Source organism: Trichosurus vulpecula, chromosome 7 (assembly GCF_011100635.1).
Source record: "Trichosurus vulpecula isolate mTriVul1 chromosome 7, mTriVul1.pri, whole genome shotgun sequence".
In the NCBI taxonomy this organism is placed as follows: domain Eukaryota; kingdom Metazoa; phylum Chordata; class Mammalia; order Diprotodontia; family Phalangeridae; genus Trichosurus; species Trichosurus vulpecula.
The window spans coordinates 51,817,628-51,950,016 of NC_050579.1; the positions used below are offsets into that span (position 1 = coordinate 51,817,628).

Below are 132,389 nucleotides of genomic sequence, written 5' to 3' on the forward strand. Positions count from 1 at the left end.
AGGAAGACCTGAATTTAAATCCAGCCTTGGAAACATTCTACCTGTGTGACCTTGGGCAAGTCACTTAAGTCACTTGTTTGTCACTGAAGAAGGACATGGTAAACCACTACAGTATTTTTGCTAAGAAAACCCCATGGACAGAGGTCCAAAGGGTCATGAAGGGGACATGACTGGAACAACTCAACAACGACACATTTTCGGAAGGAAAGACCCCTGACTATTGGGAGGAAGAAAATCAGGAAAGGATTCTGTAGATGGCCTGAGCTGGGCGTTTAAGGAAGAGATTCTGCATCCTAAGAAGCAGAGGTGAAGATGCTGCATAGGAAGTCAAAGAGACAGGAGATGGAATTTTGAACTTGAGAACAGCTGATAGTCCAGTATGACAAGAACAGATTGTGTGAAAAGGAATAACTGGAAATAAGGCTGGAAAGGAAGGTGGAAGCCAGATGGTGAAGGGCTTTAAATAACAGAATGAGAAGGTGGCGTTTAATCCCGGACTTATGCCTTCAGCAGCTGTATAGAAGATGGGCTGGAGAAGGAAGAGACTGGTGAAGGAGATAGGGTGTTGTCTTTGGAGTGAGAAAGACCTATGTTCAACTCCCCCTCAGACATTGTTAACTGGGTGGTCCTGGGGAAATAGCTTTGCCTCTCTGTGCCCCAGTTTCCTCATTTGTCAAATGAAGATAATAATAGCATCTACCTACCGGGGATGTGAGAAAGTAAAATGCTATACCATTTTAAAAGAGTTTTGCAAACCTTAAAGCGCTATCTAAATGCTAGCTATTATTACTGTAATAATCTGAGTGAGAGGATATAAGTTCTTGAAGAGGGTAGTGGAGAAGAACAAGATACGTGAGATGTGGAGCTAGAATTGATAAGACTTGGCAACTGATGATGAAGGGTGAGAGTGGAGAAGAGAGTCAAGGATGAGAGACTGTGGTAACCTCAGTAGAAGTGGAGAAGTTGGGGGAAGGAGCATCTTCGGTAGGGGAGATAAGGAGTTCCATTTTGAGAACAGTGAAGTTGTGCTACTGTAAAGAGAACAGAGTAGGAAGGAATGTGATGATGTGGACAAAACCCCGATCTTGCCCTCAGAGGACCTGAGACAGTCCCAGATCCACCACTTTGTGGATGACAGCATCTTAACGCATCAAAGGGATGTTTCCAAATGATGGATGGACCTTTGAAAGAAAATGTGTACAGTGTGTCAAATACCAGAAGAGAAAGCAAAATGGCAAATGAAGAGTCCACACTGTCAGCATCAGTTACATAGGAGACTTCAATGACTCAATTATTCTTAGACCTCAACCATAAAATGTGTGTGTGTGTGTGTGTGTGTGTGTGTGTGTGTATGTGTGTATGTTAGAGAGAAAGAGAAAGGGAGAGAGAGACTGAAGAGAGGGAAAGAAAAAGAGAGAGAAGAGAGAGAAACAGACAGGGTGGGGGAAGAGAGAGAGAGAGAGAGAGAGAGCCAGAGCCCTTGGGACATTATCTCTAGGGGTGGAGAGGCTAGGAAGCTTGTTTATGGGAGAATCACGGTTGATGAAAGGAAAGCAGGTTGGAGAGACTGTGATCTCTCTTATTGACCGGAGTTGATGGTGGACATTCTATAACTACTTATGACTGGCTAACCACGGATTGAAAAGAAGACTCTTTGGTTGGCTATGGGGCCGTTCGAAAAGGCCTGTCAGCATCAGCCACTTTTTTTTAAACCTCATTTATTCTTGGGGGATCTGGGTGACTTTTTCATTCATGGTGTTTGATGTGAGACCACACTATTAAGACAAAAGGCTTTGGGGCTTCCCCCCTCTGCTTCTTAGCCTCTGCATTTGTTCTAGATGAAAGGAAAAGAGCTTTTATGACCTTTTAAGTTTGAAAGGCTCAGAAGCTGCCTTCATATTCCAGCATTCCAGAGTCTGTGGGTTTATAGCTGGAACATCACAGATGCTCTAAGGAGCAAGAAGTAATCTAAAGAAGCAATGTTTGAGGGCCAGGTTAGTGGTAGCTGAGATGTAGATTTATTGGCAGACACGGCACATCTAGAAATGAACTTGGTGGAACCAATGCCATGTAGGAACTAAGTTTTGAGCCCAACCCCCATAAGAGATCAAGGTGGTATAAGGGAAAGATGCCCTTACAGTGTAGAGAGAAAATGTTTATATGTTTGTTCTTGCTATAGCTTTGAAGCAAATATCTCTTTTTAAAAGCTAATCAGTGTTATATAGTTAAATGGAACTGAGTTACTAGCTACTGGCCCCTAACAATGGAGGAAACACAGAGGGAGGGGCCCCAGGGACCCCAGACCCTTGAGGAGGAAGATGTAGCAGGCTTAGTTCTGGGAGAGTGAGGCGGAACATACTTGCTACATTTCTATCACGTTTGATCAAGCCCTCTTTTTCCTCGAAGATTGCTTGTATTTTGCAAGTATTTTGTAAACCATCGTTGAGCATCATGGTCTCTGAGTTCCAGTCTTCTTTCTGTCATTGTGATTATGCTCTAGACGCAGTGTAGAACTTCCTCTTCTCCGTCCCTAAAATCACCAGGCTCATTGCCCAGAGCAGAGGCCTTAACTGGCACCTGACAAGTCCCACCCTCACATTCATCTAGGCTAAAAGGAGTTTACAAAGTGTTCCTCACAGCCAACCCTGTAGTAATATGAAGAGAAAAGGGCCAAGGATAGACTCCTGAGAGATAGCAATACAAAGAGGGCAAGACACACATAATGATCCGGCAGAAGAGACTGAGATGGAGAGGTCAGCTACATACCGAGACTACACATAGTCTCACTTGGTCTTCACCAGGCCTGTGATACATAACGACTATAGGTAATTTTATTCCCATTTTGCAGATGGAACTGATTGAGGCTTAGAAAGATGAAGTGACTTGGTCACACAACCATTTCTGCCTCTGATTTATGTCATTTCCCAATAATATCATTAACGTTACAAGGCAACCAGGTAGTACAGCAGATGGAGTGCTGGGCTTAGAGTCAGGAAGACCTTCGTTCAAATCTAGTCCCAGACACGGCTTAGCTGTGTGACCCTAGACAAGTCACTTAACTGCTTTCTCCCTCAGTTTCTTCAAGTGTAAAATGGGGACAATCATAGCGCCTGCTTCCCAGAGTTGTGAGACTCGAAGCAGATTGCTTCGCTAAATGTTAGCTATAAGGAAACCCCACTGGAGAGTTGTGTTATAGCATCATTCGGCTGGGTGCTTATTGGTTATGTCTTTCTGAGAATGTTGCTTCCCCTAATATTGTGTTTTCATGGAAGACGATAATGACATTAGCTGGACCGTGATGGTAGTTAGAATGGTGCATTTCACCTCCTCAGAACTGCTTTTGGGAAAGAAGGGGCAGAAAGCTTTAGGGAGAGGCGTGTATTAAGAGCACATACCACAAGGCATACTCACAATATTTACACAGTGTTTTGTGGTTTCTAGAGCACTTTTACATATCTTAGCTCAAAGGATCCCACTTTAGGGCTGAAAAAAAAAGATTTGGATGGTTCAGTGACAGCTGAGAAGCAGTGGGGAAACTGACAGGTTTCTGTTGAGAGAATTCTGAGAAATCGCCCTCGCCCCCAAGCAAAGAGACAATGGATGACTAAATACCTGGGCTCTGTTTGACCTTCTTTCCAGTAAGTCATCTATCCCTCCAGAGTACAGTGAGAGTTTAGACCAGGGGTGGGGAACCTGTGGCCTCGAGGTCACATGTGGCAATCTAGGTCCTCAAGTGCAGCCCTTTCACTGAATCCCAACTTCACAGAACAGATCCCCTTAATAAAAAGATTTGTTCTGTAAAACTTGGACTCTGTCAAGAGGCCATGCCCAAGAACCTAGAAGGCCTCATGTGGCCTCAAGATGGCGGGTTTCCCACATGTGGTTTAGACAGAGGCTTCTCAGGTCAGGAAGATAAATGCAGTAGGATTGAAATGCGCACCAGACAAGGATTTTGGCATCAGTGTGCTGTCTTACCTTGGGCAAGTCACATAACTTCTCTGACTTCAGTTTCCGTATCTGTAAAATGGGAAGATAAATCTGTCCTGCCTAACTCTTGTGATTGCTACTAGAATCAAATCAGGTAATGAATATAAAAGTCATCTGTAAGCCATAATATTGTTGTTGTTCAGTCATATCAGATTCTTCATGACTCCATTTAGGGTTTTCTTGGCAAAGATACTGGAATGATGTGCCATTTCCTTCTCCAGTTCATTTTTAATAGATGAGGAGCTGAGGTAAACAGGGTTATGTGACTTGCTCAGGGTCACACAACTAGCAAGTTCCTGAGGCTGGATTTAAACTCAAGATGAGTCTTCCTGACTCCACTCCCAACACTCTATCCACTGTGCCACCTAGCCATCCTAGGCATAGGTCACAAAGCACTACGCAAATGTAGATATAGCTAGCATTACTGGTAGTAATATTAACAGCCAAAATTGATGTGGCACTTTAAGTTTTACAAAGCATTTTACAGATGTTACCTTATTCGATCCCCACAGTAACCCTGTGAGAGAGGTGTTATCATATCTCCATTTTAAAGATAAAGGATTTTAAATGACTCGCCAAAGGATACATAACTAATAAGTGTCTAAAGTAGGATTTGAACTCAGGTCTTTCTAACTCTAGGTCCAGCACTCTATCTAATAAAGCAGCACAGTTGTTTTTTTTGTTTTAGGTAACAGAAAGGACCCTGTTTATTTTTCATAGATTCCACTGGACTTATGATTTCATTGGTATATGGAACTCCCCTTAATTCTTATTTGATTTCGAGGTTTTTTTAGACAGTTATACATGCAAATTTTCATAAAGGTGTTATGAAAACTGAGAAATACACACACACACACACACTCACACATGCACACTACTTTCTATTCCTATTCAATTGTCACCAGAGGTTTATCATTTCTAACTTTAAGTCTAAAAGGAATACATTGAGGTCCCCCACTATTATAGTGTTACTCTATCTTGTTTACCTCCTTTTAAGTATTTAAAAGCTATGCTATTCAGTGCATATATATTAAATATCATCTTGATTCATTGTTTATAGTATCTTTCAGCGTACTGCATCTTCCTTTTCTCCCTTAAATCAAGTCTATCTTTGCTGTTAGCATGATTGATACCCCTGCTTTTTTTACTTCACTTGAAGAATAGTAGATTTTCTCCAGCTTTTTATTTTGCCATTTTCTGATTCTTTATGTTTCAATTGTATTCCTTGTAAACAACATATTGTTGGATTCTATTTTCTAATCCATTTTGCTGTCTTCTTCCATTTTATAAGTGAGTCCATCTCATTCACATTCAGTTATGATCATTAATTGTGTATTTCCCATCCCACTTTCTCATATATTTTCTCGTCTTTCTGTCTCTTGCCCCCTCTTTACAAAGAAGAAGAGGGCTAGTGAGAGAGTCATATGCTTAGCACCAATGCTCTGTGCTCTATGCTTGACACAATCTGTTTTTTGCTCCCTTATCCCTCTTCTCTTTCTTTCACGTGGAGTTCAATCGTAGCTTCTTGCCACTTTTTGTGTATTCTATCATCCTTTGACCGGTTCAAATGAAAATGAGGTTGAAGTGTCACCTGCTTCCCCCACCCCTTCTTTTTTGTATAGTCTTCTGATCGTACACACTGTGCACACTAATTGTATGAGATAAAGTCCTCTACCTTGCTTCTTCTCCCTTTTTTTTCCTTCTTTTAAGATCATCAAAACATAAAACCATTCTGACTCCCTCTGGCTTAACTCCCTCTCTGACCCCTGATGCTATTAGGGTTTTGAGGGGACACTTGTATCATCTCATCCTATTAGAATATAAATATTCCATCCTCGTGTAGTCCCTTTTTATAGGTCAGTCATATTCACCTTATGTTTTTCTTGACTCCTTTGTATATCAAAATTTCAGTTCTGCTTTTTTCATCAGGAATACTTGGAAGTCCACCATTTCATTATAGATCATTTCCCCCCTTATAGGATTATATTTAGTTTTGCTGTGAAGGTTATTCTTGGTTGTAAACCCTTATTTATTGCCTTTTGGAATGTTGCATTTCAAGCTCTACACTCCTTGATAGTGGTGGCTGCTAAATCTTTATGATTCTGATGGTGGTAACTGGCACTTGAATATTTTCTTTCTAGCTGCTAGCAGTATTTTTCTTTGACCTAAAAGCTCTGAGTTTGGGCTGTGATATTCTTGGGAGTTTTCATTTTGGGATCTATTTTAAGAGGAACTTTATATTTTCCCTTTGTCCACTGATTCTAAGGGTTTCTTTAATGACTTCTTGAAATATGATATCCAGACTCTTTTTCTGGTCATGGTTTTGAGGTAGCCCAGTAATTCTTGGTCTATTTTCTCAGGTTTTTTTTTTTCAATATGAGATACCACACATTTCCTTATATTATTTTCCATCTTTTGACTTTGATTTAATGTTTTTTATTATCTGAAGGAATCATTAACTTCTGTTTGGTCCATTCTAATTTTTAAAGAGTCTATAGTCAAAACCTTAGGTAAAGTTTTGAACTGCTTTAAATTTTTTTAATTTAACATTTTTAGTTTTCAATATTGATTTCCACAAGATTTTGGGTTCTCTAGCTCTAGAATTTGTTCAGAGCCATTTTTTTACAGGTGTTTGGAGGGATTTGGGGGAGAGCCTAAGCAAGTCCCTGCTTTCCTGCTGCCATCTTGGCTCCGCCCTCAAAGTTTTGAATTATTGTAAATTATTTACTAAGGTATTAATTCTTCTTCCAAAAACTCTCATTTATTTTCCAGTTCTTTCCTCTAGTTCTCTCATTTAATTTATAAATTAATTTTAAAACTCTTATTTCATTTCTTCTAGGATTCTAATTCAATTTGTGTCTAAGCTATGTTTTGCTTTGAGGCTGTGTTTACAGATCTTTTGTAGTCATTCTCTTCTTTTGTATTTATATCTCGGGTACCTCTGTCACCAGAATAACTCTTTATGGTGGGAGTCTTTTGTTTGTTAACCTATTCTTCCAGACTTCCTTCTAGAACTGGGACTTTTATGTAGAACTACTGATAAGGAAATTCCTTTACCAAAGTGGATTGGTACCTGTTCTACAACTTATAGGCTTATAGAGTTGCTTCAGGCATTAAAAGGTTAAATGACTTGTCCAAAGTCCTATAGCCTATATATGTCAGAAGTAGGACATGAACCCAGCCATATCCTCTGATTCCCACAACAGTTCTTTATCCATTATACCAAACTTCTTCTCTTACTATGTATTAAGTACCAAAAATGTGTGAAAATGTGTTTTTCAATGTATATCATGAATTACTGTATAATCACAGATTGTAGCAATGGGAGGGACCTCATAGGGCATCTAGTACCACTTCAACCTGAGGAATGTTCCTTTTATAACATCTGACAAATCATTCTCCAGCCATTGCTTAAAAACTTTCAGTGACAAGGAACTCAACTTCTCTCCCTCTTCATCTGTCTCCTGACCTCCCTGACTTTCATCAAGTCCCAGTTAAAATTCTACCTTTTATAGGAAGCCTTCCAATCCCCCTTATTTCTGAGACTTACACCGCCCCCCTCCATCATTTCTTGTTTGTACATAGTTTTTTTTTTTTTTTTTTTGCATGTTGTCCCTGCTATTAGACTAAGTTCTTCTGGAAAGCAAGGACTGATTTTGCCTTTCTTTGCCTTTCTTTGTATTCCCTGCGTCTGGCACAGAGAAGGTGCTTAATTAATGCCTGCTGACTGACTAATTACCCCTTCATTTTTGAATAGTTCTAATGGCTAAGAAAAACTCCTTTACCGGATCCTGAAATCTGCTTCTCATTAACTTGTACCCATTGCTCCTAATTCTGCCTCCTGGGGCAAAACTCAATGACTTCTTTTGCTTCAGCTGATCCTCATGCAGCATGAGGTTTACTACCCTCACCTTCCTGGTCAGCCTCCTCTGAATGTGCTCCAGCTCCTTCTAAAGTAACCAGTCCAGAGACAGGAGTCTCAGTGCTGGGAACCCTCTTCAAGGAAAGAAAGACTTGGTCCTCATGATTCCTCTGGAAAGATTTCCTATGGGAACCAGGTTCCCAATCATGGCCTAGTAGTAATCGTTGCTTTGTTAACTCTAATTGCCCCCTGTCATAACTGGGCTGGCCTTGTTTATTTAGGCAAAGGTAAGACTAGGTGTGGGAGTTTATTCTGATCACTCTAGCTCTTTTACAGTAAATTGAATCTGGAAGGCTGTGTGCCCAGCCAGGAGGCCTAAGTCACTTAAGGGAAGTGAGTGGAAATGCCAATATAATTGTGTTCTTGGGGTCTGCATTATACAATAGTACAGATGATAAGATCCCATAACGCCACCCTGTTGGCAAGGTCAAATTCTGTTTCGTACTGAATAATGCTATAAAAACCCAAGGTCTGGCATACACTGACTATTGAATAATAGAATGTTATGAGCTGGAAGGAACCTTAGAGAGTGTTTAGGCCACCCCTTTGTTTTAGTTAGGCAGCTGGGTTGGTACAGTGGATAGAGTGCTGGCCTTGGGGTCAGGAAGACCTGAGTTCAAATTGTGCCTCAGACATTTAGTTACTGTGTGACCACAGGCAAATCACTTAACCTCTCCTGGTCTCACTTTCTCCACATGTTAAATTGGGGCAATGATAGCACCTGCCTCACAGGGTTGTCATGGGCATCATGAGATAATGTGTAAAGTACTTTGCCAACCTTAAAGTGCTGTGTAAACTCTAGCTATTACAATTAAAGTAACTGAGGGCCTAAAAGGTAGAATGACTGGGCTGAATACATGCAGGTAGGAACTGGCAGAGCTAGATTTGAACCCAGATCTTCTGACTCCCTATCTAATGATCTCTGGTGATGCCACACTTTTCCATTATCTGGTCCTCTCCTGCTCCCCCACTGTACAGATGAAAAAACTGGAGCAGATGGTTAGATCCCTTTCCATCCTAAGATCACACAGTTAGTGGAAGAGCAGGGATTAGAACCCAGATCTTCTGATTACCCTACAGCGATCTTTCTAATACCATGTTTCCAGTTGTCAGGAAGGTAAAGAGATTACTATTTATATTGCTGGCGTGACCTTGGGCAAGTTACTTCCTCCCTCCTCCCTCTCAGTTTTCTCATCTGTAAAATGAGACAGTAGGATGGCCTCTGAGGTCCCTTCTGGCTCTAGCCCTATGATCCTATCAGAGATTTTTAAAAAGCAGAGAGCTTGATTTTCATGAGCGGCTCTGATGGAACCAGCCAATCAAGCCCATTATGGGGCTTTTAAAATGCCCTCAGAGCCGTGCCTGAGTGATGCAAGGGAGCCTGAATCTCTAGGTCTCTGTGCTGCTACATTAATGACTGAAAATTCACGTGGTCTCTCCTAAGCGGCTGTAGTTTCTGCCCATAGACTACTGACTTCGTTTCAGTCTTGCAGTCACAAGGCTTTTTTAACTGAGCTCCTTTAGTAGATGCTTCCTTATGGAGCAGAGACCACATGGTTGAGTTAGTGAAAAAAGATTTCCTAACAAAATGAAAACAGAAAGCTCTATGGAGCTCTACGTGTGGTCAGAATAAGTAACATGAAAGGGCGACATCTGGGGCTGCCTTGGTATTGAGTGTGGGTACAAAACCAGTATGTGCTAGTCATTGTGGAAGACAAAAACAGGTGTAAGAGAGACCATGTCCTCAAGAAATTTACAATCTAAGGATGCCTAATGATTTCAGGAAGACCACTAGGGCCAAATGAATGGTACAGATACTAAATGCCTTAGAAGATCAGCAGAGGCAGGCTTATTGTAGGCTGCGTTCATCGGGGAAGATTCCAAAGGAGGATAGAAGTCTTGGATTCAAATAAGTACAATAAAAGGCTAAAGCATGTTAGGTAAGAATAGGATGTGCCAAGGTGAGCGTGTGTAACATGCACTCAGGGAAGGTGAGTGGGGTGGGCTGGTTATATGCAGGAGGTTTTTACTTGGGGGTCTGTGCTTTTTAAATATTTGATAGCTTTATTTCAATATAATTAGCTTTTCTCTAATCCCCTATGTTTTATTTTGTGCATGTAAAAACATCAGACTGCCAGAGGATTCCACAGTACGCAAAAGGTTAAGAACCCAAATGCTAGAATGAATGTTGGCATAAAATGGGAGATGGGCTTAGAAAGATAAGCTGGGTCCAAAGTATGGCAGCCCTTGAATGCATTGTCATAAAGGTGATGAGGAGGCAATTTAAAAGTTTTTTGAGCAAGGGAGGAATAGGATTAAGGCAGAGGATTAATGTAGGATGGGTTTGTAGGATGAATTGGAGGGGAAAGAAGCCAATGGCAGGAAACCAGCCCTGGAGATTACTGCAATTGTCTATGTCAAAGTTCACTCGGACTTGGACTTGGACTAGAATGGCGGTAAGGAAATACTGTAGGAATGTGGGACAAATATAAGAACCATTATATAGCAAGAAATCACAGAATGTAGTAACTGATTAGATATGGGGATCTGGGGAAAAGGAAGAAGAAAAATGACTGAGGTTCTGAACGTGGGTGATCATGCAAATGGAGGGACCATTAACAGGAAAAGGAAAACCAGAAGAGGGAGCCCAGTTTGAGAAGATAACGACCCTCCTAACAACCCCAGAAGTGCACGGAAAGTGGTGTAGCACAATGGAAGTAACGTGGTTTTCTCTTCTGAGGTCCTGAGTTTGCATCCTGTATCTGCTGCCTACGGCCTGTGTGACCTTAGATGAGTCACTTAAACTCCCAGGGCATTAATTTTCCCAATTATAAGGTGAGAGCATTAGACTAAACAGCCTCTGAGGACCCTGCTAGCTTTAGACCTATGATCCTGTTGTCACAGAATCTCAGGATTAGAAAGACCCCAGAGACCCTCTCGTCCAACCTGTAATTAGTTTGAATTTGAAGCGATAGAAGGTCATTCACGTGTACTTTCTGAGGAGTCAAATAAAGACTCGGGGTAGATGGAAGTGCAGGCTGGGGGCACAGATTTGAAAATCCCCTCGGTAAAGAAGATAGTTACAGTCACAAGGAGAGTTAGCATTTCCATAGAGCTTTGAGGTTTCTGCAGCGCTTTATATATATTATCCCCTTTGGTCCTCACAACAATCCTGTAAGGTTGGTGTTGTCATAATGGCCATTTTACGGATGAGGAACTTGAGGCTAAAGAGGGTAAGAGACTTACTTGCCCAGGGTCCTACAGTTAGTCAATGTCTAAAGCAGGATTTGAACTGGGATCTTCCCCCTCCCGTCTCCAGTCCTCTATCCACTGTGCCACCTCATGACCAGACCATGAGAGTGGATATGGAAGAGAGTTTCTGAATGCCAAGTTGGGTTTTTGCTTTATCTTTGAAATGGTCCTCTCCCATCGGCCTTTTCCTCACTACATTTAGTCTCACCATTATAATCATTCTGTGGGTCTCAGTTTCTCCATCTGCAAAATGAGGAGGCTGAGCTAGATGAGAGTTCTAGCACCTTTCTGACTCTAATATTTGATGGCTGAGAAAATCCCAAATTTTGCCTTTCATTCTTAGCTGCTTTGTCACCTGTCTGGCAGGTTGCTCTTTCTGACTCCTTTTTTTTCCCCCTCCTTCCTTCTCAGAGCTGCTATTTAAGGTGCTGCTGAATGCTCCGAAGGTCCCTGAGTATCTGGATGATCCCTTAGTGCTGCAGTGCCGGATTGCAGACATGAGGAACACAGACACCAACGTCCCCTTCACTGTTTCTGAGTGCCACAGGATGGACTCACACAGTGATGAAGTCATGTCTGATGAGCTGCTTGCAGCCACGGATGGGGATTGGTCTGTGAGATTTGGGGAGGAGAGCAGGCAGAGGGCACCGAATGGGGAGATTATTTTCTCCAAGGAAGACGGAGTCAGCTTCATTTTCTGTAGTCAGGGGACTTGTGTCTGTGTACCAAGTAGCATAACAAAAGCTGGATGCAAAGCAAGAAGGTGGCATCCAAGCTGTCAACATTTGGGGAACTGCAGGAGGTACCTACTGATTTCTATTTTCAGCAGCCTCGTAGCTAACAACGCCTCCTGTAATGCTATTCTCATCATAGCTATACTTTTTTGACCTCTCAGATTTTCCATGCATCCTGTAGCTGGGCTGTCCTATAGGTGTTGTCTCCCCCAATTAAATCATGAGCTCCTTGAAAGCAGGGCTTATCTTCTTTGTCCATTTGTATCTCCGGCGTTTAACATGATGCTTGGCACATAGTAGACACTAGGTAGTTGCTTTGTCCTTCCTTCCTTTCTTCCTTTCTTCCTTCCTTCCTTCCTTCCTTCCTTCCCTCCTTCCTTCCTTCCTTCCTTCCTTCCTTCCTTCCTTCCTTCCTTCCTTCCTTCCTTCCTTCCTCTCTCCCTCCCTCCTCCTTCCTTCCCTCCTCCTTCCTTCCTTCCTTCCTTCCTTCCTTCCTTCCTTCCTTCCTTCCTTCCTTCCTTCCTTCCTTCCTTCCTCTCTCCCTCCCTCCTCCTTCCTTCCCTCCTCCTTCCTTCCCTCCCTCCTTCCTTCCTTCCTTCCTTCAACACAAGGCAGCAGCGTGTGACAACTGCCCTGAGGGATTTCAGCCTAAGAACTACAAGGAAGGCTTCATGGAGGTGGCATTTGGGCTTAGCCTTGAAGGATGACAAAGACTGAAATAAGTGATGCTGGGGGTGGGGTTGGGTGGGGGTGGGCAGTGAGCATTCTAAGTGAGTAGAAGAGGGTGGGAGAACCGATCTCTCTCTTTTCCCCACACCACCCTCCATGGGAATTCAATCCAATCCTACTCACAAACACTACCTAGTTTGTGCTGTTCAAGATAAATCCCAGAAAGAAGAAGGAGGAATCTTTTTTTATACAAATCATTCCAGCCTCCAGATGTAATTTGAATGGGTTCTGGGTGACTTGTTCTATTTCTTCAGCTTCAATGAGCAAGGAAATCCAACCATCCAGTCTGTAAGACACTCCATTGTGTGGGAAGTTTGTGAACAATGTAAAGAGGAACATAACTTTCCAAGAAGAAATAATTGGTCCTGTAATCAAGCCCCTGATCTAAGAAGATTCATAGCCAAAAAAAAAAAAAGGGAAAAATAGGAGAGAAGAAAACTTTAAAGCTTAAGGTTTATCTGGCCCAACTTCTTCATGTTACAGATGGGGAAACTGAGGCCCAATGAGGTTAAACTGACTTGTCTATAGTCCCATAGCTAGTTAATGAAAGAGCAAGGCCCAGAGATGAGCTCTCTTGGCAACTCGTCCAGTTGGCCCTCCACAGCCTCCCCCCCATAGGAGCTGCCCAGTCATCTCCAATGTGCATCCATGCAGAAGCTCTCCGGCGATTGTTCAAGGAAAAATGACTGAAATTGGTAACCCCTGGGTCAGTCCAACCTCCAGCTTCCCAGCGTCTCATGAATGGCCATCCCAGAAATGAAATATAGACCCTATTGTTGGCTGGAGAAAATAACTCAGGAGGCTCTGATGGACGTCATTAGCCTTGGCACTCTCTGAAAGGAGAAAATGCTCTCATGTGGCTGCTTGTTTGGACAATGAAACACGGTCACTTCAGTCTTCTGTTTCAGCCTTTGTTTTTCATATTTGGCCTTTGTATTTTCTCTCTTCTCAGTGAATGGCTGAACCAAAAGGTGAATGAACCAGTATTTCCCCATCTTGAGCAACTCTACAGGTTGGCTTCCTGGTTTGCCCCCAGCAGCCAGCCTTCCCCCGCCTCTAGAAATGATATCATTATTTCACAGTGAATTAGATTCTTGCCAGTGATGGGCTTCCCAGTCTGTCATTTGGAATGTAGGCGGAAACATTGGATTTGGATTCAGGGCCTTGGGATTGAAACCTGCTTCTGCAAGGGTTAACTTGGGCAACTCATAGAGCCCCTCTGGGCCAGCACCAACTACTTAAGACCTGATTGGCAGGCAAGCAAGCCTGCCTGCACCAACAAAGTACCACAGGGGAGATACAGGTGGTAGTTTGGGTCAGGCAGCTTAAACCATCACTGCCTGACCTCAGACCACAGTCAAGATAGTTGAGGACTTAAGCCCAAGAAACTAGGGAGTGGTAGCATCCCTCCCTCCCATCCATCCACCAGCTCCGATTCCACTCAGTCCCCCCCACAACCATAGTCCAGGGGAGCAACTCTTGAGGAGACTTGACAAGGCAACTACCTCTTCGGGCAACTCTGCTACTGAAGACCCAGAAAAGAATCCAAAGACTTTGACATTGTCAATTGTTCAACATCAGGATAGGATGTAGTTTTAGCAATGGAAATAACACAACAGGTTCATTACTATCTGCCTTGCTGCTGCACCCCAAAGACCACTGGGCCTTTCCATCTGCCCTTCTAATGGACCCTCCTACATGTCTTAGGTTCCCTTATTAGAACACAAGCTCTTTGAAAGCCTGAACTGTCTTGTCTTCTTTTTCTGTTTATACCTCCAATGATCGGTAGGCTGCTTTGCCCTAAATCGGTGCTCAGTAAATGCTTTCTGACTTTTGGTTAATGGGCAATGCTAAGTGACCTGCACACTTCTTATTCTAGTCTAAGCTATCCATCTCCTCTATCGTGCTGCCAGAGGGGTCATTCAGGGCAAGGGATCCCCTCTGGAATAAGAGGTAGAGTGGGCCCCACATGACAGGGATCCTTCTCTTGACTTTTGGGGGAGGACCAATGAAAGTGAGGTCGTCGGCAAAGCTGCTGACCTCTACCCTGGGACTGGCTCTCCTTATAGGAGGGCCTGACCTGAGGCTGAAGAAGGAAGGGAAAGGGAACAAGCATTTATATAGCACCTGCTATGTGCCAGGCACTGTGCCAAGTACTTTTTACAAATGAGATCTCATTTAATCCCCAAAAGAACCCTGAGAAATAGGTGCTATTAGGATTCCCATTTTACAGTTGAAGAAACTGAGGCAAACAGCAGTGAAGTGACTTTCCCAGGGTCACACACACACACACACACAGTTAGCGAGAGTCTCAAGTCTTCCAGAATCTAGGCCCAGTATTCTATCCGCTGCTCTACCAATTGCCTCAAAAAGGCGAATTCTGCTGAAGATGCTGCTGCTTCAGCCTTAACCTGCTTACTCTTGGCTTGAGCTCATTTTGTAGTCCAACTGGGACTGAGAATAAATAAATATCTGTCAGTTGTATATGTGACTGATATTCCTGGAGGTTGATTGCAGAATATTAAGATGGTCTAAAAAACTGGGTCATGCCACCGTCATCCTATTATTTGGGTAGGCAAGACACAGCCTTGGCCACTGTAAGTAAGGTGGATTGTAGTGTCTGTAGGGTGGATTTTTGTTATTCTTTCTTAGAGTTTAGTTTCCCAGGATCCATGACCACAGTAGTCTCTATTTCCCAGGCTTATGACTTGTAAACATCTCTACCACACTTGCGCAGCATTATATAATGATAAATAATATAAATGTTTGTGCTTAAATTGTAAATATCCACTGCGACTGCACAGTGAGATGTAACAGGGAGATAACGTACACTTGTGAGGCTATTGCTGGCAATATGCCTTCTTTGTTGCCCTATAAAGCAGGTGGGCACTGGTCAGCGAGTGGGGAACCCTTAGGGTGGAATGTACAAACTGGAATGATGTGTGCATGCCTTGATTGTTCCCCATCAAGGCTTGGGTGCAATCTATCTGCCTCAACCAGACCCTATTGAGGCTCGAGGTGATTTAAGGGAGTGCACAGGCTGTGCCTGTCTCTCTTGACCTTGTCCGGAGACAGAGGGATAGTTGCCCGCCTCCCCCCACCCTATGTTGGCCCCTGTGAGAAGGGTGATTAGGGACTGCTGTAGGAGTAAGTGCCCCCATTATCAGCAACACTTTGAGAAGACTATTATGAGAAGATTATTAACTCCTCTGAAGCTGTCTCCCTGTCCTTCCTGTCTGACCAGACCTGTGCTAGCAGCCCTGCTGTGTGTTACCTGTCTTATAGACACCCATGCCCAAGTGAGCTCTTTGGGAGGCAACTTGTAGGCCAGTCCGACTTTCTTACAGTGGCAGAGGCTTTGGAATTGATTGGTTTTCTCCAATAATCTAGTTCCCTATAACGGCTACTTACTTTCCTGAATTTCTAGTTACACAGCAGGAATTTATCCTTTGTTATTGTTTCCTCCAGGCCATTAGTCATATCAAGCAAGCAGGCACAGTGTCTCTTATATAGTAGATGCTTACTAAATGTTTATTGGATTGGGTTGGATTTAGTGAGAACCTACCCCGTAGATGGCGCTGTGCTGGGGCTAGTGTTGGATCAGGCCATCTTAAATATCAGCAAATCAAATTGACCAAGAGGTCACAGAACAAGAGAAGCTCACAGTGGGAAGAGATTTCAGGGGCTGTTGGGTCCAATTTGTACCTGACTCAGAGTCCCCCCTAAAACATCCCCCCAAAGTGCTCACCCAGCCTTTGATTATAGTGCTATTATTATTATTAATTATGATTACTATTATGACATCACTGTTTGTAAGGCATCTTCTCCACTAGACCACGAACTCCCCAGGGCAGGGATTTTTTTTTTTCTTCTTTTTTGCCTTTGTTTCTTTGATGCTGGGGACATAATAAATGCTTAATAAATTCGAGGTAACTGGCTGACAGAGGAGGAAACTGAGGCTGACAGAGGTTAATTGATTTGGACTGAGGCATATTTAGGATCTATGTAAGGGGGAAACTTCCTAATAAGTCCTGGCTTTGGAATCAGGAAGACCTGAGTTCAAATCCTTCCTCAGACACATACCAGCTCTATGACACTGAGCAAGTCACTTAACTTCTCCTAGTCTCAGTTTCTTCATCTGTAAAATAGGGATAATAATAGTATCTATCCCAGAGTTATGGTCAGGACCACATGAAATAATTTGTACATTTTTTTTAAAAAATTAACAAACATTTATTTTCTCTCTCCCATCTCCTCGTTAGAAAAAAAAACAAAACCATTGTAATAAATTATGCATAGTAAAGCAAAACAAATGTACACATTCACTGCATGTGTATGTATGTATGTATATATTTATATGTTTATATAATAGATATAAACATTTTACAAACTTTAACACACTATATAAAGTTGGCTATTATCTCTTACACAAGTCCTTAAGCTAACAAGGCATTGAATATAGCACAGTTTATGTTTAACCCAATAAAACCTTAAAAATACTATCAGATGAGTCCTTAAATAATTAAAACAAATCCTTCCCTTTCCTGTGAGCCTCACATCTTGAAAGATCTATGTCATCCTTTTATGGTATTGCTCTGGGGTTGGGTCTTTCCCCAAAGGAACAAAGAATGTGAGGTTACTAGAAAGTCATGTTACCCTCCAGTGAGCTCTACCTCCCTCAGCCACTAATACTTAGATATTTCCTCCAATACTTAGATATTTCCCAGTGGCTAAGATTCCCCTGCCAGTGGAAAGGATTCAGGTTTCCAGTTCTTTGGCTGGCCTAGCTCCTGCACAGTCTATATAATGTACAGTACCAGGGAGAGACAACATTTGAGTTTATATCATGTCTCTTTCCCTTGTTGCTCCTCGGTTCCAATTCTTCCTTGGTCCAGGCACTACTCATAGTCTAAGCACACTTCTTATGGGTCCAAGAAAATTGGTCCAGTGCTTCCTCCATTTGATTTTGGAACTCCTCCACTGCACCTGGTTGCCTGGAGCACATGGTTTGTGGGATGCGCCATGTATTTTGTCAGTTCAAATGCACATAGGAATGATCAGCTTCTAATTAACCTTCAACCTCTTTCTGTACTGCTGTATCTGTGAGTCTATGCTCTCCTTTTGAAAGGTCAAATTCAAGGTCATAGATCGGGGATGTAAACTATCTATAAACCAATCAGTCTTTCTCAGTGTTGTAAAAATGAGTCAATCCATTCATAACTCATCAAGGAGACATCATCATTTCAAGAGCAAAATTCTCACAGGGGGAGAGAAAGTCAATGAGAACCCAGGACAATGCGTAGGTATACCTCTTCATGGTCTATTCCCCTCCATTAAATTTTTTTCAGTTCCTGCAAAATTACACTAGAGTGTACCATCCTATACCCTCAATTATTTGTATCTTCCTAGCTCTGGAGAGTTCCACAGTGCAGGGACACTCAGTATATCTGTTGCAATATCTTTTCTAAAAACCTTTCAGTCTGAAGTTTCAACAGCAAATTCTGCAGTGAGGCATAGAATAAAAAGATCATAACAGAGTCCTAGTCTTGTGCCTATAGTCACGCTGGCAGAGATTTAAAAATACGTGTATGTTGGTGGGAGGCAGGGTTGCAGAGAGAAGAAGGATGCAGAGAAAGAGATCAAGATACTTCCAGCCCTGATGGTTATTAAGTTCTCCTCCCTCTGAGGTCAGAAACTTTTATTCATAGACACTTGCTTTGGGCGTCAGTGCAGAGAGAACCTTGCCAAGATTCAGTGAATATGTTCAAGTACCTTAGGGAAATGATTCTGTTTGACATCTGATGATCACTGGGAGTTTTTTTTAGGGCTATATGCAGAACATATTTATCTGAGGCCTCATAGATTGTTTGAAGCTCTTTACTTCTAGCTGATGTAGGAGCTATTCCATGTAATACCAATGTGCTGTGAGAGGTAGGGGTTTCTGTCCTTTTTTTCCTGAAGGACTCTCTAAAGCAAAGCTCAGCTCCCTATGGCCTGTGGGTCAAATCCAGTTGCTGCTTTTATTTTACAAAATCTAGGAGCAAAAAATGGTCTTTTCATTTTGAAATATATTTTTATTGTATAAAATGTAAAAAAAATATTCTTAGCTCACCAGGCTATGCAAAGAGGCTGGTCAGGTTGAACCTCTGGCTACAGTTTGTCAAACCTTGGTCTAAAGGTGTCTCTCCTAGGCTGTTGTATTCTATTTGTGGGAGAGGTGCACAAATTAAGGAATATATATGTGCATTGTGAGTTCATAGGCACAACTCATTCTGGGCTAAACGGTCACAGGAGGGCAGCGTAGGGAAGCTCTCTCAGAAGCCCTTTGGTTTAATCTTTTTGCCTTTAAATATGGTGAAAACAATTCATGCATATGTCATACTTTGAGGATCCACCATTTCATTGGTGTTGGTTCTCTCTTCATCCATATAGATCACAACCACTCCATACCATAGCTGAGGGGCTTCAGGAGTTTTAGTGGCCAAAAAAATGAACCGAGTGTCCACAATTCTGGCAATGAGTCTCTTTGGTCCTTGGCCAACAGACCCACAGTCTAGCACCAGACCCACACTCATGGTCTTCCCAGATTCATGAGACCTGCTCAAGCTGACAAACACTCTGTTAGCATGATTTGGGGAACACAAGTTTAGAGCCAAATGATAAGGCGTGAGAGGAGATATTTAGTGGGAGAAAAAGTACTTTGTAAACCTTGAGGCAACATATAAAAACGTGAGTCACCATTATCATTATCATTTTTACCACCATAATTCCTGGAAAGAGCCATGATCTGTTTCTTTCCTATCTATTCCTCACCTTTTATTCTAATCCTGAATCCTCTTTCACTTTGTACATACTTGTTCCGTGGTTTCTCCCACACATCTATATTTGGATCAATTAACAAATCAGGCCATCAGCAGATATTTATTAAGCACATACTGTGTACAGAATACTTTGCTAGCTTAGACCCATTCATTCAATAAGCCTGAATACCTGCTAGGTTGGAGAGGGGAGAGGGGGAGAATACAAAAACAAACAGACAAAAATAATCCCTGCCCTCAAGGATTCCTGCTGCCAACATTCTATTGGTGAAATGATGTATACACAAAAAAATTAAATGCAAAATACACATGAAGTAATTCTTCTGGTGGGAGAACACTAGTACCTGAGGTAATTAGGGTAGGCTTTCTGTAGTAGATGACACTTGGAGCTGAGCTTTTCAGTCAAGCAAGAAGCAAGCAAGCATTTATTAAGGACCTACTATGTGCCAAGCACTGTGCTAGGTGATGGGAATACAGAGGCAAAAGGGAAGTGGTCCCTGACTCAAGAAGCTTATATTCTGGTGCAGGAGATGTGTATATGGGCATACATACATATATGTATATGTAAAACACATATATAGGCTTTTTAAATCATGTATAAAGCACATATATGACAACCTTGCAAGAGAAGGCACTGGTAGCTAGGAGTGGGGGATAGGAAGGCAGATCCAAAAAGTCCTCTCACAATAGTGAGTGAATCTTGAAGGAAATCATGAGTGTCTAGCGATTTTTTGATGCAAAGACAATGAGAAAGTGCATTCTAGGCCTTGGGGACAGCTTATACAAAGGCAAAGACAGATGGAAAGAGAGTTTGGAGAATAGTTGGTAGGCCAAATTGGCTAGAATAAAGAATGAATGAAGGGAAGTAATGTGAAATGGGTCTGGAAGGGTTGATAGGAATCAGATTTTGGAGAGCTTCAGATACCAAGCTGAGGAATTTTGTTATTCTAGACACAATGGAAAAACACTGAAAGTTTGTGAGCAGGAGAGTGACATGGTTATTTATACTTGTTGTCTTCCACATATCTATTTGGCAGCTGTGTGGAGGATGCATCAGACAGGGGAAAGATTGAAAGCACAGATATGAGGCTATTTCAATAGTATTGGTAAGAGAGGAGACCTTAAAGTAGGATTAAGACCATGTCAGTGGAGAGAAGAGACAGATTCAAGAGATGTGTAGTTAGAATTGATATTTGACAACTGATTGGATACAGGCAGTGAGAAAGAAGAGTCCGGGGTGACTGCAAACCTTATGGACTGGAAGGGTCATGGTATTCTCATTAGAAATAGAGCTCAGGAAAAGGGATGGTCTAGGGATTGGGAGTAGTGGGTGGGAATCCTAAATTCTTGGATTTGGGTGTGAGAGGGATATCTAGTTGGAGTTATCCAGCAGACAGTTGACTATTGGGTCATCTGTATAAAGATGATAAGGATCTGATGAGATCACCAAGAAAGAGAGAGAAGAGGACTCAGGACAGAGCCTTGAAGGACATTCATGCTTAATGGTGAAAGATGGACGACGACCCAGCAAAGTGACTAAGGATTAGTCAGTCAGGTAGGAGAAGAGTCGCAAAAGACCAGAATGGAATCTAAGAGAGGAGAAAACATCCAAGAGGAGGTGTTCAAAGTGTTCAAAAGCCGCAGAGAGATTAAGAAGTATGAGGACTGAGAAAGAGGGATAATTGGTAACCTTGGAGAAGGCAGTGTCAATAGAGGGGCGGTGTCAGAGGCCAAATTACAAGACCAACGAACAGGAGGGGACAAAATGGAATCCTGTGATCGAGAGGGTGTAGACTCCAAGAGCTCAGCTATGAAGGGGGAAAGAAATAAAGGACCATGGCTTGAGAGAAAAGCTGGGGCAACATTTTCCATTTTTCTTCTTTGACTTTTCCCAGGACTCAGCAAGCAACATCATTCCATTCCATTCTATAAAATATGGACCTGCTAGGCCCAATGATTCTACCTAAGGCAGTCTGAGAGTCCGTCCAGGCCAACATCTGTAGGTTGGACTGCTGAGAGATAGGGATATCGGTGGGGAGGCTGAGCAATTACCTTGTGAATTTGGAATGGACTGGTGAACAATCTAGACAACTCAGACCACCTTCCCCCTCTGCTTAAAAAAAAAATAGCAAAACTACACTGTGAATTTGGAGGTGGGAAAAACAAGGGTCTGAATGAATAACTGCCTCCTCTTCATGCAGCCTGGCACTTTGGGAAGACCCAGGTCCCGTTTAGAAAGGCAATTCATACGTTCTCCAGAACCTCCTCCTTATTAACTTTCTCTAGCCCCTACTTTCAATTTCTTTGAAAGAACTCCAGATTTGAAGTAAATGGGCCTGGGTTCAAGTCCCTGCCTTGCCAACACTTGTGAAAATAAAAAGAACCAGTTGATTATTTACTGTGCAACAAATGAGATGTTGCTGCCCCAAGAAGCTTACAGTTCAGTTGGGGAGCTAAAACTGTTGGTTTGTCTTAAGCAGGGGTGGGGAACCTGCAGCCTTGAGGCCACATGTGGCCCTCTAGGTCCTCAAGTACAGCCCTTTGACTGAACCCAAACATCACAGAACAAATCCCCTTAATAAAAGGATGTGTTCTGTAAAACTTGGACTCAGTCAAAAGGCCACACCCAAGGACCTAGAAGGCCACATGTGGCCTCGAGGCTGCAGGTTCCCCACCCCTGGTCTTGAGCTTATGCTCCGAATGGTGGGCTTTGGGGTGCTTTTATGCCCTAATAATTTGGATCTTCTTCTCCTTCCCCCTACGAAGACATGCTTTCATCCCCCTCACACCCTCACAGCCTCATGGCCAGGGTTTTGAAATGACTGGTCTGGGCATTTAGCTTCTCTTCTCTGGGGTTTCTGCTGTCCCTATGGCACCACCACTGATGCTGCTCCCTCCCCAGGTATTCACTGCCTTCAGGGAGCTCTCCCCACTAGTCTGTAGTTTTCTCATACCTGAGCTTTCCTCAGCTGCAGTCATCACTCCTTGTTTGGTTGAAACTATTTAAGGGTGCTGGCAGCACCTTCCTGGGGAGAGGCTGCACCAAAGACAGAGCTGACTTTGCATGCTGCCTGCCTCAACTCGCCATGAGTTCCCTTGGACAGGTCATTTTCTGGAGGTAGCGTACTCATTTTTCTCTGTTCTTGGAAAAAGAGATCAGGGTTGGCAGGGGTTGGTGGTAAGAAGGACTGGCTCAGTGGCTACCCCACTGGCTCTGGGCAGTACCTAGGCAGTACCCAGCATAGCTAGGGCATCTTGGGGAGGTCATTACCTGCATCCAGCACTGTAATGGCCTACATCGAACCCCAGCCAGAGGAGATGTAGGTGAGATGTGACCCTGCTGCAGTTTTAACTCAAACCTCAGACCTGTCACTGGGGACTACTTGGGGGTTTAGAATGGTTTTGTTTTTTTTTAAGCTGTGCCTGGCCAAGGAGGGTTTGCTCCAGTTTGGAGTCATCTTGACTGGTTCTGCTGGTGAGAGAGTATGTCACAATGAGTGTTTTTTTTCTTTGTGATCTGCCCAGGTCCTGAGCGAGGTTTCTGGGCTGTTCAGAAGGGAGGGGGATCAGTAACTCCAGTGACTCTGCTTTGATAGCTTCCATTTAAAATCAGGCATTATTGATACATGGAATCCCTAGAGGTAGATCCCAGAATAAATAATAATAATAATGTAGTGCTTGCTATGTGCCAGGCACATTGTTGGGGGGAAAGGGAAGAGCACGGACTTGAGAGTTCATCTCTTGGTGTGGAAACTGACTTCATCAATTCAGTTCAGCGACCCTTCTGGAACTGAGGCTTAGAGAACTGCTTGGAGCATTGGCAGGGGAGGTAACTCACCACATCAAATAGCTCTTCTGTGATGGAGGCAGGACTTGAGCCCAGTCTTCCCAATTCCCTCTATCCACTAAGCTGCATCATAAATAGAGATTTAAGGTTTGTAAAGCACTTAAAAGCTACCATCACACTGGGACTTCACAACTCTATGAGGTAGATGTCACAGGTATTATTCTACCCAATTTATAGACGAGCAAAATAGGTTGAGAGGTGACAGGATTTACCCAAGGTCACCCATCCAGCTAGTAAATTCTAGAACCAAGATCCAAAATCTCTGGCTTTTCCCATAATCTAGGGGTTAAAAATATTTTTAATCTTCTCTACGCCCAGCAGGGTTATCGGAAGGTAATTTCTTATTACTGAGAAATTCCTATTCTCACCCCAATCCCCTGTGAACACATCCAGAGAAGCCCAGGCCCAGTGGGTTAGAGAGTGCTTACTGATGCTCAGCCCTGATCCCAGTCCAATAGAAGGCTGGAGAGGTGGCATAGACAAGATACAAGAGCCCAGACCTGGCCCTCCAGGAGTTTCCAGGGCCCATGGGGAGCTATGTCAGCAGCAGCAGCAGCAGCAGGGGCACCATGCTACAGGGCAATGTAAACCTTCAAGCTGCAGAATGTGAGGTCCAGTGTGGGGAGAGCGAAGACCTTTCAGCGGAGGTGCATTGCCAAGTCCTAGACCAGGAGTTGGAAGACCTTCTCCACCACTCATGACTCGGTCCATCTTAGACAACTCCTCCTAGCCTCTATTTCTTCAAGTCTAAAATAAGAACAATCGTCTATTCAGAAAGGCATCTTGGAGACCATTGAATTAACGTATGTAAAATGTTCAGGGCAGCTAGGTGATGCAGTGGATACAGAGCTGGGTCTGGAGTCAGGAAGACTCATCTTCCCGAGTTCAAATCTGGCTTCGGACACTCTGGCCCTGGGCAAATCACTTAACCCTGTTCGTCTCAGTTTCCTCATCTGTAAAATGGGCTCGAGAAGAAAATGGCAAACTGCCCCAGTATCTTTGTCAAGAAAATCCTGAATGGGATCACAAAGAGTCAGAAATGACTAAAACTACTAAACAAGAACAAATATAAAATGCAAGCTGGCTACTCTCTGCGTGTGCCCAAGGGGATGGGGAGCTGAAAACTGTGGGTCAAGGCAGCTTTCCAGACAATTCAGAACTTCCCCAAGACAGTCAGAGAAAGAGGCAGGGTTCAACGGCAGATTCCCAACCTTCTGTTCCTTCCACATTCTTTAGCCTCCTAGTCTCAGAACAATAACTGTCTTTTTACACAGACAAGAGAAAGCAGCCAGTCCCTTTGGTGAGACACCTTGTGAATCTGCCCCAAAGCCAAGATTGAGAGCAAGTTCCTGGGATGATGGGTCCCAGCCGTGGGTAGTGTCAGGGGGTAGGAGACCCTTTATCTCCAAGAAGCCATTTCCAAGTCATTAGGGCAAGAGTTCTTCATGTTTTGTGTGTCCTGGACCCCTTTGACATCCTGGTGAAGCCTATGGACCCCTTCTCAGGAGAATGTTTCCCAATGTACGAAACACATCAAATTACAAAGGGAATCAATTATATTAAAGTGCAGTGATCGAAACATTAAAAAATAAACAATTTCCCAGGCCCCAGGTTGAGAACTCCTGCATTTGAAGGGACTGGAGGGTAGTGGAAAGAGCCGTTCAGAAGCCAGATGTCTGGGCTTTAGTCCCAGCTCTGCTCGTTACTCATTGTGTAACTCTCAGCGAGTCATGTGACTTCTCTGGGCCTCAGTTTCTTCTAATGTAAATCGAGAGGGTTGGATTAATTAATCTTTTTTTTTTCAAGTTTCCACTCTGACATTCTAAGACTGACATTCTATTGATCTAAGATTCTAGGTTCCAGAGGAAGGCAACATTGGATCAGAAGTTAGAAAACCTTGGTTCAGATCCTGCTCTGCTAGGGAACATTCCTCTAACCTTGGGAAAATTACTTAACTTCTCTAGACCTCAGGTCACCCATCTGTAAAATGAGGAGATTAGGCAGTGGTGGTATAGGAGGAAACAGCCCTGACTCTGGAGTATTCAGAATTCTGGTGCTGGGTACCTTTGGAACTTTGCATAAGTAATTTCATTTCCCTCAGTTTCTGAATCTGTCAAATGAAGGGGTTGGAGGTCCCTTCCAGTTCTATAGCTCATCTGGCTGCCTCTCACCCATCATCACTGTAGCACTGGTTAATAGAATCGTTTTACTTTCTCGAGATCACCCGGAGTCATACTTGCTAGCTGGTTGTCTTAGAAGAGGTCTAGGAATGCATGGATGTTCCCTCCTTTCTTAGGAAGGAGTCCCTTGGAGCCACCTGATGATGTTAAATTCTGGTCCCATGAGTAAGAGAAACAGTATGGTACACTGGAAAGACAGCTGACCTTGGCATTAGGGTGACTTGAATTTGAGTCCTACCACTGACAAAATTGCCTGTGTGACCCTAGGTTGGTCATTTAACTTCTCAATGCCCCAGGTATTTCTTAAAGTCTCTTAAGTTGCAACTGATATACATTGGTAGAGGGCATTCCCCCACTGGGAGTCCCCTGAAGCAGTGGAATCATAGAATCATAGAAGCTTGAATTTCAAGCAGCCTCTGCCCCCATCCACTAGCCTTGTCCTGTACCAACTGTAACCAATCTCCAGTACAGAAGGTGGGGGGGGGCTTTAATGGCACTACCAGTTTTTCAAGGGCAATCTGGGCAATAGCTGTGTCTCTGCTTGCCTGCCCTTACATGCCCACCCATGCTAGCGATGCCTCATCTCTGGCCAAGCACAAATCTTCAGAGGCTCCCACCCAGAATTGCTTCATCCGAGCTCGAACCCCAGCCTGATGCTCCCTTTCCCTCCATGCCCACTCTACTGTCCCCATGTCTGACTCCTGTTCCATTTGAAATCCTTCTTCAGGCAACAAGTGTCTGTTGTTCAGGGGTGTGTGGGCTTTCTAACGCTACACCGACAACCAGCCTGACTGGTTTTGCCGGAGGATTAGCAACAGGTAGGAGTTCGAAATGTGGGTTCCCCCCTCCCCACCCCTTCAGAAACCCACTGGAGTCAACAGAGGCTCTTCTTGTTGGCTAACCTAAGACATGGCCCATTAGCATATTTATGCCTGGCCCCCAAAAGAGCAGTGTGCCATGTAGGCAGGGCTCCTTTTGGGAGAAGCAGCTCCTTCCACCCTCCCACCATCCAGTCCATTTCTGCACCTGCCTCTGTGGGCAGCCCTGGGAGGACGTAGCCGCTAGAAATCATGTCCTTCGTACACAGGTAGGTCCTACCTTAGGCCTCTGGAGCACCGGACAAGGTGTCAGGGGACCTGGGTCTGGCTCTGTGACTACCTATGAAGACTGGCTGTCTGTATTTGGGCATAGTCATTTTGCTTGTTTGGGCCTCTCTTTCCTCAAATGGGTATCATATACCTCCCCTACTTTAATACCAATCTCACAGTGCCATTGTGAGAGAAGAGTTTTGTCACCCATAACAGCCCTGCCTAACACACGGGGTTGTTATAAGGATAAGGAGGGAGAACGGGGGATGTGAATGTGGCTTGTGTTGTGGACTCTAGTTTACAAAAAATTCACCTTCTCATGTGGATGTTCTTTAAGGACTTGAAGGAACCGTCCAATTTCAGTTCGAGGTTAGTGAATATAAAGATGTATTTTTTTCCCATTCAAGATCACCTGCAGTCTATCCTTGGATAGGTACTAGATATGGGGTCAAGAAGACATGGGTCCGAATCATGCCCCAGTTACATGTTAGCTTTGTGACCCCCGGCTTTAGATTTCTTTCAGAGCCTCAGTTTCTCATCTGTGGAATGGGGATGATGATAACACCTGTAGAATCTGCCTCCCAGGATTGTTGTGAAGCTCAAAGAAGACAGTGTCTCTAAAGTCTGTTACAAACCACAGTGGAATGCATGTGTGAGCTGTTATTATTATTTGAATAGGTAGGAAAGGACTGTCTGAAGTATTCTAGAAGCCATCCTGAAGGTCCCTAGGCATTGTGAACCTCTGGCTCTGGGATTCTATTACGAGTGCAGATGACCAAAGTAGTCAGTGAATGACATATCTGTATAGTATGAGAGGACTGGGGCTGGCTGCTGCCCAGAGGTATCATCATAATTTATAGGAACCACTTTCCACTCCTACAGCCCTTCCTGATTTTCAAAGCCCTACTACAAAAATCCAGGACACTCAAGGTAGGAATGGAAAGCTCTGCTTGGTGTTTCAGAGGTGTCTGGGTGGGCCTGGAGTCAGGGAGACTCCAGTTCAAATGTGACCTCAGATGCTATGTGACCCTGGGCAAGTCACTAAACCTCTACCTACTTCAGTTTTCTAATATGTCAAATGGGTATAAATATATACAGGGATAATAAAATAATGCTAGCTAGTATTTTTCCCCCCACCATGATGGGCATTGGGAGCCTAGCCTGAGCAGCCAGCTTCAAGGGTGATGAGTATTAATTACCGTTTGTTGTTGAGTGTCTGCCAATGCCAGAGCTATAACAGAATTCTGGGAACACATAGTCCCTACACAGTACATTGGCCAACTAGATAAGACACAAGTGATGATGAATCTGAAAAGCTGGGGCTGATGAAAGCTCATTAACAATTTTCTTCCTTTCTTCTTCCCCTAGTGGAGGCCCTTTGTTTTGAAGGATTTATTTAGTCACATTCTGAAGTCTGTTCCAGGAGGCTTCCCTTTAGGTGTGTAAGTCCAGGGGAAAACTTTGCTGAAGCAGACTGTTGGAGGAAGGGATGTAAAGGAAGACTATCCCAGAGGACACATTACAAAATCTATCTCCTTCCTCTTGACAGAGAAAGCAGGGCAGAATTGTACAAGTCAATTGAGGTCACTGTGTCACAGGTTTGTGAGCGGTTACCACTGAATGTGTAGGACTGTGGGGGAGCAGAGGGGTATTTCCAGAAATCATTGCCTTGTAAAACCAAAAGATATGAAGAAAATCGGTTTCTGAAAATTTAGAAAGAAGAGAAGGGAAGCCATTGGCTAGGGGGACAGAGGTGAGGAGACCTAGACTGCAGCAGGTTAGTGTGGAAAAGCCTCCCAAATAATGAGGGAGAAAGGAACCAGGGGGGCCACGGGGCAGCACTGCTCTGGACTCTCTCCTTCCCCTTGCTTAGTTGTCAGGGTGTGGAGCGCCTCAGATATCCCAGATCTTTCAGGACAAGGGATATTGAGCTTGGCAATCAGTAAGAAAACTTTTCTGGCCTGGCACGTGTGCCTCTTCAGAGCACGGGAACGAGGGGCCAGCTAGCAGGACATGGAGATCTCATCCCTGTTTGAGGTGCCAGGGCCCAGTTATCTCCCAGGAGCAGGGTGTGAATAAGGAAGGGGAGAAACTATCTGTACTCCTAGAAGCAAAAGGCTCAAACAGGTGCCAGTGACAGATGGTCATAGAGAGATGTCGCCTTATTGGCTCATCCCTAATTGTAATATGCGCCTCTGGGAGGGCACATCTGGAATCATCTGGCATGGGGAGGACAGGGTATTGCAGGTCTTGAAGACATTTTCTTGGCTCCTCCAAAGCCCTGGGGAACATTGCCCCACTGAGCGGTCCCTGCCAAGTGACTATTTAATAGGCTCCCCAGTAAAGGTCTGGACTTAAGAATCCTAGGAGCTTTCTCTTCTTTCCTTCCTCCCATCCTTCCTTCCTTTCTCTTCTTTCTTTCTATCCTCCCTTCTTTCTTTTCCTCCCTCCCTCCCTCATTCCTTCCTTCTTTCCTTCCTTCCTTCCTTCTGACCGTTTAGTGCATGATACAGAAACTTGTACATACTTCAATTCAGCAAGTATCTTTAAGTGTGTTCAGAGATGAGAGAGATGAAGTTTGGAAAGATAAGATCCCTGTTCTCATAGAGCTTCCAGTCTAGTAGGGGGATAGAACACAAACATGGACAATGACAATATACAATATTTTGAGTGTATTATAGACAACATACATTGTCTCCCTAGATAGAATGTAGCTTCTTAGGGTCATGGATTACTTATTTTTGTCTTTGTATTTCAATCATCTAGAACAAAGTAGGAGCTTAATAAATGTTGATTGATCGATGAATAAAGGAGTACAGAATAAAATATAATGTAAAGTCCTAGAGAAAAGGTTACTCTCATGGGGGTTGGTGGGGGGGAATCAGAGAAGGCTTCATGGAGGAGGTGCTATTTATTTGGGGCTTTAAAAAATGGGCATTAAATAGGAATTAATTAAATGTTTGCTAGGTTGAATTGGATTTCAAAATTAGGTTCTTCTGTGAGCATGGGGGAAGGGTATTTTAGATCTTTGTTACATTTCTGAAATTTGACATCATCAGATTTGAAAGCTATGCAGAAATACTTCACCGGGGGTGAGATTCATTACCTCAGTAGAGTTAGGACCAAACAATTTGTTAAGCCATTAATTAGTTGTCATACTGCATACCTGGAAGCTAGCCAACAGAATTATTCTGATTTGACAGATGTAAAAGTTGAGGAAAAGTCACTCCCCTAATATCTCACAGACGATTGGTGCCAGAGCCAAGGTCAGGATGAACAAGCTCCTGCCTAGAACTCTGCAAAGGAAGTCTCTGTTCATCATCAGCTCAACGGCATCTCTTGTCTTTCATTATCTAAACAGGCCACATGTGACCTCCAGGCTGCAGATTCCCCACCCCTGATTCTACTATTAGGGTGAGAGGGAACCTCGGAGGCCATGGAGTCCAATCTCCTACCCCAGGTGGGATTCCTTTCTATAATACGCCTGACAAATGAGCATTCACCTTTGTCAGGATACCACCAGTGACAGGGAACTCACTATCTTATAAGTGTTTCTTTAGTTTTTGGACAGGTTTTACTTTTAGTTGTTCTTCATATTGGCTAAAAATTTACCTTCCAATAACTTCGATCCACTAAAACCACTGTCATGAAGAAAAGGAATCATACTTTTCCATGTTCAGTTGTGTCAGTCATGTTTGACTCTTCGTGACCCCATTCAGGGTTTTCTTGGCAGAGATAATGGAGTGGTTCGCCATTTCCTTCTCCAGCTCATTTTTACAGATGGGGAAACTGAGGCAAACAGGGTTAAGAGACTTGCCCAGGATCACACAGCTAGTAAGTGTCTGAGTGCGGATTTGAACTCAGGTCTTCCTGACTGCAGGCCCAATGCTCTATGGTACCCCCTAGCTGCCTTTTTACTACTTGGCCCCAAAGAGCAGTAACAGGACCAATGGGAGGAAGTCGCAGAAAAGCACATTTTAGTTTGATGCTAGGAAAAACTCCTACCAGTCAGAGCTGCCCCAAGTGGAATGATCTGAGTCAGAGGGTAGTAGGCTAGCCTGCCACTAGTGGTGTTCAGGCAGAGGCTGTGTGCTCACTTGTAGACAACCAACTAAAGGCAGCTAGGTGACCCAGAGGACAGAACGCTGGACTTGGAGTCAAAAAGATCTGAGTTCAAATCTAGCCTCACATTCTTACTGAGTGTGTGACCCTGAGCAAGTCACTCTACTTCTGTCTGCCTCAGTTTCCCCACCTACAAAATGGGGAGAATAATAGCACCTACCTCCCGGGGTTATTGTGAGGATCAAATGAGATAATGTTTGTGACATGCTTCGTGAACCTTAAAGCTGTAAGTAAATGCCAGCTATTACTATTATTATTAGAGCAGATCCTGCTCAGATGTGGATTGGCTTAGATGACCCCTCACCTCACCTCACAACTCTGCCTTTCCTAAACCCAATTCTCTTCTCGGGAAACGAGCAGTGAAATGATCGTTCCTCTTCCGTGTGAAAGCCTCTCGCTTTTTTCAAAGAGAGCCGTCGTGGCCCCTCTATGTCATCTCGTTTGGCTTTGGGATATCTCTTCCTTCAGCCATTCCTCCTACAACAAGACTTCTGCAGGCTTTGCATCAGACTGGTCTTTTCACTGCAATCACTCTACTCCGTCAATGTCCCTCTTAAATTGCAATGCCATAGACTAGGGCTGAGTCCAGTGAAACCATCCCCTCCCTTGTTCCATACTTTGATTCTCTTAATTCAGCCTGAGATCACATTAGTTTTCTTTCTTTCTTTCTTCCTTCCTTCCTTCCTTCCTTCCTTCCTTCCTTCCTTCCTTCCTTCCTTCCTTCCTTCCTCCCTTTCTTTCTTTTTCTGTCAGTCACATTAAATAGCTGGGTTATATTGAGACTGCAGTCAGCTAATGAACTGCTCATAGCTACGTCTCCCCCACCCTCTATTATTTATACTCTTGGTTTTTTTTTTAAGTCTAAATGCCAGACTTTTTATATCTTTTTAAATATTTTATCTTGTTAGATTCATCCTGTCATTACAGCCTGTCAAGTTCCTTTTTGATTATGATTCTCTTACCCAGTATATTAACCATCCCTCCCATGTTTGAACTCTCTTTAACTTTGATAAGCGCATGATTTATGTCTTCACTCAAGATGTTGATTTAAAAATGCTAAAAGGACAGGGCCAAGGACGGAGCCATTTGTCATACCAATAAAGACATCCCCCAGTTTGGACTGATTATTAATCATCATTTTGGGGCTATGGGTATTCAGCTAGCTAAAATCTACCTTTGCTTTTATCTCTATCTTATCCATAAAAATATAATGAAAGATTTTGTTACATATTTTGATGGAATACAGATGTATAATAGCCACTGCATTTCCCCATCTACCAGCCTAGTAACCCTATCAGAAAGGTAGAAGAGGTTACTTTGACAAACTTGTTCTTACTGAACCCATGCTGGCTCCATGAAATCACTGCTTCATCTTTAACTATCTCTTCTAAAATATTTCTAAGGATTGATATGCTTTATCAACCTATAATTTCTAATAACATTCAATCAATTTTTGGAGCTTTCAATATTTTATTCAAATTGTATTTGTAAGTGGCAGTAAGCATAATGTTTGTTGTTGTGGTGGTTGCTCATTTGTTTCAGTCATGCCTGACTCTGTGACCCCAATCTGAGATTTTCTGGGCAAAAATACTAGAGTGGTTTGCCATTTCCTCCTCCAACTCATTTTACAGATGAGGAACTGAGGCAACTTACCCAAATAAGGGTAAGAGACTTGCCCAGGGTCATACAGCTAGTAAGTATCTGAGGCTAGATTTGGACTCAGGAAGATGAGTCCTTCTGACTTCAAGCCTGGCACTCTATCCACTGCACCAACTAGCTACCCAATGTTTGTAGTGGAGGACATCTAGTTTCAGACAAAATGGAAGACTTGGCAACATATCCATTAATTTGCTTAAAGAAAAAAAAAAAAGAAATTAGCTTAAAGAAAAAAAAAACCCTTTTATTAAGCATCAGGGCCAGGCACTGTTAGGCAACCAGGGATACAGAGAGACAAATGAAACTGTTCCTGCCCTCAAGGAGCTGACATTCAATTGAAAAAGACATCAAAAAAAATTAAAAAAAAAAAAAAGAAAAAGACAACATTTACATATATAGATAAATAAAAAATAGACATGATTTTTGGAGGTGTTGGGGGAAGATATTAGTAGTGGAGGGATCAGGAAAGGTTTCACATCGACTTTGGGACATGAACCACGGCTTAAAGGTAACTAGGGATTCCAGGGGATGGGGTGAGGAAGCAGAGATAAGAGATGGAGTATCATGGATGGGGATCAAAAAGAAGGCCAATGTGGCCATGTTGTAGAATGGGTGGGGGGGAAATAATTGTGTAATAAGACTGGAAGGGCAGGCTGAGGTCAGGTTGTAAAGGGCTGTCAATGCCAAATTGTATTTTATAGAGGTAATAGGGAAACACTGGAATTTAATGAGAAGGGGGGGGGGTGACATGGTCAGAACAGAGCTTTAGGGAAATCTCGGAAGGTGCCTTAGAGTGGGGGGAGATTTGAGGCAGAGAGACCAAATAGAAGGCCGTTGGAAGGAGACCAATCCGAAGGAGAGGGATGATGGCTGGAACCAGGAAGATGACTGTGTGAAGGGAAAGGAGGTGGCAGATGTGAGAAATGTGGAGATAGAAGCAAGATTTGGCAACTAACTGGACAGGTAAGATGAGTGAGAGGTGAGATGATCCCAAGGTCACACACCTAGTTCCCTAACCTTTTAGAAAATCAGAGGAAAATGTCCTCACCTCCAGTCTTTGGACACCTCTGTCCTCGATTATTCCTAAAAGACTACCGAGTGTGGGTTCAGCAATTATATATACACAAATTCTCTGAGCTCCCTGAGATATAATTTGTTTGGGCCAGAAGGCTTGAATTAATTTAGAATAGCTAAGCCCTCTTCATGGCCTCCTCATCTATCTTGGGCTTCAATTCCCTCTTAATGATGTTTGTTCTTCCCTTACCAAGCTGGAGATCAATTTCTTTGATATAGAAGTTGGAAGCAAAATAATCAACACTGTCAGAAGGGAAAATAAATAATTTCCTTGTTCCCAAAGTGCAATATTTGACTTATATTTTTTCTTAAAGAAGTTGTTCATTTACTAATATGAAAACCATTCCAGATGGTTTGGAATGAGCCAAATGGCCAGATGTGTCCTATGATGGATCCAAAGACATTTTGTGTGGCTTCCTTGTGTCCTCTTGTCTTGCCAGTGGACAAGTTAGGTCACATGATGGAAAGAGCCCTGGACCTAGAGCCAGGAAGACCTGAGTTCAAATCCTGCCTCAGAAATTTACTAGCTGTGTGACCCTGGGCAAGTCACTTAATTTGTTTGCCTCAGTTTCCTCATCTATATGATGGGGATAATAATAGCACCTGCCTCCCAGAGTATCCCAGAAGATAAAATGGGAAAATATTTGTAAGGGATTTTGCAAACCTCAAGCACCATATAAACGTTATTATCATTATTACAGACTCCTGTCCCTCTTTTTTTTACAGACACTTGGCTTGGTATATATTGAATAAGGCTCTTTAATAGATGTGTAGCACGTTAGAGCTGAAAGGGACCTGAAGATCACCTCTTCTACCATTCTAATTCACTTTAATTATACTAATAAGAAATTGAGGCCCCTAGAGATGGAGCGACTTGCCCAAGGTCATGCAATTTATTAGCAGCAAAACCAAGATTAAAAACAGCATTCTTCCTGTACAGCACATGGTCTCCATGTGAATCTACCTAAAATACGGGTCAAGATATCGTGTAGGTGGGGTAACAGCTCTTTTTCCCTAGCACTAAGCAGTCAACCATAAGGGAAAGTAGGACAATCTGAGCAGAATGAGGGGGAGGAACAATCAAGCTAAGCTTAGTAATGTGGCTTGAGAAATCTTCATGCCAGAAATGCCTGGGGGTTTCCATAGCACAACTCCTGCATTTAACTGGGAGCTGCAATGGAGCTCTACCTCCCTCCAGCTGTGTGTCATGGCGGGTGCTAGTCAGGAGCATGGGGCTCTGTCCTAGCATTTTCATTGCTTTCTTGAGGTTAAGAAGCCCCAGACTCAAGGAGGCAAAATGGAACTGGAAAGAAGGTACTAGAGCTTTCCGAGTCCCCAAAGGATTCAGGGGAGGTGCTGCCCGGGTGCTAGACAAATGGGAATCAAGCAGTCAGTCAACCAGACGAGCACTTGACTAGGTGCTGGGTCTATAGAGGAGAAAAAGGAAAATTTCTGCCCTCATGGAGATTACATTCTATGGAGGGAAACAACATCTCCATATGTAAAGATATACAAAATATGTACCCAGTACTTTCAGGCAGGGAGCACTAGAAGGGGTGGGGGGAGAGGGTCAGCAAAGGCTTCATGCTATATGCAAGGGGTGTCAGCTGAGCTTTGAAGGGATTCTAGGAAGCAGAGGGAAGGAAGGAGTGTTTTTCAGGATGGGGGAGACAAAATTTGAAAAGAAGAGAAGAAAATAGGAAGGAAGGGACAGGACACATTGGACCAATTCGCCCTAATTAGACCAAGAGGGGCATTCTTGGATTTTTTTTTTTTTTGAGCAGGACAAAGCACTTTCCACAGTTGCCTAAGGAAGGCTAGTGTGAAAGGCAGGAATTGTGGAAACTAGTGGAAGAACAGAGGTCTGCAAACAAAATGGATGCCCATTGATGAGGAAATGTCTAAATCAAATGTGGTACATGAATTTAATGGAATATCACTGTGCTATGAGAAATATTGAATTAAGATGACCACAGAGAAGCATGGAAAGAAATATGAACAGATGCAAATTAAGATGAGTAGAATCAGAAAAAAACAAACATACAATGCCTACAGCAATGTAAATGGAAAGCACAGAATGAAATAATCAAAACTATGCTATGAAATTATAATGGAAAAAGAGATTACAAGAGGCCCCTCTCCACCCCCACTGGTTTCCAAAGGTGGGAAGATACGGGTGGGAAAGACTACATACAATGTGAGGCTTTTTCCAATAAGTTGACAAGCTTTGCTGAACTACTTCCTCTCTTTTTTATTCTTTGTTAGCAGGGACTGCTTTCTAGGAGAGGTAGAAGAGTGAGAGATACTGGGAAATACAGATATTGGAGATACTGGATGATATAAAATAACAGAAGATATTAATAACAATGTATTTAACAAATAAAAAAGGAAGCCCTATTACAGAATGCCCTCCCCCACAGCTCTGTAGACTGGAAACCTATTTTTTTTAAAAAAATTGTTTCACATACTTCAGAGTAATAGTTCTAAAGGTAATACCTGCTCTCCTCCAACAATCAAACAAAAATCTCTGTGGAGAACAAGAGACAGCCAAAGGTCTGTAATGGTATAGAGGTTATGAAGGGCCTTCAAAGGTGCTGAGCCTACCTGAAAGAGCTGAAAAGTTTTTAGTAGACTGAAGGCATGTTGTGCCTGGCCATTTTATTTAGAAAGAGTTATAGCACCATTTTCTGAGAAGGAGAAGCAGCCTAACATGGGGCTGAAACAGTGATGCCAAACTTAGGATAGCTCCAAGAAAAACCATGATGCCAGCTGGGAACAGAGGGCAGGGACTGTGGCCAGATGGACTTCTGATGACCATCAGAAACAGACGGCAGCAGCAGCAGCAGAACATGTGAACACCAAGGGGGACCTGGCATGGTAAGGAGCAAAAGCAGCTAAACTAAACCATGGATAGCCACAGTAGAGAATGAAAAGGAGAGAAGCCAGGGAAAGGGAAAAAGGACAAAGGAGCAAGCAGAGTCACAGTGGTGAACAACTGGAAGGGTCAAATCCCAAGCTGTTTTCCTTGGTAGGTTCCCCACCAGGATATAACCAAAAATGTTAAGGACTGTATAGGTCCTAGGGGTGTCAGAGTTCTACCAGCGTTCTTAACTTTCAGTGGACCCTGGTGCAAGTCTTTTCTTTGTTCTTTGAGATGCATATTAAACCTGCCTTATGTTTAATGCCTTGTGAGCCTGAGTGATTTTAAGAGGAGTTGATGGTCACCCTTTAGGGTATGTATGCCCTATGCTGATGATCCTAGGTGTCTCTTGTGGGGGTCGGGAGTACAGAAGAATCACATTAATGAGATGGATGAACTGATAGCCACTACTTTTTGGAGCATGCCAAACAATGAGATTCCTTGGTTTCAATTTGTGGGAGGGCAAATAAGCAGAATGAATTTAAATAAGAGGAAGGAGTCTCTGGTATAAGGATTATATTTGAGTGAGGAAACTGAAGCCCATAGAGGGAAAATGACTTGCCAAGGGTCATATAGCCAGTTATTTACAAAGCCAAAACCAGAACTCAAGACACCTATAATAACATCAAGGCTAAATATTCTTTCAAGTCAGCCTCTCCATGATATGCTGTTGTCCTTAGCTTCCTCTCTCTTCCATAGTAATGAAACAGATCTTCACTTCACATCTTACATTATGGTATAACAGCATAATCCATATAACCAATCCATGTCTTCTGGAGTTAACTAAATTTCATTTAGAATTAGTGCAATGGTAAGTCTAGCAATTCCATAACCCCTGTACCATCTATTGCCATACGAGATTAGGCCACTGACACATGGCTAACATAGATTTCCACATGGTATGAGTCAACATTATTTTATTTCCTGCATTTGCATGTAAATTTCTCCCTTTTCCAACTGCCTTCAAATTCATGAACAGAATGTAGACAATTAACACTAACAAGTGACATCAGCAGGGTACAACTCCATAGTAGGGTTTGGGGAAAACCCAAGTACATACTAGGTTAACTGTGTAATGCTGAATGAGGACTGACCCTTGAGGCAAACATCTCCATGCTCTGAAACTTGAGATATGGTTTCCAGACAATGAGTCTTGGTAGAGAAAGCTGTCAACAACTCTAACACTCTTTCTTTTTAAGTTGTGTTTTTTAAAAAATAAATTTATTTTTTATTTTTAGTTTACAACACTCAGTTCCACAAGTTTTGGGGTTCCAAGTTTTCTCTCCCTCTCTCACCTCCCCCCCAAGATGGCATGGAATCCAGTGTAGGCTCTACATACACCTTCACATTGCATTATTTACATAATAGTCCAGTTGTAAAGAAGACTTGTAACCAATGGAATGAATCATGAGAAAGGAGAAATGAAACCAAGAAAGAAGGAGAAAAAAGGATAGCAAAAAGTTTGCCTCCATCTGCATTCAGATTCCACAATTCCTTTTCTGGATGTGAACTCTAACACTCTTGAGTTGGCAAGTCCTTTTAGTCTTAGAAAATAAGATCCTAGATTTAGATCTAGAGCTAGAGTCCTCAGAGACCACCTAGCCAAACCCCCTTATTCTGACTACATGTTAAGTGTGTGGCCCAAGGCCCCTAGTTATTAAGTGGAAGAGCCAAGATTCAAACTGAGATCATTTGACCTCCAGTCTAGCACTTTTTTTGACTATACTTCAATGCTTGAAAGCCTTAGGGATCCCATCTGCAAGGACATTAATATAGATCACTACCTCCTGACCCTTTCTGTCCTGTGAAGTTCTTGTCTAAGTTTTTCATAAGTCTTCCGTAGAAGAACCACACCACACATCAGAGATATCTTTCTGTGTCTCCTAATATTTCACAGGGACCAGTATGACACTCAGACTTTTCAAACATTGCCCTTTCCTCCCACTACATAGCTGGACCACCTCCTTTTACAATCATTCACATCCTTAGAGAGCTCTTTGATGCTACTTCTCAGGTATTGTTGTTGGTCATATCCTACGTGCAAACACTATGTGTCTTTCCACTGCCCAATGAGTCACCTGCCATTTTGATTCTCCAGAGATCTCATTATCCAATGATTCACAGCTGCATAGCACCACCAGGAAAATACTGGTGTTAAAAACATGCATTTATATGGAAGCAAGGAGCTGGGGATCACCAAAATCACTGACCAGTTTCCCGAAAGTCATAACGATAGTCAGTATTTATCTGGTGATTTTAAAAGTCCTTTGCTGATGTTATTTCATTTAAGCCGCATAACAACACTGTAAAGCAGATGCTTTTATTATCCCCACGCTACAGATAAAGAAACTGAGGAATCAAGAGGTTAAGTATCTTGCCACAGCTAGTCTGAAGCAGGATTTGAAGTCAGTGATCTATGCTACCTGGTGGCCTGATGGGCCCAACTCTCCTTACCTAATTCAATGTTGTGCCTAACTCGTTATCTATATGCAACCCTTGTCCAAGATAAACCCATTGGTTGACTTAAGTGAGAAGATTGTCCATCCAACAACTTGTCATAATTGGAGAAACAGGTGCACTTTGTTTTTCTAGTATTGGCACTGTGTATCTGTGGCTTAGCAAGACATTTTACAAAATCTCATAGACTCAAGAATAAGATAGAGAAATGTGGGCTGGGGGTAATACAATTAGGTGAATTTGTATCTAGTTAAATGAACATACCCAAAGGATGTTACCCTGGAGGGAAAGCAAAGCCAATCTCTTTCGAGGGATCAGGCATCTCATTAGGCATCTCATTATGGGTAATAAGGTACTCTGGGTAACTAAAAATTCCAAGTTGGTTTTAAATTCTGCATACTCCAGAGAACTAGTGCTCTCATTGTGGCTTTCTGATTTTTCAACACTGTGCCAGGTCTTTGGCCAGGCTCCAGATGTGCACAAGAAAAGTAGCTGGTGCTGAGTGTGGTGGCAAACACGTATAATCCTTGCTACTTAGGCTGGTGGATCAATTGAGTTTGAGCATTCTGTGCTGTGGTAGGGGTAAAGCTGATAGGGTGTCTAGCACCAATATGGTGAGCCCCAGGGAGCAGGGGGTTACCAGGCTGCCTAAGGAGGGGCAGACTAGCCCAAGTTAGAAATAGAACAGGCCTGAAGCCTCTGCGCCAATTGGTATTGTGGGCAGGTCTGTGAGTAGCTGCTTATATTACCAGACTAGGTGAGATAGTGAGACCTAATCTCAAAAAAAATGTAGCTAGTTTTTTAAAAATAATTTATTTATTTTTAGTTTTCAATATTCACTTCCATAAGTTTTAAATTTTCTCCCCCTTTCTCCCTTCCCCCTCCCCATTTAATTTGATATATAGGATCTACATATACATTCTTATTAAACATATTTTTACATTAGTCATGCTGTATAGAAGAATTAGAATGAATGGGAGTAAACATGAGAAAGAAAAACAAAACAAAACAAAAAAAGAAAATAGTCTCCTTTGATCTGCATTCAGACTCCATATTTCTTTTTCTGGATGTGGATGGCATTTTCCAAAAGTCTGGGGTCGTGTTTTCCCATGAATGTCCATGAGAAGAGGGGCCTCAAACTTAATGGTAATAAGTATAGCTATTATTATACAGAGACCCAGAGGTGCATCTGATTTGTTCAGCCAATAACAAGCTGTTTCTTGCATGGCCCTTCCTTCTAGAGTTGATTAAGGACTCACTCACAATTCCTTAATGCCTTCTTACACCTTTGATTGATTAGTTGATGTATAAAATTTGAGGATTCTGAGCCTTCCGTGACTGTATTGTTTGGCAGGCAAAAAAAAAAAGGCAGGGAAAAATTAAGTCAAGGATAAAGAGTAAGAGGGAATTCCAAGGATCTGGAGCTACATAGGCCTCTAGGAGAAGGAAGGAGACATATGCAGAGCAGTATGGAACAGACTTTAGTCTAAAGAAAGCTAGAGAAGTCAGCAAGCCCAGAGATGGGCAAATATCATGCCAATGTTCAGAAAATGTAGGATGGTGTCTCCAAACTACAAGAAAATTGTTCCTCTTCTCCCCTTAGGCTCCCACCTTCCCTCACCTCCCCTACCTACTATATTTGCCCAGAGGGATCACAAAGAGTTTCCCTGACCCACCTCTCCACCTTAACGGAATGGTAACTAAGGAGAAAAGGAGGAGGAAAGGAAAGATGAAAGTAGTGAGGAATGGGGGTGGGGGCAACCAAAAGTACTTTTTTACCCTTGTTTTGCCATGGAGAGGTAGCACTTAAAGACTGGGGTACTTTATGGAGAATTTCTAGGCTTGCCTGAAAAAGTGGTGAACTGTTTGCTACAGTAATTTGGAGAGAGAGGGAGGATGCCAGAAAGACAGAGACAGAGAGCATGTTGCCCCTGGGACTTCTGGTCACTACTTCTACCATAGGAGCCAACACACTGGGAACTGTTAGGTTTCACTGGGAATTACCTAACCTTGAGACTAATGGTTGCCCGAGAAAGGATTTCTTTGGTTTCTTCCTGTTAATAAATTAAAGCAGGGTCCTGTGATACTACGAACTGCATTCCTGCAAGCAGGGAAGGGATTCAGGACACTGAGTATATTATGCATTCATGGTCCCAGGTTTCCAGTATCACACAGATGGAAAGCTCATGGGTGCAGATCCCCACATGTACAGTTACACCACACAGTTGGTGTGTAACAGTATTATTGTGGGAGAGCAATCCCATAAGTAGCAATGAATATAAGGGGAGGGGATAAATGAGAGGAGAGAAACCCAGAAGTGTGTTCCTTACAGGTTCCCAGAGATAAAAACTCTCCTCTCTCTCAACACCTCTCCAACAACAACATCTCTAGTCAGGGAAGCGGGACTTATCACTTTCAGTCTATTGCTTCTACTTATGGCCTTGGGCTAGCCATGGAGGCAGTTGTGGGCAGAACCACTGGGTTTGGGAGTGCTTAAGGAGAGCCCATTTTTTTAAGGCTGCTTTCCTGTTCCTCACTGGGCACCAGATGGGTCTGTCAGAGTATTCCAGACTAGGATGACATAACAAAAAACAAAGACTAATAGAAACTGATTTATTTTATATGGTACTATAATAAACAGTGGCAAAGGAATGTACAGGAATTGTAGGGAGGAGTGGAAATCACCATGGGGGTACACTGACTGGGTACACCCAACTCCCCAGAAACCAAGACTTCCCTGCATGAATTCCTTCTGTTTATAAAGAAGTGAAACACAAACTTGGGAGGAGTGTTGCTTTTCTCAATAGCTGCCTTCTCCCCAGCTCTGGGTCTTTAAGGGCAGCTTGGGTCATCCCGTCCAACCTGCTCTGCTGGGCCCAGCACTCACTGGTCACAGTCATCCTTGCCTTGCCTCAGCCCTGCCTTGAAGGGCTTTGAAAAGCACACGGCCAGTTCTTCTGCAAGAGGATGAGTGACCCAACAATACAATCCTGGTTCACAGATTCCTTATTCTATTTCTGGCAACTTTCCTTCAGAATTCCACAAACAATCTCAGAAGCCTTCACATAGTTCATGACTTTAGTGGTCAATAGAATCCTGGGAAAGAATCTGAATATCTACGGTTGCCCTGGCACACAGCCAGCTTCTGATGCTGGGTTATGTCTGAATGAGAAGCTGTAAACCAGAAGAGCAAGAAAATCCCCCAAAATATACCTGAGCTCTTTGTATCATGAGAGAGTCTCTGACTTAAGGACCACTAGAAACGTCCCTGCAGGTTGACACTGGACCACAAACTAGCATTCTTGGGCCCATTCATTGAACCGGTGACAAATTCACCTAACCATGTAACTGTGCAGAATATTTTGCTCAGTCTTGTCCATGGGGCTATAACAAAAGGCTTTGTAAAATGTCTTTTTGAAGTACAGGTGTACAACGTCTACAAATTTTTTCTGATCCAACCATCTAGGAACTTCATTGAAAAAAGGAAATCAGGTTAGTATAGCATAATTTGTTAGTCAAGCCATGTTCATTGCTTTTCTGTTCTAGAAAGCTTGGTGGTGCAGTGGATAGAGCATTGAACCTATGGTCAGGAGGATATGAGTTCAAATCCAGCCTCAGACACTTACTAGTTGTGTGACCTTGGGCCAGTCACTTAACTTTTGTTTGCTTTAATCCACTGGAGAAGGAAATAGCAAACCTACTGAACCTCTGTCTGCTTCAGTTTCATCATCTTTAAAATGGAGGGGAGAACAGTACCTGCCTCCCAGGGTTGTTTTGAGGATTGAACGAGAGATAGTCTTTGTACAGTGCTTTGCAAAACCTTAAAGTGCTAGATAGATAGTTGCTCTTTCTCTTCTCTCCCTCCCCTCCCCTCCCCTCCTCTCCTCTCCTCTCCTGTCCTTCCCTTCCTCCTCCTCTTCTTTCCTCTCTCCTCTCCTCTCCTTTCCTTCAGCACCTCTTATGCAATTTAGAATTTTGGAGAGTGGCCTGGGGCACTGCACTAAGGGTCCTTGGGCCATCACATGTCCGAAGCAGGATTTGAAGCCAAGTTTTCCTGACTCTGAGCTAATCTCTGTATCCATCACACCTTGCTCCTTTCTCCTAATGATGTTCGTTCCTAGTGATCACTATTTCATTATCTACAATTTTGGTTCTTCAGAGACAGGGATGTTGTACCCCTGTAACTTTCAGTCTCCTCTCTGGCCCCCACTCTCCTATGAATGCTATCTCCTCATAGAAACTCTTTGAGGGCAGTGATTGTCTTTGCTTTTCCATTTGTTTCCCCAGAGCCAAGAACAATTCTTGGCACCAAGTAAATAGATAAATGCTATTTCATTCAATCATTATTTTCAGCCATTTAGCATCACTAGGATAATATTAGTGTGCAAAAGATGGATTTTAGTGACAAAAAAACCAGTCTTGGTATGACTAAATCACTGCTCAGTTTCTCATAGAGTCTTGTATAACTTAAAATGTTCTTTTATAGGAATATGGAATTCTTTTGTATTCATCCTTAGTTAAGTTTTCCTCTTTCTATAGTTTATATGTTCTTTAAAAAGCTGGGTTCATTAGAGAGTTCCCTGTGCAGCTACATTGTTCTCTTCAGATCCACACCCCTCCCTCCCTCCCTTACCCCATACGCACACACACCTTTTTCCTCTTAGGGGCACATTCTTAATTGAATCATCATCACTTTGTTTTTGAAAGCCTCCCATCCCTCTTGAGTTGCTTTTCTTTTTAGTTATTGCAGGCTATGGGATCATGTTTGTCATTTCTTCAAATATTTTGAAAGCTGCTTTCCTAAAGTCTAGACTACATATTTGACCCAAGTTCCACTCCTAGAGGCATTCTCACTCCCAAGTTCTCACTCCTAGAGCAGTAAAAAACTGGCTGTGGCTTCAGAGTCAGAGCACCTGGGTTCAAATACAGGCCCTGTCACTTATCTGTGTGACCATGGGCAAATAACTTCACTGCTCTAACCTCATCTGTAAAATGAGATTCGACTAAATGATTTTTAAAGTTCCTTCCAGGTCTATTTATGTTCCTATGAATTCCAAGGTGGTATAAACTCCTGTATTTGGGTACATGGATACGGTGTCAACATGGAAAAACTAACATTAATATTAGATACTTGGCCAAAATTTCCTGCCTTTTCAGATATATTGCTCTGATTTGGAATGGAGAAACCAATTTCAAAAGTAGAGCTAGATAGACAAATCTCCCTAGAGATGATGTCTTACAACACTGGTCTTGGAGCTGTAACTGTAGTGGAATGATGAGGAAAGAATAAAATAAAATTAAAAATAAAATAAAGGATGGCATTGTGTACCTGAACTTTGCCATATTTGGTGAGATCAAATAGTCCTGGGAAGGAAGGGTCATTTTCTCTCTGCTAAATCTCTATTATTTACACACTCCAGCTGCTTTCATGGTTCTCTGAACCCAGAAAAGAGGCAAGGCGTGCCCTTTCGGAATGCATTCCAAAAGATGAGGCACATGATTGCAGCATTGATGCTAGGGGAACAGAAAAAACATCGACCATTGTAACAGGAAAGATGACAGAATGTTACAGCCTGAAGGGAGCTTGGGGGCCGCCTGGGCCAATCCACCTCACAAGGGTAATAAAGAGCAGAGCTGGAATCTGAAGTGAGGACTTCTCATAAGAGACTGAGCGGTCCTTCCATTACACTCCACCTCATTACCTCCATCCCCATCGCTCTCCCTCCTCTCCCTCCCCCCAACTTTACCTACTGCTGAGGATGTGGAGCAAACAAAGGCTAAGACGGCATGAAGAATAGTTGTAAGTTTATAGTATAGAACAGAAAAAACACACACCATCTAGTCTTGTTACAAACCTGTTGCTGCTGTTCAGTTGTGTCTGATTCTTCATGACGCCATTTGAGGGTTTTCTGGCAAAGATACTGGAGGGGTTTGCTATTTCCTTCTCCAGCTCATTTTACAGATGAGGAAACTGAGGCAAACAGGATAAAGTGACTTGCCCAGGGTCACACAGCTAGTGAGGGTCTGAGGACAGATTTGAACTCGTAAAGAGGAGCTTTCCTTATTTCAGTGTCTGGAGCTCTATCAGCCGCATACAAACCCTGAATACTTTGGCAGTTGATTCTGGTTAATTTAATACAGGCAGTGGAGTGAAGCAAACCATATAGGTGGGAGGGAATGGGAAGGACAAAGAAAGAGAAAAGTCTCAGAAGGAAGTCAATCAAAAATAAGTTTTTGAAGATATTCATCTTCGGAATTATCAACATTTTGAATGAAACAATGAAGGCCTCTTGTCTGTAAAATGAGGAGGTTAGACTAAATGATGCGAGGGGTCCCTTCCACTTCTTAAATACTAGTGATTCTCTGGCAAAAGGTTAAGATTCAATACAGTAACATGTGGCAGAAAATATTTTTTCCTTTTCTTTATTACATTCTCGACCATTTCATTAGGACCAGGAGTGACTGCAGATTCCTTTTAAAGGGACATCCAGGTTGCTTCACTACATCAAATTGATCCCCTGGAACTTGTTTATATTTTCCCCAGCTCAGTTTTATAGAAATCCATAGTGGGGATCTGCTCTCCTTTGAGGGGCAGAGTGCTGTAGTGGATTTGGGAATTGGGGAAGACCTCAGTTCAAATCCTGCCTCAGATCCTCACTTGCTGTGATCATAGGACAGTCATAGGATTTTCCATTCAGAATCTGAAAAAACCTCAGAGACCAGTTGGTCCAACCCTTGGTTTTACAAGAGATGAAACGGAAATCTAAAAAGGCCAAAGGATTTGCTGAAGGCCTCGCAGGAAACAAAAGCAGTCAGAATCTGAACCCAGGTCCTCTGACTCCAAATCGAGAATTCTTTTGGCTGGACCCTGATGCTTTCAGTTCACTTAACTTTTTGATTCTGAACTTCCTCATCTGAAAAATCCGGATAAAATCTCTCCCTGTAGTATAAACATCACCAAGTTATTGCGAGATTTAAATGAGATAATGTGCGCTGCTTGGCAAACCTCAAAGTGCTTACAGAAATGTCAGCTATGATCATCATTATTCCTTTGAGTCGCTGCAAATTGGAGGCAGCAGAACCAGACAAGGTCATTCTGAGTTCTCTGTCTCTCCAGGGCCCCGTCTCACCAGCTGGGTCTTGTGCTGAGGCAACGGTTTCCCCAAAGGAACCCAGCGCTCAGGGGACATTGTTTAGAAAGATGCTGGGCTCCACCAGCTTTGCGGTCTCCTGTCGCAATCTAACTTGACTTCCTTGTTTCTGTGACGTGCCTCAGTTTCACCTAACCTGTCTCCAGGAACTAGAATCAGGCTTAGGGCTTAATAGAAGGCAATTTCTGCCTGAGTTAGCATTCATCCTATAACTTGGCGAACCCTTGTCCAGTAAGACCCACAGTGAGTCAGGGTCTCTTGACCACCAAAGCAATAACACTGGAGAAAATAGGAAATCATTCAGAAGCTGTTGCCAAGGATACAGACAGTGCTAACTTCGGGATGCTACTTCATCATGGCCCCCTTGGTGGATGCTGTGCCTAAGACTCCAGGTGGTTTGCGGAAAGCCCAGGGTACTTTCAAGTCGTCAATAAGCATTTATTAAACACCAGACATTGCACTAAGTACTGGGGATATGCAAAGGGCAAAAACCAGTTCTTGTTTTCAAGATGCTCACAGTCTAAGGGGGAGAGACAACATGTAAATAATTGTGCAAATGAGATACATGCGAGATAAATGGGAGATAATTAACAGAGGGAAGGCATTAGCGTTAAAGGAAACTGGAAAGATTTCTTGCAGAAGCTGAGATTTTAGCTGAGATCTGAAGGAAGTGAGGGGAGCCAGGAAGCAAAGATGAGGAATGAGGGATTCTAGGCATGGAGGGATAGCCAGTGAAAATGCCCTGAGTCTGGAAATGGAGTGGAACAGCAAGGAGGCCAACAGTCCTGGGTACTAGGCTACAAATTACAGATTAGGTGTAAGAAGACCGGAAAGTTAAAAGGGGCCCAGGTTGTGAAGGGCTTTCAAAGACCTTCTATACTCGATTCTGGAGGTAATGAGAAGCCGCTGGAGTTGACTGAATGCAGGGGTTGGGAGGACACGGTCAGACTTTCCCCAGGGACACGGGCACTGCAGGGAAACACAAATACAGAAATGTGGGGAAACTCATTCAGGTAACGAGCTTCTGCAGAGCCCTATGGCTCTGACCCAAGTTCTCACTTGGGTCTCTTCCTTTTCTTTCTGTCAACAACCAGATTTACTCAATGGAAGGGGCAGCTAGATGGCACAGTGGATAGAGTGCCTGGATAGTGTGATGCGCCAGGAGTCAGGGAGTCTCATCTTCCTGAGTTTGAATGTGGTCTCAGATACATCCTAGCTGTGTGACCCTGGGCAAGCCACTTAACCCTGTTTGCCTCAGCTTCCTCTTCTGTCAAATGAGCTAGAGAAGGAAATGTCAGAGCACTCCGGTATTTCTGCCAAGAAAACTTCCAAATGGGGTCACCGAGAGTTGGACCTGCCTGAAAACAACTGAACAACCACAAAGGCCAGTTTAAGGAATGCCAACCCAGGGGCACAGGCCTTCCCTACTTTTATCTACTGGTCACAAGCAGCCTCAGAGCAGGAGTGGCTGCCTGACCTCCCTCCAGGTCAGCTGCCTACCAGCTGAGCTGTCTCACGGCCAAACCCCTGGCCTCCCTGATTATGGTAACAGAGCATTAGCCTCTGGATGTGGGGAGTAACCTGTATTCTGTAGGGAACGGTGAGTCTCACCCTTGTGAGTAAGCCCTGCTTTCTCAACTGGGCTGAACAGTTCAGCATCACTGACTCAACATGCATCATAAAGGTTTTCCTCTCCTGATGGACCATCTCCTGCCATAGATCTCTAAGTTGACTTCCTCTCACTGGGAAGGAGACAAGACAGGGATTGAGAAAACCATGCAGATTGGGCTGAAAAGGATCACAATAGCATATATTTCAAGCTGGAAGGACCTTAAAGTTCCTCTGGTCCAATCCCCTCATTTTAATGACTTGCCCACAATGACAGAGATGGTATTTGAACCCTCGGTCTTCTGATTCTTCAATGCATTTTTCTTTCCACTGTACAGCCTGCTTGTGAGTGCTGTGAGGGGCATAACATGGTGGGGTAAATAGGCAGAGATACCTCCATCCTTGACCAGTTAGCTACATTGGCAGGCAAGTGGCCTGCTGGGAATTGCTGGGGCATGCCAAGCTTGTAGTGAGCCACGGGCCTGGTTTGTCTGTAACATCTCCTTCTGGGCTCAGCTCCCCACACTTCCTTCGGCTTCAAATGTTAATGGGGCCATTTGGAGACGGGATGAAAGGTACTAGCCTGCAGTGAAAGAACAGAGCGTAACTCCTTTTTTTCCTTCTTGGGTGACTGGCCTAAACCAAATTGGTGTTATTTTTGCTGCCTCTCAAAAGTGATTACGATGGCATGAGAACACAGGACGTGCCCAATTCACTAGACTTAGAGGCCCATGGAGTATAGGAGCTGGCAGAGGCCGAGACGTCTTTGTGAAGTCCAAACAGTTTATGTTACAGAGGCCTTAGGGATTCCTTCATGGGGCGGGAGGCTGAACAAACTGACCCCTAAAGTCCTGGCCAACCAGCCTCAAGGTTCTGTAGTTTATGAATGACTCACAGAGGTGAGTCGGCTGCCCTAACATCCACCTACAACCCTGCTGCAGCTTCTTGTGACCCCTTGTGAAAAAAGAAGGCCAAAAACAAAAATGTGAAGCTTTTGGAAAATTTTCGGGGTCAGAAGTGAAAGGAAGGAAATGACTGTGAGATCACAACTCCTTAAAAAGCCTGCAGGTATAAGCTGTGCCAATCTCAGGCCTATCTCTCTGTGGGGGCCCCACTGCTCTCAAAATCTCCTTCTAACCCTATTCTGTCATGCTCGCTGAAATTCCACCAGGGGACTTGGGTTAAAAATATCTTTGAAAAAGATGAATAGTTTCTTCTACTTAGTAGATACCTAACAAATGGTGAATTAAATTTAAATAATTCTGAGTGGATGAAAGGGCTTATCAGTCATCCACATATTGGTATGAATTAGGTGTCAGATTCTTGTTCTCATACCTGGCTGAGATTCCTTTTCTAAGGGGTGGGGAATTTTGACTTGCTATTAAGCAAGAAATGCTAATTTAGGGTCTTGACTGGAATAGGGCAGGCCTAGGTAGGGAGATGCAATGGGGGACTGAGGACCTACTAGAAGATGTTAGAGAGGAACAGAAAAGGGAGATGGGATAGTAACAAAAAACAAAAAAACAAAAACCCAAAATTATGTTTCAAAAAATTTACATAGGGTTTGTCCCATACCTAGGGAAAGGAGGAGAAAGTTCTTTTTATCCAACACTGTATACAACCTCCCCCCACCCCCTCCACATGCCCAGGACTCAGAACTCAGGTTATCTCTATTAGTCCTATTGTTCAGTTGCAGTTTTGATTAAAGCGGTTTAAGAAAGCTGGCCTGGTGAGTAGAGCACCGGCCCTGGAGTCAGGAGGACCTGAGTTCAAATCCGGCCTCAGACACTTGACACACTTACTAGCTGTGTGACCTTGGGCAAGTCACTTAACCCCAATTGCCCTGCCTTCCCCTCCAAAAAAAAAAAAGGTAAAAAGTAAAAAAAAAGAAAGCTGGCCTGGAAACCTAGTGCACGCGTGCACACCTACACACACTTTATATATACACACCAAAAAATACACATATATGTATGTAGATATGTACATATACATATATAAAATGTTATATACAATATGTATACAATGTATATATATATTACAATATATGTAATATATATATATATATATATATATATATATATATATATATATATATACATACACAATATACAGGGTGTCCCTAAAGTCTGAACACATAGGAAAAAATGCATATTTTGAAATATTTAGAATATTAACCCCCTTATCCAACCCCCTTAGCCCCCCTTGACTTCTTTTTCTGGGGTATGCTGAAGGAGAAGGCGTACTCAATGAAAATCACAGATGCAACACACTTGATTTAACGCATAAAGAAAGTGCTAAAATTGATGGCAATGTGGAGTTATTGCATCGAGTTCACGTGAATCTTGCAAAGCACATCAACCTGTGCATCACAAATGATGGCAATCATATTGAAGGTGTCATTTGTTAATATTCCAATTAAATAAAATGTTGTTGAAAATTTCATTCATTTCATTTCTTGAAAATACTCATTTTTGCCTATGTGTCCAGACTTTAGGAACACCCTGTATAACGTTATTTCACATACATCTTACATATAACATATATTACATATTTATCTTATATAATACATATATAAAACATTGTCTTGTGGGCAGCTAGGTGGTGCAGTGGATAGAGCACCAGGCCTGGAAGACTCATCTTCCTGAGTTCAAATCCGGCCTCAGACACTTATTAGCTGTGTGACCCTGGGCAAGTTACTTATCCCTGTTTGCCTCAGTTTCCTCATCTGTAAAACGAGCTGGAAGAGGAAATGGCAAGCCACTCCACTATCTTTGCCAAGAAAACCCCAAAAGGGGTGATGAAGAGTAAAGACAACTGAAAAAAACTGAACACCAACAACAAAAATCACACCCTCACAATGAAAGCCTCCACTCTGAAGGTGCGAAGAGCCTCTGCTCTCATAGCTGAGGAATAGGAAGATAATTTGGATAGTGGAGGTAGAACCTCAAAGTTTAAATGTGAATTAAGACTTTAACTTTCTATCTGGGCACCATCTCTTTAATCGGCTCTAATGGGGACATGGAAATAGGTTTAGGGGCTGACACAGACCTCTACAATTATTAAGTCATAAAAATGATCAGATGCACATGGACTAAAGGAAATGAACCTAACTCTCTCCTTTGGGGAGAAGGATTCCAATTCCTCTGTTAACTAGCTATGCATGATTCAGGAACAGCAGCCTCCTTGCTGTTCCATGCACAAGCCACCCATCTCCTGACTCAATGTGTTTTCATTGTCTGTCCCCCAGGCCTTTAATTCTCTCCCTTCTTCACCTTGGTCTCTTGCCCTTCCTGGCTCCCTTCAGGTCCGCCTAAGATCCTACCTTCTTTCAGAAGCCTGTCCCAACCTCCTTAACGCCAGTGCCTTCCCTCTGTTTATCATCTCCAATTTCTCCCATACCCGTTTTGTTTATATATATATATATGTTTACATATTGTCATCCTTATTAGACTGTGAGCTCCTTGAGAGCAGACACAGTTACATTTTTCTGATTTCTGTGATTTACTCATGACCTAGCAGAAAGCTTGGCATATCCTAGGGAATAAATGTTTTCTGAAATGGTATCATCTTCATCGTCGTCCTGGGATTCTAAAGAGTCCTTGCGGGGCTGGAGAGCGATGGCGGAGAGTCCCAGGAGTGCTACTGGAATGGTTCTGAAATGGATGCTGAGGTCTGTGATCTCACAGATCTCAGGGGCTGGCCCAGATCAGAAACAAAGCCTGCCAGGGTGGCAGCAGGTCAGAACTGTCCTCTAGGGCCTCTTCTGGTCCCAACTGGTGCCACAGACGGAGCCTTAACTAAGACACATCTTCCACCCAACACAGCCTGATTTCAGATGCACGCTGAGCTACTGCGGACTGTTGTGTGGAGTCTGGGGTAGCCAGCTGATAATAATAGCTAATATTCATATATATTCATATATATTCATAATATAGCACTTACTATGTGCTAAGCACTTTAAAGACATGATCCTATTTGATCCTGGGTAGGGTACTGTTATTATCCACCTTTTACAGATGGGGAAAGAGGTAAATGGAATCAGGTAAAGTGATTTGTGCAGGGTCACACAGCCAATAAATGCCTAAGGCTGAATTTGAATTCATGTCTTTTTAAGTTTTCAACATTCTTTTTGTAAGATTTTGAGTTCCAGGGGATATGGGCTATACGTGTGCAATCACGTTAAACGTATTTCCACGTTAGTTATGTTGTGAGAGAAGAATCAGAACAAAAGGGGAAAACCACGAGAAAGAGAAAACAAAAAAAGCACAACAAAAAAGGAAAAATAGTCTGCTCCGGTCTGCATTCAGATGCCATAGTTCTTACTCTGGGTGTGGGTAGCATTCTCTATCACGTCATGTTTCTGAGTCCAGGCCCTGAGCTCTACTCACCGTGCCACCAGGCTGCACCTACATGCAATGGAAGGAGTGACAGATCTGCCTTAAGGGACCTGCCTGGGAGCCTGCCTCTACTACCTTATCTAGGTGCCCTCAGGCAATTAATCCTAATGATAATAGTAGCTAATATTGAGTCACCTGATCTCTCAGTATCTCAGTTTCTTCACCTGTAAAGTGAGAATGTTGGAATTAGATGGCTCCAAGTTCCCTTCTGGCTGTAAATCTATGATCCTGGAAATGTTTTTTTGTTTTGTTTTGTTTTCTGTCTGCCTCCCCTCATAAGTGACTGCTGGGTATCTTTGGAGTCTTCCTTTCTCCACTCCAGCCCTTTCAGTTGCTTACATGGTGATGAGGGTAGCTACAAAGTTTGTGCAGTGACCGGGTCTCCAAACTTCTGGAGGCATATATCTAGAACTGATATATTAACCAAGGAGAGAGAATCCCCAAAAGATCTGTGACTTCGTCAACCTAGAGAACCCCAAGTACATCCACTCCCTCTACCAACTAGGATGTAGTAGATCAAAGAGCTGCCTGAGGAATTTTGAGGTTAAGTGACTTCTCCAGGGTCACTCAGCTCTTGATAGGCTTGGATTTGAACCCAGGTTTTCTGATTCCAGTCTAAGTAGTCAACCTAACCTCAGCAGCCCTAATTATATATTAGTATTCTTTTGGTACCTGGTGTACAAGGGAGTTGAAAAGTGAAGCATTTATCTCTGCCTGAGTTAAATTAACTAACACGGCTTCACAGCAGCCTGGGTGGAACTTATTAAATCATAGTCAGGAAGTTCCCCAAGTCTCCTTTGTCCTGTGTGCAAACACACATTTACCAGGGTAAAAACAAATGTCAATGACTCACCCTGCCAAGCAGAACACAATCAGTGATGAAGACGGTCCACTTTCTCCTTTAAAGGTCTGCTTGGATAAAACTGCCCCAACCAGTCGCTTCATCTTTCAGATTCCATTTCTTGTTTGTAAAAGTCAAAATTCTATTTGTTGTCAAATGGTGTCTGTCCAGTGTTCTAAGGTTCATGGGTCAAAGGCACTGCAGAGAAAGTGTTTCTGGGACGTTTAGATTTTTTTGGTTAAGCCTTTGGTTCTTGAACTGCTCTAAGTCAATCAAACAGAGCCAGAGAAACAATCAGGGGTGACTCATATGACCTGGAGCTGAAGTTCATGTGAGGAGCAGGTGTAAATGCACAAACTGAGAGCGGGAAGGGACCTTGGAGATCATTTAGTTCAATCCATTCAATTTACAAGAAGAGAAAGCTGAGACCCCAAGGGGAAATGATTCGCTCAAAGTCACACAGCGCAGGGTGGTGTCAAGTTGGGTTTTGTTGTTGAGTCATTTTTCAGTTGTGTACAATTCTTTGTGACCCAATTTGGGGTTTTCTTGGCAGAGATACTAGGATAGTTTGCCATTTCCTTCTCTGGCTCATTTTACAGATGAGGAAACTAAGGCACATAGGGTGAAGTGACTTGCTTAGAGTTACATAGCTAGTAAGTAAACATCTGCTGAAGAATTTAAACTCAGGTCGTCCTAACTCCAGCACTGTGCACACTATGGCTCCACGTAGCTGCCCCAACCAAGCCAAGACTCAAACTCAAATCTCTCTGTTCCTAAAGCAGAGCTCTTTTAATTCAATCCAACATTTGTTAAGGCATTATTATAGATGAGAGGCAATGAATAAAGGCTGGCTGCAGAGCTAGGAAGACTTGGGTCTTAGTCCTGCCTTTGGCAGATACTGGCTGTGTGACCTGGACAAGTTAATTAGCCTTTCAGGGCACCAGACCACTCTCTAGCACCTTAAGTTGCAAAAAAGACGTGGCCCTGTGCTGGCTGAGGGAGCTTCCTCATGTCCTCTACATCAGCGAAATCACAGGTGGAGATGGATCCCACGTAGCCCATCTGCCTGTCTGCCAACCCCTGACAAAATGGTCAATCTCCACTGTTCTTCCCTTTTTTTTCATGCCGTCTTTGCTTCTGTTAACCTTGCTTTACTCCTACCTTCCCAGCCCATACTTACAGCCTAAGAGCATTGGTGAGGGTTCTGTGATTTCACTCAGTGCAGGGAATTCCTGATTCCCTCCCTTCCCTGATGCTAGTTCTGCTATTGTTAGACAACCAGATAGTTTCTTGGGGGAACTGAGAAATTAAGCTACTTGCCTGAAGTCTTGCAGCCAGTATGCTTCATAAGATAGGGGGAAGGGAGGGAATAAGCATTTCTATAACTTCTATACAGACTACTACATCCTGGGCACTGTGTTAAGCACTTTACAGGTATTGTCTTATTTGATCCTCACAAGAATCCTGTGTGGTAGGTACTATTAATTTTACAGTAGGAGAAACTGAGGCTGTGGTTAAGTGATTTGCCCAGGATCACAAAGCTAGTGTATGTCTGAGGTTGGGTTTGAACTCAGGTCTTCCTGACTCCAGGCCTAAGACTCTATCCAGTGTGACACCTAGTTGCCTATTACAGGCCTCAAATCCAGATGTTTAAGGCCAATTTTCTATTAAGAGATGAAAAGGTTAGCATAGCCTTAAAAACTGGCATTCAGAGATGGAAACTCTACCTGACCCTCAGAGGAGTTAAGCCACACACCTGCTGTGTGTGCCTTTGGTAGAGTGCCTTTTACTAGTTCCCTTTTGTCGGGGCCGCAAATTGAGCAGCAGCTTCACCTAGTGGAATTTCTAGAGGACAAAGTCAGCAAAAACGCTGATCAATAAATCAGCAAGCACTTATTACTTGCTTACTATTTGCCAAGGTTTGCTCTGAGAACATATCAATCTATGCATTTACACCTGCTCCTCAGATCAACTTGAGCTGCAGGTCATATGAGTTAGTATTGATAGTTTTAGCAGGTCTATTTGATAGGGTTCGACAATCAACAATCAAAGGCTTAACTCTCCTGGCCTAACCAGAAAAATCTAAATGTCAAATACAAAGAGTGAAAAATCCTTATTTTCAAGGATATTACCTATGGGGGCAGACAAAAAGTTGAAATTTTACTATTGTTCAAAAAGCAACATTTTGATCAAAATCATGGTTTCTTTTCTTCCTTTCTGAGGGAGGCCCCCTTTTTCTATGAAAAGTTTTTCTTACAAAAATGGAGAGATACTACAAGGTTTACCACATGTAAAGGAAAGAAAAAGTTGCCCTGCTACTAAGAAAACTGAACAAATACAAAAAGTACATTTCTATGCTTCATAGAAACTTTTACACAAAAGATTTTCTGTCACTTTAAAAATGTGATTAAGTTCTATTGTTGACTTTTATTTTTATGTTATGGTCATTTACAGAAATACCCTCCTTCCGTCACCATGAACCTCCCTTGTAACAAAGAAAAACAGTTAAGCAAAACCAACACAGTGACTATATCTGATAGGGTATGCTATAATCTGCCAAGAGGAAGGAGACAAATTTCCAGGTCTCTTTTCCAAGGTCAATACTGGTTGTTACAATTATTCAGTGTCTTGAAGTTGTTTTAGGGACCTTTTGTTTTTGTATTCCCAGTACTTAGCGTAGTCCTGTCACAAGTCGGAGTTTAATAAATGCTCATTGATTTATTTTCATTTGCTTTGTTGTAGTCAAGATGTATATTGCTCTTCTGGTTCTGTTTACCTCACTCTGCATCAGTTCACATAAGGTTTTCCATGTTTCTCTGAATTCTTCATACTGATATTTTCTTATGACCCAACAATATCCTGTTGTAACCATACCCTGCACTTTGTTCAGTCATTTCTCAATGGCACCTCTGCCTCCTGCATGCCCCCTGTCATATACTCTTGCTTGGTGCCTGTGAAGGGATCTGTTCAGCACTGTAGCTGATCTGGGTCTATGGTGCTAAATGAATCCTTCCCATTTGGAGTGAAAGAGGCAGGAAAAGAAGGTTGCACTTGAGAAGTTTCTGGGAAAGGATGGTTAACATCATGGTGTGAATGAGCAAAGGTTAAAAACTGAGTAGACAAACCATGGACATGAAAGGATCAGAGGTGGAAGACTGAAGTAGAAACAGTATCAAAACCAGGCATCATAACAAGAACCCAGAGGGAGCTGGTGAGGGGTGAGACCTAGGGTTCAAACCGTAATATTTTAGTATTAACCAAATACCAGGGTGTTGAGGTTGACAAAGAGTATGTAGCTCCTCTGAGGTAACTCCCCTAATGCTCATTTGCACTGGAAGAGCAGGTACCCAGAGAGATACTTAGGACTCTAGACTTAACCCTGAGAGGCTGTGTTTCTAACACTGTCACATGAGCCCCCAATGCTGTATTTTCTACTAATAATCAGCCTACAACTAGCTTCAGAGAAAAGGTATTCACTATGGTGGCATAGCAAAAACAATAGTCACAAAGATATCTCATCCCAGTTTTGGGGCACTTTCTCCCACAAATACACAAGGGATCTGTGGGGAGAGGGGGCACAAACTTATAGTACATGGTAGCCATGCACACACACAGGAGACACATACGGCAAAGGGGTAATTGATGACCTTGTTTGCACCTTTCTCATGAAGTCTTCTTGAAATTCCCCTTAGTTGTAGCTCTCTGTTATACCTGGAGAGCTTTGTAGAGTACATACACTTCTATCTGCCGAAAGGGGTCGCACTCCCCAAAAAGGCGTTTCTTTGGATGGTGATTGCTTCCAGCTATAGGTGTTATCTTCCACTGATCCAGGGTCTCTGATCCTAGCTGAATGCATTGTCTATACTGGCCAAGTCTCTCCAAAGACTTCGTCAATAGGGGTTAGAGATCCACTTTCTTCTAAAGTCTCTTCTGCTACAAAGTCCTCATCACCATCACCACTGTCCTCATTCTCTGAGGTAACAGCTTAGTCAAGGAGAAGTGAGAAAATCTCTGTTTGATTTTGGTTTAATTGTGGGAGTCAGCATCAGATGTTCTGGTACAGGGGAAAGGACACTGGATTTTTAGTTAGAAAACTAGGTTCAAATCTTGGCTCTGTCACTTACTAATTGTATGGCTTTGGGTAAACCGCCTGAGCATTTTGACTCTCTGCTTCCTCATCTATAAAACAAGGGGAGTAGAGTAGCTGACCTCTAAAGTCCTTTCCAGCTCCACATCTGTGATCAGTCCATGGTAAGCTTTTGCCTGAGAGCCACCCCTTCCTGTCAGATGTTCTCTCTTCCTTTGGTTTCAGAAATGCCTACCTTCCTCCTTTGGTTTCAGAAATGCCTACATTCCTCCTTTGGTTTCAGAAATGCCTACCTTCCTCCTTTGGTTTCAGAAATGCCTACCTTCCTCCTTTGGTTTCAGAAATGCCTACATTCCTCCTTTGGTTTCAGAAATGTCTACATTCCTCCTTTGGTTTCAGAAATGCCTACCTTCCTCCTTTGGTTTCAGAAATGCCTACATTCCTCCTTTGGTTTCAGAAATGCCTACATTCCTCCTCTGGTTTCAGAAATGCCTACATTCCTCCTTTGGTTTCAGAAATGCCTACCTTCCTCCTCTGGTTTCAGAAATGCCTACATTCCTCCTCTGGTTTCAGAAATGCCTACTCCCCCCAGTTCTAACAACAGTTCTTACCTGTCTAACACTCCTTTGTAGACTGCTCAGACCATTCTTCCCTAGGGTTCTTCTGTCCTTGGTCCTCCCTTTTTTTCCTCTGCATTCCCTCCTTCAGCAATCTCATTCATTCCTGTGCCTTCACCTATGACCTCTATGAAGATGATTCCAAAAGTCTGACTTCTTTCCTGGGCTCACAGGACACCTCTCTGTGTCTGGATGTCTCATTGACATCTCAAACTCAACAAGTTCCAAACCAAGCTTATCTTTTCTACTAAAACTGCTCTACCATTTTTTGTTTTAAATTTATTTCATTATTTCCCAATTATATGTAAATTCTTTTAACATTTCTTTAAAAAAATTTGAGTTCCAAATTCTCTCCTCCTCTCTTGCCCTTCCCCTCTCCTTGAGAGGCGTGTAATGTGATATTGAGCATATGTGGGAAGTTATGCAAAACATACTTTCATATTAGCCATGTTGCAAAAGAAAACAAAGACTAAAAAAAATCCAAGAAAATAAAGTTTAAAAAGCCTGCTTCAATCTGAAGTCAGAGTTCATCAGTTCTCTCTCTGGGGGTGCATTTTTCATCACCTGTCCTTTGGAATTGTCTTGGATCCTTGTCTTTTTTTGTTTGTTTGTTTATTTAATACTTTTAGTTTTCAGCATTGATTTTCACAAGAGTTTGAATTACAAATTTTCTCCCCATTTCTACCCTCTCCCCCACTCCAAGATGGCATATATTCTGATTGCCCCATTCTCCAATCAGCCCTAGCATCTGTCACCCCACTCCCCCCAATCCTCTTTTCCCTTACTTTCTTGTAGGGCAAGATAGATTTCTATGCCCCATTGCCTGTATATCTTATTTTCTAGTTGCATGCACAAACTTTGTTTTGTAACATCTGCTTTTAAAACTTTGAGTTCCAAATTCTCTCCCTTCTTCCCTCCCCACCAACCCTCCCTAAGAAGGCAAGCAATTCAACATAGGCCACATGTGTATCATTATGCAAAACCCTTCCACAATATTCGTGTTGTGAAAGACTAACTATATATCACTCCTTCCTATCCTATCCACCTTTATTCAATTTTCTTCCTTGACCTTGTCCCTTTTTGAAAGTGTTTGCTTTTGATTATCTCCTCCCCCTATCTGCCCTCCCTTCTATCATCCCCCCCCCCTTTTTTATCTCCTTCCTCCTTCTTTCCTGTGGGGTAAGATACCCAATTGAGTGTGTATGTTATTCCTCCTCAGGTCAAACCCAATGAGAGCAAGATTCACTCATTCTCCCCCATCTGCCCCCTCTTCCCTCCCTACAGAACTGCTTTTTCTTGCCACTTTTATGTGAGATAATTTACCCCATTCTATCTCTCCCTTTCTCCCATTCTCAATATATTCCTCTCTCATCACTTAATTTGATTTTATTTTTTTAGATATCATCCCTTCATATTCAACTCACCCTGTGCCCTCTGTCCCTCTATATATGTATATTCCCTTCAGCTACCCTAATGCTGAGGTCTCATGAATTATACACATCATCTTTCCATGTAGGAATGTAAACAAAACAGTTCTACTTTAGTAAGTCCCTTATGATTTCTCTTTCTTGTTTACCTTTTCATGCTTCTCTTGATTCTTGTGTTTGAAAGTCAAATTTTCCATTCAGTTCTGGTCTTCTTACTAAGAAAGGTTGAAAGTCCTCTATCTTATTGAAAATCCATATTTTGCCTTGGAGCATGATACTCAGTTTTGCTGGGTAGGTGATTCTTGGTTTTAATCCTAGCTCTATTGACCTCTGGAATATCATATTCCAAGCCCTTCAATCTCTTAATGTAGAAGCTGCTAGATCGTGGGTATTATGATTGTGTTTCCACAATACTCACACAATACTTCCACAATTGTTTCTTTCTGTCTGCTTGCAGTATTTTCTCCTTGATCTGGGAGCTTTGGAATTTGGTGACAATATTCCTAGGAGTTTTCTTTTTGGGATCTTTTTTAGGAGGCAATCAGTGGATTCTTTCAATTTCTATTTTACCCTCTGGCTCTAGAATATCAGGGCAATTCTCCTTGATAATTTTTTGAAAGATGATATCTAGGCTCTTTTTTGATCATGGCTGTCAGGTAGTCCAATAATTTTTAAATTATCTCTCCTGGATCTATTTTCCAGGTCAGTGGTTTTTCCAATGAGATATTTCACATTGTCTTCCACTTTTGCATTCCTTTGGTTCTGTTTTATAATATCTTGATTTCTCCTAAAGTCACTAGCTTCCACTTGCTCCAATCTCATTTTTAAGGTAGTATTTTCTTCGGTGGTCTTTTGGACCTCCTTTTCCATTTGGCTAATTCTGCCTTTCAAGGCATTCTTCTCCTCATTGGCTTTTTGGAGCCCTTTTGCCATTTGAGTTAGTCTATTTTTTAAGGTGTTATTTTCTTCTGTATTTTTTTGGTTCTCCTTTAGCAAGTTATTGACTTGTTTTTCATGGTTTTCTCACATCACTCTCATTTCTCTTCCCAATTTTTCCTCTACTTCTCTAACTTGCTTTTCCAAATCCTTTTTGAGCTCTTCCATGGCCTGAGACCAATTCATATTTTTCTTGGAGGCTTTTGATGTAGCCTCTTTGACTTTGTTGACTTCTTCTGGCTGTATGCTTTGGTCTTCTTTGTCACCAAAGAAAGATTCCAAAGTCTGAATCTGAATCTGAGTCCGTTTTCGCTGCCTGGCCACGTTCCCAACCAACTACTTGACCCTTCAGTTTTTTGTCACAGTATGACTGCTTGTAGAGTATAGAGTACTTTGTCCCAAGCTTGAGGGGTTGCGCTGTTGTTTTCAGAGCTATTTCTACACAGCAAGCTCTGCCACGCCAGCACTCCTCCTCCCCCAAGAACCGCCAACCCAGACTGCGACTCAGATCTAAGCAGACTCTGCACTCCTGCTCTGATCCACCACTTAATTCCTCTTACCACGTGGGCCTGGGGCCTGAAGCAACTGCAGCTGTAGTTCCTCAGAGCTGCACCACCTCTGCTGCCCCCAGGGCGGTGGCTGAACCACGCACTCTTTTCACTCTGTTCCCGCAGTTTTTCCCACTAACTTTCTCTGTTGTCTTTGGTGTTTGTGGGTTGAGAAGTCTGGTAACTGCCACAGCTCATTGATTCAGAGTGCTAGGGCCTGTTCTACCTGGCTCCCGGTCTGGTTGGTCTGGGTGCAGCCCACGCTGGGCTCTGGTCTGCTTTGCTCCCAGCTCCATGTGATAGACCTTACCCAGTGACCATCTAGGCTGTCCTGGCCTAGAGCTTCCCTCTGGTATTCCATGGGTTCTGATATTCTAGAATTTGTTCAGAGCCATTTTTATAGGTGTTTGGAGGGTCTTGGGGGAGAGCTTTAGGCAGGTCCCTGCTTTCCAGCCTCCATCTTGGCTCCACCTTGGCTCATTGTCTTGATCAGAGTATAAAACTGTTCTAGTTTCTGACTTCAATGTTACTATCTATTCTCCACATGTGAAACCTCCGGGTCTGGAAGCTTGGTGTTTCCTCGATTCTTTCCTCTTTTCTCACTTTCTATATCCAAACAACTACCAAGTTCTGTTGCTTCTATCCAGCATTTCATCCCCTCCTCTATAGTCCCCACTGTCCCATGATAGTAGAGACCCTCCCCACCTCCCCCCCCCACCCCACTCTTCCCATGGCTATATTCTGTGGGATCCTTCCTTTAGAAACTATCAATGTAAACACCTGAGACATATGGGAAGAATGAATGGTTGGACTCCAAACCAACTTTTATGTCAAAAGTATCCCTGAGAAGGAAGAGACCAGTGGCAGGGCTATCTTGTTAAGTGGGAGAAGGATGCAAAGGAAAATCATGCTGGTGACCACTACCAATCCAAACATTTTTCTAAAGGTAAAATCAATTTACTATAAATACCAAGTGCCATTCTGAAAGGGATGAGTAGTCGCAGGAGGGCAACCTACACTGTGAGAGGCATACGGAGAAGGGCAAAGCACCAACTGGTTGCAGCCACTGTCTTCTCTCCTTCACCAGCTTCTTTGCACTCTACTGCCCAGATGTTTGCAAGATGAGTAATAGGACAACTGCCTTGGTTCAAGCCTGGAGTGGCTGCAGAATGTCCAGTGGTAGGAACCCTTGAGCCTCCACCTCTACCTCTGCATAATTTACTTAGGAAGGAGCTCCATACTGGAAGCATAAGCAGGGCACCCCACTGTCCATCTGACAGCTTCCTGAGCCGACAGAGGTTATCCTCCCCATCTGAGAGCATGGGGTTACTTTGGAAAGTCTTTCGTCAGTCGCTGCAAATCAGCAGGAATGCCATAAAATCAGAGATCTGAGAAGGACTGGTGAGGCCCCCACTCCCTGCGACCAGAAGGCTCAGCGCAGCCTACCTGATTTGGCGAGGTGGCCTTCTTGAGAATTTTAAGGGAAACAAGTTTTCTCTAATTAGGTAGCTCATGTTAACAAGTAGGTCAGTAGGATCCAACTCCCCGTGTCCCACTACTGCTGTATAACTGATTGCTACCAAGGTGTCACTCTGGTTAAGCTTGGATCAATTAGCAATTATAATTGAAGTGGAAAGTAATTAATTTTATAATTAAATTCCTGCAGCTTGCATACATGGATTTTTGATCCTTTAGATGACAATGGAAAAACGTGGGTGCTCTTGACCTTCTAGAGGCATGTAGTGCCTCTATAGTGTTCTGAAAAATTGTTTTCAGGCCTCTGTTTGAATCCCTCAATTAAAAAGGAATTCAGATGAAGCAACCTATTACATGGAACTGAAATCTATTTTCTTTGGTTCTCTAGCTCTTCCCTCTAGAGCCAAGCAGAATAATACCAATAGTTCATGAATTCATAGACTCAGAGCCAGAAGGAAACCTCAGAGGTACCCTTATTGAACAGATGAAGTAACTACCACACAGGGGAAGGGGGACTTGACCAAGGTCATTTAGCAGAGTCTGGATTCAAACTCAGATCTTCTCACTCCAAATTCCACATTTTTTCTGTTTTTTTTTGGGGGGGGGCAGGGCAATTGGGGTTAAGTGACTTGCCCAAGGTCACAGAGCTAGTGCATGTGTCAAGCATCTGAGGCCGCATTTGAACTCAGGTCCTCCTGACTCTAGGGCCAGTGCTCTACTCACTGTGCCACCTACCTGCCCCCTCCACAGTTTTTCTACCTTTATATAATAGCCCTTTCAATGGCTTATGACAGCTATAATGTTTCTTCTGTATCTCTTCTCCAAGATAAATATTCCTAGTTTCTTTGAGAGTAATAAGAGCTAGCATTTTGTACTTTACAAACATTTTTTCATCTGATCCTCACGACTCGGTAAGGTAGATACTACTATTACCCCATTCTACAGATGAAGAAACGGAGGCTCAGAAGGATAAGTGACTTTGCCAGATTCACCAGTAATAGGTGGCTGAGGCAGTATCCAAACTCTGGTCTTCCTAACCCCAAGTCCAGCACTCTACCCACTGTGCCACCCAACTGTCCCATATAGTCTATGTTTGTGAGAGAAGTGGAAGAGTAACAGATAGTTGGTGGTGATTACGATGATGTTACAATCTCTAAGGGTAAATTCTCATCAGAAGAAAGACAGGTAAGATCCAAAGTATAAGTGACTTTCTCATGACACCAAATCCAAGGAACCAATATAAGAGTGTGAGTCCAGGTGCTCTGTAGAGTTCAAGTCTGGGAAGAGAATGTAAAATATTAGCCTCTCAAGAGTATATCTGTATATCCCTATATCCATAGTGCCTAACATGGAAACTGGTACATTAATGGTACATTAATCAATGCCTGCTGAAGTGAACTGGTGAAGTAAAGTGGAGCCACACTATCAGGAGTGCCTGAGAAATGACCATTTGACTAGTAAATATGCTCCTTCAAAACCACCATTTTATTATAGTGATAATCAGTCCCAACTCTGCTTTGCTCTCCTATTTGGACCCATAAGATGTGGGAAAAGATGCCATTATTCTGCCCAGATTCACAACATTTGAGAGTTAGAAGGGCCTCAATAGCCATTTAGTCCAATCCATACCAGATAAAAGTTCTCCCACATCCCCAAAAAGTGAGCTTCCAGCCTCTTACTGAAGAGGGGGAATCCGACACTTCCTGAAGCAGCTCATTCCACTTGTGGTTAGTTCAAATTATTAGAAAAACTTTCCTAACATCAAGTTGAAATTTGGCTCTTTGAAACTTTGACCAGATTCTCCTGGTTCTACACTCTGGGACCAAAGAGAACAAGTCTAATCCTTCTTCCATATGACAGCCCTTCAAATACTTAAAGATAGCGATCATGGCATTCATGCTCATGGCTGGGGTTGGAGGTCACACAGTGAACGTCTAGGAGGCTGAAGGAGGAAGATGGCAGTGTAGTCCCGCTACTCAGGAGGAAATTAAGAAGGAACCTGAGAAGGCCATTGACCGGGAGAAGACATGCCCGGTGCTCCGGCAGGTCTTCACCACTAATAACGGCCGACACCACCGAGTGGAAGAGTTCTCCCTAGGAAATGTGCCTTTGAGTGAATGCAAATATACACCTGGATGGATGTAACCTTGAAAAGAAGGGTACACACTTCAATTTTGCTATTGTTTTTATGGATCTTAAAAGACCTGGTTATTGAGTGAAAGAGATTGGCAGTACTATGTCTGGCAGAAAGGGAACGGATGACTCCATAACCCTACAGCCTGAGAAGCTCCAAATAGGAGATTATTTGGATATAGCATTCACTCCTCCAAACCCGGCACCACTTCCCTCAGGGTACATGAGACCACATTAAACTTTGTTCACTGTTTTTTGCATTTGTTTGACATTGTGTCAATACCAGCTCTGCTCTTTATTGCCTTTAAGCTTTGGAAGCCCTAAACCTATTTTAAAATCATCTGCTTTAGGAATTAAATGATGGCAACATTCTGGTCATTATTGTGTAAATATCGACAGATGAGGGGCCATGTTTTAAATCCTTTTATAAAATATAAAGAACATAAAAATGCTCTTAAAAAAAGATAGCAATCATGTTTTCCCTAGAGACTTCTCCAGGCTAAACATTTTTCTTTCTTTCCTCATAGAGTATGAACACAAGACCTTTCGCCATTTTGGTTGCTCTTGTTGTCTGAGTGCTTTCTAGCTTAATGATGGCCTTCTTAAATTCAAATTAAACACAATTCCCCAGATGTGTGGTCTGATCAGAGCGGAGTACAGCTGGACTATTAACTCCTTATTCTGGAAAGCTAAGCCTCTTTCAACATAGCCCAAGATCTCATTTCCTGTTGTGCCTGTCATATGACACTGTTGATTTCTATTGAACCTGCAAACCACTAATACCTTCAGATATTTTCCCACCAAACTGCTGTCAAACCATGCTTCCCCCACCTTGTAACCCCAGTTTAAGATTTCACATTTATCCCTCTTAAATTTTATCTTATTGCATTCAGCCCAATGTTCTTCACTTTCAAGATCTTTTTGGATCCTAATCCTTCTATCTGCAGTATAGTTGTCTCTTTCAGCTTTGTGGCATCTTCAGACTTGATGAACAGTCCATTTTGACTTTATGCAGGTCACTAACAAAATAAAATTAAATAGTGCAATGCCAAGCACAGATCCTTGGACCTTGAGGCCATGCCCTGATGGAAAGGCTCTATCCAGTAAATCATGGTCATTGTACATTGGCTTCTATGGCCTCTCTTTGAGCTCATGACTTTGATAGTAGTAGTAGTAGTAGTAGTAGTAGTAGTAGAGAGAGAGAGAGAGAGAGAGAGAGAGAGAGAGAGAGAGAGAGAGAGAGAGAATATGTATTATGTATCAATACCAGTTACTATGCTAAGCACTGGGAGTATAAATACAAGCTAAAAAACAGTCATTGCCCTCAAAGAGTTTACATTCTAATGGGAGAAGACAACTTGTATAAGGAAGCTGAGAGGGGTCAAAGAAGTTGTCTGGGGAGTCATAGGTTGGGCCAGTTTGAAGTGAGCATGAGTGGAGTAGGCGCTTCTTCAAATGGAGGCCCTGGGGAGGAATTCACCAACTGGAGGGATGGAGGCATTGTCACAGTGGAGGAGGAGGTGGAGAAGTCCTTCAGGGAGTCATGGAATGAGCTGGGTTTCATGAGTCTAGGATGTTCTGGATGACGACATCTTGCCCCTCCACCTCTAACAGGGATGGGCAAGGTGTAGTCTGGAGTAGAGGTGAGCATGCCACAGCTGGCGGGATCTCAGAGGTCATCTCCACCAACAGGAATCCTCTTCTACAACATTTTAGAGGAGTGGCCATCCCGCCTCTGTGAAAAGACCAATGATGATGAAACCAACCACCTCCCAAGGCAGCCCATCCGTTACCTTTGAACAGCTCTAACTCTTAGGAGCTCTTGTCGGAAGAACTAGACAAGATCAAATGAGATAATATTTGTAAAGCGCTTTGCAAATCTTAAGATAGAATATAAATGCTAACTATTATTAAGAACTCTTAGAATAATAACAATAATATCTAGCATTTACATCCTCATTTCCAACCCAGCTGCAATCATTCTGAACATCTTTGAATTCTCCACCACATCCCCAGGCCAGTTACCACCTCCAGAATATAATGTTCATTGGCACCTTTTGCATGTTATTTTGGCTGCTCTTAGAGTTTACTGCAAGTCAGCCTGGCATCCTCTAGGTGGCCACTGCCTAGGCAACTGTAGGGGGCAGGGTAAGGGCTGAGGAACACCAAGGTTAGAAGCTATGGTTTTCATAAAAAGATGTCTTCTGAGTGGAGTTACTGTAACCGTGGTCAGTAGGTCACCCCGATGCTAGAAGTAGCAGCACTGGAGGTGAGATCCAGATCCTGGTTTGTGTGCTTTCTCTGCTCACATAATGGCTGATCCTACAACTAGAGAGGCCGTGCATGTAGTAGAAAGAGCACTGGCCTTGGAGACAGATGTGACATTGGTTGAAATCCTGGCTTTGACCGCTCACTGACTATGGGCAAGTCACTTAACCTCTTGGAACCTCAGTTTCCTAATCTGTAAAACAGGAATAACAATACCTATTGTACTTGCTTCATAGGTTCCTTGTAAGGATCAAACTTTTCAAATTTTAAAACACTACATGAATGTCAGTTATTATCTTTACCATCATCATCATCATTATTATTATTAACCTACCTATGCAAGGGCGATACTTCCTTGAGAGCTAAAAACATCCCCACGGTTCTGGTGCTGGGGAGGGAGTGCTAGCTCAGGGTCTGGCTGAGTGAGACATACCTGCATTCTAGGGCTCAGAATGTGACCCTGATGCCAAAGCCATGGTTGAATTGGGCAGCACCAGACAATGAATCACCAGCACCAACGAGAAAAGTGAGCAGCAATCTATGGTCACAGAATATTTTATTACTTCCACATTCAGACCCATAGGGACTTTGTCCTTTATTTCCTGGGGCCAGGGGGACCAGACTGAAGCAGCCTCCCATTGTTAATTTCAACTACCACCAGGTCAGCTTGGGATTTCTGGGGTTCTCGTTCTCTCTGGGAGAGAACTAAAGCTATGAAGTTTTCAGAGGCCTACAAATTGGACTTTGTATTACCTGAGAGCCCACATGACTGATCCATCTTGAGGGTCTGGAACAGATGAGATTCACCATAGGCACTAGGCAGAGCAATTTATTTAGAATCCTGCTAGAGCCAAGAGATGGGTTTAGACAGTTCTTCAGAGATCTGCTTCAGGTATAGCTAACAATCAGAGGCCTCTGGCACCTCCACTGGGGGTTATTTCCAGGGAAGCAAGACTTTTTTGATGCCTGTCTGCCTAAAGCAGTTTGCTCAGAAGGAAATTAGACATTAGTGTCTGATTATGTTAGAGATTAGGGCTGTCATTGGGCTGGAGAGGGAACCCCATCCTAGGGAAATCAGGGGCAGGCTGTCAAGTACAAATTAACTAATCTGTTGGGTTACAAACCAGAGGCTTCTCAAGAAAGCAGGTCCAAGGTACTGAGAAAGGAGCAGGAATCAAGGCTGGAACAGGGGATTTCATACCATAGGGGTCAGGATCACAGAGATGGGGAGAACCTTAGAAGACAAGGCAAGTGGTCATTCAGCCTCTGCTTGAAGACCTTCAAAGGGGGAGAACCTGCAGCCTCCCAAGTCTGCCAATTCCACATTGGTTAGCTCTAATTGTTAGAAAGTTGTTTCTTTTTTCCTGATTGAGGAACCAGAAAGGACCTTAGAGGGCATCTAGTCCTCTCTTAAAATCCCCTCATCTTATAGGAACTGGTGACTAAGAGGTTAAGTGACTCATCCAAGGTCATATAGGCAAGGAGTAACAGGGAATCTTCCTTTCTGAATCTTCCTGTCTGCATCATCCATGGGTTGGCCCCATTTCTGCCCTCTATTGTCAAACAGATTAAACCTAATCCCCCTCTCCTAAAATAGTTCTTCCGATCCTTAAAGATAAAATCCCCTCAATCTTCCCTTTGTCAGGATAAATACCCACAGCCCCTCCAAGTCTAAATGTAGGCCTTGTGCCAGCCCTTGCTAAAATGTGATGCCTAGAACTGGACATAAGAGCAGGACCATCACCTCCTTATTCTTAGACACCTTTCAATGATCAAAGATTGCCTGATGGTTTTTGGGCCACATCACCCTACTTGCTGACTCATATGGAATTTGTGGTCCTCTAAAACTCCTAGATCTTTTTCAGAAAAAACTATGTCTAATCATGCCTCCCTACCCAGTACTCATTAAGTAGATTTTTACATTTAAATTTCTTCTTGTTAGATTTGCAGAACTTAATAAGGGGCATGCTAGTGCAGCTAGGTAGCTCAGTGCATAGAGCGCCAGGCTTGGAGTCAGGAAGACCTGAGTTCAAATGTGACTTCAGAAGCTAGTTAGCTGTGTGACCTTGGGAAAGTCATTTAACCCTATTTGCCTCAGTTCTTTATCTGTAAAATGAGCTGGAGGAAGAAATGGCAAACCACTCTCGTATCTTTGACAAGAAGACTCCAAATGGGGTCATGACTGAAAATGAATGAATGCTTAGATGAATCCACAAAACGACTGTATGATATAATGTTTCATCGGGTTTTACCCTTGTGGCAAAGTCCTACCCTTTGACAGTGTTTCCCATCCACACCTTGCTCTGATTTGAGGCTTTGTAAGCATCTCACTAAGTCTATTGGGTTTTTCCTTGTCTCTACTGTATTGGCAAAGCTGTAGGAATGGGCAATGATTTTAAGTCCCTCCTTAGCAGGTTTTAAGGTCATTTCACAATTCTTCACATTTAGTGACAGTCATGTGACACAGAAGATAGTGACAGGCCTGAGGTCAGGAAGACCAGAGTTCAAATCTGGCTTCTAACGCTTACTAGCTGTGTGACCCTGAGCAAGTCACTTAACTTCAGTTTCCTCAACTATAAAATTGGCATAATATTCACACCTATCTCCCAGGACTATTGCAAGGACAGAAAGAGATAACATTTGTAAAGCACCTAGCATATAGTAGCTGCTTAATAAATGCTTACTTCCTTCCTCTTCTCCAGTTTTCAATGTCTATTCTAAAATATAGTATGAACCCGATGCCCTAGAAATGACCTGACCACTGGAGAATAGAGTTGGACTATTCACTTCTTTGTTTGGTTACAATATTTCTATAAAAGCCATCTAATGCAGAATCAGTCAGGGTTTTTTTGTTTTGTTTTTAGCAGTTGTATCACAGATTTGAATAGAGTTGCAGTTGACTAAAACCCTGGAGTCCTTTCCATACAAACTGCAGTCTGGCCAGGTTTTCCTTGACCTGGTTCTCAGAGCAGCAGTTAACCCTGAAGCAGCACTTTCTCTTTATCCTAATTAAGTATCACCACTTTAGATGTGGACTTTTCTTCCAGCCACCCAGAATCTACTGGAACTAAGATCATTTCCCGGCATTCACTCCCTGCTCCTGATTCCAGTTTTGTGTCCTTTGAAGATGTGATAATATGAAACAAAAGATAAAGGATGAGAGGAGGGAAGTATCTGAATGTGCAGTACAGGGAGGCTGGGGGTGGGAGGAAAACTGGGCTGGAGTACTAAATAGCAGTTCCTTGCCAAGAGGCCCCATAATTCCAGCCCTATAAAATGAACTTGCGTCTCAGTTGTGTTTCATCCAAGATTTGTGCCAGTATCTGCCAAAGTCCAATGATCGACTTTCCTTTAAAAAGCATTTAGCTGAAAAACTCCAAATTTCCAGTAGATTAAGGATTTTACTCCAAAAGGAGGATCTTTTGTTAGTTAAAAGGTCTTAGTGGGTAGAGTGCCAGGCCTGGATTTAGGAAGACTCATCTTCCAATCTAACCTCAGACATTTACTAGTGGTGTGACCCTGGAAAAGTCACTTTACCTCCTTTGCCTCAGTTTCCTCATCTGTAAAATGAACTGGAAAAGGAAACAGCAAACCACTCCAGTGTCTTTGCTAAGGAAACCCCAAATATGGTGACAAAGAGTCAGACATGACTGAAATGACTGAACAACAACAATTGGTTAAAAGAGGATCTTTTTTCATTGGTTAAATAAATTGCCAACCGATCTAGGGAAGCGGGGTAAATCAAACCCGTGTTTGGAGTCAGAGGATGTGATTTCAAATCCTAGTTGTCCTATGTGTACTACCTTGGGCAAGTCATTTTACATTTCTGAGCCTCAGTTTCCATGAACGAGGATTTTTTGAGCTCTATCTCTATATTCCTGATATTCTGGAGCAGCAATAGGGATTTCCCCCTTACTTTTCAAAGTGATGTAGAGAAAGGACCCCCACCCCATCAGCCCTGCAATGTCTGTAGTTAAAAGCCTTAGATAAGAATTAAAACAGTTTAAAAATTCTGTTGACATTCATCTACATATCTACTCTAACAGGTTAATTTTTTTTTTAAAGACTGGCCGACGAAATCAGTAACATCTTTATCTTTGCCTCTCAGGAAGCTGGAAAATAACCAGGGTTTTATTTTCACAGCTATGGCAGAAAGATGGCATTCTCATTCACAAGAAGTTAATCAACCTAAAAATAAGCCATACTTTTGTGGGACAGGAGTGGAGTGAATGTATTTTGTTTTTCTGGTCCTTTGAAATAAATTTGGGAAGTAATCTAAGCAGTGATGTGTTGGTTTGACAACAGCTCTCTGAGGGAAAAAAATGTACTGCAGGACATGCTTTTAAGTACATCTGTATTAACATTTTCTCCACCACTTTCTTACTTCTAGAAATCAACAAAAGATTAAATCAAGCCCTGATTTGTAGTTTGCTGATTTCCAAGATGTAAATGCTCACGCTGAAAATTTAACAATCCCTCTCAAGAGCCGGTTTGCTGGCTCCAGTACAGCCTTAAACATAAGGTCAAGCAATCTTCTATTGGATTTCAGGGTTCTTCGTCCTTACAGCAACTGAGTCTTAGTACTGCTACGCAGAATTGAGTCTCTGTGAATCCCAAACTTAGACTAATCAGCTCTTCTACAAGGTACTGAAGTGCCCATAGGATGTATTCAGTTTGATTGAATATTCTGATGGCTTCAGGAAAGAAGGCTTTGGAAGCTTCTTAGGGAAAGCTATTCACTAAACACGAGAGCTATGGTAAAGCCATTGCTTGATGGATGGAACCTTAGAAATTAAGTAGTCCAGCTGCCTCACTTTATCAATGAAGAGACAGAAAAGTGCAGAGAGGTGGGATTATTTGTCCAAGATCATCCAGATATCGAGTAGCAAAGTCTCCCAACTCCCCATCTTCCATTTCACCATAGATTTGTATATAGTTAGGAAAATGAAACACTTGTTATTTATACAAAACAAAAGAAAAAACTAGTTGGTTTCTAGTGAGTATAAAAACACATAGACACAAACTCATTCAGGTAGAAATTTATGAACTTAAATCTCATGAATGGGTTTTGTACTGAGAGTCTGATCTGACTGGAAATAGCCTAGTTGAGAGTTTAGGTTAAATTTACAAGAAGTAAAGTTTCATTATCAAGTTCTTAATAATTGTGGCAGAACATGCCTACAGGCCAGGGTAGCTAGGTGGCACAGAGGGTAGAGCACTGGGCTTGGAGTCAAGAAGCCTCATCTTCCTGAGTTCAAATCTGGCCTCAGATACTTATTAGGTATGTGACCCTGGTCAAGTCACTGAACCCTATTTGCTTCAGTTTCCTCATCTGTAAAATAAGCTGGAAAAGGAAATTGCAAACCGCACCAGCATCTTTGCCAGGAAAACCTGTGTGCTTCAAATGGAATTCTCTTTGTCCTTCTAATTCCCTCTGTGATTATGTTTTTCAGTCTTGTATGGCTCTTCATGACCCCATTTGTGGTTTTCTTGGCAAGGATACTTGAGTGGTTTGCCCAAATTTAATCTTATATTAGTGTGCTTTGTCCTAGGAAAGGATGACATTCAGAATGTTATCAATTAGGTGACATATTCAACTGGGCAATCTCGAACTTACTTTGATAGAACCAAGATGCTTCCATAAGCATTCCCCAAATGTTAATTAAAAGGAAACCTTACACACTGAGGATTTGAATGATGTATAGAGCCTAAAAGTTCTGCTTAAATAAACATTTTTCCGTCTCTTGTGGCGGAGCCAAGATGGCGGCTGGAAAGCAGGGACTAGTGTGAGCCCCCCGCCAAGTCCCTCCAAAAACCTATAAAAAATGGCTCTGAACCAATTCTAGAACTGCAGAACCCACAAAACAGCAGAGGGAAGCAGGGCTCCAGCCCAGGACAGCCTGGATGGTCTCTGGGTGAGGTCTATCCCGCATGGAGCTGGGAGCAGAGTGAAGTGGAGCAGAGCCCAGCATGAGCGGCGGGGACCAACCAGACCAGGAGCCCAGTGGAGTATGTCCTGGCGCCCTGAATCAGTGAGCTGCAGCAGTCACCAGACTTCTCAACCCACAAACACCAAAGACAACAGAGAAGGTTAGTGGGAAAAGCTGTGGGAGTGGAAGGAGTTCGCAGTTTGGCTACCGCCCTGGGGGCAGCGGAGGTGGGGCAGCTACAGAAGTACAGCTGTAGTTGTTTCTGGCCCCAGGCCCACCTGGTGGGAGGAATTAAGTGGCGGATCAGAGCAAAAGTGAAGAGCCTGCTGAAGATCTAAGTCCAGTCTGGCTTGGGGGTTCTTGGGGAAGGAGGAGTGCTGGTGTGGCAGAGCTGGTGCATCCCCCCAAGTGTGGAACATAGTTCTCTTAACTCCACAAGCAGTCATACCCCACTGAAAAACTCAAGGGTCAGGTTAGTTGGCTGGGAATATTGCCAGGCAGTGAAAATGCACCCAGATTCAGTCTCAGACTTTGGATTATTTCTTTGGTGACAAAGAAGACCAAAACATACAGACAGAAGAAGTTAACAAAGTCAAAGAGCCTACAACAAAAGCCTCCAAGAAAAACATGAACTGGTCCCAGGCCATGGAAGAGCTCAAAAAGGATTTGGAGAAGCAGGTTAGAGAAGCAGATGAAAAATTGGGAAGAGAAATGAGAAGGATGCGAGAAAACCATGAAAAACAAGTCAATGACTTGCTAAAGGTGACCCAAAAATATACTTAAAAATATACTGAAGAAAACAACATCTTAAAAAATAGACTAACTCAAATGGTAAAAGAGCTCCAAAAAGCCAATGAGGAGAAGAACGCCTTGAAAGGCAGAATTAGCCAAATGGAAAAGGAGGTCCAAAAGACCACTGAAGAAAATACTACTTTAAAAATTAGATTGGAGCAAGTGGAAGCTAGTGACTTGATGAGAAATCAAGATAGTTTAAACAGAACCAAAGGAATGAAAAAGTGGAAGACAATGTGAAATATCTCATTGGAAAAACCACTGACCTAGAAAATAGATCCAGGAGAGATAATTTAAAAATTATTGGACTACCTGAAAGCCATGATCAAAAAAAGAGCCTAGATATCATCTTTCAAGAAATTATCAAGGAGAACTGCCCTGATATTCTAGAGCCACAGGGCAAAATAGAAATTAAAAGAATCCATCGATCGCCTCCTCAAATAGATCCCAAAAAGAAATCTCCTAGGAATATTGTCGCCAAATTCCAGAGCTCCCAGATCAAGGAGAAAATACTGCAAGCAGCCAGAAAGAAACAATTTGAGTATTGTGGAAACATAATCAGAATAATCCAAGATCTGGCAGCTTCTACATTAAGAGATCGAAGGGCTTGGAATACGATATTCCGGAGGTCAGTGGAGCTAGGATTAAAACCAAGAATCACCTACCCAGCAAAACTGAGTATCATGCTCCAAGGCAAAATATGGATTTTCAATAAAATAGAGCACTTTCAAGCTTTCTCAGTGAAAAGACCAGAGCTGAATAGAAAATTTGACTTTCAAACACAAGAATCAAGAGAAGCATGAAAAGGTAATCAAGAAAAAGAACAAGAAAAAGAAATTGCAAGGGACTTACTAAAGTTGAACTGTTTCGTTTACATTCCTACATGGAAAGATGATGTGTTTGATTCATGAGACCTCAGTATTAGGGTAGCTGAAGGGAATATGCATATATATATATATTTTTGTTTATATATATATATATGTTTATATATATAAGTGAATGTGTATGTATGTATATATGTATGTGTATATATATATAGAGAGAGAGTGAGAGTGGACACAGGGAGAGTTGAAGATGAAGGGAAGATATCTAAAAGAAACAAAATCAAATTAAGGGATGAGAGAGGAATATATTGAGAGAGGGAGATAGGGAGAGATAGAATGGGGTGGATTATCTCGCATAAAGGTGGCAAGAAGAAGCAGTTCTGTGGGAGGAGGGGAGAGGGCAGGTGAGGGGGGAACGAGTGAATCTTGCTCTCATCCGATTTGGCCTGAAGAGGGAATACCATACATACTCAATTGGGTATCTTACCCCACAGGAAAGAAGAGAGAAAAAGATTAAAAAAAGGGGGGGATGATGGAGGGGAGGACAGATGGGGGTGGAGGTAATAAAAAACAAACACTTTCGAAAGGGGACAGGGTCAAGGGAGAAAATTCAATAAAGGGGGATAGGTTGGGAAGGAGCAAAATATAGTTAGTCTTTCACAACATGAGTATTGTGGAAGGGTTATACATAATGATACACATGTGGCCTATGTTGAATTGCTTGACTTCTTAGGGAGGGTGGGTGGGAAGGGAAGAGGGGAGAGAATTTGGACCTCAAAGTTTTAAAAACAGATGTTCAAAAACAAAAAAAAAGTTTTTGCATGCAGCTAGAAAATAAGATACACAGGCAATGGGGTGTAGAAATTTATCTTGCCCTACAAGAAAGGAAGGGAAAAGGGGATGGGAGGAAAGTGGGGTGACAGAAGGGAGGGCTGACTGGGGAACAGGGCAACCAGAATATATGCCATCTTGGAGTGGGGGGGAGGGTAGAAATGGGGAGAAAATTTGTAATTCAAACTCTTGTGAAAATCAATGCTGAAAACTAAATATATTAAATAAACAAATTAAAAAAAAAGAAACATTTTTCCAGTGGAAACCACATCCCCAGAACAAAGGTTAAGAACTAGTTACTCAGGAACTGTCTGGGGAACATAGCTGAGTTATAGGTGATTTGCTTGATGGCAGAGATGATGAAAGAGTACCGGAAAGGGGCTATTTTCTAAGGATTTGAACTGTGGCCCAGAATTTTTGGCAGTAAGAAGCAGTGAGCATCTCTGAATCCATCATAAGGTCTTATAGAAATGGAGCCAAGTCAAGTGCTCCGTGCTATTTACCAGCTCCCAGAGATGATGGTCTTGGATCCAGGCAACCCTGTATTTATCCATGATATCTTCACGAGCCCAAGAAAACCTGAATACGGTGTGGCCTCTCAGACTTGAAGTGTAGGAAAATGGACATTACCTCACCTTACCAATTAGATCTCATCTCAGGGCTTCCAATGGAACTCTCTTTGTCCTTTTAATTACCTTCTGTGATTGTGTTCTTCAGTTATATCTGGCTCTTCAAGACCCCATTTGGAGTTTTCTTGGCAAGGATACTGGCATAGTTTGCCATTTCCTTCTCCAGCTCATTTTATAGATGAAGAAACTGAGGCCGAGTTAAGTGACACGCTTAGGGTCACACAGCTAGTGAGTGTCTGAGGTGAGATTGGAACTCAGGTCTTCCTGACTCCAGGCCCAGCACTCTACCCACTGCACTACCTAGTCGCCATGGTATAATAGCATTCCATTATGTTTATATGTCATGATTTGTTTATCCCCTCTCCCACTGATAAGCACCCCCTTAGTTTCCAGTTCTTTGCCACTTCAAAAAGAGTTATTAGTATTTTTGTACCTATGGGTCCTCTTCCTCTTTCTTTGAGGTACATATTTAATAGAGATTGCTAGAGAAGAACTTTGCATAAGAAATGCCAGGGCTGCCAGACTGCCAAGCCCAGACTCTCTAACGATGACACCCAGGACCCTGTTGGGGAAGGCCTGGTTGGCTTCCATAATGTTTTACTTTTTTTTAAAATTTTTTAAATGTACTTTTGGTTTATGGAATAAAAGAAGCATTAAGATGATTGCTCATGAAACTGCAAATCTATTATGTACCACTTGCTATTCCTTTTAAATATATATTAGTTATGTAAATTTTTTTCTTCCCTCTCCTTCCCCCATCCTAGAGATAGCTACCATTAGATACGTGTGTGTGTATGTGTGTGTGTGTGTAAGATCATTCTATACATACTTCTATTTATTAGTTCTTCTTCTTCATATGTTCTTTGTAGTTAATTTGGGTATTTATACTATTAAAAATTACTCGCTCAACATTATTCTTAAAACAATATTGCTGTCACTGTACACAACATTGTCTTGGCTCTGCTCATTTTGCTTTTCGTTACTTTGTGCAAGTCTAATTATGTTTTACAAAATCATCAAGCTCCCATATCTCACAGCACAATAGTATTCCATCACAATCATACACCACAACTTATTCAGCCATTCCCCAACTGACGGGCATCCCTGCAATTTTCGGTTCTTTGCTACCACAAAGCGAGCTGCTATAAATATTTTAGAACATATAGGTTCTTTTCCTTTTCCCCTAATCATCTTTGGAAACAGAGTTAGTAGTGGTTTTGCTGGGTCCAAGGGTATAGATAGTTTAATAACTCTTTGGGTAGAATTCTGGATTGCTCCCTAAAATGGTTGGATCATTTCACAATTGCACCAACTATGAATTAATGTCCCAGTTTTTCCACATCCCCTCTAACATTTGTCTCTTTCCCCTTCAATCATTTTAGCCAGTCTGACAGGTGTAAAATGATATCTCAAGGTTGTTTTAATTTGCATTTCTCTAATCAATAATGATTTAGAGCATTTTCATATGACTATAAATTGTTTTGATTTTTTTATCTAAAAATTGCCTGTTCATATTCTTTGGCCATTTATCAGTTGAACGACTCATATTCTTAAAGATTTTACAAAGTTCTTTAACTATTTGAGATATACGACTTTTATCTGAGAAACTGTCTATAATTTTTTGCCCAATCTGCTTTCCTTCTGATCTTGACATTTGTTTTATTTGTACAAAACCTTTTTAATTTAATGTAATCAAAATTATGCATTTTATACCTCACTCTGTTCTCTATCTCTTGCGTATAAATTATACGCCTATCCATGAGAATGCTAAGTGATATGCTCCATGTTCTTCAAATTTTCTTGTAATCTCTCTCTTTACATCTAGGTCATGCATCCATTATGACCTTATCTTGGTAAACGAATAATATTGGTGACAGTGGGTATCTTGTTTCACGCCTGCTCTTACTAGGAAGGCTTCTAATTTAGCTCCATTACAAATAATGCTTGCTGATGGTTTTAGATAAATGCTTTTTATCAATTTAAGGAAAAATCCATTTATACCTACACTTTCAAGGGTTTTTAATAGAAATGAATGTTGTACTTTATCAAAAGCTTTTTGTGCATCTATTGATATAATCATATGATATTTTTTACTTTTATGATTGATATAACCAATTATATTAATAGTTTTCCTTATGTTAAACCACTCCTGCATTTCTGGTATGAATCCCACTTGGCCATAATGTATAATCTTTGTAATATATTGTTGTAATCTTTTAGCTAGTATTTGATTTAGAAATTTCATCCATATTCATTAATGGAATTGGTCTATAATTTTCTTTCTCTGTTTTTACTCTTTTTGGTTTAGGTATCAGAATCATATTTGTTTCATAAAAGGAGTTTAGTAGGATCCCTTCTTTGCCTATTATTCCAAATTATTTAATATTGGAATTAGTTGACCTTTAAATGTTTGATAGAATTCACTTGTAAATTTATCTGGTCCTGGTGCTTTTTTCTTAGGAATCTCTTTTATGATCTGTTCAATTTCTTTTTCTAAAATAGGTCTTTTTAGATATTCTATTTCTTCTTCTGTTGATCTAGGCAATTTATATTTTTGTAAATATTCCTCCATTTCACTTAAATTGTTAAATTTATTGGCATATAATTAGGCAAAATAACTCCTTATAATTGCTTTAATCTCATCTTCATTAGACTTCCACAATGTTTTAGGAAAATGATCTGGGTAGCTGACAGTGTAGGTTCATCATCTATAGCTCTTTCACTTTTCCACTTGTGGTACTGGGTTCCATACCCACACACAGAATCTCAGAGCCAGAAGAGAACCTAGAGATCACCTCACTCCTATTTAATGCATGTGGGATCTTGGACAAGTCACTTGAATTGGCCTCAGTTTCTGCATTTGTAAAAGGAGAAGTTTAGGCAGTTGTCTCTTCCTGCTCTATATCTATGATCTATGGTCTCTTCATTTAAAAAATGTGGAAACTAATGGATTTCATTTGCACCAGGCCCATGGGCTCTTTCTGGGGTTCTGAATAAGGAAAACTCTTCATCAACCCATTCAGCCTTTGGGGTAAGATTGTGCTGTAGTGTAATGGAAAGAGTCTGGATTTGTCATCAGGGAATCCTGATAAAACCCTGGCTCTGATATTTGTTAGTGATTATGGACAAAACATTTTAATTCTGTGTGCCTCAGTTTCCTTCTTTGTAAAACTGGGGTGGTAGTATATTCATTACCTACTCCACAGGGTTGCTATGAAGAACATGATCTGCCAATGTAGAGATACTATTTAATTACTATCATAGGGTTCCCATGGTGTAGAAAGAGCCCTTTCTCATAGTTCAGGCAAGGTAAAATTAAATTTGTTTTTTCCCCCAGAATGAACTTACTAGGAAGCTAAAGAAAAAGAAAACAAAAGCTGAAAAAATGAATAGTTTTTTTTTTTTATCCTGTTATCATCCTAGCAAAGATTGGCTTGGCTGGAGATTTTTTTCCTTGTCTCAAACTCATGTAGGGTTGACTATGAGACAATGCTACTCAAGGCTGGCCCGAAATGCTTTGGGTTGGTGCCATTTTGAAGCCAGATGGGATTTTTAGTCCCTCCCAAAACCTACTTCTAGTGTTTTCTCTTGTGTGAGTAGTCCTGGTTGTTGTTTCTGGCCCTAGGCTGTGCTATAAAGCTTTGTTGAAACTCTTGTCTTTATATAATTCTTTTTAATTATGAACTTAATCTCCAAACATCTCTATAAAAAGAACAAAAAAGACGATTATAAATGAAACTATGAACTTCTGTTATATACAGTTTATCATGTAGTGGATAAAGAGCCAGCCTCAGATTCAGCCAGTTCTGCCACATACTGGCTGAGTGACCTTAGGCAAGTCCCTTCAACAAGGAATCTTTGGAGACATATGTTAAAGACTGGATAAGATTCCACAACAAGTGTAAACACAAAAATGACTCTATTTTGCAACCCTCTGACGAGAGGTCTTAAAGCAAAGGTTGGATGTTGTAAAAAAAAAAAAATTCTGGTTCAGGGATCCTTGCCTTCTCAGATCCTTTCCTGACCCCTCCCCTCCCCCATCCCTCTGGAGGAGAGAAGGCATTGCCTTTATCTGCTCACCATGGTTTTGTGGAATCACAGAATGTCAAGGACAAGGAACTTCAAAGGCCACCGAGATTAGCCTGAATCTAAACCTGAGCCTGAATAGGAATCCCCTCTACAGCCATTCCTTACTAGTCGTCATCCAAACCTGTCTAAAGACTTCCTATGGAATGGCATCATTTCCTTTGGGGGTTCCTCTAAATGTTAAGAACTTTTTCCATCTAACAGGTCTCTCTCCAACTGCAATTTCCCCTCATGATCCTGTCTCCTGGAGCCATATGGAACAAATCCAATCTTTCTTTTGTTTTTTCCCAGTGTTTAAAGACTGCCATCATGTTCCCATAATTCTTCTCTTCTCTAGGCTCAACACCCCCAGTTTCTTGAACTGCTCCTTGTATGGCAGAGTCTTCAGTCATTTCACTAAGTCATCTGGGAATGTCAGCTTGTCAATGTCTTTCCCAAAAGGTGGTATCTGGAACTGAACAGAACTCCCTCAAAATGATCTGATCAAGGCAAAATGCAGTGAGTCTATCATTTTCTTCACTCTGGACAAGATCTTACCTACCTGCAGCCTTTCAAAGTGTCAAACTGGTCTCTCCCTCTCTGATACAAAGTTCTGTGAAGCTTGGATTCAGTCAAAGGGCCCCACTTGAGGACCTAGAGGGCTACATGGCGCCTCAAGGCTGTAGGTTCCCCACCCCTGATCTAGAGTATGATTGAATTAGTTTTGTTTGGCTCTATGCTAGTTACACTATCAATACACAATGAGCTTGTGGTCTACTAACAAACCAAGCTCTTTTTTTATGTGAACTATGTTCATGCCTCCCTCATTCTGTACTTGTATAGTTGATTTTTTTTGAACCCAGGTGTAGGAATTAACACTTATTAAATCTCATCTTGAGAGACAGTATGGCATAGTGGGTATAGACCTGGTCTCCGAGACAGCAGGACCTGAGTTCATCTTGCCTCTGACTATGAGAACATCAGGGTCCTATTTAACTATGTAAGCCTATAAGCTGAAGAACAGTTGTTGCTCTTGATTCGCCTTGATAGAGAAAGTTGCCTCATGGGTAGCTTCTTATACTCATGAATAAATTATATCCCATCTGCAAAATGAATAAGCATGCTATCTGTGCCTTCCCCTGTTGCTGATAAAAACATCGAATGCTAAAGTAATCCGCTAGAAACCCCTATAGACCCACTACTCTTTTCAGGCAGTCACTGAACCAGTTTCAAGTCACATAACTATAATCAACTAGCCTACTGATGTCAAACCCAAATAGAAAAGGCTGCATGTTGACTTAGAAAACCACAAATTAACATCATCTGTGATGTATTTTGTTTTTGTTTAGTTAAACATTTCCCAATTACATTTTAATCTGGTTCAAGCTATACTTGGGAGTTTTGCTTTTATGGGCAATGAGGAGGGCAAACCTCTGATTTAACCCACATCTATTTATGGGTTGTGCACAAGGACATCATTTTGGACTTTTAAAAATGTCTTGTTGAAATCCACGTAAACTATGCCTATAGAATTCTCTTGATTTACCAGTCTAATACAACATCAAAAAATAAATTAAATTAGTCTGCCACTATCATTTTTGATGGATCCAGGGCAGCTCCCTCAGCAGTTACTATTTCCCTTCAAAATGCTCACATCTCATTCATTTAAAAATATAATCTAAAATTTTGCTAGCAATTAGAGTCAAACGCACTCACCTATATATATATGTATATATATATATGTATATATATATATATTTATATATAGTCCTTAAGTCAGAGACTCTCTCATGATACAAAGAGCTCAGGTATATTTTGGGGGATTTTCTTGCTCTTCTGGTTTACAGCTTCTCATTCAGACATAACCCAGCATCAGAAGCTGGCTGTGTGCCAGGGCAACCGTAGATATTCAGATTCTTTCCCAGGATTCTATTGACATGTCTATGTCATGAATTATGGGAAGGCTTCTGAGATTGTTTGCAGAATTCTGAAAGAAAGTTGCCAGAAATAGAATAAGGAATCTGTGAACCAGGATTGTATTGTTGGGTCACTCATTCTCTTGCAGAAGAACTGGCCGTGTGCTTTTCAAAGCCCTTCAAGGCAGGGCTGAGGCAAGGCAAGAATGACTGTGACCAGTGAGTGCTGGGCCCAGCAGAGCAGGTTGGACGGGATGACCCAAGCTGCCCTTAAAGACAAGTTCTTCCTCCCATGACCCAGAGCTGGGGAGAAGGCAGCTATTGAGAAAAGCGACACTCCTCCCAAGTTTGTGTTTCACTTCTTTATAAACAGAAGGAATTCATGCAGGGAAGTCTTGGTCTCTGGGTAGTTGGGTGTACCCAGTCAATGTACCCCCATGGTGATTTCCACTCCTCCCTACAATTCCTGTACATTCCTTTGCCACTGTTTATTATAGTACCATATAAAATAAATCAGTTTCTATTAGTCTTTGTTTTCTGTTATGTCATCATAGTCTGGAATACTCTGACAGACCCATCTGGTGCCCAGTGAGGAACAGGAAAGCAGCTTTAAAAAAATGGGCTCTCCTTAAGCACTCCCAAACCCAGTGGTTCTGCCCACAACTGCCTCCATGGCTAGTTCAAGGCCATAAGTAGAAGCAATAGACTGAAAGTGATTAGTGACCTGCCATGACTCCCGCTTCCCTGACTAGAGATGTTGTTGTTGGAGAGGTGTTGAGAGACAGGAGAGTTTTTATCTCTGGGAACCAGTAAGGAGCACACTTCTGGGTTTCTCTCCTCTCATTTATCCCCTCCCCTTATATTCATTGCTACTTATGGGATTGCTCTCCCACAATAATCCTGTTACACACCAACTATGTGGAGTAAATGTACATGTGGGGAGCTGCACCCATGAGCTTTCCATCTGTGTGATACTGGAAACCTGGGACCATGAATGCATAATATGCTCAGTGTCCTGAAGCCCTTCCCTGCTTGCAGGAATGCAGTTCGTAGTATCACAGGACCCTGCTTTAATTTATTAACAGGAAGAAACCAAAGAAATCCTTTCTCGGGCAACCATTAGTCTCAAGGTTAGGTAATTCCCAGTGAAACCTAACAGTTTCCAGTATGTTGGCTCCTATGGTGGAGGTAGTGGCCCACAAGTCCCAGGGGCAACATTACTCTCTGTCTCTGTCTTTCTGGCATCCTGCCTCTCTCTCCAAATTACTGTAGCAAACAGTTCACCACTTTTTCAGGCAAGCCTAGAAATTCTCCATAAAGTACCCCAATCTTTAAGTGCTACCTCTCCATGGCAAAACAAGGGTAAAAAAGTACTTTTGGTTGCCCCCACCCCCACTCCTCACTACTCTCATCTTTCCTTCCCTCCTCCTTTTCTCCTTAGTTACCATTCTGTTAAGGTGGAGAGGTGGGTCAGGGAAACTCTTTGTAATCCCTCTGGGCAAATACAGTAGGTGGGGGAGGTGAGGGAAGGTGGGAGCCTAAGGGGAGAAGAGGAACAATTTTCTTGTAGTTTGGAGACACCATCCTCCATTTTCTGAACATTGGCATGATATTTGCCCATCTCTGGGCTTGCTGACCTCTTGACTTTTCTTCGTACTTAAGGCTGTTCCATACTGCTCTGCATATGTCTCCTTCCTTCTCCTAGAGGCCTATATAGCTCCAGATCCTTGGAATTCCCTCTTACTCTTTATCCTTGACTTAATTTTTCCCTGCCTTTTTTTTTTTTGCCTGCCAAACAATACAATCATGGAAGCCTCAGAATCCTCAAATTTTATACATTAACCAATCAATCAAAGGTGTAAGAAGGCATTAAGGAATTGTGAATGAGTCCTTAATCAACTCTAGAAGGTAGGGCCATGCAAGAAACAGCTTGTTATTGGCTGACCAAATCAGATGCACCTCTGGGTCTCTGTATAATAATAGCTATACTTATTACCATTAAGTTTGAGGCCCCTCTTCTCATGGACATCCATGGGAACACACGACCCCAGACTTTTGGGGGTTTGTTTTATACCAACTTACCTTCCCATAACAACAACAATAGTCACATAAATAGCTAGCATTTGTATAGCATCTTGCAGTTTGTAAAGCACTTTATAAGTGTTATCTCATTAGATTGTCACAACAACCCTCGGAGGTAGGTACTACTATAATCTTGATTTTTACATATGAGAAAACCAAGGCAGGCAGAGGTTAAATGACTCGCCTAGGGTCACACAGCTCGTAGTGTCTGAGGTGGGATTGGAACTCAAGTCTAGCTGACTCCAGGTCTGGTGCTGCTTCCACTGTCTCCTAGCTGTGGTGTGTCCCATAGCGAGTGTGTGTGTTTGGGTATCTCACACATACAAACTATTTAAAATCTGTGAAACACTGTATGTATGCTATTTAATATAATGCTCACAATAACCCTCTTATCATCTCCATTATATAGATGAAGAAACTGAGGCTGAGAGAGGTTAAGTGATTCACGCAGTAAATTTCTGAGATGGGATTTGACTTCAGAGTTTCCTCATTCCAAGTCTAATTCTCTTACTCACTGAGCCACCTAGCTTTATTTTAATAACAGACCATATAATAAGTAAACACCCTTTCCAAGAAGCTAAATGAAACTTGGGTGGCTGATGTTAATGGCAAGCATACCAGTAGGAGTTTTATGTGGGGCAGTGCTAGAAACTAAGCCTCTCAAGAGTTACTCCCGGAATCCTTAGAGTAGCAGTTGGCCTCCTTCTGTCTGCCAATGAGACAAGCTGGGGAAGTGGCCCCAGGGGGATGCTACATACATATATACACATATATACCTATATGCGTGTGAACATACATTTATGTACTTTTTTTATATCTGCATATCTAATCAGAAATTTGAATTTGAAAATATTTTATAAATATACTTAAAATTCTTATGCATTTTAAAATTTACATATACAACAAAAGATTCTCTGCCAAGGGAAGAAGAGAATCATTCTCTTACAGAGGCTATGGCAAATGGCTGAAAATATCCATTCAAACATTTCCAGCTTCCCTTAATAACCTGTTGTATTATCTATCTATTAAATACAAACTTAAGATACATATAATTCCAGTCCATTCATTTAAAAAAAATTTAAATCTTATTTTTATTGCTATCTGTTGTTTTATATCACTCTGATTTCTAAATATAGCCCTATCTTTTCCCTCTCCATCCATCCGTCTAAAGATTAAAAACAAAGCCAATTCAGAAAAACCAACCAGCCCGTTAGTTATGCAAATGCTATCTGAACAGCATTTAGAACATTCCACCCCATGGTCCTTCCCTTTGTGAACTGAGGGTAGCCTTCTTGGCTTTTGACTTTTTCCAAGGCCAAACTCGGCCATTATAATTACATCAGGTTCAGTTTTGCTGCTGTTGTTCCTGATTGTTACTATAGTCATTATAACAGAACATTGGTAGGGACCTGTGCCTGCTAGGAGACTAGGATTCTGAATGTTTATCTATGTGAAGCCCTAGAGATCAATGACTGAAAGGTCTCCTCAGACAGGGAGGAAGAGGAGTCTGAAAATGGTAAGCCCTGAGAGAATAGAATGGGCTTAAGGAATCCCGATGTTACAGCTAAGAGGGGGGGGCAAGCTGGCTGAGTCTCCAGTTGCAAGACTGTTGTTCATTTTGAGTGAACTGACACAGGAATGAAAAGCCCAGACTCTAAGGCATGCACTAGCTGAGTTCTATGGGAACCACATGGGGCAAATACAGAGTAGCTGGAGCTGTTCATACTATTGAGAATAGACTTGATGAATTTGTACTTTCCCATCTCATTTTCTCAGGAGGGAAATAAGCATATTTCCCAATCCTTATTTCTTAAGAGTTTGTTTTGTTTTCTGTTTTGTTGTTCTCTTTGCAATAAAGTGGTTAACCAGCGAATGACTAATTTGTGCGATTATGGCAAAGAGAGAGGTATCAGGTGGTAGGGAACTGGAGCGGGGGTGAGAGACAGGGAGAGAGAGACAGACAGACAGAGACAGACAGAGAGACAGAGAAAGAGAGAGAGAGAAAATAACTGCTGGGCTTTGTCATCATAGGGGCTCAGAGTTGTACAAAACAGAGGTGTTAATTCACATTTGTATAGCTTCCCAAAATCAGAGAGAAAATATGGATGCTGATTAGTCCTAGACAAAAAAAGCTTAGCAATATTGGTGGGGAACAGTTTGTGATTACTTTCTCCACTTCCATTTTCCCACAATTTCTTCTCAGGTTTAAAGGGAAAACTTCATCTTCAGGGCAGGACTAGAGAAAAGGTTATACCCAAGGGGAGGACAGAGGGAGAAAGCTGGAGAAGAGTAGTTGTTGCTTGTCCTTCATTCTTGAAGAGGACCATGGCATCAGGAAAATGATGCCATGATTTGAAAGTGAATTGGATTTAAGTGAGGGAGGGCTGTGCAAAGTCACCAGCCTCACTCTCTCCTCTGGAGCTGTCTGGCAAGAAATAGATCAGGACACTGGAGATGGCCCTGGATGCAGTGGGAGATCTTGCCTTTTTGAGTTAAGGTCTTTCACAGGTCTCCGTTTGACTGAGGCAACACCTATTCAATGATTAAAGCTAGGTAAGAAATGAGGCAAAGAATGGCCTCCTTTACCTGGTCAAAAAAAAAATCATCCTGGGAGGAGAAGACCCTCAAGGTTTCTGGCCAAAACAGAAATAATTGCTATTTACACTTTCTCTGAACCATTAGGGCCTAAACAATGACCAAGTGAGGCTTGGGCTGGGATCTATTGTTGGCCAATCGTTGAGAGCCAGAATAATTTGGGTTTAAGGCAAGCCTGCACAACACACCGCCAGCAGGCTGCTTGGCTGCCAAAGGATTTCGGGTGACCCACCAAAGCTCACTTTCTCCTGTTTGTCACATGACCCTCGGCAGCCAACCATCATCAGTCTAGTCTGTCTTTAGTCACCTTTGCTTGGAAAAATTAGCCTATAAAAAGCTATCTGCAGCCCAACCAAGTGTAGCCTATTTTAATTTTGGCCACTACCTACTGCCAAATTGTTCAGGTCTGGTTTAAGTCACAGTCCTGAAGAAATCTAGCCCTTAAATCCCAAGATATCTTGTGAGGTTTCAGGGATCAAAATTTATATTCCTTTGGGCAGAGTACCCGTAGGTAAGGGTATGATTCCCTATATGGACAGAGGGAGAGGAGGGAGGAAGAGAAGGAGGAAGGAAGGCAGGGAGGGAGAGAGGGAAGGAAGGAGGGAAGGAAGGAAGGCTGTATTGCCCAGCTGGAACTGGCCAGTTGGGTCCCAGTGGGGCAGTTACTACTACCTACAGGTTGTTGTTTGTCCTTTCGTTCTTGAAGAGGACCGTGACATCAGGAAGGTGATGCCATAACTTACAAGTGAATTGGATTTAAGTGAGGGAGGTCTGTGCAAAGTCACCAGCCTCACTCTCCTCTGGAGCCATTTGGGTCCAGTGGCAAGATATAGATGAGGATGACTGAAGATGGCCCCAGGAGAAGAGTGGTACCATCCTCACAAAGGGTGGAAGCCAGATAAAGGGAATAATTAGTCCCAGACCACCAATACCAGCTTCCCAGAACCAAAAACTACTACTTGACCTGCTAGATGTATATTCTTTTCTTGGTTCTTCTTACTTTAGTCTGTATCAGTTCATATAATTCATCCTATCCTTCTGTGAACGCTTCATATTCCTAGTTTCTTATAGCACAGTAATATTCATGTACCATAATTTTTAGCCATTCCTCAAATGATAGGATCTACTTTGTTTCCAATTCTTTGTTCTTATAAAAATGCCCCTATATTTCAGTGTAAGGTACCTTTCTTTCCGTCTTTGACCTCCCAGAAATCCATGTATTTTATAGATAAAGAAACTGCAGCCCCAAAGTGAAAGTGACTTACTGAAGGCCACACAGCTGGTAAGAGGCTCAAACAAGAGTAAAGCATACATCTCCTCACTCCCAGTTCGCTAGTTCTTTCACAAAACTATGGCTTTCCTCATTATTTTTGATGATATCCTTTTAAAAACACTGATTGCTGAGGGCTATGGGAATAAAGCAGGAGGTCAGGCAGGCTTTATTGTGTAAAGATGACCATATTTGTTTTACATGTGGAAAACTACAAAGTTCAGGGCCAATTGTGACACAATTTTCATCTAGTAATGGAAATTTCCCTGGGGCAATCCTGTTAAGAGAATGACTCTTTTTTTCCTTTCTCCTTAGAAAGGAAAGCGGTCTATCAGGGCTGATCAGTGCTCGATCATCCATTACATTATAAAGAAAATGTCAAATCCAAACTAAGAGCTCTGGGGCTCACCCATATAAACAACCAGGAAGATGTGCTGGCAACTTTTATCCTCTGCAAAAATTATACTTGTCCCATGGATGGATCCTGAGCACATTGGCCAGCCCTACCTGACCAGGCAGGGTCAGGGGACTGCCCAGAAAACCAAAAGGAACAAGTGCATGGGGGAAGGTGGAAGAGGTGTCTTTCACCAAAAGTGGGCATGGTCTAAGCAAGAGAGAATGATGAGAGGCTGATGGTTGACATATGGGAATGTTAGTAATAAAAGATAGGATTTAAAAGCAAATATTACTAGGGATTAGATAAATATGATATCTTATTATATTACTGTATCTTCCTCTACTTTTAGCCCTGACCCTTTTCTCCCATTCCCCATTTAATGCATGGTCTTCAGTGATGACTTGAGATAGAGTAAGAGAGTCAAGAGAAGTTTGAGTAGAGCCAATGAAGCAGGCCAAAATGCTCCCTCTACTGGTCATTATCAGGCAGTGCAAGAGGAGGAGGGGGCCCTGGGAAAGGACTCCACACCACGCTGGCACTGAGGGGCAGGAATAATGCTTTCTGGAACCAAAACAAAATGGAAGAAGAGAGGGCTGGAGAAGCAGTGCACACTGGTACTTCCTTCCCTGGCCAAGGTCCCATTACAACTGTTCCACTACAGCTGTCTTAAGAAAGGAGACTTTTTTTTCTTTTTTATATTTTCCCCAATGCCTATAATTAGTCTCCTATATGATTATAATTATATAATTATGTTGGTGTAGGGAACTCCCAGTGTGGAAACCCCCTTTCACAATGCATACCAGAAACTCATCTGTAATTTATGGTCTTGGAGAGGTGTTGAGGGCACTGAGGAATGAAGAGACTTGACTACTCAGAAGCAGGACTAGAACCTGTGGTGTTTAAAAAGACTGAGAGACATAATTTCTGGGTAATTAGCCATTTTATTAATAATGTTAGTATTTTAATAAAATAGGTCAGTAGCATTCTCAAATGCCAAAGACCGCCTCATGGTTGTGGGCTCACAGTTTATATGCCCTCGGAAGAGCAGGTGTTCCTGAGGGGAGCAACCAACTCTGATTGGTTAACAATTAATGAGAGAATGAATATTATAATGAGAGGTGGGTTCTATTCCACTGAAGACCTTGGGCAGGGGGAATCACCCAAGTCTTGATCAAAGAGACTTATCAATCCACATCGCCTATCTGATTAAAAGGCAGAATGCACATTTTCCCAGACCTGTTTGAATAATACACAGACCATACTAGGAGACTGATAAGAACACTGCCACCCGCAAAAGGGGTAGAGGTGAGTAGCTTTCTGAGGACCACAATGAGTTTGGTATTTCTATTTGGTATTTCTACTCTCTGATGTTGTGGGGTAAGGAAGTACTTGTTAAACATTATGGGGAGACAGTCTGTAGTTTGGAAATTAACTGAATTAGTAGCATATTTCAGCATCTCTAGAAAGATAAGAGTTAGAGATCATAGAACCACAGATCTGGATTTAAAAGAAGTCTCAAAATTCATCTAGCCTACAGAGGAGGAAACTGAGGTCCAGTGGCTTGCTCAAGGTATCATGGTCCACATCAGGGGTAGGATTTGAACCTAATCCCCTAATTCCAGAGCCAGTGCTTATTCTACCATATCTGGCTGCCTTCCCCAAGAGAAAGAGATAAAATGCAAGACAAAAGGAAAGATGTTCCAGATACATTTGTGTGATGCATTTAAGAGAAAAAAATTACATCTGGAAATGGAAAGTAAGCTAGATTATGGGAGTGGGTGGAACAGGCAAAAAGGGATTTCCTGAAGAGAACTAAAAAGGGAAATGGACTAGATATACTACTGAAATGAGACAAATTTTACCTAATAAGTATCATTGAGACTTGGCAAGGTTGAACACATGACTAGAATATGGTTCTGGAAAGGTTTGTTTTATGCCAAAGCAACAGGATCAGTAAAAGAGAGTGGTGGAGTAACATTGCATATTAGGAATATGGATTAATGTTGGATGAACCAGGAACATGAAGAAAGAAGCAAGGTCAAGCACACTGGATTGAAGATCAAAGGAAGGGATGTCATTATTAGAGTATACAACAGACCACTGGGACAGAGAGAGAACATAGATGAGATACAGGGAAACAGATTGTAAGCCTGGTACGGAGGCATGATCTAGTTGTGATAGGGATAGAGACTGCACCTGGGTTTAATTTTTCTGGTATAGAGAATTCCCTGGTGAGATAAGGAAACTCACTCCACCAATGCAAGCCAGGACCATCTCTGTGACTTAGTCTTAGAGAGGTACCTAAAGCACTGAGGAGTGAGGAGAACTGCTGTGTCACAAAGTTAGTATGTTTCAGAGTGAGGACTTGAACTAGGTCTTATGGTGATGTCAGTGCTTTATCCACCATCACAAACTGCCTCTTGCTGTCAGTGATAAGGGACTTGAATTATTTGGACATCTGCTAAAGGGTCTTTTTTGTCTCTTTGTCTCTGTCTCTGCCTGTCTCAGTCTCTCTCTCTCTCTCTCTCTCTCTCTGTGTGTGTGTGTCTCTGTCTGACTCTCTCTGTCTCTGTCTCTCTTTCATAAATGTGGATTACCTTAATGATAATTGCACTCTTCAACTCGTGAGTAGAAAGGCTATTCTAAACCCGATTTTCACGAACAAAGAGAAACTGATTATTGGGCTGACAAGTCATCAAGACAAGGCATTTTAAAACAAATTGTACTCAGTTCCAATCATCGAACCCCTTGAAATTAATGATCTCCATGATCTAGAGTTGAAACCATAATTTAGACGGGTTTTGGTTCAAACTTCCCAATGTCATAGACTCTGGGGAGGTCAAGGGGAAAGGGATGGGAAGGGGACAAGCATTTATTAAACACACTCCATGTCAGACACTGTGCCACGGGCTTAACAAATGCTCTTTCGTTTGATAGACTATTGGGGGGAAGTTTTAACCAGGAGATTCAATTTATACCTTGCACTGTGTTTACTTGCTTCACTTACAAATTACTTGATGTGTGATGGTTACTAAGAAGGGGTATCTGAGAAGGAATCTTCATAGACCATTTCTCTTTGCCAATGAAAATGATGAAGAAAGGGAGAGACATGTACGATTAGGGAGGCCTAGGAATCAGCCTCATATTGACTTTTGTCTTGCTTTGTCTACTTTTCCAAAACACTATGCACAAGGATGATGGGATGCTAAGGTGTGCTTTACAGGCAATGGGGGAGGGTTATAAATAGAACAAATTTAAGTATACAATAGATTAGTCTTCCTGCATAAAGTTTACTTGATAAAAGGTATCAATTTACATTTAACAAATGGGAATCTTCAGCCTGATTCTCCCCTGCTGATCCACTAGGGCAAAGCAATAAACCCTATGGAGCCACTAAAAGAAGTATGGTATAATGGAAAACACCAGTTCTGGAGTGAGTGGACCTGGGTTCAAATCCTTCTAGTACTTGCTATCTGGATGACATTGGATTGGTCATTTAACCTCAGTGGGCCCTGACTTTTGTTTTGTTTTTCTGAAAAATGAGTAGGTTTTACTAGGTGGTCTCTAAGGTTTCTTTTGACTCTAAATCTATGATCTTATGAAATGACTTTCCTTTTATTTCACTATTTCTTCCTGCGGTGGGGGAGTCTCTCACATCACCCTAACCTATGGAGAGATTTCCTCCAACCCAACTGGCTGAATATTAACTTGAATTTATACAGTAGCTTTCTGCCAATATCTCAAGGTGGTATAGTATATATAACTTTACTCCCTTCTCCCCCTCCAAAAAAAAAAAAATAAAGAAATCTCTTTTAGGAAAAAAAATACAGATAGTTCTACAACACAAATTTCTACACTGGCCACGTCCTGGAATGTATGTTTCATTCTATACCAAGTCCATCCCCCGTCAGGAGGTAGGTAGCACGCCTTGGAATCATAGCTATTCATTGCACTTCATTGCACTTATCAGTTCTCTATTCTTTGGAAGTTATTTTCTTTTACAATGTTGTAGTCATTGTAGAAATGTACTCCTGATTCTGCTCATTTCATGATTTCTTATAAATCTTCCCAAGTTTTTCTGAATCTATCCTCTTTGTGACTTGCTATGGCTCAAGCAGAATTATAGCCCTAAGTCACTAAACTGTGACTACGCTTTGACCCAATGATACCATTACTAGACATGTATCCCAAAGAAATCACACATTCTGGGATCTGGCATAGCCTATCGGTTGTCCATCTCTTCTCTGTTGTTCCAGCTATGTGACCAGCAACTTCCTTTTCTGGCCATATATATCTTGGATACTGTCTTTTCCACCATTTCTTGCATTCAAGTGGTCACTGATCTTACACTATAGTCTATTTAGGCCCACCATATGACTCTCCATTGTCCTCTGACCTGCAAGTTTAGAGACTTCCATGTTCTATGGTGCCAAAAAATTCAGGCTATTAAAAACGTAGAAATCTCTCTCTTTCATTAAATGCAGACTATTTTTTTAAATAGGAGTTTTTTATTTCAGAAAGAAGCTTGGGGTCATTGGCAAGCATGGCACTATTTTCCAGAGGCAGTTCATCCTGCTCTCTTCATCCTATTCAGTTCCGAAAACTAGTAACTCTTAGTTCTGGCCAGCTTTGAAAAAGATACAAAGACGAGAAAAGAAATCATCAACATTATTGTAAAACAAATAGAGTTTTCATGTGTTATGTACTTAGCACTCTCTCTATGTATAAGTATATATACACATATACAAATATACAGACATATGTGATTGATATGTATGTGTGTATGTATGTAAATGGCAGGTGGTGCAGTAGATACACCGTTAGACCTGGAGGCAGAAAACCCTTGGGTTCACATTTGGCCTCAGACCCGTACGAGACCTTATGCCCCTGAGTAGGTAACTTAAACTCTACTTGCCTCAGTTTTCTCATCTGTAAAGTGGGAATAATAATGATAATTAATAATATCTACCTCCCAGGGTTGTTGTGAGGATGAGATGATATAATATCTGTAGAGCGCTTTGCCAAACTTCAAGTGTTATATGAATGCTGGCTATTGTTCTGTAATAGCATCAAGGAAATACAAAAAGCACTCAATTTCAAAAAAGGATCAGAGAAAATTAGAACAATGGAGCTGTTAACAAAAATAAAGTTGGATGGCTACATGAAAGCATAATAGAGTAAGGGTCTTTAAAGAGTTTAAATAATTTCACCCAAGAGAACAATACTGTTCTGTGTTATCTTGTTTATACTTTATAATCATAAAATGTGTCTTTTAACTGTGTGTTCATAGGGGTGTAATTTTCAAAATTTGGGGGAAAATTGAAATATATATGTAACCCTAATACCCCTATTGAGGACCCCAGTACAATTTTGGGAAACCTCTCACAAAGTTGCTTTGTCCTGTTTTTCTGTCTCCACCTACACACCACCCACAGAAACCCTGGCAGCTTAAGTATCTGTCTCAGATTGTATAACCGCAAATGGGCCCCCAGCTCCTCTGAAAGTATTCAGGTCAATGAAAACAGCAAAGAACAGACTTAACATGGTAACAAATACAGATAGGATTAACATCTAGATCTTTGGAAAATCAAGAAAACCCCTTATAGTTGGCCTCCTCCCTCTACCCAGACTTCCAATAATTCTTGAAAATACCCCAGGTGAAGTTCCATCCAAGAGCAAAGATGGCTTACCCTGTTGGCTGGTGGCTCCTCCATGTGGTGCTGGCTCGTTTCTTCTGGGCAGCTCGTGCTGCTCTCCATCTAGGTTAGCAGATACCTGAGAGGTTTTTCCTCTCTCCTTCTGTCCCCTTTAACAGAGTATTCTCATCTTATCCAATATATTAAACTTAATAGTCAATTCAGATAATTTACATTTATCTGTATTTTTAAATCTATTTCTCTTTATATATCAACTGAAATAAGATAGAGGAACTTGCAGGATTCTAACAGTTCTTAGTTATGCCTAGTTTGTGAGAAATAAGCAAAAAGATGAGGAAAGATGGGACCATCAACATAACAGAAAGACAAAGAAAATAATGGTATGTTCTGGACTCAGCACTCTGTCTAGTATCAAGCATGTACAAAAAGCACTCATTAAGAGGAAATCTTATTGGTATTGTTATCTCTTGTTTTTACATGTGCTTTATTTCTAAATATATCTCTCCCCTTTTCCCACCTATAATAAAGATTTTAAAAGGGGGGGGGAAAGGCATTTCAGCATAGCCAACTAACATATCGGTCATTTCTGTCTGCATATGTGATGTTCCTTACCCATGGTCCACCAAGAAAAGGGAGTAAGATCTATTTTCTCAACCCTTCTCCAAGATCAAGCTTTGTCATCATAAATAGTGTTGTTTCATGTCTTTTCATCCTTTCTGTTGACATTGTGGTAGTCATTGTGCATATTTTCTTAATTCTGCTCATTTCATTCTGAAAGTACTCATTTAAAAAAAAAACTGAGAAAAGTAGAACTCCAAGTGCAATTTTTTTAAGGCAGAAAAAATACATAGCTAGTGATAATGACAAGGAGGCTAATGGTGGACAGCATTTATGTGGTGCTCTAAGGTTTGAAAAGTACTTTACTTTACATTCCCTCTCATTTGAGAGCTGCAGAAAAGAAGATAGGTGAGGAAATCATAAGAGAACACCTAGCATCTCTAAATAAGTTTAAGTCTTGTGTCCTGGACAAGTCACACCCCAGGTGGTGAAGGAGATTCACTAATGTAATCACTGAGGAATTAATCATGTCTGAAACATTATGGCGAAGAGTAAGACTCGAAATCCAGAGATGAGTAAATATTATTGGTGTATTAGGAGGGCAGAGTTTATAATCTCAAAGAGGATCATAAACATGTCTGAAAGGTTCGGAACCGCCGGATATAAGAAACTCTCAAAGTAGAAGGCAGAAGAATCAAAACATATATTTAGGCTCCACAGTAACCAACCCATGAACCAGCAACCCCATTTTGATATATTGATCAAAAGCTTCCAGGCCCAATAAGTATGCCTTGAAAGAGTAACCAGGAGGCTACAGAGAAGCATGATTGCGTAAAGCAAAATCATGCTTCCCCCTCTATGGTAAAAAGATTACCCACTGGCCTGAAGTCCTTGTTCAGCTTCCTCCCATAGGTCAGCTCTGCCACTGGCAGCTCCTGTTGTGGCTGTGGCTGTGGCTGTGGCTGTGGCTGTGGCTATAGCAGCCTCTGGCTCCAACGGGAGCTGCTTTTAACCATGCGGCTTCTGCGGGGGTGTAAGGTACGCCGGGGAAAGCACAGGTTCTTTCAATCTGCTTAAGCAAGGTGAAGGGGTTGACCAGGAAAGCACAGGTTCTTTCCACCAGCTTAAGCAAGGTGAAGGGGTTGACCGGGAAAGCACAGGTTCTTTCCATCAGCTTAAGCAAGGGAAGCAAGGTGAAGGGGCCGACAAGCTTACTCCAGTCCAACATACAAACAGTATTCAGTTCAGGGGAAAAAGCCAAACTAGTCAAGGGCACTTGTTGACTAAGTGCTAAGGAGCCCAGTTTTGGTTGCCAACACAATTGGTCTGATTTCTGGCCAAAGAGACAAGACAACCAGCAACCAGAAGTCTCCCTTGCAGAAAGAATCTAGGACATAAGATGGGGGCAAGCAAACTGATGCTACTTAGAAGTCCCTCTTGAGAGGCGCCTATCAGGTACAGTCCAGGGATAGAGAATAAAATAGGAAGGGGGAAATGGTTTCCAGTGGGCAATGTGGGTAAGCAGGAGCAAAACTGACAATTTGTGTTGAGGTGTCAGGGAGGTCTGGTCTCTAGGGGTATGGAATATCCAGAGTACAAGAGGTAGGCTTAAGTGACCCAGATTAGAGCAAAATGATAGTGCAATGGACAGCTTAAACCACTCATCTGCTTGGCTGTGGCTGTTCTGTTGGACCAATCCTTGAGAGCTGGGCTACATGGTTTAGCCCACTGCTACAGCCACCATCTAGAGGCTTGTGAATTTCATGTCAGTCCCAGGCAAAATTCTAGAATGGATTATTAAACACATAGTTTATGAGAATTTAGAAAGTAATATCTAGAAGCCAGCATGGGTTTACTAAGAACAGGTTCATGGAATACTAATTTAATTTTCCTGTGGCAGGATTAATAGATTAGGGGAATGCTGTAAAAATATCATATGTGGATTTCTGCCAGGTATTTGTCATGACTTCCCATGATGTTTATTGAATCACTAACTCTATGCTTCAGTCCAACTGGTTTATTAGCTATTCTTTCAATTATACATGCCATCTAGGCAGCTAGGTGACCTAATGGGTAAAGTGTTGGACTAAAGAGCCTGAAAAACCTGAGTCTGAGTGCTGCCTCAGATAGTAGTTATGTGATGCTTAAATAGCAATAGCTCCCACCTCAAAGAGTTATTGAAAGGATCAAATGTTAAGTGTGTGTAAAGTGTTTTACAAACCTTAAAGCATTTGATATATCTATATGCATATAAGCACATTATATATGTATATATATTGGCACCTATTATTATCTCCATGCTTTTGCATAAATTGCCTCCATGTCTGGAGTGCCCTCCCTCCTCACCATCACCTCTTAAGCACACCACCTCCTAACTGAAGCCTTTTCTTATCCCCTCAAATGTTAGTGCTACTTTCTTTCTGAAAATACAGCACATAGTTACACAATTATGTATTTATGTACACGCTGACTCTCCTTATAGGATGCAAGCTCCTTAGGCATAGGGTTTGTTTTATTCTTTGTCTCTGTGTTCCCTAGTACCTAGCACAACACTAGGGAGCCTACTTGCATAAAGCAAGCTCTCAATCCATGTTGGTTGAACTCAGTTGAATTGAATTGATAAGGGCAATACAGACTAGTGAGTAGGGATAAAAAATAGGACCTGAAGGAAAAAATCTTCCTGGAAAAAGAGGGTATGGGCTGTTGTGATCTGAGAGGGGCACAAAGATGTTCTACCGGGTCAAACCGGACTTCACCGAATAAGCAGGAAGGAGCCAGGAGAGACATGGCAACATTCCCAAGTGGGAAAGACTACATCACAGAGAGAAGATCCAGGTGTCATTGAAGTGAGGTCTTACCTCCCATAGCTTTCCCCCTCAGATAGGTGTCTCATGTCAAGGGCCTGCTAGCCACACCTCTTCCTCTCTGCTGCATTGGCATTGCCTGGAATCTGGACAATCTCCCTTTAGAAAATATGGTAAAATAAGGAAATAAACTAGAGCACATCCAGGTGGATTCATGATTGGCTGAATAAGCAAACCCCCAAAGTGAAGAGAATGAATCATCTGCCTGGAAGAATGCCTCTAGTGATAATCACAAGGGCTCTGCCCTTGATCCTATCCTTTCTAATGTCAATGATTGTTGACGTCGATGTTGATGTTGATATGAATGTCACCATTATCTAATTTGAAGATGAAAGGAATTTTTGGGAGGAATAAGAAAGTTTGGGGGTTATAAAATTAATATTTTGGATGATAGAATGAGGATCTCAAAAGACACCCCCCACCACCACACTAAGGAAAAAAACGCAATTGAACCAATGAGCTCATTCTAATGAGATGAAATTTAATGACAACAAGTATGTTAAAGTCCTGAATGTGGACTCAAAAAAAGCCAAGTGTGCTTTGGCAGCTGTGTGACACACGGATTGTAAAGAGCGGAAGCAGGAAGTCCAGTGAGAAGGCTATTACAGTAGTGAAGGAAAGAACTACCTGAACTCATGGGGTGGCAATGGCAGCAAATGCAAGAGCTATGGTGGAGGCTGAATCACCAGGATGTGGCTACTGAATGCTATAAAGAGGAGGGGAAATGGGCAAAGAGAAAAAAATGAACCCAAGTGAGTGGGAGGGTAGTGGTGCCATCAAAAGGAGCAAGTGATTTAGGAGGAAGAGTAGGTCGGAGAGGAGGAAGATGAGCTAGTACCTAATTCAAGCTTTTTCGATAAGAGAAATAAAAGTCAATCCATGGAGGAGAGAAGGGAAAGCAGCTTTTTTTCTTTGTATCAACCCCCCCCCCCCCCCCGCCAGCAAGCCTTGATGTCTCTACGGGCAGCAGCAGAGAATAGCTACGTGATGTTGTGTTCAGCTCCTCTGATTACTGATACCTCTTTCCATGACTCTTAATTAGACCAAGTTGTCTCCCAAGGGAATGTCAATTCAAAACAAACATCAGGTGATCTTAGCATGACTGAGGAGCTTGCTAATAGTTCGAAAGGACTGGCACCAAGGGATGTGTATTAGGCAAATGTCTTGATCCTATAATAGGGTAAGGGATGGATAAGTAGACCCACTAGTCCAGTCATGCAATTCATTATACAAAGACAGAACCATATTACACTCAGTTGATCTAATTATGGAGTTTATTGATAGCGCACAAACCAATGTAGTAGATAAAGGATATTGAGGCTGCAGCTTCCCTGCCTTACTACCCAGACTTCCTGAGAAATGATGCAAAACCCACAATAGTGACAGGAAACCTGCCCAGAATTTTGCAGGCCAGCCCTGAGTGGTCCAGGTGCTATTGAGTTTAGTTGAGACAGACCAAGGGAACTAGAACCCTTAATAAATGTACCAATCTGGCCTGTGAAGATCCTAGTCAGTTAGAAATATTCCAAGCAGAAGATCAAAGATCTAGAGCGGTAGGGACTTCAGAGGCCGTATAGTTCAATCTCTTCACTTTACAGATGAGGAAACTGAGACCCAGGAAGGCTAAGAGATGTGCCCAAGATCACACAGATAGCAATTATCATAGGAAGAATGTGAACCTGGGACCTCCGACTCCAGAGCAAGTGTTCCTTCCACTGTACCATGCTGCCTCCAAATTATAACTGGGAGAAATGAGCAAAGCAGGGCATGGTAGAATCTTTTAGGTCTTAGGGACTGCACTTAATGGATGTCTGACTCTAGCTATTCAGACTAAAATACTCTGTTCCTTGATTGATAATATACAAAGGTGCAGAACCCAGGGCTCCTTGCAGGTATGTTGCATTATTTCTTAGATAAGTTATCTGTTCACACAAACAAGCATGAAGCATAAATCTAAAATGAATACTGAGGAAATATGCTGAAGGTACTAGTGGAGTCATCATCTTTGGTACATCTTGGGTTTGAAGTTGGGGGCTGCACACTAAATTAGGAAGTTTATATGACGGTGGCCTCCTAAACCCCAGATGCGGAATCCCTTATGGATGGGATAAGGTTAAGGCCAAGGCCAAGATTTGCAGCACTGTTACCCAAATATACCATTATAGTCTGGGTCTTTTTCAGAACACTCCTGGACAGGGATCCCCATTCAGAGCTGCATTGGAAAGGATGTCTACTGCCATTCAAATGGGGATATCTCAAGATCTTGGAGAATCTCTCCTTTATATTGGCATCACTGATTCCTTGAAAGTCAGGATGATAATTCCATGGTCTGTGAGGGCAGACTTCCTCATGATCCATAAGCAGTGGCCAGCTTTGGGTGCGATCTCCTAATGCCTAGGTTGAAAATGGGTGGTTAAGCAGAGGTAATCCAGTGAGGTAGTCCATGGAGGAAAAAAAATTCTGTTGAAGGACTTCAATTGTAGAGGCTAGGCCAAGCAATGCCTAGCTAGTAGAAATATTCAAGCACATATGATTCTGAGGTCTCTTCCAACTTCAGATCTATGATACTGTCATACCCCCAAGGTCTGAAATGATAGGAGGAGGCTGCTATAGACAGTTTATCATATGGTAGCAGGAGGGTCCCTTCCCTTGGGGAACAAAATAGCCATTGCAATATGGGAAGGAGTGGTTCTACCTGGCACAATGGAACTTCATCCTCACTTAAGCAGCATCTCTTTGCTGTAGGTCTTTGCCAGCCTGTGATTCAGGACCACTTGTTCCATGAGTCTAGGCAATTGGAGGTTATGACAACTGTTGAAAAAATTCTTCAACCAGGGAAATGGAAAGAGAGAGAGAAAGGAAGGAAGAAGGGAGGGAGGGAGAGATGGAAGAGATGAAGGAAAGGAGGAATAAAAGGAGGGAGGGAAAAAAGGAAGGAAGGCAGCTTGAAACAAAAACAATATAGCTGATCATGAGATATTGAAAGGCAACCCCCCACACACACATCAGCTTGTCGCATCATCACCATCATCATAGCTAGCTTCTACAGAGTGTCTTAGCATTTACAGAGCATTTTACATGTGTTATCTCATTTAACTTCAGAATACTGAACTCCTAGTCAGGAAATAAAATTCTACCTCTAGCATTTCACTAGCTGTGTGTTCCGAAGGCAAACTACTTACCCTCTCGGAATCTCACTTTACCCATCTGCAAAAATGGAGGTGATAAAAGCACCTACCTCACAGGGCTGTTGTTAGGATAAAATGAAGTAATGTATGTAGAATGCCTTGTAAACCTTAAAGTACCATACATATGTGAGATACTATCACAATGAGCCTTCACAACAACCCTATGAGAGAGGCAGTATCATCATAATTTCAGAGAAGAGGAATCCGAAAGCTGAGAGGTACGATATATTGCCCACAGTCGTACTGTTAGTAAGCAGTAGAGGCAGAGACTTCAGTTCAGATCTTTCAGCTCAGAATCCAGTGTTCTCACCTCTATATGACAGATGCCTCTATCTCTGTATCATCCCTGGGGTTCAGCACAGCACTTTTCACACTATGCAAACCCGATAAATGTTTAAAATGACCACCCGCTCCATCACTGCAGAGCTATCCTTTCAGTCCTCCCTGAGAGACACCTCATCATAATCTACCAGTGGATGTCCCTAGTCTTTCTCCCTCTTCAAAAGTCTTTCTACATCATTATTCCATCATTACAGGATGGTTCTCCTTATAAAGACCAATTCTCTACTGGTATCATTGATCCTAAAAAGCATTCCCTCTTTCTTTCTACTTATTGGGTCCTTCCATGCTGTTTATAAACACATTCGGCCCTCTCATCTTTCAACTTAGCCCTATCATCTATTATAGTTAAAATATAATCCATATCACAAACTCCCCTCAAGTGTCTATTGTTCATAAGAGTTGCCACTGTTCAAGCCAGTACTTCAAAGTGATTTTCAAGTGAAATGGCCCTGGCTGGGCCTCACTGACAATAACTTGAGAGAATGAATATCAAACTGCTAGAAAATCAGCCAGAAGGGAGAAATCATAAATATGCCTCTTCCTTCCCCTACCACTCCTCCCCAGTGTTGGTCTTATTTCTCTCCTAACAGGAACTAGGAGTCTGCAAGGCCACATTCCTTTTTGAGGATACAACTTTCCTACCCAGTGAGGTGCAGATCCTGGAGACTCAGAAGATTGAGGCCATCCTGTATCCTGCTGATTTGTTGCCTTTGTTCCTTCATGCCCAGTTCCTGCCTCCCCCTCCCACATTATAAAATGGATCATATTAAAATCATATCAAAACCCAATTTTCTTCTAAATTTGCAACCCACCAAATCCAAACTTAATACAAGTATTCTTATAAAAGAATTCAAGCTAATCAACCCAAAATGGAAACAAATAGGAAAAAAAAGCAGAATCTGGGCATTCCTGAGTTTCCTATAAACAAAGACATTTATCTTGATCTATAAAGTTCAGTATTTTCTTCACTGCACAAATCTAGCAAGAATCGTTGGCTGGCAGACTGAGAACGTGACTCCAATGACCTATATGCAGTCTGTAAACTTTAAGTGCCAGATTCCAAAATCAATTTATCACTTCCCCCTCTTCCCTCTGGGAGAAGGAGTCCAGTTTAACAAAATTGCATCAGCAGATTAAGCTAATTTTCCTAAATGAAAACACTAATACACATGCCCTATTGTCACTTGTGGTTTTTGTTTTTTTTTAATTGACTCCAATTCATTTGTCTTCCCCCTTTCCCCTTGCTTAGGTTCTTTGGAAGCAACCTTATAAATCAATCCAACTATGGCATCATGGGAAGACAGGTAGGAGAGGAGCAAGATTCAAAGGAAAAGGACAATGTTACCATCCCCCTCCCTTTTCCCTCCCTGCCAAACCTGTTATGAACTTTGTATATATCTTGTATTTACTTGTCTGTCTACATGTTGTATTCTCCTGGTAGAATCTAAGTTCGTTGAGGTCAGGAATAGTCTTCTTGTCTCTGTATCTCCAAAGCTTGACATGATGCCCTGAACCAAGTAGGACCTCCAAGAGGACTTGCTGAATTGAACTGAGTCATGCGGGAGGCAGCTCCCATGTTGTCGTTTATCTTCTTAATGGAATGGCGCACGGAGGGACGAGGGAGACAGATAAAGTTCACCAAAGGGAAGTGGTGTTGGAGGGAGACACCTCTCTGTGAGACTCCAGAACAGCTGAGACTCTCTGGGACTTTCAGCCGATCTATCATTGCACGACTAGGACCTCTACTTCAAGGTCTGACTTTGTGATAACATTTAAGAAACTTCTAGCAAATAGCTGGGTTCTAGTCCTGGTTTTGCCACCAAGTAGCTGTGTAACCTTGGGCAGGTTACTTGGGTCTCAGTTTCCTGATCTGTAAATTGAGCATGTCAGCATAGCTACTCCCCCCTATCCCCATCCCTCAAGATTTCTTCTGACTCTAAAGCCTATGATCTTATGTAGGGCAAGGTTCCTTTCAGTTCTAACAGTCTCTGATTCAAAGCCAAAGGACTAGTGTGCTTCAGGCCAGCAAGGAGCATCCAAAGCGAGGCCAGCCTCCTGCTTCTCATGTCCTTTGGACCAGCAGTTCACACACACTTAGACTAATGGGTTTTAAAGTTGCTCTGGGGACAGAGAGGAGGAGGGTGAGTGGGCTAGTTTTGACTCTTCTGGGAAATTAGCAGATGTTGGTTTTATTTCTCCAGCTGCTACCTCCATATCAGTAAACTGCACTGAAGGCACTCCCCACATTCCTGATGATCACTGACCCCCAAGGGAGCTAGCTATGTACGTAGGCTCTGTCTTTGAGGTCTGTTGTTTATCCAGGGTGGGCAGGCACCTGAGCCAAGGGGAGCTGTAGACAATGAGACTATTCAGGGCCTTTAAGGTGCTTCCTTCTCTCTACCTATCATTCTTTGCTTCCTAGTCCTTTTTTGTTGTTCAACTTGGTGTGGGTGCGGGGAGTGTTTGAATCACCGGTAACAAGGGTATATGACTAAGGACGCTTGATAAGTATGCACTGAGGCAGGCAGCACTGCCTGGGCAAACCTCCCCCAAACAGTTCTACCCCCACCCCCAGCTTTGGCTCTGGTCTCTTCACTCTGCACGAACCAAATAGACAAACAGAATGGTGGGGTGGCTGCTGGTGTCCTGACACAGGGGTCTCATTATTGACCCGGGGCATGGAATTCTCTGGAGAAAGAGAAGGCCACATTTCCACATCTGAGCCCCAACCTGTGGTAAACCCACCTTTTATTCCTTTCTGTGAGTGTCATTTTCTAGCTACGTATGATATGTACCCAAGCTGCAAAGACGGTTATCATTTGGGATGATGGAAGTCCATCAAATAATCCCTTATTTTTCTGTTTTGTTTTCCGTAGCATTATTAGCATCATAATAATTCTGGCGGGAGCAATTGCACTCATCATCGGCTTTGGCATTTCAGGTATGTAATCTGTTAAATTGGGAGATGGAGAGTCCTCACTGACAGCCTATTCCCACTTTACCCTAAGATCCCCTTCTGACAGGTCTGGCCCTTCCGGGAGCAACCACACTCTCTGAGTGAAGGTCCTGGGGCTTGCAGCCAGTTTACCAAGTGGGTGACCTGGGGAGGCTATATGTTTAACAATGAGGCTTCCACTGATGTCTTAAGCAGTTCTTAGTCTTTGTTTCCTTATTTTAGACAAAGGCAAAACTCACTGTGGCCACTGTAGCATGCCGGTAACAGATGCCACCGCAGTGTGGATGACTGCTTTCTGAATGGAGCTTATGTTTCGAGTTACAGAAAGTCTCCTCTCCCTTCTGGTGGACAGGCTATTTCTCGGAAGCATCTGACACACATTCAACTAACATTAATAGTCAAAGAACCTGAATTGTGCAAATTGGCAAATATTCCCTGCTTTTCCTTTTCAGCTTAATACAGCCCATGTCTTGGTGTCTTGGGAGAGACCCCAGGGGTTGCCTAGTCCAGTGTTTACTACCTCAGTGTCTCCTCTGCAGTATTAATGAGAATTAGTCATAGTCTCTGCTTGAAGATCTCTATTGCCTCCTGGGGCAGCCCATTTCACTCTTGAAAAGCCTTACTTATCAGAAATGTTTTCTTCTATGGAGCCTAATTTTGCCTCTCTTCAATGTCCATCTGTTGCTCCTGGGTCTGTCCTCTGAAGCCAAAGACAACAAATCAAATCCCTCTTTCCATATGGCAGTCCTTCAGATATTTGAAGAGAGCTATTGTTATCTTCTCTGGGTTTTCTCTTCTCCAGGCTCAAAATCATCAACCTCTTTAACTGCCTGTCATATCGAAATTGTTTGCAGGCCCCTACCCCTTCAGCTCCCCTCCTAGGTTTGGGGTGTGGTTCATCAGTGCCCTTCCTAAGATGTCTGAACCAGAACAGAATGTACCATTCCAGCTGTGGTCTGATTCCGGCAGAGGACAGGCTCCGAGCTGTTCATTTCCTCCCATAGCCTGTGACAAAAGCTGTCCCTTCATCCCTTTCACTTTGCAGTTTCCACACTTGAGAATGATTTTCCTCTTCTTAGATGGCAGTGATCCTGGCAATGTACTTGTTCTAATGGCTATGACTCAGTCAAGGACTTCTATCTCCTTTCCCACAGCACCTGTTTCAGGTCTTAAGTACGGCGGTTCCATCAGCTGGCTGGCTGGCTAGATTGTAGGGTCCTTGAGGGCATGGATTGTCTTTTGCCTCTTTTTGTATCCCCAGCACTAAGCATAGTACTTTACACAAAGTAGGTACTTAATAAATGTTGATTGATTGATAGACAATGCAGCCTTTGTTGATGTAATGTCCCTTTTTTCTTGAATTCTCATCCAAATTTTACCCATAAATCCTTCATGGGATGTACATGTTTAGTTCTGTTTCTAACTTAAGAAGACTTAATTTACTACTTGGCAGGCCTTTATTGTCTTTTATTCTTCCTATATGGCTGGCCCATCTCCTTTTCTCAATAATATATTTTGCTCGACTTTTTCTATGTGGTTAGTCCCAGATAATGTAGGACAGTCTGCTCATACCCACCATCTGTTTCTCCATTGCCCTTCAAGCTGTTTCCAGTTTTAGTCCTTTTGTGATCATGACATCCCATGATTTGTACCCATAGAACATCACCCAGAAAATTGTGGTGTTAAAAAGATGGATTTTTTCAGTGCCAAAGTGTTTGGGAGCACCAAAAGCACTCTGCAATTTCCCAAATGCCAGGAAGCCTTAAGCTCCCCTCCCTTCCCTCATCTGAGCCCATGAATAATGAGGTCACTATAACACTGTAAATATTCTTCTCTAAATTGGCAAAACATTATATGGGAAGCATTTTCTCAAGAGCTCAGTTACTGGGACTTCTGAAGAAGTTTCCAGCCTTCTTTTTGATCCTCAGGCCACCAAACTGCAGCGACTGACTTCTTAGGTGGTTGTTATTCCGCATCAGGCTGAACTACATCAACTTTCCTCTTGACATATACATATAGATATGTATATGTACATATATCCTATATATAACATATATCATAACTATATATATATATCCTATACTATATATCCTTTTGAACCATTACTGGTTTTCAGGATTTGAATATGAGTATCCTTTGTTGCAATAAATAATATAACTTTAGTTAATAGTGGCTAGCATTTATATAGCACTTCAGGGTTTGCAAAGCACATTACAAACATTTTCTCATTTGATCCTCACAACCACCTTGGGAGGTGCTGTTATCTTCATTTTACAGATCAGGAAACTGAGGCAGACAGAGATTAAGTGATGAGTAAGAGTCACACAGCTGGTAATAGTGACTCGATTAGATGTGAACTCCAGGTTCAGAACTCCTGACTCCAGGTCCAGGATTCTGTCCACTGCACCACACAGTGGCCTTCAACATTCTAAAGAAATCATGATTTCATAGGTGTGGGCAGGTGGTTCCTAATCACTGAAGAGCACAACCCATCCAGCCGTTCTCATCCTATCTGTGTCTTTTTTGACCAGGTCTTTCCAGAAATCCTCCCCACCAAGGATCTACCCACCTGCTGGGCTGGGGGGATTCCTCTCCTTACTTGAATATTATATGAAGTCAGTGGAGCTCTCAGCTACTTAATGTGGCGTCTAAATTGGTTGAGGCACTCTGATGTCCACAATTTTTTTTTTCAAATTCAACTCCATTTTAGTAGTTTATTCCCATATTTGTTCTCTTGAACAAGTATTTCTTAAGTTTCTACAACATGTCGGGCATTTTGTTCAGTGCTAGGCATGAAAGACAAAAAGAAAGCAGTCCCTGCCCTCCATGAGCTGATGTTTTACTGAGAGGAAACAAGTGTACCGAGATAAGTATATGAAAAGTAAATACCAAGTACCTTCAGAGGCTGGGAGGGCACTAACTAGGAGGGATCAGGACAGGCATCGTGCGGGAGGTGCCTCTTTGGCTGAGGCTTTATGGATACTAGAAATCCAAGGAACAGAGACAGAAAGGGACAACGCTGTAGGCCCAGGAGAAAGCCTGTCCTAAGGCCCAGAGAGGGGAGATCCTGGACTGGGGAAGTTCCAGTAAGCCCAACTGGCTGGAATCCAAGGTCGAGCAATGAGAAATGTGAAGAAGATAGACTGGAGCCAGATTGTGATGGGCTCTAAATGCCAAATGAAGGAGTTGGTAATGTATCCTAGAAGCAGTAGGGAGGCCTGAAAGTTTCTTGTGGAGGGGAGTGAGATGGTCAGGCCTGTGCTTTGGTAGAGTTAACTCGGCAGCCATACAGACACTAGATCATACATCCATTGATTTAGAGCTAGAAGGCACCTTAGAGGCCATCTTACTCAGTGTCTCATTTTCCAGATGAAGAAACTGAAGGTCAGAGACACTGTGACTTGCCTATGGCCTCCCCGCTACAAAGAATCAGAGGTAGTATTTGAACCCAGGACTCTAATTATTGTGCCACAGCCTCTCTGATAAGATAGGGGAAGAGACTGGAGGCAAGGAGGCCAAAGAGGCCATTGTAACAGTCTGGGAAGGGGTAGGGCTGAACAAGGGTGTTGGGCAGGGAATATCCCCAACACTTAGCAAAGAATCCCAATAAATATGTATGGAGCTCTTACCCTGTGCAAACACAGTGTTGGGCACCCTTGCAAGCTCAAAGCTCATATTTGTTTTTGCTACTCCTCTTAGTTTGAGACTTAATTAACATTGATGTTCATTCCATCTGCCACAGTATTAATGAAAGCAGTAAATGGGGCCCGAGCCCACAGCACATCCCCGTGGCTCACCACAGGTGCCTGTTTTCAATCATTATGTCCGCTCTAAGAAGTTTCACTTCATTTCCTACCTGTGGGCTCAAGGCCAACCCATTTAAATTAATTTGGTGAATAGCACTATTACTGAAATTGAGATACATCATTACCATCTCGCTCCTTTCATAAGCTCTACTAATTGCCTATTTTTATCCAAAAAGCAATCTGCTTTCGTCCAGCATGGCTGGTTCTTTATAAACTCCTGCTATGCATAGCTACATTACCCTCAAATTGACAGATGTTTTCTCTTAGTAATATTTGTTCCATTATTATAATAAGAATTGATGGGGACAGGCACTTCCTTCTCTTTCATCAACTAGCTCCGTCAGTGTCTCTGGGTTTGGTGGCTCTATCTTCTCCAACTATCTCCTACTCCCATTGTCACCTTTGGCAGAACTGGGACCAGACCAGAAATTGGCCTAGATTTAATCATTATAATGATGATAATAGCTTACATTTTCATAACATTACAGAGTGCTTTATAAAAACACCATCCATTCTGAGCCTTGCAAACAACCCTGTGAGGTAGGTCATGAAAGTATTTTTATTCCTGTTTTAGAGATGAAGAAACCAGGACTCCAGGAAGTAAAATAAGTCACACACTATGACATCGCTAACAAGAGACAGAGTTGAGGTTTGAACCCAGCCCCTTCCATTCCAAGACCACTGCCCTTTCTACTTGCTACCATTTTCCTCATGATTTCTTACAGGGAATGTCAGTTCTCGATTATTCAACATCTCTGGCCAGTCATCATTCAGTCTCTGCTTTACAGAGCTAGGGGAGGTGAGATGCCCCAAGGCAGATCTTTCTGGTTTGGGAATGGCTTTAATTCAGTGCCATGAATGACCACCAAACTCAAGTGCATCTCTGGATTCAGTGCGTTCACTCTCTGCTAAGTTGTCAGAGAAGCTCCAATTGTTCATAATTGTTACTAATACTTGTGTAAATTAGTTTGCAAAGTGTACAGCTCAGCAGAAAACAATGCAAGGACTATATTATGGAAACATCAAATATCAGCAAGAATTTTTCTTGCTGTTCTCAGCAGTACAGAAATGTGCCCAAATAATTCAGAAGGGTTTTTCATGCATCTGAAGAATGATGCAAAAATCTCATGCCAGGAGGGCCTTTTGTTCAGAGAAAGAATCAGACTTGATGACTTCTTGGGTTCCCCCTTTTAAAAACTCTGAGGTTCACTGTAGCTTCAAGTTGTGAATTGAATTTCAACTTCTCCTTCTTTGCTTCACACTTCTAAAGGAGATGACGATGATCATTGAAATGGGTAGAGAAGGACAAGCTAGCTACCCAGAGGTAATTGGGGGCAGTAATTTACGTGGTGTTCTCAGCTTTTCCAGTTTGCATTAGGTGAAAATTCATTCATCAATGCATGATTTGTTGACCTTGAAATAGTTTTATCTTAGCTTTCACTTTTTGTAAACCGACTTCATTGTGTATTTATTAATCCCTAACTGTGATTTACTATGTGATTTACTAGAAAACATACTGGGAGTTGGGAAACTTGGATTCAAATCCTAGCCCTGCTAATACTTTGTGTGGCTGGGGACAAATCATTTAGTTTCTGTGGCCCTTAGGTTCTTCAACAATAAAAGAAGGAGAACAGATGAAATGATATAGAAGACCCCTTCCACCTCCAAAGGTCTCTTCTACTAGTCTAGGCTCCTAAACACAAAGGCAGGACATCTGAGCTCCTGCTGGCTATGACCCCCATTCAGGATGGAATAGTGCCCCATGGTCACCTAATGCTTGTAACATATGTAAAGTACTTTTGTATTTCTTATTTTACTTGATCAGGACAATGGCCCTCTGGGTTTAGGAGCACATGAGATATTATTGCTGTTTGACTAATGAAGAAAGTGAGCGCCAGAGAAATTGAACGCCTCGACCAAGGTCACACAGAGCAGGTTCTGCTCACTACTCCTATGCTCTGCTCATTGGGCCATGTGGTCTCTCTGTGCCCTCATTTTTCCCGTAGTGAAAATAGATGTCTTTGTTCCTCATCAAAAGGGAGGTTGTGAGAATGACTTTAGAGGGATTTTGTAGATACCGAAAGAAAAGTCTTTTTCATTCAATTTAGAGATCAGAGATCCTCATAGGATCACAGACTGAGAGCTGAAGGGACCTCAGAGGTCAACTGATCTAATGCTCTCGTTTCATAGATGAGGAACCAAGGCCCAGACAGATTAAATAACTTTGTCTCAGTCACACAGGTATCAGAATTAATAATCTCGTGCTTTCCATGCCCATTTCTCTTCAAAGATCCAGGCCGTGACTCATTCAAACCAGCCCCTACCCCAGCTGGAAGCATCCTTTCCCTCCACACATTTTCCTAAAATACTTTGTCTGGATCGCTCCTTTGTCCCCATCACAAGCTTGTATTATACTTACTTGTGTATGTGTCCTATTCTTCCCACCCCGATTAGATTGTAAGCTCCTTCAAGTCACAGCCAGGCCATTTTTAAAATCTGTGCATCCATATGACTTAGTACAGTGTCCTACCCCACCCAGTTTTTAGCCCTGTGGCTGGTCATTTGTGATCCTATGGAGTCTGGTCTATGTCAGACAGTCCACCCACTGTTTATCCTCCTACCTATGTAACCTTGCCAGGATCTTTTTAGGTCATAATCCACTTCCAGAATATTGCCCTCACGGGCCCTCCCCTTCCAGAGAGCCTTCCTTGCCCTTTGGACCACCACTGCTTCTGCTCACTCTTTAGTAGAGACCAATACCAGTTCTTAAAATATATTCTGGAATCAAAACTGTCATTGTTGGGGGTGGGGTGAGATGGTCTCAATCCTTTCCCATTCCAGCTTGACATGCTTTGATTTTTTTTCCCCATTTTGAATACTAGCCTTGTTTGAACTGCTTCTTTTCTCTCGGGCTTTTTCTATTGTTTTCATCTTAGTCTGAGTCTTTAGGGGTCTCTGACTTTCTTCCATTATATAAATAGGACAGGACAGGACAGAATGAACAGAATAATGTCAGAACTGGAAGCAACACTAGAAATTATCTAGTCCGGCCCATTCATTTACAGATGAGGAAGTGGAGGTCCAGAGAAGCGCATTTATCTGACCGGTGTCACACCACTGGTTAGAAGTAGAGTCTCGTTCTGTGACTTCCTAGCCCACTGCTCTCTCTCCTGCATTTTGCTTCCCTCTCTCTCTTGATCTTGACAGTGCTTTAAGGAAACCTATGGTACATTGGAAAAAGCACGAAATTTATAGTCAGAGAACCTGGGTTCAAGACTCATCTCTGTCATTTGCCTACATGACCTTGAAAAGTCATCTGTGCCACAGGCTCTGTGACATGAGAGGGGAGTGGAGGGAAAGGATAAGGAGCCCTTTAGGGACTGTTGAGCTCCAAATCTGTGAACTAATATCTTTAAAACCTTGTCTTCTCTCTGAATTTTAGCCAGCTTTCTTATCTAACTTGATGAATAGTGGGTGATCCTGAGACATCTTCCTTTGACAACACTAATATGAGAGCAATTAGATTTTAAAGAATCCGACTCTAGACCTTTACAAGTACATTGGTGCTAGTCTAAGGCTAGACTTAGAAATGACAATTCTTTATACATAGAATTACCAAGGATATCTCTCAGAAAAAAATCCAACGTACTCAAAGGAAGGTGCTAATCACAGTCATGTGTGAAGAAAACCTGCCCGTACTAGCAGGTGGTCATCACAAGAACTATTTGCTTTAAAAGATATCTTTGTAAATCTTTGTAAAGCCTGGTATACAAGTAAATAATATATTCTTTTTTTAACAACAAAAGTAAAAACACCTTGGGATTCAGTAAGCTGCTTAACTACACACTTTCATTCAGCTATAGTCTCAGTTTTATCAAAAGCTACTGAAAGCTAATAATAATATTAATGACTATGTTTGTGCTTGAATGGATCTATGATGCTATTGATTAGATATTCCCTTCAACAAGGCAGATCACAACCCACGCATACTTTCCAGAATGCACAACTCTCGCTTATGCCTTCCTGTGGCTTCTTCACGGGGGTTCTAACGTGCTGGGGGCCTTGCCCGAGGTCTCTGAATATTGTATAGGTGCCAATGGAGGACAGGGGCCGTCCCTTGTACCACATCCACTCTTTTAGTTGAGTATTTCCGGGATGATATTTTCACGCTGATGTATTGCAGCATCTTCACACCCACTGTGTGGTATCACCCACAACTTTATTATTCCCGTTTCACAGATGAAGAAATTGTCCAAGTTAATTCGGGTGGTGAGAGATGAGAGAAAGTAGGCCTTTTCCTTCTCAGATTCTATTTCGGACTGTCCTTTTGCCTTTTTTGCATACTATGGAAGTACATGGACAACTTCTGGACCATATGAAGACTACACTTTTACTCCGAGTTGCTTTGTATTTGGCCTCAGAGTTCAGAGTAGTGGTACGGCTGGGTCAAAGGGCATGCCTAGTTTTATGACTCTTTGGGCATAGTTCCAAATTGTTCTCCAGAATGGTTGGACCAGTTCACAATGCCACCAACAGTACATTAGTATACCTGTTTTTCCATAGCGTTTGTCATTTTCCTTTTCAGTCATGTTAGCCAATCTGATAGGTATGAGGTAATGCCTCAGAACTGTTTTAATTTGCATTTCTCTAATCTATAGTGACAGAGTATTTTTTGTGTGACTATTGATAGCTTTGATTTCTTCTTCTGAAAACTGCTTGTTCATATCCTATGACCATTTGTCAATTGGCGAATGGAGCTTATTTTTACAAATTTGGCTGAGTTCCCTACATATTTGAGAAATGAGGCCTTTATCAGAGAAATTTGCCATAAAAATTTTCCCCCAGTTTTCTATTTTCCTTCTAATTTTGGCTACACTGGCTTTGTTTGTGCAAAACCTTTTTAATTTCATGTAATCAAACTTATCCAATTTACTTCCCATGATCTTTTCCTTCTCTGGTTTCATCTTAAGCTCTTCCCTTATCCACAGATCTGACAGGTAAAATTTTCCATGCTCCCCTAATTTGCTTAGATATCACCTTTTATGTCTAAATCACGTACCCATCTTGACCTTTTCTTGATATAGTGTGAGATGTTGGCCTATATCTAGTTTCTGTCAAACTGCCCTCCAGTTTTCCCAGAGTGACTCTAAGTATTGATCTAAAATCTAAAGAGCAGGAGAATTAAGAGGTAGGTGTGCTGGATTTAGCTACCAGAAGTCCAAGAACTCTTTAAGTAAAACCTTCAAGCACGTTAGCAAGCAAGGGCTGATCACAGCCAAATATAAATAGTTTTTGTCACCTAAAATCACACTTTTAACTGTGTGACCTTGGGCAAGTCACTTAACCCCAATTGCCTTGCCTTTCCACCTCCAAAAAAAAAAATCACACTTTCCTAAGATCAAGACTTTGCACTAACCAAAGAATTTTTACAGTCTTCAAGATTTACTGTGATCTGACTTAGAACACCCAGAATACTGGCTTTGGCAAATTTTTCGTAATACAAAGCTCAAATGAAGCTAAATTTGTCTTGATTTCTAAAAGGTAAATAAGACTTTTTTTGGAAATGGATGTGATAACACAGTATTTTTCAGAAATTTCTATTTTCAAATAATGCACATTCTCATTTCTTTTAAGAGAATTCTCCTTGGTTTTATACATTATCATCCCTACCCTCTGCCTTTGGAGAACTCTGTGGTTTGCACCATAATAGTGCAACCTTATAGTGTAGCCAAAGCCACAGGAGTCTTCTTGTCTGATGAGATAGTCCTTCAAATAAAGGCCTCAGTTGTTTGGCTTTGCTTATTTCTTGGACTTTACAAATGATTTTTTACTCCTAAAAAGGGAAGAGGAGAAGGAAGTAAACATTTCTATAGCACCTACATATGCCAGGTACCGCGCTAAGCACTTTCCAAATATTATATCATTTGAGTTAAAAAAAAAAGTTTCCAAAAGCAAAGGAGGACATAAGACCCAAGGTATAGTGGACAGAGCATTGGATTCAGAATCAGAGGACCTGGGTTCAAATTCTGGCTACATCACTGATACTTTCTGGGTCACCTCTTGTGGGCTTGGTTTATTCTTCTGTAAAATGAGAGCCTGGATGACTCTGAAGGTTCCTGCCAGCTCTTGGATCCTTTACCTACCTAGTTATTGGCATTTCTTACCCCTTCCATTAAACTCCAACCTGCAGGAATTTGGACTGTTCCATTGTTCATTTGTGTGTGTCCAGCATTCATAACCATGGTAGCCTGCCCAGAACTACATAAGAAATGTTTTTTATTTGAATTGAACTCAGTGACTTTCCTTCAGTTTTCATAGCTGTAGAAGTAGCTATTGTTTATGCAGATATCCCCTGTGAACACCTCCCAGTTGTTCTTGCTTTAGAGAATGTGGCCAGAAGCTGTAATCTTCCTTGACAAATCTTGCCTCTATGCAAATGACCACTCACTACCATAAACATAACTCTGCTTAGAACGATCACAGTTTTAGGACTGAACAAGATCCTCAAGGTCATCCAGCTTCATACCCTCATTTTACAGATGAGGAAACCAAGTCACCAAGAAGTTCATTAATTCAGGCAAGATTGCACACGGACATTCAGTGGCAGTCTTTCCCTTCACAACAAAATCTTCACAATGCATAGATAGCTCTGATCCTGTCACTTTTGTGCCCTGCCCCCCTTCCCCCAATGTCTAATGAATGAAGGCCAGACTTTTGAGTCGAGCCTTCAACATCTCCATCTCATCACACACTGCTCTTACTTGTGGATCCAAGATGCTGTAGCATGCACAGAGGTCCCACCCCAGTAAAACCTTCTTGGCGGATCGGCTAAACCAGGTTGACAGTAACAGAAAGGCCTCAAATCTGCTGGTGAGTTGGGGGATGTCTACCTCAAGCATGTGAAGACCTCCCCTGGAGGAACAGGCAGGTGAGAACAATTTGTTTCAGTCACTATGAAGGCACTGAAGCAGGTGCTATGGAAGGCTCAGAGCTTGGTTAGACATTGAAGGCACCAAGGTCATCCACTGCAACCCAGGCCATCACTAGTTGTCCTGACTTTTGTCTTGCCACTGGACTTCAGTGATTTTGGAAGAGAGAGTGAGGTTGATGGATGACTTTGTGCAACTCTGCCTCACTTAAATCCAATTTACTCACAAGTTAAGACATCACCCATCCCATTGTTATATCATTGATTTTCTTCAAAAATGAAGGCTTAGGGGCAGCTAGGTGGTGCAGTGAGTGGAGCACTGGCCCTGGAATCAAGAGGACCTGAGTTCAAATCCAGCCTCAGACACTTGACACACTTACTAGCTGTGTGACCTGGGGCAAGTCACTTAACCCCAATTGCCCTGCTTTCCCCTTCCAAAAAAAAAATGAAGGCTTAACAACAACATTCTCTCTATCTATTGGGTCTTTCATTGACAGATCTGCCTTATCCTTTAAACACACACACACACACACACACACACACACACACACACACACATGCAGCCTTCCTGAAAATCTGCCATCCTTTAAGGTATCATCATATATCTCATCTGTTTTTCACTTCTATACTTTTAGAAAAAGTTGTCTCCTCTTGATGCCTTCACTTTCCCACCATCCATTGACTTCTCAGCCCTTTTGATTTGCTTTCTTTGAACCTAGAACGCTACTGAAGGTGTTCTCTTAAAGGTATTCCCTTAACAGGTCATTCATTCACCAATGAGCTGTTACTTGCCAAATCAGGTGGTCGGCCCTCATCGTCCTTTACCTCTCTGTAGTAATCGATACCACTGACTACCTCCTCCTCTCGAATACTTTCTCCTCTCTGGGTTTGAATCACTTTCCTTTCTCTTAGCTTTCCTACCTTTATTGGTTCAGTCCTCTTTTCACCTCCTAAATATGGGTGTTGCTTAAGACTGTGGATATTCTCACATATTCCTATGACTGCAATCATCACCCCTGACCTCGCGCCTAAGCTCTGAAGTTTCCAACTCCCTAGTATTCTCTTCCACCTTGATATACTTCTGGAACTTCAAACTCTGAAGGTCCAAGCTAAACTCATCTTTCCACCTAAAACTATCTTTCCTCCAAATTTTCTCATTTCTGATGACAGAATCGTCACCTCCCAGTCATCCAGGCTTGAAACCTTGTAATTATTTTGGCTCTTCCTTCCCTCTCACCCTATACATCTGCTCAACTGCCAATTTCCGTTCACTCCACCTTCGTAACCTCTTTTGTATCCGTTCCTTCCTTTCCACTCCCATTGCCCCTACCCTGGAACACTCCCCAAATCTAAACCATCCCAAGAATTCTCATGGGTCCCTAATATCAGTGTTCCTCTTCTCTCACTTGACCTTGGAAGTGGGGGTGGGAGGAGTCACAATGACATTTGGAGCTGAAAGAGATTAAAGAAATCATCTTGTACTAACTCTATTTTTAACACAAGGAAAATTAAGTCTAGAGAAGTGACCCACCCAGAGAGAAGTAGGTAGTAAGTAGCAGGGGCTACTTTGTCTCAAAAGTCCTTTGACTCCAAATCCATTACACGACATTACCTCTCCTCCCTCATCCATTTTCACTTTCTGTCCTTGGTAGCCCTAACAACAAACATCCATGAATTGCCATTATCGCCGTCTATTGCAAACTGCTTTCCCATCTGGAATCCCTCACACGGAACTGGCAGAGGCGGGGAGGAATAGTGGAGAAAGTGTTGAACGTGAATGAGGAAGTTAGGAAGACACAACTTCAAGCCCCCTCAGACCCTGACCTCCCTGAGTGACCATGGGCAAGTCACTCACCCTTTCCAAGTCTGTTTCTTCATCTGTAAAATAAAAGGATTGGATGACATGGCCTCTAAGGTGGTCTTTTCCAATTCTAAATGTATGACCCTATGAATTTCATACTGTTCTTCAGGATGATCCTTGACTTGTATCGTCAATGTCTTTATCATCCATGTACCTGAGCGATAAGATTGACTGATGAATCCATCATTTATTGAATGCTTACTATGACCAAGATATAGTCACAGGTTCTCCTTTTCAAATTTGTGGTACAGTAAAAATACCAAAGCACTTCAAGTGGGAAGACCCCCTGACTTAGTAGCTTGGAATAGTGGACAAAGGATCAGAGCAGGAGTCAGGAAGACCCAGGTTCAAGTCTTACCTCTGATGGAGAGGTCACTTAAGCTAGCTATCCCTCAGTTTCTATAAGTCATTTAAGCTCTCCATACCCATAAAATGAGGGTGGTCCAACTCAATGGCCTCTAAAATTCCTTCTGGCTCTAAATATATGATCCTGGGGCTGTGGGGAACATCAGGTGGTTCAACAACAAAATGGAGATAAAAATTCCTACACCACCTACCTTGTAAGGGGGTTGCGCTGTTTGAGCTTGACACCACTGGCCTAGGGAACGCAGGAAGCAGTTTTATGGTTAACCAGACTAAAAAAAAAAGTAAACCATATGAAAGATAAATATCAACAATGGTTTTTTTCAGAGTGGGATGAATGGCAAGAGACCTCTGGGACCTACTCAGGATGACACAACATTGTTACAAAGGGACATTAAGGACAAACAGCCAAGTACTACAGAAACATAAGCTGCTGCTATTATTGCTATCGACAATCTCCTGGTGCTTCCTTTCTTATCTAAGTCAAGCAGAACCTGAATGTCGACTATGGCACCATCTCTAAAGGGCATTGGAGAATGTGACTGAAAAGGAAAGAATAACTTTGTCCATAATGTCTTTTGTAACAGTGTCATGTCATTCCATCTAGATGCCAGAGGTCTCTTGGCCATTTACACTACTTTGGAATAACTATTGCTGATGCTTATCTTTCACATGGTTTCATTTTTGTGTCACTTCTGGTTAACTATAAAATTGCTTCCCAAGTCCCTCGGGCCAGTGGCATCAAGCTCAAATAGAAACAGCTCCTGCTGGCAGCATACTGACTTGGAAAACTACAAATTAACATTATCTATAATGTGCTATATTTTAATTTATTTTGTCAAACATTTCCCAGTTATATTTTACTCTGGGTCTGGGAACTTGGGAGTTTTGCCAGGGGGCTGCTTGTGTCAAGCTGCCTGAATTTGACACCTTTGCCTTGGGCTATTGAATGCACAGAGCCTACATTTGGAATTGAGATGAATAGCTTCAGATGTATTTTCTTCCCATTCTGTCTCTTTAGGTCCACAGCCCTTCATTGTCTCAGTCAGTCCCTTCCTGGGGGTCAGTTACATTTCTGATAACCCTTCTTGGACTCCCCTTAGAAGGTGTACACTGTTGGTGCATGTAAGACACTCCCTCCAGCCCTAAACTCTTGTTGATTTTCAGGGAGACACTCCATCACCGTCACTACTCTGACCTCAGCTGGGAACATTGGTGAAGATGGGATCCTGAGCTGCACTTTTGAACCTGACATCAAGCTCAGTGACATCGTGATACAGTGGCTAAAGGAAGGTGTCATGGGCTTGGTCCATGAGTTCAAAGAGGGCAAGGATGACCTGTCCGACCAAGATGACACGTTTAAGGGCCGCACAGCAGTGTTTGCAGATCAAGTGATAGTTGGCAATGCTTCTTTAAAGCTGAAAAACGTTCAGTTAACAGACGCTGGCACCTATAAATGCTACATCATTACTTCAAAGGGCAAGGGAAACGCCAAACTGGAATACAAAACTGGAGGTGAGTCACATCTAGAGAAAGGAAAAGGAAGTACCCTCCGAACTCATGTTGGGACATAACAGGGATTGCTTATTAAAAACAGAAAAGAATCATATTACGTGTCTTTAAAATCCAATTCAACAAGCATTTGTTAAGCATCTACATGCTGCTATATCAGTCTATAAGAGAGGCAGTGTGGTGTAGTGGGCAGCCAGCCAGCCTTGAAACCAGGAGAAAGACCTGAGTCCGTGCCCCACCTCTGACCCATAATGGCTGTCACAACCTCCCAGGGCTTTAGGCAATTCTCTAAAACCCTTGAGTAGCAGAGAAGGTGCCTCCCTGCACTGGTAGAGAAGTTTCTTCACCTGGGAGTTCTCTACACCAACCACATGACAGGCCAGTCCCTGTCCTGAGCCTATTCAAGTCTATTATGTTGGAGTAAATGGAAGATAGGGGCCCAAAGCTAGCATCCATGGTGAAGTGCACTCTGGGAAACAGAAGGCTTGGGTTCTAGTACTGGTTCTGACAATTATGAGTTGTCTGACCATGGGCAAATCCCTTCACTTTTCTAAATCTCACCTTCCTCATCTTAAAAATAGGGCTAAGAATACTTGAAACGCCTGTTATCTGAAGTGTTATGATGTGGAGAATGCACTGCAAACCCCAGAGGCCTTCCCGTGTGGTCGTGGGCCACATGCCTCCACGGCTCTGCCCACAGCTATCCTTCCCTGGGCACTCCCAATGACATCACCCTCATCCATACCTTCCTCTCTTCTATCCTAGACCAGTGTAACTGTCTTTAGTCGATCACTTCAATCCTTCCTCCATGTCCCTTCAGTAATATTACTAATGCACTGCTATGACTATCGACCAAAAACCTTCTGTTTCCTCATTGCCTACCAAATAAAGTATAAACTCCTAATCCCAGGATTCCAGGCTTTTCAATCTGGTTTCAACCTACTCATGTAGTCTTAGTTCATAGTCCTCCTCTTCATGTATTCTCTGCCGCAGCCAAACTGGACTACTCTCCATACTCTTTCTTCATCCTGCCATCTTCTACCTATGTACCCTGGTTCATATCATCATCTCTGCTTGAAGTTGACTCTCTGCATGACAATTCTACCTGTCCTTCAAGGTCCAACTCAGATGTCATCTTCTCCATAAAGTTTTCTTTGACCCCTTCAGGTGAAAGTAATCTCTGTCTCTCTGTCTGTCTGTCTCTCTGTTTCTCTCTCTTCAATTTCCTCCGAGCATTTTCACTTTCTTTTCTTACAAGGCAGTTGTATACTTGCCCATCCCCATGGAACTGTTTCTTGAGAATAGAGTCTGGGTCATATCTATATTCACATCTATCTCCAACTTCTAGCAAAGTACCTTGCACATAGCAGACACAATAATTTTTTTAACATAACTAAATTGTACTCCAGTTCTAGGAGGCTTCCAAGAGCAACCAGACCTGCATCCAGGACCCTGGGGTAGCCTCATGCCCAGGGCTAGGTGTAAGTGAAAGGGCCAGAGTTTCTTTGGCTGATAGCCTACTCAAGACTCCTTCAATACCCCGCTAAGAGTTCTCCCTCCCTCAAATCTCTCATTTTTCCAATCGTCCTCTTCACCCGATACAAAGAGATTTTCTTAAAGCATGGCACTCCCCTAAATAAATTCCACATGGATGCAAGATAATGTTTTTACTTTTAAAATTTTACCCTGAAACCCACTGACTTGCACCTTTAGTACTGACCTGTGCCCTCCTTGTGGATTACATTTCAGCCTTCAGCATCCCAGATGTGAATGTGGACTATAACGCCAGTTCAGAAAGTCTGCGTTGTGAGGCTCCTCGATGGTTCCCACAACCCACTGTGGCCTGGGCCTCTCAGGTTGATCAGGGAGCCAACTTTTCTGAAGTTTCCAACACCAGCTTTGAGCTGAATTCTGAGAATGTGACCATGAAGGTAGTGTCTGTGCTCTACAATGTCACTGTCAACAACACATACTCTTGCATGATTGAGAATGACATTGCCAAAGCCACAGGGGATATCAAAGTGACAGGTGGGTCCCTCTATATCTGCTCTTTGCATGGAATTGAAGGAACTCTGGCTGGTTTAGAGAATTGATGGTAGATTGAAATTCAATTTGGTTGAGTTCAATAGCTATTTACGGATCACCTCAGTGTTAAAGGATGACCTTCTGCAATCTATGCCACTACTTGCTATCAAAGACAGTTTTCTAACAATTCAAAGTGAGGCCAACACCAAGAGAATCACAGAAACAGCCATTCACCTGAAGCAGCTGCTCACAAAGGCTGATTTCACAGTCTGCCTTGGGGCTGATGGGTTTAGACTATAATGTGGGAGTGCAATTTTCTCTTAGGTCTAGCCTGTCCTCTAGCATTTGAAAGATCATGAATAGATCCAGTAGTTTATAGCCACGTTTGAGTGAGCTCAGTAGTATGACCTCCCAGGTTGGACAGATGCAGACCTAAACAGTCACCAGAAGCACCCTGCTCTCCCTGGGTTCTTTCAGAATACAGTTTATGGTTGGCCTAATCTTTCAAGATGCTTCTGCAGAATGACTAGGATACCCTGGGTTTAATGTCAGGGCTGTGGTGGAATCAAATTGGTCTCTAACATAAAAAGTAGCCAGGAAAATTTAACTCTGAAAATTCAACTGTTATTCACTCAGCCTATCATATCATAATCAACCAACATTGTTTTTAGGTGCCTTTGATTTGAAGCCCTTAAAAAAGGAGTTGGTGAATTGAGTTTGGGTCCAGGACCCAATTGAATGACTTTTCTCCATATGTCAATCACAAGGAGTGTCCATTGGCATAGAAAGGGCAAGAAGAACTGCATAAGCCATGGATACTGGACTTCCACTTCATTCAGAGACTTGGTCCTTTGGCTGCCCACAGGAGATCAGTTACAATAGGGGAATCAGACCAATGGCCCAAGGACCCAAAGAAAGCGTTTGGAACAGAACAGCACAGAAGTCATTATTAATTTGCACAGACCATTTCCTTGCTATGCATATAGTAGGCATTAATAAATATTTACTGAATGAATGAGGCAGTAGGTCTGTTTCTTGCTATTCCTAACTTAGGTGACCTCTGGCAAGCCAATCTATTTCTTCAATCGTTGACTTTCTCAACCATAAAATAAGGATGGCACTTCCTACCTAAGCATTTTGTAAGAGTGTTGTAAGGGTTAATGATATAATATCTGTAAAGAGCTAAACACTACGCAAGAAAAGAGCTGTGTGCACACGGGGATTGCCAAGAATATGTTTATTGAGAAAATGAACTATGGAAGTCTATTCTATTATTAGGCAATGTGTAATATTATTCTATTGGCAAAGGTTCTCATTTGATTGAATGATCATGGGAATGGGTCCAAGAATGGAACTTCCTTTGAAGAAAGCTCTGCTCTTAAGCCAACTATAAGCTAAATAGTGGTCTGAAAAATGGCTCTTCTTAAAAACAACTTCTATTGTTTCAATGTTTGCTGTTTGCTAATGAGCCATGTGAAGAAAAAAGCATCCAGCTTGCCCTCAATGGTATGGTTTTTTCCTCCCTCTGCAGACTCTGAGATTAAAAAAAGGGGCCACCTACAGCTGCTGAACTCAGAAGCTGCCCTGCTAGGCTCATCTCTCTGTGCCCTTGTGTGGGTACTTCTGCCCCTCATCCCTCACCTGATGATCTCATAGGTTCTCTGGGATATACAGAAACATACATAGTCATTGACAGAACAGGTAAGATGACCAGGTGAATGGCATGGGAGACCAGTTCTGAATGTACTCTCTAGAAACTCTGCTCACAATTGTTGGTCTCAGAGAACAATTAAGCAAGTTCATGAATCAGGGCTCTATTTATTCATATACTCTATGGGATAAGAACATTCCCTTCTAAGACCCTATGCTTCAAATGCACCACCCTCTTTTGCAGAAGTGGGAGGACTATGATGGAAGAATGGTGCCTATACTGTCAGCCATGTTGGTTAGTTTTTCTGAACTTTTTTTTTTCTTTTTCCTTTTACAATCTTTGCTAGGAGGGATAGCTGAGTTGCAAACCATTCAGAAATCAAAGTGATACATGAAAAAGGCATCAGTCATTTGTAAAAGACCTTACCTTCATGGGTTTAGTCAGAGTTCCATAGAAAAGGAACTCCTATTGTTCTGATGTTCTAAACCAGAGGTGGAGAACCTGTGGCCTTCTAGGTCCTTGGGTGCGGCCTTTTGATTGAATCCAAGTTTTACAGAATAAATCCTATTATTAAGGGGATTTGTTCTGTGAAGTTGGGATTCAGTCAAAGAGCTGCACTTGAGGATGTAGAGGGCCACATGTGGCCTTCAGGCTGCAGGTTCCCCACCCCTGTTAAATCTAACCCTTGCCTCTACACCATCACTCACACCTTGGCCTTTTTCTAGAATGCCCTTTTCCCCACCTCTACCTTTTGAAATCCTACACTTCCTTCAAGATTCAACATCAATGCTAGCTTTTACGTGATTCTTTCCTGACTGTTCTAGTTAGAAATAATCATTACTTCCTAAGTCCTCATGCAGCTCTTCCATCTCTTGTGCACTGATCATGGTCTATCTTGTATTCATGAGACCCTAACCTCCCTGAGCCTCAGTTTCCTCATCTGTAAAATGGAAATAATAATATTTGCACTGCCAACTACCCAGGGTTGTCTTGAAGAAAGCTCTCTGCAAAGTATAATGTTCTACATAAATGGGAGCTATTAACGTTATCATTAGCTGTGTGCATGCCTTATCTCTCTTACAGGATAAGCTCATTTGAGTCAGGGATGATGTTTCATCCATCTCCGTATCTCCTGCAGAACACAGCACTCTACCATGTACACAGAAGATGATTAATTAATATTTAATTGAACTGAAATTTTACTGGACATATTTGTAGAAATCCAGATATCTTTCACTGAAGGGCATCACATGTTTCAATGAAAGCAAAACAATTCAAGACAAATAAATGATCAGCCCTGACCAGAGGAGGATAAAAAGGCCTCCCTAATGTGTTAATTGTTCTTTAGTTCAACAGAGAGTCACTGAACACCGTGACATCCAGGAAGGCGTGTGCTGGAGCCAGCAGGACGGAATTTTCAGTGTGAACATTGATATCCCAGAAATGAGCAAATGCTACAAGCTTTAGTCGCTTACAATGATGATTGATGCTATATCATCAATTATGTTGGTGACACTCTTTGGCTGCTGCTGCTCCCTTTTCTTCCCCATTCCAGTTGATTATAACACATCAGAATCTTCCACAGACTCAAATGTCATCATTTCACTCTGCTGCTCAAGACCCAAATAATGGCTCCCTTTTCCCTGTTGTCAATTCTAAGCTCCTCATGCCAGTGTTTAAGGCCCTCCACTGACATTTTGTCATCTCTTATTACTTTCCAACATGGCCTTCCACTCCAGCCAAACTAACTTACTACTTTCTATAATCATCTTAGTGCCTTTTCTCCTGCCATACCTGCTACATGTAATTAATTAATTTGCTCTCCCTTCCTTTCTGACAGTACATGCCTATAAGACTTCCTTTGAGACCCATCTCAAAATTGACCTCCAAGGAGCCCTCCCAAGGGAGATTCATCTTTCTACTCAAACGCCAAGGGAAATTAAATAGAGTTTTTGCCACAGTATCTTGTGCTTGTTTATGTTTCTTTATAAATATTCTCTAGTTGCACGAATCCTGAAATTTGCCTCACATAAGATGTAAGTTGCTCCAAGGGCAGATATGCTATCTTGTATTTCTTTTCACAGAACCGCAATGTTTCTGATGGAAGGGACTCCAAGGGCCATCTGATCCAAATCCTACCTGATAAGCAACCCTTCTATAGCCTATTGGACAAGTGGCCATTCAGCCTCTGCTCAGAGACTCCCAGTGAGGGGGAATGCAATGCATACTTACCAAGGCATTCCATCCCCCTCACACAGCTCTAATTGTTGGGAAGCTTTTCCTGACATCAAGCCTATATCTGCTCATTTGTACCTTCTATCCATTACTCCTGGTACTGCTCTCTAGGACCAAACACAACAGATCCGACTCCTCTCCCATGTGACAACCCTTCAAATATCTAACGACAGCTACTGTGTCCCCCAAAAGTCATCTCTTCTCTAGTATAAGAATCCCCAGTTACTTCCATCAGTCTTCACATGCCAAGAACTTGGGCTTGTTCACCATCCTGGTTACCTTTCTCTAGATGCTCTCCAGTTTATCTTTTCTAAAACATAACGCTCAGAAGTAAATATAATACTGCATATGTAGTGTGACTACAGCAACCTACTCCTTCCTTATTCCTGAAAGGCAGGCCTTTTTCAATAGGGCCTCCAATCACACCATTGTCATCTTCTGGCCTTTTTAGCTGCCAGATCACACTGTTGACTCAAACCGAACTTGCATCCCACTAAAACCTCAATATCTTCATCAAACTCTTTGTCAAGCTGCTGTTTAACTATGGCTCCCTTTCCCCTATCTTGCATTTCTGAAGTAGATTGTTGAACTCAAGTGTAAGACATTCCATTCGTTCATATTAAATTTTGTCCTCTTGGACTTGGCCCAGTGCTCCAGCCTGTCCAGATCTTTCTGAATCCTATTCAGTTGTTTAGTTAGTGATTCATCCCAGCTTTGCATCATTTGAAAATCTGACAAACATATAATCCATGTACCTTTATCCAAGTCATTAATTAAAATGTTAACCAGCATAGGGCCAAGCACAAATCCCTTTGGGTCTCCACTGGAGACCTCCTTGTAAGTTAGAGATACAACTATTAATAATCACTGTGGATCCAGCCAGTTCACTAATCCTAAATCCATCTAATTGTACCAATATCTAGTCCATGTCTCTCCATCTTTTCCATGAAAATGATGTGAAATACTTTGTCAAATGCTTTGCTAAACTAGGTGCACCATATCTACCAACAGCCTGCTCTTGGTTTCCCAATGTAGCAATTCTATAAAGAGAGGAAATGAGGTTAGTCTGGCATGAGCACATTTGTAAAATGAAGGAGCGGGATTTAAAGGCCTCTGAGGCCCCTTCCAGGTCTAAGTCTGTGACCCCATGGCCTGTTCTTAATGAAGCCATGCCGCCTCTTCATGAGCATTCCTTCCTTTTCTAGATGTCCAATAACCTTCTCTTTAATAGTATGCTCTAGTACTTTGGCAGGAATAGAAGTCATCCTCACTGGCCTGTAGTTTTTATAGACTTCGCTTTCTTTGCTTTTTGGGGATTGGGGATTTGTCCTTCTCCAGTGCAGCAGTACATCTCCCTCCCCTTCTCCAAGACTTTTCAGAGATCACTGCCCGTAGCTCTGCAATCTCATCGGCCAGTTGCTTCAGCGCTATAGGATGCAGTTCCTCTGGGCCAGGTCATCAAAGTCATCAAAGGCAGCAATGGTTCTTTTACTTCCTACTGATCTTGAGTAAACAAAACAGGAACAAAATAGGAAATGAGAAGACCTGCTCAATTCGTTTTTGTTCTTCCTTGCTGAGCACACAGAACAGCTCTATGCACATAAATGCTTGTTGAACAAATAAATGGATGAATGACTGGTCACTTATTGCTATTTCTTTTCAGAGTCCCCAAAACCTCCTGGACTGTTTCACACCTTGAAGACATGATGTTTTTTACATGCTGCTTCTTTTACTAAAGGGTAAATGCCTTCACTTCAGGACATCTGGACTGAATGAATAAGATCAAGAAGCAAAAAAGAAAAAAAAAACCTCGTAAAACACACCGGCCTATAGACAATTAACCAATCTTCCTAGAAGCGGGTTCATAACTCAGAAAATGATTCATCTGAAATAGAGAACCATCTCAGTGCCTTTCTATCTGGACACAATGGACTTCCTGCCCACATCTCCCCCGCTTCCCACATCAGGGACAGACCTCTCATAATGCCTGGATGACCACTGACATGTAGGGCAACTGTAAAGATGCTCTAAATTTCACTTCAAATGTCCATTATAAAATGTATCCTGGGCTTCTTGAACTGCCTGCAACGCAGGGTGGCCCCAGCCCCAAAGGGACCACATTTCAGTGGTGGGTCAAATAATCACCAACCCAGAGTGCTTTGTTGTCTTCTTCCTACTTGTTGAGCACCAATGAAATGTAAGATCTTTTCATTAGGTAAGTTCACAAAATTATTTAGGTACTCCCCTCCCCAATAGTCCTTAGGCCCCCAGGATTTAGAGCTGGAAGAGACCTTAGAAATCACCCAGTGTATGTCCCTTATTTGATAGACGAGGAAACAAAGCCCCAGAAGTGGAGTCACTTGACTCAGATCACCCAGGGTTGGGAGACTGAAGCCCAGGTCTTGGTCTGCCACAAAAGAGAGGTCTAGCTTTCTTTTCAGGACCCCAGGGCTGCCTCCTATTCCTTTCTGCTGCTTCCTGGGACTCTACTTTTCTGCTACAAAGAAATTCATCCCTTACTTGTCCAGGGAAGGTGCTGACTGTGTTTGATGTGAAGAGAGCCTTAGGACTGTGGCCTGCTTTGCTCTGTGAGCAGCTCTCAGCAGCACCCAGAGGAGAACAATTCCAGGTAATAAGAGGAAAAGCAGCACAGTTCTTTCACCGCTGAGGGATGCCCAGTCCCCAGGCTTGTTGGGTACAGGGACAGCATGGGTGGCTTGCCCAGACCTCCTTGTCTGGTGATTGCACCACTGCTATCTCCAAATAACCAGTATCTAGACACACAATGAGAAAGCCCTGGCATCATTCTAGCCCACTCTGGCTGCTTACATTCCTAATATCTTCCCTGTCAAGGGAACCAGGACCCTAACCTATGAAGGAGCTACTGCGGACAGTCTCTGCCTTCACCTCACAGTTTCATCTTCAGACTCAAACTTGACACAAAGTGTGATGAAAAGCAACACAAATACGCTTTCCTGACAGAGGGATCAGGCAGTGTGCCCTCAAGGCCAGGACCTGGGGGTGAGGAACTGAGACCAAAGGAATATTTCTTCCTGGTTCCTTTCCTTCTTTACCATGTTTAGTGTGTACTAAGAGTCACCACTTCTCCACTGGAGGTCTTGGTTCAAGACTCTGTTTCAATTCTTTTGTAGAAAACTTAACTTCCAGATTTCTGTGAGTTGTTAAATTTGCATTTCCTATGCCCATTCTCTGCTGGCTAACCAGGTCAGAGAAACCAAGGGATTGGGCCGGTGAAAGAATTGATAGGGAGGCCTGAGAAGTGAGGGGCTTTGAGTGCTTATGGACATATGACTATGGGAAGCCATATCACTTCCAGAGGATCACTGGTTTAGAGGGAGGACTGGAGAGGCAAAGGTGAGGAGAGTGGGCCCCCAGGGGAAAGCTGACCAATGAGGCCCCAGCAAATCTGATCCTGGAGGTGGGGAAGAACTCTGGACTCCTGATGTCATCCATGGGGGAAGCTCCCTTCCAGGACACAGAGCAGCAAGGCACTGGAAGGTTAAATGGTCTGTCTGGGGCCATACCGCTGACAGTGCCAGAGTCAGCCCTCGTACCCAGGCCTTCCTGGTTCCAAAGCCAGCCCTTTAGACATTATGCCATACTGGCTCTGTAATTTTTACTAGTGAAGAGTCAGATTCATAGAATGTTAGCACCAAATAAGACCTTATAGATGACAGAGCCTAGAACTTGTAAGGGACCTCAGTGGCCAACTGGTCTTCACCAAAAATCCTGTCTTCTCTACCACCCAAAAAAGAATCACTTGGCCTCATCTGGCCCAGTTCACCTCATCTTGAAATTTAAATAGTGGGGCCCAGAGGGGGCAATGACTAGTCCAAAACTACAAAGCGAATTGGTAGGACAGCTAAGATTGCAAACTTGTAGAGTCCTTATAATTACAACACAGTCTAGGGGTGGGGCACAAGGAACTTTGCTATTCTTTGGAATGCTGTATAGCACAGCTTAATGCCAGACAAGTCCTTTGCCAGCCAGATCTCGGGGAGCGAACCATGAGAAAGATTCAGGTCCCCCTCTCCAACAAATTCTACATTATACCCATCAACATTTAGTCACTGACCACACACCCAACTTTTCTGGTGACACCTATACAACATACAAGCTGAAGAAGATGCAAGGAATGAAGCAAGTGACAGCCACTGGGAAAACCTGGGAAAGGACCAGCTCAGGTGCCCCAGTGTACACTCCCTTTGCAGGTATTAAAGAGTTCAAGGGAACAAACAAGTCAAACCTCAAGGTGAACTGTGAGCCTCAGGTTACCCTTGGGTTGTGTGAGGGACTGTTTTGAGAACACATGGAGGTCTGTGCATTGTGCCTGCCTGGGTGGGGCCTTTTTTGTCTGAGGGGGTGACTGTATTTTGAAATGTGTGGTGTGTTTTTGGCATACCTAAGAGCTTTGAAATTCCCAGACTCCCTCTGGCTGCTTAAGTCTTGCCAGGCATTCAATCACCACCCAACAAGGCTGACTTTACTGCCTCCCCTCCAGTGGCAGTTTGCTTCCTCTTTGGAAGTGGTCTTGGTTTGTATTTTTCCCACACAGGACTGGAATCCCCTACTGGAGGAATGACTGGGAAATCCTAAGGGAATCCCAGAGAGAGGAACTCTCCATCCATTCTAAATGCTGCCTTGCTTCCCCATCCTCTGCCTGAAGGCCCCCTCCTCCCTAGGCTCCACCCACTCTTCAAGGCCTCCTAGGTTTGGTGGCACAGTCAGGAAAGTGCTAGCTGGAGTTAGAGGCCTGGCTCTGCAGTCACCCTCTCTGTGACCGTGGGCAGGTCACTTCCTCGTTGGGTCTCAGTTTCCTCCTCCATGAAATAAGGGGATCAGGCCAGATGAACTTGAAGGGGTCCCCGCCAGCCTCCTCTTCTGTGAAGCTTCCTCCAGCTGGTACAGCTCTCATCCATCTCTCCTCCCCTTGAATTCCTATTAAAGTTGTCTATATCAAACAATTTAAAACTCGAGTGTATCATGTCTTACATTGCATGATAGGTTTCACGTGTGTATGTCTTGTCTTCCCCGCTTAGAATGTAAGCTCTCTGAGAGCCTGTACTGTCTTTCACTTCTGTATTTCACACACTGCCAGGTGCTCTACTGTAGGTGCCCAATAAACACTTGCTAAAGACTTACTGCTCCGATGCAGGAGTGACCAAATTTACTGACTGAACCAGCTGTAACATTCAGAAGTGTGGAAGGCTCCCAGCGTGCTTGATCTTCATAGGACTTTTAATTTTCAGCTGCCATGCCCCAGTCCCATCCAGCTTCTCCAAACCTCCACCTCTACTCTGATGAAGCGTCTCTTTACCAGAGTAACTGCTAAAGCCAGCCTCGGTCTTCTGGGCTTGATACGTGCAGGAAGCTAAGGAATCTGGAGTGATAAATCCAGCTAGCTGAAGACTATTGAAAGGAGAACTCAGCTGATGAAAGAGAGGCTAAAAGAAGCTAGTAAACAGCCTCCCTGATACTGATCCATGGAAGCAGAACCATAGATAGAATGTAAGGGTCCCAACATGTGTCATGACTATCATAATCCCTCCCTTTTCTCCCTTGATGTAAGCAAGTATGGGGAGTGTACCATTCTCCATCTGAGGCCTCATCATGAGGAGAGGTGGCTCTGAATTCTCAAAGATTCTCCCTGGGCAGTGTAAGCTCTGCCAGGTCCTACTAAGCTAGGAAGTTTTCAGGTACAGGTTGGGCCATGGCATCTATTAGCTGCGGATGAGCTTATCCAAGTGTGGGGAGAGGTTCATGATCGATCCAGAGTTGGCTACCAGGTGATGAGGGTTTGAGGCAGCTGCAAAAACACTGACTAAGACAAGGAGGGTCTGTGCCTGCACTGGTGAAAGGAATACACACGCAGATGAAGTACAGTATTGACAATTATTTCTTATGCCTACTAACTCCTTGAACTTGTGTAGCACTTCACCATTTACAAATGTGTTCACACATAATATCTAATTTATTCCACACAACACAATGAATTAGGGAGTGTGGGGACTGTGATGAGGACCATTTTATAGATGAGAAATGGAGGCATAAAGGTTCACATAGAATTTTAGCACTAGAAGTGATCTCTGGGGTAATCTTAGTCCAACCTATACCTAACCAAGAATTCCCTTTACAACACTTCTGATAAATGGTCATCTAGCCTCCTCTTCAAGATCTCTACTGAAGAAGAACTCATCACCTCCAAAAGCAACCCATTTTATTTTGGGATAGCTCTAATAATTATGAAGTTTTACCATCTATCAAGACCAAATCTATCTCACTGTCTCTCCTACACATTTTCTCACAATTGTATCCGCTGAGACTAAGCAGAACAAGTCTATTCCCATTTCCACAAGAAAGCCATTAAAATGTTTAAAGACTTTTTATTAGAACGTTTTCTGTTAAATCTTCTCTTTTTTCCAGGATAAATATTCCCATTTCCCTTAACTAATCACAGTATCTATGACTTGATCATCCTGGCCCCTCACCTCTAAAATGTATTTGTTGTTGTTCAGTTATTCGAGTCATGTCCAACTCTACATGACCCCACGGATATTGTCTGTGGGGTTTTCTTGGCAAGGACACTGGAGGGATTTTCCATTTCCTTCTCCAGTGTGTCCACTTTACCACCAGGGCCCCTCTATCTCTCCAGCCCCATTGTATATTATCAATACACGTCCATACTCTGCAGTCCATTCAAGCCGGCCTTCTCTCTGTTCCTCACACATGACCCCTCATCTCCCATTTGTAGGTCCCCATGCCTGGAATGCGTTCCCTCTTCACCTCTATTCAAGGATTCCTTCAAGGTGTCTCTTCAAGACGCAGCTCATGTACCACCTATACCATGAAGCCTTTTTCTCACGTCCTAGTTGCTAGTGCCCCCTCTAAAACTACCCTGTGTTTAACTGCTTTGCATTTATTTGTATTTATTCTCTTTTTAAAATTTCGCCCCTATTTCTATATGTATTTCTTGTATCCTTCAGTATTTTCAGTATATATTCAGTATCCCATTATTTCTTCCTTTCTATTTTCTTTACCCAGAGCCTAGCACAGTGGCCGGCCCACAGTAGCCCGTACATGCTGATTTATTGATTGATTGGTTGACGGAAGGATATGATTAGAGACTTGACAAATGCTTTACTAAAATCTACATAAATTATTTCCACAACATTTTCTGAATCTACCAGGCTAATTGTCAGATGAAAAAAAACAACTGAAGTTAACCTGACATGACAAATTTTTATGAAAACACGCTACTGACTATTGGTCTCTAACTCACTCTTTTGGCCCACCCGTATTCTCTGGCCTGACCAAAAGGTAGATAGGGAGCCTCCAGCTCTGTGTTCTTCTGGATGGTGCCCTCTTTCTGTCACTTTGTCCAGCTTCTGACCTAGAGTCTTCTTAGACAAGACACGGAGTCTGGCCTGGGTGTTTTACTCCATGTTGCACAGACTCTTTGCCTAGATCCCTGACAGTCTGGGTTCCTAATCCCAATTGTTTTAATTCCCTTCTCTTCCCAACCTCTGCTCTGCTCAGGCAGGACTTGACCAGCCCACTTAAATAATAGTTGTCGGTCCCCATCCTGGCACCCTCTTGACACCCCCCCCGACCTATTGCTATCCAAGTCCCAAGCGTACCTTTAGAGTATGGTCCACCTATTAAAAATGTGGTGTTGTTGTCATCTGTACTTCATTCTTGAAGAGGAAAGTGACATCAGCAAGGTGATGCCATGACATGTAAGGGAGGGCTGTGTAAAGTCACTAGCCTCGCTTGCTTCTCTGGAGCCATCTGGAACAAGTGGAGATGGCCCCCACCTGTTAAAAAAAAAGCCAGCATTAAATCTGGAACAAAGAGAAGTGTGTTCAAATCCCAACTCTCTTACTTATTGTTCAACCTGTAGGATAAGACACTTGATGTGCTGGGCTTGTTTTCTCGTCTGTAAGATGAAGGGGTTGGACTAGATGGTTGCTTGCTAAGGTCTCTTTCAAAGCCAACCCCTAGTATCTTATGACTAGAAATGAAGTCAGTTCTAATTAAAAGAGGAATTCAAGAAGTCAGAAGTGCTAATGTCAGTAGGACTTGAGAGTTCATATCCTGCCTCAGACACGGACTAGCTGTGTGACCTTGGGCAAGACACTTAACCTTTCTGTGCCTCAGTTTCCTCATGTGTAAAATGGGGATAATAATTGGGCCTACCTCCAAGGACAACGTGTGAGAATCAACTGTGTTAACATATGCGAATGCTTTGTAAACCTCAGAGCACTACATAAATGAGAGCTTGTTTTCCAAGTACCCTCCATAGCAAGATGAAAGCAATGAGGAACATGTCCTGGAAATGGAAGAGGTGGGAGAGAAGCAGAGGAGGATATACAGGCTCTTTAGCTCAGTACTGTGGAGAGGGGGAAATGAATTCACGGGAACTCTAAAGTCACTGACATCATCATCATCATCATCATCATGCCTCTCATCCTCACCAACAGCATTTACAGAGCCCTCTGTTTTCACAGTGCTGTATACATGTTAACTCATGAGACCAGCTCCCAACAATCCTCATTTGACAAGAGAGGAGTCTGACGTCTGACCACTTTGATACAACCATAGGCCTTGTCCAACTCCCATTGATACAAATCAGGCCAGAGGACACTTTTGGAACTGGGGCACAATAGCTCAGCCGGGGTGGGTAACATGCACTCTTCAGCTCTAAGAAGAATGCAACAGTTCTGGCCAGATCACAGGGAACTGTTTTAAATGTTCAGAAGAACAACACAGGATGAAAGAATCAAAATGAAATGAAGCCAGTGTGAGTCCAATCTTCA

At 42.4% G+C, this 132,389-nt stretch overlaps 1 protein-coding gene and 1 pseudogene across 1 annotated transcript; both read left to right on the forward strand.

The window, feature by feature from the left end:
- Positions 1–26,397: 26,397 nt before the first annotated feature.
- VTCN1 (V-set domain containing T cell activation inhibitor 1) lies at positions 26,398–121,322 on the forward strand. Its single transcript, XM_036768181.1, is given in 6 exon segments — positions 26,398–26,466; positions 26,468–26,556; positions 103,092–103,156; positions 117,297–117,644; positions 119,391–119,669; positions 121,198–121,322. Coding segments are annotated over 6 exon segments (975 nt in total).
- On the forward strand, positions 63,771–64,245 carry LOC118858549 (annotated as a pseudogene).
- Positions 121,323–132,389: the final 11,067 nt, after the last annotated feature.